This window comes from Phascolarctos cinereus, unplaced genomic scaffold, assembly GCF_003287225.1.
Source record: "Phascolarctos cinereus isolate Bilbo 61053 unplaced genomic scaffold, phaCin_HiC Scaffold_726;HRSCAF=1367, whole genome shotgun sequence".
Classification (NCBI taxonomy): Eukaryota; Metazoa; Chordata; class Mammalia; order Diprotodontia; family Phascolarctidae; genus Phascolarctos; species Phascolarctos cinereus.
Window position 1 is genome coordinate 427466720 of NW_027556098.1, and position 140818 is coordinate 427607537.

At 49.8% G+C, this 140818-nt stretch overlaps 6 protein-coding genes and 2 long non-coding RNA genes across 13 annotated transcripts; 2 read left to right on the forward strand and 6 right to left on the reverse strand.

Moving 5' to 3' along the window:
* Window positions 1-4356: 4356 nt before the first annotated feature.
* LOC110197876 (uncharacterized) lies at window positions 4357-47497 on the reverse strand. Of its 3 annotated transcripts, XM_078146459.1 has the most exons (7): window positions 46864-47497; window positions 42763-42851; window positions 42081-42207; window positions 41610-41696; window positions 36715-37780; window positions 20342-20345; window positions 4357-5617 (listed from the first exon to the last, which is right to left on the reverse strand). In XM_078146459.1, the coding sequence occupies exons 1-7, from the start codon at window positions 46877-46879 to the stop codon at window positions 4628-4630; spliced, it is 2379 nt and encodes a 792-aa protein (XP_078002585.1). In that variant the 5' UTR covers window positions 46880-47497; the 3' UTR covers window positions 4357-4627. The 3 variants fall into 3 exon arrangements, 2 of the variants coding, with proteins under 2 accessions (XP_078002585.1, XP_078002584.1); XR_013482822.1 differs by lacking the exons at window positions 4357-5617; window positions 20342-20345; window positions 36715-37780; ... (2 more) ...; window positions 42763-42851; window positions 46864-47497 and adding exons at window positions 5691-5778; window positions 10181-12607; window positions 21495-21585; XM_078146458.1 differs by lacking the exons at window positions 20342-20345; window positions 36715-37780; window positions 41610-41696; ... (1 more) ...; window positions 42763-42851; window positions 46864-47497 and adding an exon at window positions 21495-21615 and having other exon boundaries at window positions 4357-5778.
* Window positions 25841-28030, reverse strand: LOC144454446 (uncharacterized). Of its 3 annotated transcripts, none has more exons than XR_013482824.1 (2): window positions 27822-28030; window positions 25841-26260 (listed from the first exon to the last, which is right to left on the reverse strand). XR_013482824.1 is itself a non-coding variant. In XM_078146461.1 (2 exons), the coding sequence occupies exons 1-2, from the start codon at window positions 27930-27932 to the stop codon at window positions 26106-26108; spliced, it is 426 nt and encodes a 141-aa protein (XP_078002587.1). In that variant the 5' UTR covers window positions 27933-28017; the 3' UTR covers window positions 25841-26105. The 3 variants fall into 3 exon arrangements, 1 of the variants encoding a protein (XP_078002587.1); XR_013482825.1 differs by having other exon boundaries at window positions 26904-28030; XM_078146461.1 differs by having other exon boundaries at window positions 27662-28017.
* Window positions 47498-49518: 2021 nt separating the features above from the next.
* LOC110197882 (uncharacterized) lies at window positions 49519-61297 on the reverse strand. Of its 2 annotated transcripts, none has more exons than XR_013482827.1 (4): window positions 61137-61297; window positions 54433-54641; window positions 50665-50811; window positions 49519-49591 (listed from the first exon to the last, which is right to left on the reverse strand). It is a non-coding gene; the product is annotated as an uncharacterized LOC110197882 (long non-coding RNA). The 2 variants fall into 2 exon arrangements; XR_002321582.2 differs by having other exon boundaries at window positions 61024-61297.
* A 127-nt stretch (window positions 61298-61424) lies between these two features.
* Window positions 61425-72763, forward strand: LOC110197864 (uncharacterized). The gene is given in 8 exon segments (XM_078146456.1): window positions 61425-61802; window positions 62772-62844; window positions 63767-63950; window positions 64398-64496; window positions 65091-65704; window positions 65706-65830; window positions 65832-66568; window positions 66571-72763. Coding segments are annotated over 4 exon segments (1572 nt in total). The 5' UTR covers window positions 61425-61802; window positions 62772-62844; window positions 63767-63950; window positions 64398-64496; window positions 65091-65389; the 3' UTR covers window positions 66966-72763.
* A 4925-nt stretch (window positions 72764-77688) lies between these two features.
* On the forward strand, window positions 77689-81993 carry LOC144454450 (uncharacterized). The gene is made up of 2 exons (XR_013482830.1): window positions 77689-79020; window positions 80284-81993. It is a non-coding gene; the product is annotated as an uncharacterized LOC144454450 (long non-coding RNA).
* Window positions 81994-87189: 5196 nt separating this feature from the next.
* On the reverse strand, window positions 87190-113778 carry LOC144454174 (uncharacterized). The gene is given in 3 exon segments (XM_078146463.1): window positions 87190-89139; window positions 96707-97796; window positions 113720-113778. Coding segments are annotated over 2 exon segments (1872 nt in total). The 5' UTR covers window positions 97726-97796; window positions 113720-113778; the 3' UTR covers window positions 87190-88286.
* LOC144454128 (uncharacterized) lies at window positions 100030-114756 on the reverse strand. Its single transcript, XM_078146460.1, has 3 exons — window positions 114665-114756; window positions 113720-113782; window positions 100030-107709 (listed from the first exon to the last, which is right to left on the reverse strand). The coding sequence occupies exon 3, from the start codon at window positions 107440-107442 to the stop codon at window positions 106522-106524; it is 921 nt and encodes a 306-aa protein (XP_078002586.1). The 5' UTR covers window positions 107443-107709; window positions 113720-113782; window positions 114665-114756; the 3' UTR covers window positions 100030-106521.
* Window positions 114757-128953: 14197 nt separating this feature from the next.
* On the reverse strand, window positions 128954-139587 carry LOC110197838 (NACHT, LRR and PYD domains-containing protein 3-like; the record flags this gene model as incomplete). Its single annotated transcript, XM_078146290.1, is given in 12 exon segments — window positions 128954-129778; window positions 129814-130012; window positions 134125-134295; window positions 134597-134767; window positions 135244-135400; window positions 135403-135413; window positions 137075-137245; window positions 137733-138086; window positions 138088-138149; window positions 138151-138339; window positions 138341-139095; window positions 139098-139587. Coding segments are annotated over 12 exon segments (2934 nt in total), but the record flags the coding sequence as incomplete, so codon positions are not given.
* Window positions 139588-140818: the final 1231 nt, after the last annotated feature.

Below are 140818 nucleotides of genomic sequence, written 5' to 3' on the forward strand. Positions count from 1 at the left end.
TTATTAACGATTTAGACTATTTTTTCATATGGCTATTGATAGCTTGAATTTCTTCCTCTGAAAACTGCGTGCACGCGCGCGCACGGTCGCGTGTGTATGTGTGTGTGTGTGTGTATTTTTTTCATCAGAGAGATGGTGCAGTAGATAGGGCCTGGAGTCAGGAAGAACTCGGTTCCAATGCAGCCTCAGACACTCACAAGCTGTGTGACTTTGGGAAAGTCACTTAACTTCTGTTTGCTTCCATTTCCTCAAGGACAAATAAGGAAATATTGTCTAAAAAAAAAAAGCACTTGGCACAATGCCTTGTGTTCTAAAGACCTCCTTCCTTCCTCAAAGAGTTCAGAACTTGATTCACAATTTTTCTCCTCTCTCCAACTCCTGTCATCACACTAGGGGACTTCAGCATACATATTGACTTTCCTTCAAATATACTAATCACTCAATTATCCAACCTACTCACTTCCCAAGAGCTGCGCCTTCAATCCAACTCAGTCACAAACAAAGCTGGCATCCCCTCGTTCTTGCCATCATCCACATACACACTACCTGAATGTCCAAAAATTCTGAAATCTCTTCATCCAAACATATTGATTGTCTTCTCACCTCTCCCTCTGCCTTCCCTCACAAAATTCTGATCTTCTTTCTCACCATGACCTCCAAGCCCTTGACCACTGAATTCTCTCCCAGACTATCTCCCCTGGCCAATAGCCTCTTCTCTTCATCTTGACCCTTTGGTGAAACAATTCAACCCTACACTGTCCTCCTCTCTTGAATCCCTAACCCCTTCATCATGTCACTGATTACACTTAGACAAGACTCAGTCTTTGATCATTCCTACTACTGTCCACTCCTGCACACATTCAATAGAGACCTGCTGTTGTTGGCAGCTTTTGGAAAAGACCAATGACGTCAACTTTGATGTCTTGACTTGCACATGAATTGGATATAAGTGAGGCAGAGCCGCCCAAAGTCCTCAGCTTCACTGTCTCTTCCAGAGTCACCAGAGTCCAGTGGCAAGACAAAGGTCAAGACAATTGGTGATGGCCCAGGTAGCAGTGGGTGACCTTGACCTAAATGAAGATCCTTTCCAGATCTCAGTTTGTCTGAAGTCACATCCATTCAATGACTAATGAATAGATAAGACAAAAGATCCAACCAGAGGCATGAACTAGGTATTTAGTTCTATTGAACCAATCAATCAATCAATCAATCAATCAGAAGGATAAACTAAGTCCCAGTAACCTGTTGATGAAGTTGAGAAGAAATAAAATGCTTTGAACTATTCTGAGGAAGTATCTTGAGATGGGTTGGTAAGTGTGGCATGCCCTGTGGGCTTGGATAAATACACTGTGCTACTCTGGCATCTGGCATTCAAGTTTCTGACCAGCTCAATGAAGGAAACCATTCTAGTCAGGCCTCTGGGAAGGAATTGCTTGGGATGGATAGAAAAGCCTCTTTCTTCTCCCCACCCCTCCTCATTGACCAGAACATGACCTGAAAGGTCAGAAGAGTTGAGATTTTCCATGAGCATCATAAATGTCCCTAGAACAGCTGATGGCAACATCTGCACTGAGACCTGAGGACAAAGAAATTGATCAATAAGCATTTAAGTGCCTACTATGTGCCAGGCATTGTGATAAATCAGGCACACTGCGGAAAGTATCTCCCGGACTCTAGAAGGACTCTAGTAGAAATCTCTATCATTTCCAAGGGAAACTTCATGAAATCTTCACAAACACATTCTCTAGGCTTGAGCCCACTTTCCCCTGGACTCACTATGTACTTTGGGAGAGTGTACCGCTGGTTTGAGGAGAAGGGGGAGGGAGAGGCTTGGATCTACTATTCTTATTCTCTGCCATTAGTAAATATTCCATTCTAAAAGATAATTGTGTGGCTGACCAACTGATACCAACTTATCATCACCATACACCATACTCACGAGCTATCATGTTGGGAAAAAACTACCCCCAACACCTCAGTTACTCCTAGAACTCTAAGGGAGGAGTGGCCAACTGACCTCCAGGGACCTAAACCACCAGTGCAAGGAGGCTTTGGGAGAGGGAGCCCAGAGGCTACTCTATGAACATTTGAAAGATCATGGGAAATGCATCACAAAAAATGAAGAAAGACACATCCTGAACTTCAAAAAAGGGATGGGAACAGAGTCTGCAAACTGTAGGCCAGTGAAGTTCAATTTCTGGGAACATTTTAGAATGGACCACTGATGAGGTGGTTGGTGGCTATCCAGAAAGTGGAGCTGATCAAAAGGCAGCCTGTTCTTGCTGGATGAGTAGACTCAAGGAACAGTCCTAAATGATTCAATGTCAATGAGGCAGGGATTTTCCAACGGAGTACCCCAAATAATCTGAGCTTGACCCTGGTCTGTTTATCAGTTTTAACTAATGATTTGGATAAAGGCCTAGATGGCAGACTCATCATTCATAGATTTCTGGGAGGGAAATATCTCTTTTGTAAAAGCTAAATTGACAGCAACTGGTTGATTGATATGAGGGGGCACACTAGATGAGGCCTTGAGAATGAAGCCCTAAAACTCTGGGGAGAAAAGCAGTCATTCTCCTCTGAGGATCCAGATTGAAAGGGGAGTGGGAGCTGGAAGAGTAAGCCCTAGTTGGGGTCCTACATATGTGAATATTTTTTCTTCATTACAGAGAAAGGCAAGTATACAAGAGAAGTAGTTATGATGGGGGGAAACTCATACATTAATAAAGTATTTAGTAGAAGAATTAGGTGTTTATCTCATGTTCTATGTGCTACAGTAGCATCCAACACTGCTTCTGTACTCTGTCCTAAGGACTGTCAAGGCTCTGTCTTTTCTCCTGTGGTCCCTGAGACGTTCTCTGTTCCATGTGCAAATCTCCATTTCAATACTGTCTTCCTAGGTTTTCTGTTTTAAGTTCCCTTCAAGACCTGACATTCTCCATCCTAATGACTCTTCTGACTCTCTCTAAATCCTTAGATCAAAGGCCCCTTCCAAATCTGCCTAAGTCCATCACATTTGCCTTCTTGGCTGCCGCATCACACTGCTGACATATTGAATGTACCTAGTGATAATCACTTAGGATCAACTGAGCCCCAGTAAGGGCCAAAAACCTGAATTAATCTTTTCTCTGAGTGAACTCAAAATGCCCCTTCCTATGTCAGCAACTACAGGACCAGATGAAGCTGACTAGCATTCTTCCTCTTTGTGATCACTAAGGACAGGATACCTGGGACCAGACAGTGTCTGGAAGACTGGGACTTTTCTTATCTTGGTATCCTATGGACATACGTTATGTAGGGGAAACACAGATATCCTGGGACTATAATTACAATGGACACTTTGACATTCTCCTATCTTACCATATTTACAACCTACTCAATTATGAAAATTCCTTATGCTCTGGTTAAACATATGGAGACCACAAATCTGAATAACACAGACATCCTGAGTCCTTCTAAAATTGCTTGATTCAGTCAGAGTTCAAGCTCTGGCTCCATGTCGCTAAGTTAAGGGAATAAACAATATGAACTTACTTATCACCTAGCTTGTTGCCTCTTTAGCCAGCTTTCAGGTAGACAGTACTGGTGCTGTGACTTCAGATGGAACTGAAGTAGTAGGTGAAAACAATACCCCACCCAGGCAATGCTAAAGGCTCAGGCGCCTCAGGATCCATTTTTTCCTGGAGTCCTAACTTTGACGGGATCAGATAAATTGTCCTATTCCCAGCTTCCATGGACCTCCCATAGTTCGGTTGGAGTCCAAAAGAAAATTCCCTTTAAGCTAGGTCTGGGGTTGGGGATCAAGTCAAGGTTCAGAAACTCTGGCCACTGTATCATTTAGGTCCCCTCAGTTAAGGATCGATCTAGGAAAAATTGGCTATGGGTCAATCAGAAACTAAAACTAGAAATCTGGCTAACAAGACTGCTGCTTCATATATGTCAAGCCATTACAGTCTGGTGATCATAAATACTGCCAGTGCTGATGTCAGTTAACTAAAGATAGCCCCAAATAATGTTGACCACGATGGGGTTCTTTTCATAGGCTTCTCAGGCACACCCAGATTTCTGGCCTGGAGACAAGAAGACTCAAAAGGGTATAACTGATTTTTAAATATTTGAAAAGCTTTGGTGGGAAGGGAGAATCAGACTGGTTCTATTTAGGTCTAGAGGGTAGAAGTAGGATCAATGAGTAGAAACTACAAGTGGGCAAATTTAGGTTTGATGTCAAGGAAAACTGATGACTCCTTGATTCCTTCTCCTCTTCTGACAATCAAACTGGCAAAATGCAAATCAAAAATAAAAGGGCAGGGGATAGGGATGCTAAACATCAGGGAAATAAAAGAGTTACCAAAAAACCATAATATAACTTATTTTATTAACTAGGTTTAAAAGGTGAAATGGATTGCTACTCTCTCTGGGTAACATGAACAACAAGAAATTATCAGAAGACAAATTAAAGTTACTACTTATAAGTGTGAATAGTTTAAATTCCGCCATCAAATGAATAAGAGTGAGAGACTGGACCCAAGCACCTTGTAGACAATCTGGCGTATAGGAGGCTTTTTGTAAACGCTTGTTGATTTACTATTTACTGCAAAGAGATGAAGCTAGACTAAACTAGACATGGCTAGCTTTTCTCTCTAGAATGAATCCTTTGATGTCGAGTTAGGTTTGTGCTACGTGTAAATGTTTTCCCACATTCTTCACATTTATAAGGCTTCTCTCCTGTATGAATCTTCTGATGTTTACTAAAGTTGGAATGGTGCCTGAAAGCTTTCCCACACTCACTACATGTATAAGGTTTTTCTCCAGTATGAATCCTCTGATGTTCAACAAGTTCTGATCGATGACTAAAGGCTTTTCCACATTCTTGACATTTAAAAAGCTTCTCTCCACTATGAATTTTCTGATGTTTGATAAGGCTTGACCACTGTCTGAAGGCTTTCCCACATTCAGTACATTTGAAAGGCTTCTCTCCTGTGTGAATCCTCTGATGCTGAACGAGGACAGAGGATTTACAGAAGGCTTTTCCACACATATCACATGTATAAGGTTTCTCTCCAGTGTGAATCCTCTGATGTACAATAAGGTAGGAGCTGCTGCTGAAGGCTTTCCCACACTCAGCACATTTGTAAGGTTTCTCCGCAGTGTATGTCCTCTGATGTACAATAAGTTCTGAATGGTGATTGAAGGTTTTCCCACATTCGTTACATTTGTGAGGTTTCTCTCCAGTATGAATCCTATGATGTACAATGAGGTAGGAGCTGTTGCTGAAGGCCTTCCCACATTCCGTACATTTATAAGGCTTCTCTCTTGTATGAATCCTCTGATGTACCGTAAGGTAGGAGCTGTTACTGAAGGTTTTCCCACATATGTTACATTTATAAGGTTTCTCTCCTGTATGAATCCTCTGGTGTACGGTGAGTGCTGAGCGGTTATTAAAGGCCTTCTCACATTCAGGACATTTATAAGGCTTCTCTCCGGTATGGATTCTTTGATGCACAATAAGGGCTGAGCGGTTATTAAAGGCCTTCTCACATTCATTACATTTATGTTTCATTCCAGTGTGAATCTTATGATGTTTAGTCGTTTGCCTGAAGCGTCTCTCTTCCCTTCCCTGGGCCCTCACTGTCTGGCTCCCACAGTCCTCAGTGATCCTCAAAATGGAGCAATGAGGACCTGTTCTAAGTCTTCCAACTGGCCCCTCTTTGGATGATTCTTCTTCAGGGATGTTCACCTTTGAAGTTTTCTCCTGGGGCTTGCTCCTAGTCTCCCAGCCTGGAAGAGAATAAAATTAAGTGTGAGGGCCCCAGTGATCTGAACTGCGCAGCTTGGATGAGGTCATGCGATTGTCACAGGCGCCCCAAAGAGGAAACAATCCCAAAATATGTCCTTTACTCTCAGGGAGGAGAATGGGAAAGGGCAAGAAGGGAGAAGGGAGGCCACCCCAGAAGAGGCAAAAGGACTATTATAATCTGTGAGTAAGGTGAGCGCAGATTGAGGGGATTAGAAAAACCTTAGGATAGGGCTGAGACCTGAAGTCAGAACACTTAAGAGTAGCTAATTAAATTCCAATCCATTACTATTTACTAAATAGGGCCTAAATTGCAGCCAGTTTATCCCAATGGAGAGTCAGGATTGCCTTGGTTCCTGTCCCACCACTGCATGGCTGGCACATTTACTACGACTCTCCACATCTTACAGTTGAGGGGATGAGGTAAAGAGAGGTGAAGGTGCTTGACCAAGGACACCGAACCAGGGTAAGGGCTGAGATTTGGTCCCATCATCCTTACTTAGTCTACTTCTTCCATTGTGCCTAGTCAGCTGCAATGGTTAAGCTCCTACTGTGTGGCAAGCACTGTTTTAAGTACCAATGACAAAGACAAAAGACAATCCCTGCCCTCAAGGAGCTTGCAGCCTGGTGGGGGAGAAAACATGCAAACAAATAGGTAAACTCACGCTATGTACAGGATAAATTAGAGATAATCAATGGAGGAAAGGCATTCACATCAAGGTGGATCAGGAAAGATTCCTGTGGAAGGTGGGGTTTGAGTTGAGACTTAAAGCCAGGAAGATCAGTAGTCAGGCAAAGGAAGGAGAGCCTTCCAGGCCTGGGGGAGGCCAGAGAAAATGCCCAGAGACACCACACCGAGGGTCCTGTTTGTAGAACAGTGAGCAGGCCAGCATCATGGGGAGCGAGGAGTAAGAAGACTGGAAAGGCAGGAGGGGGCTGGTTATGAAGAACTTTGGTGCCGAGCAGAGCATGTTGTATTTGCTCCTGGAAGCAAGAGTAGCCACTGGAGTTTACTGAGTAGGTGAGTGCCATGACTGGACCTGAGATTTAGGAAACTCACTTTGGTGGCTGAATGGAAGATGGGCCAGAGTCAGGAGGGGCTGAGGCAGGCAGACCCTCCCCCTTCCCCCTGCAGCAGCCATTGCAATGATCCAGGTATTAAGTGATGAGGGTCTACACCAGGGTAGGGGCAGTGTCACAGGAGAAAAGGGGGCATATTGCAGAGATGCTGCAGAGGTGAAGTGGACAGGCCTCAGCACCATACTGGATATGCGGGGTGAGAGGCAGGGAGGAGTCCAGGATAACAATGCAAACCTGGGGAAACAGTGGTGTTCTCAACATTAATCAGGGAAGGTAAGAGGGAAGGTTTGGGAAGAAAGATAATGAATTCCATTTGGGGCATTGTGAGTTCACGATGTCTCCCACACATCCAGTTTGAGATGTTGGATAGGAAGCTGAAGATGTGAGACTAATTAATAGTCAGCAGAAAGGTTAGGGCTGGATAAGTGGATATGAGAATCATTAGTGTAGAGATGAAAATTGAATCCACAGAAGTTAATGAGATCACCAAGTGCAGTATCATAGAGAGAGAAGAGGGCCCAGGACAGGAGCCTACAGGACACCTATGTTTAGAGGGAGTGATCTGGAGGATCTCCCAGTGAAGGAGATGGAGAAGTGGGCTGAGGGGTGGGAGGAGAAGCAGGAGAGAAGTGTCATGAAGACCCAGAGAGAAGGGAGGGTCAGGAGGAGACGATCCCAATGTCAAAGGCTGCAGAGAGGTTAAGGAGAACGATGACTGAGAAAAGGCAGTAGATTCGATAACTAAGAAAGCATTGGTCACTTCGGAGAGAGCAGCTGCACTGAATCATAAGATCAGAAGCCAGAGGGAGTTAAGAAAGAATCAGATGAGAAGTGGAGGCACCCATCGAAGGTGGTCTTCTCAGGGGAGGAGAGATATGGGACAACCATGGAAATGGAAGGACCAAGGGAGGGTTTTCGGAGGACAAGGGAGAGAGCCTATTTGTAGGCAGTAGGGAGGAGCCAGCAGAGGGGGAGAGATTAAAGATGAGAGAGAAAGGAGGGGTGGCAGAGGGGGCGATCTGCCAGAGGGATCTGAAGGAATGGGAGCACTAGAGTGAGTAGATGTGTTCACTGTGGTAAAGAGTAAGCCCACTCCATCATGGGAAACAAGGGTGAAGGAGAGAGGGGCAGAAGGCATCTGAGCGCATGAGGAAGAAGGAAGGGGCAGGTCATAGTGAATGGCCTCCATTTTTTCTGTAAAATATGAGGCAAGGAGCTCAGCTGAGTTGGGGAGGGGAGCCATGGGATATCTGAGGAGGGACAAGGTTTGGATCACTCCCTAGCATGACAGAGATGTTAGGGAAGAGAGAGAGATTGTAAGCCAGATACTAAATTCATGGAGGAAGGAAGAAGGGGCATGTCCTGAAGGTGTGCAGACATCTACCAGGTGTTTGATCAGGTGGCAGATGCTGACTGTTTAAACCTCAAAGGAGGAAAGGTTACTAAGTGTCACCAGAAGGAGGAGAACTCTGAAGTGTGATGGCGATCAAGGAGCATTCCCATCCTCTCACTTCTAACAGAGAATCTGAGTGAATGAGGAGAAATGCAGCCAGTGCTGAAAAGGATGGCCTGTGTCATTGGGGAAGGCAGAAGACAGAAGGAAAAGGCTGAGGATGAAGGAAACTTGTTGTCTAAGCATTCCAGAGGGCACAGTGGGAACAGTGGGGAGCTTTTGTTTGGGACTTTAGGAGGGGGGTGAAGGGAAAGGGAATAAGGAATTGGGCAGTGGGGGATGGGAAGTGGGGTTCTGACAAAGACCAATGGAGGGTTCAGAATCATTGGGATGGGGATAGTGTGACCATGGGGGAATTTCATAAACCTGAGTGAAAATTTTGGAAAGATTTTCAATGTAACGGACTAGACAAGGGGGAAACAGAGACAATCAAACTAAATAAATAACCCAGCATCCAATAAACTGGAAAACATAAATTACTTAGGAAAGATCTCCATATTGCATAAAAACTTCTGGGAAAACTAGAAAGCAATGTCACAGAAACTGTATCTACACAAACATCTTATACAATATTCCAAAATACAATCTAAATGGACCATTGACCATAATATTAAAGACCATACAAGAAAAAAATCCTCAGAGAAACAAATCCCCTACTTCTCATTCACAGCAGCCAGATGCCTCTGGGACAGCCAATCCTCACCTGCTGATGCAGTGTGAGCTGGGAGAAAGAGCCCCACAGCCTCTAGTCACAGGTAACCATCACTCCGCTGGGACAAAATATACAAACATCCCAGATAACAGGCATCGCTCTACCATCTTCCCTATTCTCTGTTAACAGTTGAGACTTCCAGCCTTTAAAAAAAATCTAAACATGGGTATTGAATTCTCTAAGCACTAGGTGACACCGCAGAGACCCCTAGCCCTACCTAGATGCTCCTCTCTACTCACCTTCATCGCTCAGAATCGTTTGCTTCTTCAGAAGCATAATGCAAGGGGCAGAGCCAAGATCGTGGAGAAAATGCAGGGACCAGCCTGAACTCTCCAAAACACCATGAGAGATCTTTAAATAATGCCTCAAAACACAGTCATGGATGCACCCTCACAGCATCCATTGGCATTCAACATACTATATCAAAGTGAGAAGTGACAGACAGGATGTGTGAGTGACAAAGGTGACAGGTATGGCAGAGTGCTGGACTGATCACAGACTTATCCTCTCCAAGCTAAAAATTTGCATTCAACAAAAGTAGCATTCCCAAGGAGAGACAACTACCCGATGACTTAATATCAAAAGATCAGATCCCTTCTCTGAGTGGGACAGTTTGTTGCAAACTTAGAGGGAAAGCTGAGCCAACATGCAGTTGGCAACAGTGGACAGAAAAGGAGTGGGCAGCTTTCAGAGATTTGGCTTGTAGCCCTGCATTTGCTCACTTGAGTCAGAACACTTGGAAACATCAAGACTGGTCTGAGGAAAATTATGGGGAAATTCAGAAGTTGCTAAATGAAAAACAAGAACTCCACAGGATTCACCAGCAGGATAGTTCATCTGTCTCTAAGAAAGCAGTGTTTAATTCCATCAAAAGTAAAGTATGAGCAAAGCTTAGAGAGACACAGGATTCTTGGCCCAGCAAGAAGTTAGGTGAGATTCAGTTTTACACTGATAGTAACAATCCAAAGCATTTTTATGATGCCCTGGAGGCTAGGTATGGGCCAAAGACATACACTGCATCTCAGCTACTCAGTGCTGATGGAGCAACATTGACTAGTGATGAGGACCTGATCCTAGAGAGATGGGCTGAACACTTCCATAGTGTCCTCAACAGACCATAATCGATGCTGAAGCCACTGACCTTTTACCTCTGGTTGAAGTCAGTACCTCTCTAGCCAGATTTCCAACTGAAGAAAAGGTTCTGAATGCCACTAGGCTACTTCTGTGCAGCAAAGCTCCTGGTACTGATTCTATTCCAGCTGTGATTTACAAGACACTGCTCATTCAAAAGCTGACTGAAATTTTCCAGGTTATATGGCAAGAGGAGGTTATCCTCCAGAATTCAAGGATGCCTCCATTGTCCATCTCTATAAAGGTAAAGGAAATAGACTGTCCCGTGACAATCATAGGGGTTCTCTCTCTTGGTCACTGCTGTAAAGATTCTGGCCAGAGTCCTCCTTAATGGGCTGATCCTTCACCTGGAAGATGGTCATCGACCTGAGAGCCAGCGTGGCTTCAGGAAGGGCCAAGGAATGGGTGACATCATGCTTGCTGCCCACCAACTCCAGGAGAAATGACAGCGGTAGAACGAATGATCCTACCAAGGCCTTTGATACTACCAGCCGGGAGCGCTCACGGAAAATTACACCAGAATGCAGCTGCCCAGGGAAGTTCATCAGCATCAGACACCAAAGTCATGACGGCACGCCGGCTCGGGCTCTGGATAATGGACAACAGTCTTGGGATTTCCCAGTCACCAATGGAGTGAAGGAAGGCTGTGAGCTGGCTCCCATGCTTTTTAGCAATGTTGTCGAATGCTTTCAACAAGGATGAAAATGGCATCGAGAACGGCTATCTCACTGCCAGTAAATGATTTAACTCAAAAAGGCTGTAAGCCAAGACTAAAGCGGAGGGAGAGTGTGTGTACCACTTTTTGTTTGCAGATGACTGTGTACTCAATGCAGCCTCTGAGGCTAGGATATAAGACCACGGATCAATTCTCTGCCACTTGTGCTATTTTTCGCCTGACAATACAAATAAAACAGAAGTTCTCCACTGGCCAGCACCATCTTCCATACATCGAACCATCCATTACAGCCAGTGGAGAAGTTCAGGATGCTGTGGGTCAGTTCACTTACCTTGGCAGTATACTTTCCAGGGATGTCGACACAGAGTAACAACTTGACGCACACATTGCCAGAGCCAGCTCTGCGTCTGGGAGCCTCTGAAGGAAAGTGTGGGAGAGATGAAGTGTTGGACTGCCTACCAAACAGAAGGTCTACAGAGCTGCTGTGCTGACCTCCTTGTTGTATGCCTGTGAAACCTGGACAGCCTACCGCAGCCATGCCAGGACACAGAATCGCTTCCATCTGAATTGTCTCAGGAAGATTCTGAAGATGGCCTGGTAGGACAAGATACCAAACACTGAGACCCTTTCTCAAACTAAATTGCCAAGCATTCAGACTCTACTGAAAGGAGCACAACTTCTATGGTGCCAAAGAGAACCCACGCACGGCAAGCGTTCACAAAGAGGTTCAAAGAAACAATGCAAGGACCCTCTCCAGGTCTCTCCGAAGAACTCTGGGATTGATTGGGTGCCATGGGAGACGCTGGCACAGGACCGCTCAGCATGGCGTGCCCTCATCAGAGAAGGTGCTGTGCTCTACGTGCAAAGCAGAATTTTTGTTGTGGAGTCATTCCAGGCATGTCCAACTCTGTGACCCCATTTAGGGTTTTCTTGGCAAAGACACTGGAATGGTTTGCCTTTTCCTTCTCCAGCTCATTTTACAGATGAGGAAAATGAGGGAAGTGACTTGCCTAGGATCACACAGCTAGTAAGCATTTGAGGCCAGATTTGAATTTGGGTCTTCATTACTCCAGGCCTAGAGCTCTATGCACTGCCCGGCCTCGCTGCTCTGAAAGCTGAGCTGCAGTAGCTCCAGAGAAATGGGAGGTCTGCCCATTGAAAGGCATTTCCACTCTAAACATTCACACAGACTATCTGTTTTTGATTTTTTTGGCTAGGCAATGGGGTTAAGTGACTTGCCCAGGGTCACACAGCTAGTTAAGTGGCCGAATTTGAACTCAGGTCCTCCTGAATCCAGGGCCAGTGCTCCATTCACTGTGCCACCTAGCTGCCCCTACACGGACTATTTGTAGCTGAGCTGTGGTAGAGCTTTCCAAGCTCCTACTGGTCCAGTCAGCCCCAAGGAGACACCCGTGGCTTGACCCAGACACAGGGACGTCACTTTGGTCCTCTTCAAGCAGGAAGGCCAGCAACCCAACAACCAGCATCAGAAGGCTCCTGTCCAGCACAACGCCAGAAGCCCTTCCCATGCCCTTTATACTTGTGAGACTTCTTGCTCCCCGGAATCGGGCTTCTGGTCTCCTCCCACTCGCTTTAACCGTCTCTCCTGGCTTCTTCCTTGCTGCTCTGGGTCTGCATCCCACCTCCATCAGCTTCCCCCCAATCAGGTGGCACACATCGCCCATCCTATGTCTCTCTATCAGCCCCTGGGATGGTTCTTCTTTGGAGTTACCGCCTTGGTCTCGGTCTGAGCCTCACAGTCTAAAAGAGAATGAAATGACGTAAACATTACTAATTCCCTGAGCCAGCTGTGGAGCAAGTGAGCTAATGCCGTTACCCAAAATGGCACACCCACAAGAGAATGGGAACAGAGGAAGGAAGCTACCTGATTTGTGGGAGAGGGGGGCACAAAAATGTCAGAAAAACATACAGGAGGACTGGGCTGCAAGACGGAAAAAGACTGCATTAGGGAGAACCAGACAGAGTAAAAGGAGAAAGAACAGAGCAGCAGAGACCCCCATCATCTGGCGCCTGCACCAGGGACACGGTGGACACAGGCCCAGGCCTGTGGCCACTTCTTGAGCTGTCTCTGGGAGTGCAAGCCACTGCTCCTAGGGAAGGCTGATGCTACACAACTCTGCCTTGCCGATAGAATAGATCGTATTACCCCCTTTTTAGAAATGAGGAAATGGAGGAGCAGAGGGGAAGTGATTTGTGAAGGGCTGCTCAGTAACACCTTCAACTTCTGTGGCCCTTAAAGGTTCACAAAGACCTTGGACAGTAACTGATAATGTGAATGATTCCTAGAGCCCCATTTTACAGTCACGAAAGGAGAGGCTGTGACTTGTCCAAGGTCACACAGCTGGCCACTGATCCCACACCTTGCTGCCCTTTGGGTCCCCTCACTCCACCCAGCAGTGGAATGCATCTTCTGCCCTCAGAGAAAAGCCCTGGCCTAGCTCTCAGTACCCATGGAGCTGCCCAAGACCAGTCCTCTCTAGGACAAGGGCCACAAACACCAACCCTTGCCGGAAGCTTCATCACCGGTCACTTCTGTCCAGGGACTCCCAGGTACTGACCGACCCAGACGCTGTTTGGCTCAGCCCCCTCTCCTGGCCCGAGCATCCCCCTCCTCGGTTAGCAGCCCCTGCAGCAGGAGCCGCCCCTCTCCTCCTCCTTCCCAGGGCTCAACCATCAGATTACTGAGTCTATACTCTATATTTCACTTTGTATGCACTGCTCCTCTCCAGCAGAATAGAAACTCCTTGAGGGTAGGGATTCTGTATCTCCAGCTCTGGCACAGTGCCTAGAGTATCACAGGTACTTCATGAAGGTGGGTGGCCTCTGAAATCCCTCTCTGACCACAGCCTCGGTTTCCATCTTCCTCAGCCTCAGTCTCCTGTCCTCCACAACACGACCCCCAGGTTCCCCAGACTATTAGTCGAGACTTCCTCGTTCCCCCACAGTCGGAGCATCAAACCCCATTCTGCAGGCCTGTCACTCTTTGTGGGGCTACTGACGAAGACCCGGCCTTTCCATCCCTCAGCTAGCACCTCCCGTCCCCTCAGGGAGCCTGCTCTTCCTCCTCAGCAGCCCCCTGCCCTGCGGCCTACTATCATCTATCATCTATCATGTCCAGTGAGCCAATCCATCTCCTGCACTCTGGCTTCCCACGCCATCTCCATAGTTATAGATTCCTCCGGAGAGCACCCCTCCTTCCAATCTCTGGAGCCACAGACTCATCTCTGCCCTCAATTCTCCCCTTTCTTCCCTAAGTTCAGTCAGGTCCCAAAGCCCGTCAACATCACTTCTCGGGGCTGCACCGTTCTGCCCACTCCCTCTTGTCCCCTTCATCCTGCCTTCATCACCACATTGGCCTTGTGAGTGTTCTCCCCAGCGAGCCATTCTTTCCACCAACCCTTCCTCCACCCCCTGCCAAGAGCTCACAGTCCAAAGGGAGGCCTCGAGCAAACTAATCCGGGGAAGGGGCTGCCATGAAGAACAATCCAAGCAGGCCCCTGAGGGTGAAGGGATCTTAGCCAGGATTCTACAGAAGCTAGAGGAGGCAGGATGGTCCAGGCACCAGGCGGCCAGAGAAACGCCCAGACAGAGGGTCTTTTCATGGAAGAGCGGGAGGCCAATGCTGCTGGCTCCAGGAGGATGGCTGGTTGTAAGGGGCTCTGAACTCCGAGCAGAGCACCTGTGTTTGACCCTGGAGGTGGAGTCTGGGGGGAGGCACCGAGGTGACACTTGGACCCCACGTCCTCTCACACGACCAGGTGAGTCTTTCGTTCTCTCTGCAAAGACAGCTTTGCAACTGTGTTATAAGAGACTGGGACTGGGGCAGCCAGCACTGGGGCAGTGGACAGAGTTCCGGCCTTGGAGGCAGGAGGACCTGACACTTGACGCCAGCTGTGTGACCCTGGGCAAGTCACTTAACCTCGACTGCCCCAGCAAAACAAAAAACAAAAAAAAAGAAAAGAGTGGGACATACAGACAGACTAGACTTCAAGACGCCTGATGCACTTCAAGGTCACCCTGGAGGAGACCGCTCCACCGCATTTCCTCCACAACGAGAAAGTGAGGACTTGAGGCGACTGATCTGTATCCTGCTCCAGCTATGGTGGCCCTCGCCAGAGACAGTCCAGTGAGATATCCTCCGCCCCTCTCTACAGCCGACAAGTCAGGTGATTTGGCCAGGGCGCCTCCGCCACCACCAGCGTGTATGAGACCCAAGAGCCCCTAACCCCTGACCCCACCACGCACTACCACCTCATCCTTATGAATGGCTGTCATACCATCTGTAGACAGAGACCATTCCAGACCACCTGTGATAGGCCCCGCTCAAGCCTCGCTGCTGCTGCTGCCGCTGCTGCTGATAGAAGAAACTGGCTCGGACTTCTGGCCACAGCCACGATCAGAGGAGGACGCTGGCCCAGGCTGCAGCTCCAAGGCCAGGGTGGAAGGCCCCGCTCTGCCCCTTCTCTTCCCCGCCTGCTCAGACGGGTCTGCTCTCTGAACTTAACAAAACTGCGGAGGACTAAATCATCGATGGGGTGAATGACGGCAGTCCCTAATCTAGGGGCCCTGGATCACCCGGCTCCTTCCCTGCCAATATGCATGGAGGGAGTTCCTTGCTTTACTCCTGAATTCACTCACAGGATGGCTTCTGCTATCTCCTTGCAAATGACAGCAGTCTTGGTTTTGGGTTTGGGGTTCGTTCAGCAAGGACTTGGTGAATATGGGCCAAGCCCAGAGGACACAATAGCAAATACACACGAGCACTAAGTCCACATTCTATTGCTGGGAGGCAACAAGCTCACAGAAGGAGGAAGACTCAACCCCAAACACAAGGAGAGGCAACTGCAGGGGGCTACCGAGACAGGATTGTCATGCAAAGGGGAACACCAGCTGCTGGAGACATAAGTGACTCTGTTCTAGATTCTGGCTCTGCCATTCTTGCTACATGTGACCCTGCCTGAGTACTGGACCAGCTGCCACAAGAAGATACACCCAGTCCATGGGGCCCGCTGCCCCCCATCCCTAGCCAGGGGTAGACAGTCCCTCTGACCCGGCACTACGAGCCGGACCAGCCAGGCCACGCTTCTCCTCCGTCTCCTCTCTCTGGGGAAGCACAGCCTCCCTCCAAGTCCTTGCCTTTGCGTGAATGGTGCCCGGCACTGAGCAGCCATTTCCTTCTCTGTCTCCTGCAGTGGGGAGCACTGCAGCCAAACCAGGCGGGGCATGTGCCTCCCTTGCCCCGTTGGGTCCTGGCTCGTAGGCAGCGGCCGGTCAAGCAGACCCAAAGAAAATCCGTGCAACAAGACAGACGGTGTGTTGTCCCAGGCTTTTGTTGGAGGGCCACAGGAACACCGGCAAACTACCACACCAGGGGTGGGGCTGTGTTCTAGCTATTCTAGGGAAAAAATTGGGATTCTGAGAGAAAACAAGACAATTCCTCCCCTCTGACCCAACAATGCCCCTGCAGGGCCTGTGCCCTTGAGAGGTCAGAGGTTAAGAGAGTCCTCATACGAGAACAGAGTGCTCCAAGGCCCCGGACCCAGAGCGGCACCAGAACACAGCGCAGACCCTTGGCGAAGCGGGTGCCCACTGAAGGGAGAACGGCTACACACTCTCACCTGGGAAGGCCAGGAAACAACAGAGCGCAGTAAGAGGACAAAAATGGGAAATCCAGAGGAACAGACGGAGGATAATGACATCAAGGAGAGGAAGCCCATGGGCTTCCTAAGAAAGGAGGCAGAGAAACCCCAGCAGACAACGAATGTGGCCGGAGGCAGAGCAAAGGAGGCAGAGCCAGGACACGAGAAGAGAGGCCTGGGAAAGGGGCCTCAAGACATGGCGGTCCAGGGCCAGGCTTCACGGGAGCAAAGTGAAGGTGCAGGAGGGTGCAGAGGAGCAGGTAGAGGCCCAGCCAGATCCCGTCCTGGTAGGGAAATCCAAGAGAGAGCCACAGAGTCAGGCTCCAGCCCAGGTCTGCGCAAGGAGGGACAAAAAGGTGGGATGGCCTTCCAGAGGGAGGAGGCATAGCAGTCCCCAGGCCGTGGACGGAGCAGGCAGCATAGGCCAAAAGGCAGGCCACCATCCTGTCCCTGTGACCAGCAGAGCGAGCTCTCCAGCTGGCTGATGGTGGCTAAGGCCAGAAGCAGTCTACTGGAGCTCCATGTAGGGTCAAGCCCACAGGGACGCTGCTCAGACCAAACCCAAACCCAGGTCAGGAACCTGCAGCACTCAGACGAGGGGGCGGCAATCAGACTTTGTACGAACCAAACTCAAAGCCTGCAGGTCTCCAGCCTGAGCTGCCCCTGAAATCCTGGAATAATAGCACTCAACTCCCCAAAAGGCAACCACAGGATCAGCCCAGACTTCCTTCCAATGCAGAGCTCAGCTGTCAGATCAAGTCTGAAGTCAGGAAGGAGGCTGGAAAAATGAGCAAACAGAAAAATAATCTGCCCAGAGAGAGCCATGATGGCACCAGGGACGCTTGAGACAGAAACTCAGAAGAGAATGACCCTAAGACATCTACTAGCAAAGCCCCAGAGGAAAAGGCAGCCTGGGCACAAACTCAACTAGAATTCCTGCAAGTGATGAAGCAAAAATTTTTTAAAAAAAGTTTAATCATGCTTTTAGAAATGACAGAGCTAGTAGAAAAATTGGTGGAAGAAGTAAGATCTACAGAAGAAAGAATGGAAAAGGAATGAAAGCTTGGCTCAAGGGATACAAAACTCTGGTAAAGTCACAAACTCCCTCAAAATCAGAAGGAACCAAACTGAAGTCAATGACTCCATAAAACAGCAAGAAATATTAAAGTCAAATGACTGGAAAAAAAAGGAGGAAATATAAGTTATCTCATAGCAAAAACAACCAGCCTAGGAAAAAAAACAAAAAAAGATTAAGGTGAGATAATTTAAGAATCACTGGAATACCTAAGAGACTTTAAAAAAAAAAGAAAAGAAAAGGAAAGAAGAAGATGTCTGGACAGCGTTTTCCCAGAAAACTGCCTGACACTTCCTAACAGACACCCTCAAATGAAAACTACCAGAAGCGTCCTAGCCAAAACCTTGAGCTGCAAGCACCTAGAAGAAAGAATCTAAGAACTAAGGAGCCACGGTCAGGATCACACAGGCTTTAGCAGCCAGCATGAAAAAAGAGCAGAGAACTTAGAACACAGTACCCCAGAAGGCTACACCAAGCTACTTCACCACCAAGAATCCTCTGTCTGGCAACAAAAGCGAAGGCAATCTTACAAGTGATGAGGAAGGTGGAGGAGGGGGAGAGACTGGCGGGGGGCCGGGGGGGGGAGCGTGCAGGGAGATACAGGAAATGGACCTTTAACAAGATGGAGGTCTTCCCAGAATTCCTGATAAAAATACAGGATGGTGCCTGGCACACAGAAGGTGCTTAATAAACATTTACTAACTAACTGAAAAGAGAAGAGCTGTGTGGAGACACTTAAATGTAAACACAGGACTTGGGAACTGCACAAAGGCAAAAGGAACATTCACATAAAAGCACCCACGGGTGCGTGCACACATACACATACACACATGCTCACATACTAACACATGGACATACGCACAGATGCACATACACAGACACAAAAGCATCTGCACGCACATACAACAAGCACACATGCAAAGATATGTGTCATTGCACATGCAAAAACCCACAAGCACACACACACAGGCAGCTTCATGCATGCACACGCAGATGCACACATACCATCTTATGTACAGACACAACCATAAATCCACACGCACACACAAGCATACACAAATATACATTCATGCAGACGCACACACGTACACATGGTTGAACACACAAACATGCACATACACACACTCCACTGTACAAATATACATGCTTATACAAAACTTCATGCACATGAACAAACATGGAAATGTGCAAAACTGGATGTGTGCACATACACACCACCACACAAACACACAATGATGTGCACACACTAATAGGCAGAGACACATGAAGAACATGCATGCACACACGCAGACACAGATATACACGTGCAAATATGAGCACGCAAAAGCAGACCTACACAAACACACAAAAGCAGGTACACCCAGAAACATCCACACACATCCACGCACACAAAAGTATACGTGCCACACACACAAAGAGTTGCAAGACAAATATGCACGCATATATACATGTATGCAGACACTCGAGGCAGTGCATACACAAACATGCACACACAAAAGTGCACACAACAGACATGTATATACATACACAAACACATGTATGCCCAGAAGTCCACATATGTACACACATGTGTACTCATGTGGAAACATGCAAGCGCACACAGGCACGCATACACGCTTGCGCAGGAAAATTACCCAAGCATATATACATATACACAAACACTTGTTTGTATGTGCAGGTGCACACAAGATGACACATGCACCATGGTGTGTGTGCACATGTACATGTGTACACACATACAAACACATATGCATGCTTGTACACAAACATGCCCGCAAACGTGCCTGCACAAACGCACACATGAAAACTCGGCTTCATGGTACGCATGTGTGTGCGCGCATACATGAGAACATGCTACAGACATGCTTACACATGTGCACACTAGAAATGTCTGTGCATACACATGCAGAACCATGTGTGAGGCACATATATACACTAAACATCCATTTGCATACGCATGCACACACGCACACTAATCTGTACATCTTGATACATGCACATGCAGATATGCACTCTTGTGTGAATACTTGCAAACATGCACATACCAACACACCCACACCCACTGGCATGTGTGCACACACACAAGCACACATGCACACACATCTGCTTACAGGCGCACACACACAGGTACACACAAACATGCTGCCCGCACATGCACAATTCACAGAAATGTACACAGTCACATAGTTACACACAAGGCACCCATGCACATATATGCACACATACACATATTCATGCACTCACTTGTGCATACAAAACCTATGCATACACATACACTGAACACATGCACATATATGTAAATACAGGTTACAGGAACACATGTATGCACACAGCAGGCAAATACATATTCACAGTACACACTAACACTTGCACACATACATATATTACATGTATAGATTTGCTCATATGCACATGTGTACCATGCAGACATGTGTAAGCACACACACACACAAACACATGAGTACATGTGTACACATTGGTCCCACTCACCATGCACACGTGTGCACACTCTCACACATGGGCATACACCCCCACATGTGAAGACTTGTGTGCTCACAGGTGCATATATGCACACACACAAATATTCAAACACATACATGCACACACACAAATGTGTATGCACACCCACGCTCACAGATGGCATCTTCATGATTCTCAGAGGCCCAGACTTGAGAGTCAGAGGACCTGAGTTTGAATGCTGACCTTTATTACCTATGCTATCTTGGGCGGGTCACCAAACCCTTCTGGGCCTCGGTGTACACATCTGGGAAATTGGGGAGCAGGAGAGACGTATGCTCCCAATAAGGAGGATACCACTTCCAGTGTGAGCTTCCCACCAGCTCTGCTCTGGCCCCAGCAGCTCTTCCCACCCACTGGGGCCTCCACAAAGGTCCATATATTAAGTGCAGAAGGCACACCCCTCCTTATTGCCTGGGAGTCCTCACAAACCTTCCTTCCTCTGCTCCCTGGACCCCGGGGGCTCATCCTTAGTTCCGCCCGACTGGCTGGCTGCACTGACTGCCCCCACTCTTCCTGGGCCCTCTTCCCAAGGGCCTCTGTCCCCTCTGTCACAGATTTCCTCTCTGTCCAAATCTGTGCTGTACCTCAATCAAAGTACCCTCCTCCACCATCCCAGCCTCTCAGACCCATTATAGGCCTGGGCCTTCCTGGAGCTGCCCCTCCAAGTCAAGCCTTTTGGCAAACACTGAGCTGTAGGCTGCCCCAGCATTGTGTGAATGGCCTCTGAGATGGAGCCTCTCGATACCCCTGCCCCTGCGGGTGTGTGGGATCCTTGTTCCAGTCATGGAGTGGTCTCCTTGGGCCTTGCAGACACTCCTGTCCATCTCCAAAGACAAATCTGGAAGGAGCCCTGGAGGTCAGCTGGCACCATGCCCTCATTTCAAGGACGAATAGCCCAGGTGAAAAGCACCAGGACCAGGTCACTTCCAGCTTCAAGATTCCTCTGCAGCTCCACCCTCCCTGGCATGGGGGACCATGACCGTAGCCTGGGTTCAAAGGACTGCTCCCCCAAAAGTGAAGAACAGACTCATGTAGAACTGGGTCTGGAGTCTGAGGACCCTGAGATACATGAGCTGAGCAAGTCATTTAATCTCTGCAGTCCTCAGTTCCTTCCATCATAAAATGAGGACGTCGGATGAGTCAATGTCCAGAGTCTTTGAGTTCTGAGTTAATATATGTGTATGCGTGTGTATGTATGAACACCTCCAATGCACCTCTCAGACTCTACATATACACATAAAATGACGACCCCAAATCTACACGTATATACATCCACTCATTCCTGGACCTCAATTCCAAACTCAGCCCTGTAGGGAGCCCTGTTCCCCAGCTGGGAAGCAAAGATAAGCAGAAACCGAATTATGAGATGGGGACCAGAGGGAAGCTGCCTTACCCAGGGAGACCAGGTTCTGGTAGGTCTCCAGCATCACGTCCTGGTACAGCTGCCTCTGAGAGGGGCCCAGCCGCCCCCACTCCTCCTGGGTGAAGTCCACGGCCACGTCCCTGAAGGTCACGGGCTCCTGAAACACAGAGCACATGCCTGATGGGGGTGTACAAGAGAAAAAGAAGATATGCAGAGGTTTTTTCTAGGTCTTAGGGCCACCATTTCTTCTTTCGTAAGATGTGATGACATGCAAGGTCCCTGCCCAACTGGATATGCTTAGTGCTAAATTAAGGCTGGCACCTGCAGTGGAGGGCTCTGGAGAAGGAGAGATCTGAGTTGAGTCTTGAAAGCAGCAAAGAAACCCAATAGATGGAGGAGAGGAGACCAAGCATTCCAGACAAAAGGGATAGCCAGGGCAAAGGCATGGAGGTGAGAGATAGTGAGTCAAGTGAAGAAAAGCAAGAAGGCGAGTGTCACTGGATCTTGGCACACACAAAGGGAAGGAAAATACATGAAAACTTGAAAGGTGGGGAAGAGCCAGGTTGAGGAGACCTTTATAGTCTCAACAAGAGAGGAGGCCTCTGGGGCTCAATGAACAAGAAGCAGACACAGTATGATCACTCATGGCTAGATGGAGAATGGAGAGGGGAGAGACCTGAGGCAGGGAGACCCCCACCCCAGCAGCTCTTTGCAACAGGCTACGTGTGAGGTGATGAGGACTTGCACCAGGGTGGGGGCAATGTCAGAGGACAGAAGAGGGAGTACTGCAGAGATGCTGCAGGGTGACATCAACAAGAGACAGTGCAGAGGTGAAATCAACAATAGATGCTGCAGAGGTGAAATCGACAAGAGATGCTGAAGAGGTGAAATAGACAAGAGATGCTAGAGGTGACCTCAATCAGAGATGCTGCAGATGCAACACTGACAAGAGAAGCTGCAGAGGTGACATCGACAAGAGATGCTGCAGGGGTGAAATTGACAGGCCTTGGCACCACATTGGATATAGGGGGTAAGAAATAGTGAGGAGTCCAGAATAACTCCTAGGTTGGGAGCCTAAGGGACCAAGAGGATGGTGTTTCCCTCAACAGTGATAGGCAAGGGAAAAGGGTTTAGGGGGAAAGAAAATGAGTTCTGTTTTGGACATGTGGAGTTTAAGATGTAGACTGGGCCACTATTTGACAAAACCTGCAGGGAAAACTGGAAAACAGTACAGCAGAAACTAGGTAGGGACCAACATCTCACACTGTATACCAAGATAAGGTCAAAATGATTTACACATAAAGGATGATACCATAAGCAAATTAGGAGAGCATAGAATAGTTTACCTGTTAGATCTATGGATAAGGGAAGAATTTAGGACCAAGCAAGATACAGAGAACATTACAAAATGTAAAATGGATCATTTTGATTACATAAATTTTTTTTAAAGTTGCACAAACAAAACCAACAAAACCAAAATTAGAAGGAAAGCAGAAAACTGGTGGACACTTTTACAGCAAATATCTCTGATAAAGGCCTCATTTCTCAAATATATAGAGAATGGAGTCAAGTTTATAAGAATACAAGTCAGTCCCCAATTGATAAGTGGTCAAAGGATATGAACAGGCAGTTTTCAAACAAAGAAATCAAAACTATCTATAGTCATATGAAAAAATGGTCTAAATCACTATTGATTAGAGAAAGGCAAATTAAGACAACTCTGAGGTACCACTTCGCACCTATCAGATGGGCTAATATGACAAAAAAGAAAAATGACAGATGTTGGAAGGGACGTGGGAAAACTGGGACACTAATGCACTGCTGGTGGAGTTGTGAACTGATTCAACCATTCTGGAGAGCAATTTGGAACTATGCCTAAAGGACTGTAAAACTGTGCATACCCTTTGATCCAGCAATACCACTGCTAGGTCAGTACATGACATTTGTAGATCTGACAAAGGCCTCTGATACTATAAGTCTTGAGGGCTTGTGTACAATTATGCCAAAATTTGGCTGCCCAGAGAAGTTCATCAGTATCATACATCAGTTTCATGACAGCATGATTGCCCAGGATCTAGATAATGGATGGTGCTCTCATGCTTTCCCAGTCACCAATGGAGTGAAACAAGGCCATGTGCTTGCTCCCATGCTTTTTAGCATGATGTTTTCAGTCATGTTGTCAAATGCTTTCAATGAGGACGAACATGGCATAAAGATCAGCTGATGATAAATTCTTCAACTTGAAAAGACTACAACTACAAGCCAAGACTAAAGCGGAGGGAGTGCTAGTGAATAATTTTCTATCTGCAGATGATGGTGCACTCAGTGCAGCTTCTAAAGCGTAGATGCAACAAAGTTTGGATCAATTCTCTGCTGCTTGTGCTAATTTTGGCCTAACAATTACCACCCAGGTGCTCCACCACCCAGCACCACACCATCCATAGGTGGAACCATCGGTTACAGCAAATGGAGAAGCTTTAAATATTGAGGATAAGTTCACTTACCTTGGCAGGGATGTACACATTGATAACGAGATTGATGTGCGCGTTGCCAGAGCTAGCTCAGTATTTGGGAGGCCCCGAAGGAAAGTGTAAGGGAGAATAGGTATTAGGCTGCCTACCAAACTGAAGGCCTAAGGAGCCATTGTGCTGACCTCATTGTTGTATGCCTGTGAAACCTGGACAGCCTACTAGTGCCATACCAGGACACGGAATCACTTCCATTTGAATTGTCTTAGGAATATTCTACAGATCACCTGGCAGGATAAGATACCAGACACTGAGGTCCTTTCTCGAGCTGAACTGCCAAGCATTCAGACTGCACTGCAGAGAGCGCCTCTACAGTGGGCTGGCCACGTCATTCGAATGCCAAATGTACATTTGCCTAAAAGGCTATTTATGGAGAACTCACACTGGACAAGTGCTCACATGGTGGTCAGAAAAAGTAATACAAGGACCCTCTCAAGGTCTCTCTGAAGAGCTCTGGAATTGATTGTGTGACATGGGAGACGCTGGCACAGGACTGCTCAGCATGGAGTACCTACATCGAAGAAGGTGCTGTGCTCTATGAGCAAAGCAGAATTGAAGTCACTTAAAAGAAACATGAGATGCACAAATTTAGAGCCATCCCCAGCAGAGGATGCCATAGAAGGGGAGAAGAGATTGGAGGCATGAGAACAAGGGGCCAGCCTCGGTGGGGAGCTGGATGAGGCCCCTCCAGGGGACAGCCTCTGAAGCCCCCAGGGGGGAATGCCTGAGAAAGGGTGAAAGGCAGAAGGGGGAGGTGGGGCCCTCCTCAGCTGAGAGGCTCAGGACAGCCCCGGGGGCAGTGGGAGACCGAGGTGGGTTATGGGTGGCCAGGAGGGCCCAGGGGAGGTCAGATAACACATGCTGTCAGAAGGCAGCACATGGTGGGAGGCTAGAGACCAAGGCCTACCCAGGGATCTGACAGTCAAGAATATACTCTGGCTACCCTGTGGCTGTGACCCTAATCCTTGCCCAGGACTCCCCTCATCCGACAGCAAAGAGGGGCCAACACAGCCCCAGCACGGACCAGCCTGCGGCCAAGAGCCAGGGCCAGGCCTTCAAGGCTATCCACAGACTGTGTCCAACCTCATTTCCTTCTGCTCCCAAACACTGAGCCCACAACTCAGGCCCCTCCCAAAAGCACGTAAATGCCCACCTCCAAGCTCTTGTTCACCCTGTTCTCCCCACTAGCAGCGCCATGCCCAGGCCCCCGCAAAAGTACCTCCCCAAAGTCTTCCTTGAGAGCCTTGCTGCCTGACCTACCTTCTCCCATCGAGGCTTGCTCCAAGGGCTCCAGCCAAGGCCCTGTCTCTCAAAGGGCCAGCCGTATGGCCCTCCCCAGGCACCTGGACAGCACTCCCTCCAGCCTTAGGCCCCAGGGAAGCAATGAGGGAGTGGGGACTATGGGGAAAGGGCGGAGGGAAGAGCACAGCCAGGGGGATCTGGTCCTTGTGGGAAGGTCCTTGGCCTCAAGGAGTGGCCATTCTGACAAGTGGTAACCAGGGAGGGGGCCCAGGGACAGCAATGGGAACCAGACATAAGGCTTGTTAACAGAGCCAGAAACCTACCTGGCAAGGGGCTGCCAGGAGTGCAGAGGGGGCTGCTCCGTCCTCTTCCTCTCCCTCCTCCTCCTCCTCCGGGGCACGTGCTGTGCCCTCAGTGGGCAGAGCTAGGGGAGGACACAAGAGTCGTGGGGGGGGCAGGCCTATGCAGTGGGGACCACCCTGTTGTCTCCCTCCCCTCCTCTCCCTCTCCCCCTCCCTCTCCTCTTCCTCTCCTCCTCCTCCTCCACACGCACTGTGCTCTCAGTGAGCGGAGCTGGGGGAGGACACAAAAATCATGGGGGGGGGCAGGCCTGCGCAGTGGTGACCACCCTGTCCTCTCCCTCCCCATCTTCCTCTCCTCTTTTGTCTCCTTAGAGTCACAGGCCTCTGAGATTGGGGAGGCCAAGGCCCTCCTCTTACAGCAAGGAAAACTGAGGCTCAGGCAAGGGAAAGGATGTGTCCAAGGTGGCAAAGTTGGGATTCGAACCCAGGGCCCCAGACTCCAAATCCCCTCCTCACCTCCCCTCCTCGAGCATCTGGACCACCAGGGTTAAGTCGTCCTCAGTGGGGGTTCACTGGGGCCAGTCAATCTCCCCTGCAGTCCCAGGGTCCGAATCCTTGGCCAGGTACTCTGGCCTCGGGGCTTCCTCAGGTGGGGGTCTGCACAAGAAATCACCCTCTGGGGGCCCAGCCTGGAACCCTGGGACAGTCCCTTCCAGGGTGGCTGCTGTAGGCAGAACGAGGGGGGATGTCAGTAATCAATGAATCAACCCACTAACATGTTTTTATTAAGCACCTACTATGTGCACCGGCCCTATACGAAGTGCTTGGGTTACAGAGACAAAAACAACCTGGTCCCTGGTCTCTGAGGTGTCAGGAATCTGGAAAAGGGAGAAGATCTTTAAATACCCAGGAGGGAGGGCTTAGAAAGAGCCTCCAGAGCTTAGAGAATGGAGCGGGCAGGGACAGCCTGTCAGACCTCCCTTGTAGGAAGGTGGCTTTGGTGGCTGAATAGAGGATGGACTAGAGAGGGGGAGACTGAGGCAGGCACTCCCACCCCCAGCAGCTACTCAAACAGTCCTGGCTGAAGGGATGAGGGTCTGCCCCAAGGGGCGGGGGCAGGGAAGGGGTAGAGGAGATGGGGGGGGTCCTACCCCAGGGGTGGCAGCAACAGAGGAGAGGACAGGGGCCAGGGGATGGGGGGAATGGTGGCCGGCAGAAGGGGGTGAGGAGGATCAGGGTCAGAGGAGAAGGGGTGGTCACAGAGGAAGAGGTCATGGAAAAAAACTGCAAAGATCTGGTGACCACTTGGCTGTGTGGTATGAGAGGGAGGGAGGAGTCAGGGACCAGAGATCAAAAAGAGGTGGTACCTCGGACAGCGACAAGGCAGGGCGGAGCCATGCTTAGAGTGCCTACAGGGGCACAGCAGGCTGGTGATGTGACATTGTACCGCTCCAGAGAGAGGGAAGGGCTGAATTGGCAGCTGGGACAGTGTTCTGACCAGAGCAGACGGGGTTTGCATGGGGCAGTGAAAGAAGGCAAAAAGGACGTAAGAGAAGCCTCCAGACTGGAAGCAGGAGACCCAGCAGAGCGCTGAGGGGAGGGAGGGCACTGGGGGCCGCAGCCACACACAGACCGCCAGATCCTATGTCATGGGGCTCCCCATCCACTTCCGAGGGAAGCAACACAGCTGTCTCCTGGTCTAGAAGAAGAGACTAAGGTTCAGAGAGGTTTGGTGGCCAAAGGAGAGGTTCACATTTCCAGGATGACACGAGGAAGAGCCACCGCCCCTGGGGCCTCGGAGCCTCCCATGAGCACAGTGATGGGAGATTTTCCAGATGAGGAGACTGAGGCTCAGAGTGTCCCGGGCAGGAATGAAACCAAGGCCTCTCCTGACTTTCAGGCTAGCTCATCATTCCATCCCATCCTAGGATTCGGATTCCATAAGCGCGCATTAAGGATCTGCTGTGTGCCCGGCCACTGGGAGACCACAGGAGCCCCAATAGCGGGTGACGTCACATCCCCTCCTCTGCCTGAGCCTAGAGTTCCCAGCAACAGATGACACAAGCGGGCCCTACCCGTCTTCTGCCTGCGCCCAAGGGCTCCAGCAGCAGATGACCTTACGTACCCCAGCTTCTCCTCTGCCTGGGGCCCCAGCAAAAGGTGACGTCACGTCCAGGCCCTCGCCCGCTCCCGCAACAAATGACGTCACGTCCCCTCCCTAGGCGCCGAGCGCCAAGCATCCGCAAAAAGAATCGGGGTTCAGAGACGCCCGGGTCCGCACGTACCGGCTCCGAAGGCGCTCCCCCGGGGGCGCGGGGAGCCAGGCACGCAAAGGCCGAAAGGGAACGGGCGTGCGAGCGGCAGCGAGGACGAGGCCAGCGCCAATGCGCGCGCATCCCCAGGCTCCAGGAGCACAGTGCGCCTGCGTCCCGAGTCCCTCCGAAGGTCCACCCTCCCCGGCGGCGGGGGCAGGGCCTTCCCATAGGCTGTCCAATCATAAGCCACATCTGAGCCCTCGCTTGTCTCTTCCTGCGAGCAGGGCGTTCTGTCTCCATGACAGCGTCGGGCGTGGCTCTCCCCCCCTCCTCGCCGGCCAGACGCAAAGGCTGCCCCGGAGGGCAGCTCCCGCCCGCTTGTGCCTGCTAGCCTCTCCCTGGGGCTGAGCGCTTAGAGAGGGCGGCGCCTTGTTGCCGGGGCTGGCCAAGGGCGTGGTTGTTTACTCGGTGGGGAGGCGCGGCTCTCTGGCTTCTCCTTGGGTGTCCCTGAAACGGCCCCCGCGGGACAACCTTCCCCGCCCCCCGAAAGTGGCGGCCCGTTGGAGCGAGAAGACGACCGTGTTTGGGGCGTGAGACGACCTCGAGATCCTGGGAGACTTTGGACACCGCCCCGAGGGTCGATTAAAGGGCCCCGGGGGCTCAGGGTCTGGCACGGGAATGCTGCAGCGACGCGTCCGCTCGAGGAAAACGTGGGAGATGCCCGGGCCGTCTGAGCAAAGCGGATCAAAGGCCGCTGTGGAGCGTTCGGATAGAGAGGGCGGGCACCGCTGCAGGAGGCCGAGGCGATAGACACCCCTCCCCCACCTCTCGGGCCCCCGCTCGTCAGTGGGGAGAAAGGCTTGCAATGCGCCTAGTAAGAAAGCTGGTTAGCTAGGGGAAAGCGCTTAGAGCTCTCCCAGGCTTGCTCGCGCTCTCTCTGTCTCTCTCTCTCTCCCCATTTGAGTCTGAGTGCTTAGGGACCCTCCAGGTTGGGGCCCTCAGCAGGCAGCCACAGCTAAGAAATCCTGCCTCTCTGGGCCCTGAATCTTCACCCTGTCCTGGCCTCGGCTTGGGCACTCACATCCTCTTTTGTGAACTTCCTCAGGCCCTGCTCCATCCCTCCCTGACTCTGGCCCAACTGCCCGGTCCTCAGGGGGCCACAGATGCTTGTAGGCTCTGCCCCCTCTAGCCAAAGGACAAAGGACTCTATACAAAGCCATGGGGAGGGAAGGCCTGATGAGGAGCCCCTGGCAAAAAGAAAGGGTCCTGGGAGGGAGGCACTGCGGGAGGTGAGGTGGCCCTGGCTCCACTCCCCCACCTCCAAGTTCCCCTTAGGCCAGGCTTGGGTCTGGCTGGCTTGGATTTCTGTCTCCAGTGAAGCCTGGGAGAGGCCTGGGGTGAGGGGAGGGGAGATCACACTGAGGTGAGGAGTTTTAAGGGTTGCCAGGAAGAAGCATTTGTGGGGGATGGCCAGCCCCAGGCTAAGGCCATCCTGCTGTCTCGGATGCCCCTGACTGCAAGGATTCCTAGGGCCATCTTTGAGTCTTGCCCTGCTGTGCTCTTTGTGACCCCATCAGCTCCTGTGGGATCAGTGATTATCTCTTGGCATCTCTGCATTACTTCCTCTCCATCCCAACACCATGTCGGCCTTGTCTAGTCTGGACACAAACAGGGGACGCCCCACCACTGAGCCCACCGAAGATGAGATCCTCTCTATGCCCGCAGCACCAACCTCTGGTCTCTTCTTAAGGCCCCCCATGCCTCCTGTCGCCCTCTCCCCAGGACCTATTTCATTCAACAATGGAGGCCATGCAATGCAAACTCCCTCTCCCCCTCCTCCCTCTCTCTCCTCTCCAATGCCACACTTCCATCCTCCCAGCTGCCACTGTCATGTCCTTCGCTCCCATCTCGGAGGAAGACTGGTCCTCTCCTTGCCCACTCCATATGTGCCCCAAAGCCCATCTCCTCCCATCCGCTGTGGGGATTGGACTTTATTCATCCCTCCTTGGTTGTCCCAGTTCAAATCCCACTTTCTACAGAAAGCCTTTGCCAACCCTCTTAATCCTCAGGCCTTCCTTCTGTTAACTGTTTCCTATTCAGCCTGTATAGAGCTCGTTTGGAATACATTTGTTTTGCACATTCTCTCCCCCCATCAGGCGGTGGTCTTGCCTCTCTTTGTATTCCCAGATTAGCACATAGTAAGAGCTTGGCAAATGCCTATTGACGGAACAGGCCTTGTTTTGGCTGACACTGAGCCAGTCCAGAAGCCCACTCTAAAAAGTCCCTCCTTACTCATCTGGTCACCCCAGGATGCCATGACGCCCTCCCGACCTTCTGAACTCACAAGACTTGGAGGCTGCACTGCCTTCACCCGTCACTAGGAGGCGGAGGAGTCACTGGGCTTCCCCAGGAATCTGGGCGCAAAGAGAGAATGTACAGAGCTGAGCGGCCTCTGCAGCCAAAGCCCCAGGTTTTCTCCAAAACGCTTCCCTTATCCATCGTTATGACTCCAGAACAGGAAGCAGCCTCTGCAGCCTTTCTGCATGGCAAATCACTATTGGAAAGACCCCATTTCACCTTCATTCAGCACCCATGGCATGCCAGTGACTGTCCCAGGCACTGGGGGTACGGAGATAAAGAGGAGAGATGACATGTCTAGAACATAACACACAGAATCTAACAGCAACGCTTCTTGATTCTTTGTGCCACCACCCCAGGGTGCTAGGGAGAATCACTCCAGCTTGGGCTCAGGGTCTCCCCAAAAAGGGGGTAGAAGACCCTTGAGGACAACATGCGTCAAGGATGTGGCAGCTCCTTGCTGTCCCCACACCATGTGGCCTGGGTCTTCTACCAGTTTGTTACATGATCACAGCAAGACAATAAGCCTCATTTCACTAACTCACAAGCCACAGCTTTATCCCTCCTCAAACTGTGACATCTCAGCTGAGAACCTTGCCTCCTACTTTACCGGGAGACTGAAGCCATTCTGAGAGCTCTCCTTTATCTCTAAACACTCGGCAGCCTTCTGCCACAATCTCTCACATGAAGAGAGACAGTCTGTCCTTAACAAACATGCCCCAAAACCTTTATCCATCCGTCCTCAATAACTTTCTCCCATAATTCTCCTCCTTTCATGGATAAGCTCTTTGAGAACTTCATCTACAATGATGCCTCCACTTCCTCTCCTCTCACTTTCTTCTTAACCCATTACAGTCTGGCTTCTGACCTCACCATTCCCCCAAAAATGCTCTCTTCAAAGTCATTAGTGGTCTCCTAGTGGCCAAATCCAATGGCCTTTTCCCAATGCTCAGTCTCCTGGACCTCTCTGCAGCCTTGGACACTGTCTTCTCTCTAGGTTTTTGTGATGCCTCTCTCTGCTGGTTCTCCTCCTGCCTCTCTGACTGCTCCTTCTCTGTCTCTTTTGCTGATTGTTCATTCTGGTCATGCCCACTAACAGTGGGTGTCCCCCAAGGCTGTGGTTCCTTCCTCCTGTTCTCTCTGTCTTCTCTTGTGATCTCATCAGCTCCTGTGGTTTCATTTATCATCTCTAGGCAGATGATTCTATGTTCAGGCCTATGTACCCAACACCCGTCTCTCTTTAAACTCTAGGCCAACATCACCAGCTGACTATTAGAGATTTTGTTTGATGTTCTGTTGGCATCTCAAACTCGAACTTTCCAAAAGAGAGATGATTATGGACTCTCCCCATTTCACAACTTCTCTGTTGCTGTTCATGGTACCACCATCCTCCCAGTCCCTCAGGCCCCCACCCTAAGAGTCATCCTGGACTCCTCACAACCTGGAAATCTCTCACCCCCAGATCCAATATGATGCCAAGGCCTGTTGATTTCATCTCTGGTCCATTTCACCTCTGCAGCATGTCTGGTCCATTTCACCTCTGCTGCACCTCTGGTCCATTTCACCTTTGCACTATCTCCCTAAAACCTTTCTTCCCTCATCTAACATGCCACCCCAACCTTCACAGTACCTCATCCGCTCACACCTGGACTATCACTACAGCTGCTGAGGGGTTTGCCTGCCTCAGTTTCTTGCCACTCTAGTCCATCTTCCACTCAGCCTCCAAAGTGACTTTCTACCATGTCACTCTGCTACTCAGTAAATTCCAGCGGCTGCGTATGGCCTCCAGGATCAGATATGAAATGCTCCCTAAGCCCTTTATCCCTCAGCCCCTTCCTCCCTTTCCAGTCTTTTTACACCTTTTTCCGGGTGCATGACCTTCAACCCAGTGACTCTGGCCTCCTGGGTGATCCATGAAGAAGACCCTCCTTATCTTGGCTCCCAGAATCCTCTCTGGCTGTCCTCCAGGCTTTCCCTCCTCCTTCTCCCCTAAGGAAGTCCTGCCTTCTGCAGGAAGCCTTCTTCCTAGCTCACCCAGCCACAAGCACACTCTGCTCTGAGATCATTCCCAATTGATCCAGTCTGGCATACCTTGTTTGTATGTAATTGCTTGCATGTTGTTTTGCTTGTTAAACTGAGCTCCTTTTGCCTTTCTTTGTATCCTTAATTCTTCCTGGAGTGCCTGGTACACAGAAAGCATTTAAACAATAGTTGATTGACTGGAGCTCCTCCTTTTTAAATGTTTTCATTGACATCTATTTTTTTACATCACCTAGTGTCCTCCAGTATTCCTCTCATTCTCCCTCCCAGAGAGCCATCCCACTTAACAAATAGCATTTTTAATGACAAAAGAGGAAAAAATCAGCATAATTAACCAGTACATAAAGTCTGAAAGTGTATACAACATGCAATCCCTGTGAACCTCCAACCTTTGACCCCCTCAAAGGGGTGTGTTAGGGGTGTCCTCTTAAAGCTCTCCTTTCAAGCCACTCTTCTTTGTAGTTTTGAAGCATTTGCTTTCAATTTTTATGGTTATGGTTCTTCCATTGACATGGTTGTTGTCATTGTGTGAGTTGTTTTCTTGGCTCCACAGACTTAACTCTGTATCAATTTATATCCATCCATGAGGCAAACAGGGTTAAATGACTTGCTCAGGGTCACACAGCTAGGAAGTGTCTCAGACCACATTTGAACTCAGGAAGAGGAGTCCTCCTGCCTCCAGGCCCTGCACTCTATCCACTGTACCACCTAGCTGCTTAGAAAACATTTAATGAACTGAATTGAATTATCATGAGAGATATCTATTAACCATTCTAATTTAGGAGTAGGGCCACATGTACCATATTTATACTGGGAAAAGGGGTTCTTTACCCATCCACATTTTTAAAATCTAGGCTTTTAAAATAAAATGTGAGTTGCTTCTGTGGACTGGCCAATGGTCTCTACTTCTATTTCACTTTCACGGTTGGCTTTTTTCAAATTGGGAAACAAGAAGGATATTATTTTGTATGTTTATTATCTGTAATTCTTAACTTTTTCATAAATTTAGTTACTTTCCTCTTATCAGAGCATGAATTTGAGGTCCTGGCATTTTTTTTTAGAGTACTGAGTTTCTTACAAGTATCTACCACATCTGCAAATCTCAGGAGGAAATTTGCATTATGAGACATATATGTCATTACTATCACAAAGAAAAACGGAAATTTCTTATTTTAGCTCAAATACCCTTAGAAGTACTTTGGTGTCAGTAAATAACATGTTTCACCCCTGAAACTGAAGGTACCCTACCCTCTCACCAAAAGCATTACAAGATTTTACAAAGAGACTTCTTTCTCATGGCTTTTTAGGGGAAAAGTCAAGCTGATTTTTTGTTTTGTTTTTTTGCTTTTTGGTGAGGCAATTGGGGTTAAGTGACTTGCCCAGGGTCACACAGCTAGTAAGTGTCAAGTGTCTGAGGCTGAATTTGAACTCAGGCCCTCCTGACTCCAAGGCCAGAGCTCTATCCACTGTGCCACCTAGCTGCCCCAAAAGGCAAGCTGATTCTTGATTGCCCTTGTATAACTTGAAAATCTGTGTAAGTGATTCACTCACATTCTTTGATATGAGTAACTCTGATGCATGCAATTTGCACAAATAGTATAAGGGACCAACTACATCACCAATGCCCAGAGGCCTGCATTACACTAATTAAGCCCCACTGGCGCAGAGCCCATCAAACTCTCCTGTGTTAAATAGTCTTCTTTAAAATAATCTGTTATGTTGACATATCCTCTGGCCGGGATGTTGCCACCAAGAAGTCTGAAAAGTGACCAATCTTCTCTAACACCATTTCTTTCCAAGCCACACAACTGACTCTTCTCAGGACTTCCTCCACTGGGTCATAGAAACATCTTCATGCTGCAAGCTCCCTCCAGCCCCACACTGTTTCTCATCCTAGAAGCACCCTCTGTCCTGTGGCCTCTCCCTCTGATTGTCTGGCTCTTCGAAGTACCTCCACTTTAAGGAGAAGGCCTAGGCCTGCCGTGTCTTCATTCCTCTCTAGAATGCACTCCTGACTCATCTGCACAGCACTCTTCTCCTAAGTCCCCTTGCCTGGCATTTTTACCACCATCCCTCCTTTCCAGCTCTTTGTTATGTGTTTGCTTCCTCCACTCAAATGTAAGTTTCCTGAGGGCAGGGTCTGTCTTCTTTTCTGTATTTGGATTCCCAGTGTTTAGGATGGTAACTGGTACAAATAAGTACAAGCTGACTTACAGACTGGACTTGATCAGTCAGCAATATATTATATCCTTACAGTCAAATGAGCACCTTTATTTACATCTGCTGCTCTGGCCACTCGTAAGGTAGAATGGGAAGGTTTTGATTTCTGAATTAATAGATCACAAGGATCTTCTGACATAAGCACAATTCTCCTCTCCACAAAACTGTCTCCAAGTGGGGGTCCCTCTGCACAATCCACTGAGCACATGTAGACCTTATCGATCACTACAGGCAGCAACCAATCCTTTATTGAATGAAGTTCCTGACATTTAGCAATTCCTTAAGGAACCTAAGGCTTCAAGCACTACTTCAGTGTCACAGACAAGGCTTCTGAAAGGGTCTGGTTTTGTTTCTTAAGAGCATGTGATCTTATTGGGGAATATATCTTGTTTTGCCAACAAATTCTGTGTAGAAACTCTCAGAAAGTCTGTTTGAAATTTCATGCCATCTGCAGCTAAATCACTTGTATGAACAGTAAGCATTCCATCAAAAACTGGTTCAGGTGGACGGCATACAACACCACTAGAATGGGTCAACATGGCTTGTTAATATGGCCAGATGAAAAGCAAAGTTGGTTGGAGAAAGATACCTGAGGTTTTCCTTGCACCAGTGCTTCATGGAACAGCATGCAGGGTGTTGGCCCCAATGAGCAGTGGGACACGTCCTCTGGTCCAAGGCACAGAACCACTCACTGGAGGGCCTACCTGGGCAGCTGTCATGTCACTGGTAGCATAATGGGGTCAGGGAACACAGACATTGGCAAAAGGGGGTTTTCTAAAGATTAACCAGGAAGACCTACTAATGCCATGGAAGGCGGCATTAAAGGTAGGCTGCATCCAAAAGATTTCAAGGGAGTTTCAGTTGATTCTCACTAAAACTGGGTGCAGTGAAACCTTAAATGTCCCAGAGTTGCATAACAGGAAACAGGCCTGGGAGAGTGGGGCCATAGCCTTCTCTGGCTACTCAGAGTATTTACACTTATGAATCCCAGTGACAAATATGATCTTCACATTTACGTTTTTCCCTTTGTGTTTCTCCATTTATGGTACTTCAAATGGCTCTGCATTTTTCATTCAAACTAGTTTTAACTGTTCTAGTGGACTTTCTCTTAAAACTGGCTAAGCATTTATCTCTCAAGGAGGGAAATTATTTCATTTTTTAAAATTTGATAAAAAAATTTAAGATAGTTCAATTTGAATTTAATTACTGAAAACTTCACACAAGAGTCTATAATGACTTCTTAGTTATTTCCATTTTTTTTAAGTTGCAGGGTTGTTTTTTTTAAAACAAGACTACACTGTACTTGCCCAAATAAATGTTGAGAAATACAGCATGTATTATGCTATCTTGACCTTCCACACAAAGGCTGTATCATTTCAAGTTTACATGCTTCACTTTGAATGCAGGGAGCAGATGCACAGTGACCCAAGCAGACACCTCATCTGTCACACTGACCGATGGTTGGCAATGATGCCTCAAAGTCCAACATGAAGCACTGATGTGTGACCTTGAATAATTGTACTCCATTGAATCTCATCTTCTCTGACTATTCATATTTTGTCTTCATGGAAGAGAGGACAGGGACAGAACAGTGATGTCACTGTCATAGGAGCTCCCAAGGAGGAATCCCCTCTACCAAGGCCTGCCAGCATCTTCTGGGTAACTCAACATCTTGGGGAAGTGACTTGTCCAGGATACTGCAGCCAGTCTGTGTCAGAGGTGGGGCTTCAACCCGTGTCCTTCTGGTGCCAAGGCCAGCTCTCTATACTCTACATATGCCATGCTGTTTTCATGGAAGAAAGTGGGTTATTTATGTGGGACTTGTATAGCTAAACATTTTGGCCACTGATTTGTTCTTCCTCAGAAAGGGTCTTCTGCCCCAGAGTTTGGAAATTCTGCCTAAGTGAAGGTTTTCTCATACATGTTAATAAGAAATCTCTCCAGTGTTGATCCTCTGGTGTCTACTATGAATAATAATTGTCACAAAATGCTTTAAGATGTTCACTTTATACATATGGCCTCACTTGGCTCTCAAAACAACCCTTGTGAGGTATTATAATTATTCATATTTTATACATGAAAAAATTGAAGCTCAGTAACTTGTCCATGGTCACACTGCTAATAAATGTCTATGGTGAGATTCAACTCCAGGTATTCTTGACTAGAAGCCCAGCACTCTCTTCCCTACATGATGTCTTTGCAATGAGCTGTGAAAGTGTTTTCCATCTTCATTTCCATGGTTTCTCACAAATACAACTACTTGGATGGACAATAAGATCTCAGTGGTTACTGCAGGCTTTCCCACTCATTACATTGATAAGATTTCTCTCCATGAATCCTTTGATGTTTAATAAGGTTTGAGCGATGGCTGAAGGCATTCCCACATTCGTTACATTTGTAAGGTTTCTCGCCAGTGTGAATCCTCTGATGTGCAATAAGGTTTGAGCTATGACTGAAGGCTTTCTCACACTCATTACATTTGTAAGGTTTCTCTCCAGTGTGAATCCTCTGGTGTACAATAAGGTGCGAGCTATGACTGAAGACTTTCCCACATTCATTACATTTATAGGGCTTCTCTCCAGTGTGAATCCTTTGGTGATTAGTAAGATGTGAATGATGACTGAACTCTTTCTCACATATGTTACATTTATAAGGTTTCTCTCCAGTATGAATCCTCTGATGTTTAATAAAACTGGAGCACTGACTGAACCCTTTCCCACATTCACTACACTTATAAGGTTTCTCTCCAGTGTGAATTCTCTGGTGATTAATAAGGTGTGAGCGATGACTGAATTCTTTACCACATTCATCACATTTATAAGGCTTCTCTCCAGTATGAATCCTTTGATGTTGAATAAGGCTGGAGCACTGACTGAAGGCTTTCCCACATTCATTACATTGATAAGGTTTCTCTCCAGTGTGAATCCTCTGATGTTTCACCAGGTGTGAGTGGTGATGGAAGGCTTTCCCACATTCATTACATTGATAAGGCTTCTCTCTATTATGAGTTCTCTGATGTTTAATAAGATTTGAACGATCACTAAAGGCATTGCCCCATTCTTTACATTCATATTTGTGAATTCTATGATGAATAATAAGGTTTGCATGCTTCTTGTACATTTTCCCACATTCATTACACTTATGAGTTTTCTCTCCTGTATGAATCTGTTGATGTTTCCAGATTTGCTTCACATGTCTTTTCTTGTTCCCCAGTTGCTTCTTCATTGGATTCTCACATTCCGCTGTTTCTTTCAAAATGCAGCACCAAAGACTGCACCTTTGGAGTCTTTCTACTGTCACCTTCTGGGATGCTTCTTCAGCAGTGCCCTGCTTTGAAGTTGCTTCCTTGGTCTCAGACTGAGACTCTGAGTCTGAAAAAAATAAGATAAAATGTAAGTATTTTGTAAGTTCTCTATTGTAAGAGAATGGAAACTGCTGAATGAAGTAATGCAGCTGGATGTGAATAGGTAGCTCTCAAAAGAAGGGATGCAAGCTCTGCACCAACTACATGGAAGCCTGAGAGAAATGCCAATGATAACAATTAACACCCCTCAGATTGGCAAAGACACTAACATGACAATCAGCCATTAATAGAGGGGCCATGGGAGGACGGGCACAGTGATGCCATATAGGTAAAGGTGTGAACTGGTCCAGCCATTCTGAAAATCGTTTGGAACCTTAAGGTCCTCAAGTCCCTAAAATGGGCAAGGTTTCCCAGGGAAGGACCCACATCGACTCTGATAACTGAAAACAGATCTTTTTGTTAAAGCAACCCACTGGAAACCAAACAAGTACCCATCAATAAGAGGGTAGCCAAACAGAGAATGGGATATGGACAAAATGGGAGTATTATTGCACCATAAGAAATGAGTCAGGGCAGCTAGGTGGCCAAATGGATAGAGCTCTGGCCTTGGAGTCAGGAGCACCTGTGTGACTTTGGGCAAGTCACTTAATCCCAATTGCCTCACACACACACAAAAAAGAAATGAGTCACATAAGAGACTTGAAAAAATAGGGAAACACTTGCATGAATTGGGGCAGTGTTATGAGAAGAACCAGGGGGTCAACTGAGGCAGTGACCAGAGCAGCCATGAAAGTAGAAACAACTGGAAAGACAGAACTGGGACCAAAGCACAGCCCCTCATGGCTCTCCAAGCCTAAAGCTTGTCCACACCTTACAACCCTTCAAAGAGAGGGGAGGGATAGCAGGTACATCCTCAAGCATCACCAAAAGGTGGATTTGTTCTGCTTAATTGCTCTTTTGTTACAAAGAAGGGCTTCGCCGGGGGGAGGAAAAAAAGCAGCAATAAAACCTTTTTAATGAGCAGAAAGGGCAGGACACACATGTTCTTACTCCCTTGTTAGCCTAACAGAGATGTGTCACAAAAACTCATGGTTTCTTATGCAACCCTCCTCACTGTTCTCAAATCTTGACATGTTTGGAAATTTATAACAGGTGAGGAAAGGATCAATCCTGCCAAACTTGTCACATTTCATTTTGGGACAGGGTCACTAAACTAAGAGATGAGAGGAAAGATGGAGTTATGGTTTACTTCCATTAGAGCCAAGCATTTGATAAAATCTCTCACGCTGCTCTTGTGGAAAAGAGCACCTTGGGAAGTGGCGGCTAAGTGACTGATTCAGTGTCAGGAGGTCTCCAAGGGAGTACCTTGGGTATCTATGCTGGGCCGTAGGCTATTAAGCATGCTTAGCAATGATTTGAATAAAGGCATAATTGGCATACTCATCATACAGGCAAATAACACTGGAAGGGAGGAAGAGCTAACTTCCTGGATAGAAGAATCAGAAACCAAGAGAATATTAATGGGCGAGGATACTGGTATGTACACAGTACATATATACACAGTGGTCTCCAAGACCCTAAAGGGGGATCCTTAGAGTCAAAAAGAATTTCATACTAATACTAAGATGTCATTTGCCTATTAAAATACTCCTCCCTGTTCCTGTATGTCTAAGGGAGGGTTTTCTTCACATATATTAACCAAAACAATATATTGCAACAGATTGAATGCAGAAGCAGATAGGAAAATCCAACTGTCTTATTAAAAAGCTTTGCAAAAATACATAAAATAATGCTATTTTTCTCACTCATCTTCTTTTGTTTGGTGACATATAGTTATTTTTAAATGTTATTTACACTAATGTGTAGTGGGTTTATTTTTATTTTTTAATAGATTAATGTTCTTAAAATTTATCCATTTTAATTGCCATCAAGGTAAATGTCAAGAGATATAAGCCCCACAAACAAAACCTTTTGAGAGTCCTCAATAATTGTTGAGACCAAAAAGGTTGAGAAACACTGGGCTTGAGCACTGCACTAAACTGAGTAAGACAGATTTGAATAGGGGAAAATGAAAAGATTTACACTTGAGTTCAAAAAACCACTATCCCCAGTCCAAGGCAAGAGAGGTCTGGCCAGGCAGCATCTGCCTGAAAATGAGAGGCTTTCAGAGGACGGGCTGACCCAAGATGAGTGAATCATGGGATGTGGAGTTGAGCAACATTAAGAACAAGGAATAAGGAAGAGACAATGTCTATCCCTTGCCCTGGTCAGACGATGGAAGTCGACAAGCCAAAGGAGGTTCAAGGGGGGGGCAACCAGGATGTTACTAAGGCCTGACTATACCACTTCTGAAGCATCTCTGTTCAATATCATCTCTGCAGCACCTCTGGTCCATTTCACCTCTGCAGCACCTCTGGTCCGTTTCACCTCTGCAGCACCTCTGGTCCGTTTCATCTCAGCAGCATCTCTGGTCCATTTCACCTCTGCAGCACCTCTGGTCACCTTCACCTATACGTCCCATTCTCTTCTCTGACACCACTCCCACCCTGATGCAGATCTCGTCACTTCACGCCTGGCCCTGATGCAATAGCTGCTGGGGAGTCTGCCTGCCTCAAGTCTCTCCCCACTCCAATCCATCCTCCAGTCAACCACTAAAATGATTTTCCTAAAGCTCAGGGCCAACATTCCCTTTCCCAAACTCCAATGGCTCCTCAGCACATGCTCCTCGATCCACCTCCTGGCTCTGGGCATTTTCTCTGGTTGTCTCCCATACATGGAATGCTCTTCTTCCTGGCTTTCTTCAAGTCTCAACTAAAATCCTACTTCTTTCCCTAAACCTTCTTAATTCTAGTGCCTTCCCTTTGTCAATTATCTCCTATTTATCCTCGATAGAGCTTGTTTGTGGCCTCCGCCATTAGACTGTGAGCTCCCTGAGGGAAAGGACTGTCTTTGGCCTCTTTTTGTATCTCCAGCACTTAGCTCAATGTGTGATACTGATTGACTGACTGATGTTGAAGTGCTAAGTAGCAGGGCAGAGGAAACACCTCAGATTTGGAGTCAGGGGCCTGGGTTTGAATCCCCACTCTGCATTGAGTGCCCAATCTCCCTTCTTGGACTATTCCCAAATCTGCCCAAATGAGGGGTTGGACAAGATGACTTTTTAACTCTACCCTCTGGTGATAAAAATCCTTTGAGGACCAGCTCCTCAGGGACTGCACACATTCAGTCCCTGAGGGGACATGATATATTGGGATACCTCTGGAAGGCCAGGCTTGCTCTTCTGGCTCCATTGAGGGCAGAACCAGAAGCTGGGCCAGGGAGGGGAGTGGCAGAGGCCCTCAGAATTCATGTCCAGAGATGTGCCCTGAACAGGAGAGCTGTCCCCATCAGCATTCGGGGAAGCCATGGCCTCAGGGCCAGAGGAGACCTGAGAGAGATCTCTCTAGACTCAGGAGGCATCCTCACTAGATCTGTAGCACAGGAAAGGAGGGGTGCATGGCACAGGGGAGAAGGGGACAGCATGCAGGAGCGGGGTGGCACCAGGAGGAAGGAGGACACAGGGACAGCAGAAAGAGCAGGCAGGGAAAGGTCACAGGCACTGGTCATGCCTGGGCAGGGCAGGGGCTTGAAGACCAACATGAGGTTGGGAGGAGCCAGCAGATTGAGAGATGGACCCACAGATAGAGGAGAGAGTAGAGAATCCTGGGTCCTAGAGCTGAACTCTGCAGAGATCACAGGCTGAGCTCCACTAGTGACCACCTCTGACAGACAGTGCAACACCTGAGGCCTGAGGCCAGGGTGTTTGCCAGGGCATCAGGACAGACACCGAGGTCCCCAAGAATGTGAGCGGGTGGAGAATGAGGCCATGAGCTCAGGGACAAAGGACAGGGAATGACCTGGAGGATGGTGGGGATGTGCTTGGAGGAGGTCGCCATCCCCTTGCTCCAGCCAAGAGATCATGTCCGGTTTGGAAACAGGCAGCCCTGTGATATAGAGAGGGGAGAATCCTCAACGCATGCTGGAGAGCGAGCTGAGCTCAGGCCCGACCCCTCCACAGGACAGCCCCTTGCTGGACACTGCCTGGCCCCAGGACAGCTGTAAGAGGGGACAGACCCCTCTTACAAGTCACAGGTCCTGAGCCTCATCCAAGTTTCCCATTCTATGGATGAAGAAACTAAGACCCAGAGAAGGGAATGAATTCAATGAAGGCTATCAAGAGCCCAGGGGGCTTGACTGACCTCCCCTACGGCTTTGACCTTTCAGTTCCCAGAGACTCCAACCCTGTCTCCCTCCTTCTCTCTATCCCCTCCCTCCCGGCAGATACCGAATTATGGGTTGGGGGGGAGATGTAGGGGAAGCCACCTTACCCAGGGAGACCAGGTTCCGGTAGGTCTCCAGCATCACTTCCCGGTACAGCTGCCTCTGAGAGGGACCAAGTCGCCCCCACTCCTCAGGAGTGAAGTCCACCGCCACGTCCCTGAAAGTCACAGGCTCCTGAAACACGAAGCACACGTCTGCTGGCCCCAGAACAGAAGGATGGAGGACCCCAGGGGACCTGGACAGGGCCCGGTGGGCTGGGGACCCAGGGCTTTTACCAAGGGTCTCCAGGGGAGGGGAGTAGGGTCCAGATGCAGGACACACCACAGTCTCTGCCTTGAGGGGCTGACTGTCATCTTGGGGAAGGGGAGACTCGGCTGTGGCAAAGACCAGACCAGGCCGGATACAAAGAAGACTGGCCTAGGGGTCAGAAAAAAAGACACGGCCCACCAGCATCTCATTGGCAAGGGGTGAGGGGGAAGGGAGCGACCCTGGCTACTGTGAACCGCCCCAGATGAGCAGCAGCTGAGGGAGCCTGGAGGCAGCCCCCACTCAGGAAGCAGGGGATGGACAAGGAGGGGACAGCAGGGAGCCATAGGGCCTGTCTCCCAAGGTGTCCATCACCTTCCAGGGGAGCCCAGTATCCCCAGGGAGCAGGAGGGACAGCAAGGGCCACTGCAGGCACAAGGAGGGGGCCCTGAGACCTGGCAATGTTTCAGGAAGGAAGCTCACCTTGGAAGTGTCCACTGGGGATCCCATGGGGGCCATGCCTAAGTCCTCGCCTGGAGTCTGGGTGCAGGCTATCCCCTCAGAGGACAGAGCTGGGCAGGACAAAGAGACCATGAGGGAGAACAGCCACAGACCCACCTGGCCCCACCCATCACCCCCCAACCCTCTGGAGCCCCTCCAAGGACCTGAGCTCAATAACTCCAAGGAGGGAGCAGGGAGCAGAACAGATGTGGACAAGATGTCCCAGGATGGGCAGGGAGAGACCCTGGAGTCACTGAATACCGACAGAGGAATGATCAGGAGGCTAAAGACTCATTTCCACAGCCAGTAGGTAACACTGTGTGGGCCAACAAAGTAGTCATTTTGCAGCTGAGGAAACTAAGGCTCAGAATGAGTAAATGACAGCCCTAGATCACAGAGCCAGCAGGTGTTGTAGGAGCCATTACTCTGAGACCGAGGCCCCAGTTGGGAGTGGGAGGCAGGAAGGAGAGTCAGGGCACCAGACCCAGGGGAGTCCCCTGATCCCCAGAGCCCATGATCCTCTACCCCTTGGGCCATTAGGTGGCTTCTCCCCATCCCCCGCCCTTCCCATCCTGTCCTTTCACCTCCCCAGGCTCAGGCTGGCTAGTGCTACCCAGACCCCAACCCAAGGTCAAGGTGCAGCTCACAGATGCCATGGAAAAAACCGTTCCCTTCCTCTGCCTCCAGCCTTACTGTCCTGTTCTTATGGGGGTTGGATAGTGACCCCCCCCAACCCATCCCCCTTCCCAGGAGGTAAGTAGAGTCAAGGGCCCTTGGCCCCTCATTGGCTGGGGATGCACCCTCTCACCTTGCTTAGATGAGCAGAAGTCACTAGCTCTGATTCTTCCTATAAGGGGGTGGAGGCCCTCCTGGCTGTTTCACCAACAAAACGCTCCACCTCTCACTCCGGGAATTTCCTTTGGCCGTCCCTCATGCCTGAAATGCTCTCCACCACTTTCCTGTATCTACTGACTTCCTGCTTCCTCCAAGTCCCAACTGAGATCCTACCTTCTGTTGGAAGCCTCCCCCACCCCTCTTAAGCCCAGTGCCTTCCCTCTGCTATTATCTCCTTCTTATCCTGGATAGAGCTTGCCTGGTATACCTGTTTTACTTGTTGTCTTCCCTATTGGAATGTGAGCTCTTTGGGGGCAGGGACTGTCTTCTCCCTCTTTTTAAATCCCCACGGCTTTATACAGTGCCTGGCACATAATAGGGGCTTAACTATTTATTGACTTAATGACTGACTGAAAGTATTATCTTATCCTCACAGCATCCTTCAAGGTAGGTACCATTATTATCCCTATGTTACAGATGAGAAAACTAAGGCAGACAGAAAATCAGAGATTTGCCCAGGGTTGCCCAGCTAGCTAGGCAGAATTACAGCTCAGATCTTCCTGATTCCTGGCCTAGTGCTCCATCCACTGCACTACCAGCTGTCTCAAAGCCAGGAATCTTTGGCCGGGGGGACCTACCACATGGTGATGCCTGAGGCCATGGTGGCTGAGCAGATGGTCAGGAAAAATTGTTTTGCCTGTTTTTGTATCCCCAGTGCAGTGCCTGGCACATAGAAGGCACTTAATAAATGTATACGGATTGACTGACATGAAGCATTTTGTATTTGCTCCCAGAGGCAACAGGAAGCCACTGAAGGTTATTTGGGGGGGAGGTGTTAAAGAGAGGAGGCATGGTCACATTTTCACTTTAAGAAAATCCCTCCGGTCATTGAATGGAGGATGGACTGGAGTGGGGAGAGACTAGAGGCAGGTAGTGCCCCCAGCAACTATTGCAATAGCCCAGGTATGAGGTGATGAAGGGCCTGTGCCTGGGTGGGGGCAGTGTCAGAGGAGAGAAAGGGGAGTATTGGAGAGATGCTGCCCAGGCGAAATGGACCAGAGACAGTGTAGAGGTGAAATCAACCAGAGATGCTGCAGAGGTGAAATCGACAGGCCTTGACATCATATTGGATCTGGGGGGTGAGAGAGTGAAGAGTCCAGGATGACTCCTAGGTTGAGAACCTGAAGAACTGGATTGGGGTACCCTGTACAGTTAGAAGGGGGGAGTTAGGGGGAGAGATAATGGGTTCTAATTTGGACATGTTAAGTTTAAGTTCTCTACTGGACATCCAGTTTGAGATGTCTGAAAGGCAGTTGAAGATTCTAGATCAGCAAGGAGTTTGAGACAGAAGAAGTAAATCTGAGAATCAGCATAGAGATGGTAATTTTAATCCATGGGAGCCAATGAGGTAGGTCATCAAGTGAAGTAGTATGGAGAAAGAAGGGAAAAGGGACACCTATGGTTAGAGGACATGGTCTGGAGGAAGATCCAGCAAAGAAGACCCAGAAGTGCTCCAAGAGGAAGGGGGAGAACCAAGAGAGAGTGGGTGCTCTGAAAACCTAGAGAGAAGAGAGTATTCAGGAGGAGAGAGTGATCACTGGTGTCTAACACTACAGAGATGCCCAGGAGACTGAGGACTAAGAAAAGGCCATTGGATTTGGCCACTAAGACACCGCTGGTCACTTTGGAGAGAGCAGTTTGGATGGAATGGTGAAGTCAGACTGTAAGTGATTAGAAAGAGAGAGGAGAGACCATTGCAGTAATTTGAGGAGGGCGGAAGAGACACAGAAAGATAGTTAGTAGAGACAGGAGGGTCAAGAGTGGGTTTTTTCAGGATGGAAGAGACACGGGCATGTTTGCAGGCTGAGAGAGGGAGAGATTATCGATAAATGAGAGAGGGGGGTGACAGAGTGAACAATCTGTTGGAGGAGACGGGATGGAAGGGGCTCACTTGAGGAGGTGGAGGGGTCAGCCTCAGGCAGGGGTCAGCCCCACCTCATTATGGGAAGAGAGGGGCAGAAGGCACCTGGATGATGGGAGGGGAGGAAGAGGGGAGGAGAAGGAGCTCACAGTGAATGTCCTCGATTTTTTCTGTAAAATAGGAGGCAGGGTCTGAGCTGTGAGAGTTGGGGGGGTGGGGTGGAAAAGCTATGGGAGGTTTGAGGAGGCTTGAGAAGGTTTGGGAGAGGGCGATGATGAGGGAGGGAGCAGTAAGGGCCCAGTTGGGGGGGGAGGGGTCAGAGCTGGTTTTCTCCACCTTCATTCACCATCATGAGTATATGTGTGAAGGAGGTCAGTGGTGGGAGTGAGTCAAGGCTGAGGCTTGGGGGGCATGGGGGGATACGACAAGAGATTGAAGGATTCACGAGAGGAGGACAGTGTAAAACTGATCTGGTTTCCCAATGGGTCCAGATGGGGAGAAGAAAAGGGGGTGGCTGGTGCAGGGGAGAAGGCTGAGGGGTCAGGGAGGGTAGGGTTATGTAGGGGAGCCAGAGGGAGAGGAGACAAGACAATAGATCGGGGTTGGATAAGGGGATTCCAGAATTCTAGATCACAGAGGTGAGTAACCACAGAGGTGCTACGTTGGTGGGGGATGCCAAGATCCAGGGTGTGGCCATCTTTGTGTGTGGCTGAGGGGAGTGGAGGTGAGCAGGGTGAGGAATTGAGTGGTTTGGGTGTCTGAAGGAGAGTCAGTGTCTATTTGGAAGTCCCTGGTTAGTAGGGCAGGAGCTGGGGGTGAAGTCTGTGAGCTGGTACCGAGCTCCCGGAGGGAGGAAGGGGCACATCCCATGTGACCCTGGCCTCTGACTGAGTGTAGGTGTGACCAGCACGGACCTCGGAGGAGGCGAGGTCACTGAGTGGTGAGGAAGGGGAGAAGCCAAAAGTGACTCTGGGGAGCAGGGAGGGTTCCAGTTCCCTCGCCAAGGGAAGGGGCAGCCATGACTGAAGAGGGCAGCACAGAAGGCTGTTCCCTCCCCTTCTCTGGTCTCTAGTGGAAACCCCAACATCCCACCCCAACCTAGGTATGCTGGAGAGCAGGAGGGAAGATCTTGCTCTACACATCTCCAGCCCTTCACCCCACACTTGGCCCCCGATAAATGCTGAAAACCTGCTTCTCCATTCCACTCCACAATTTGTCATAGCTCAGAGCCCTTCATTTTATAGATGGAGAAACTGAGGCTCAGGCAAAGGAAAGAACATGCCTTAAAGATCAAACCCAGGGCCCCTGACTCCAAATCCCCTCCTTACCTCCTTCCTCAAGCATCCAGGCCAGCAGGGCTAAGCTGTCCTCAGTGGGGGTTCACTAGGGCCAGCCAATCTCCCCTGCAGTCTCAGGGTCCAAGTCCTCCACTGGGTCCTCTGGCCTCAGAGCTTCCTCAGGTAGACAGAGGTCAGGCCTGCTGCCTTCAGGGGTCCGCACAGGAAGTCACCCTCCAGGGCCCCAGCCTGAGGCCTTGCTGACCGTCCCTTCAAGGGTGGCTGCTGTGGGTAGGAGGGGGACGTCAGCAGGAGGGAGCCGAGGCCTCCCTTCCACAGCTCAGCCACAGGAATCCATGACATGGGACCCTCCGGGGATATATGGGAGCCAGAGACCCCAACTGACTGCAGAACCGACCCCTCCCAGATCAGTCTCCTGGGCCAGAAGAGGAGCCTGAGGTTCAAGAGGACCCCTGCCCAAGATCAGCCAGCAGCCAAAGGAGAGGCTCGAATTCCTGGGGCTGTGGAAGGGGTCCTCTGAGCTTCCAAGAGCCCACTGACTGAGGACTGTCTCCATTGTCCACATGAGAAGACTGAGGCTCACAAAAAACATGGGCCTCCCCTGACTTTGAGGCCAGCTCATCATTCTATACCATCGTAGGACTCAACAGGCACATATTAGGCACCTGCTGTGTGCCCAACTATTGGAGACCACAGGAGACCCAGCTCCTCTTCTTCCTGGGGCCCCAGCAACAGGTGACGTCACTATCCCCGCCCTTCCTCCGTCCCTCCTCCTCTCCGCCTCTGCCTAGAGACCCCAGTAACAGATGACATCACCAGGCCCGCAGCTCCTTTGTGGTCCGGAAGACCAGCCCTTGTGACGTCACTAGCTCCGCCCTTTCCCTGCCTCTGGCGCAGTGGAAGGAACATACCGCCTGCGAAGGCGTTTCCCTGGGGGCGCGGGAAAACAGACACCGGCAGAAGCATCGAGGCCAAGAGGGCGGAGAAGGGTTGCAATGGTGGACGGAACTACGCGCGCATTCCGAGCCTCGGGTGACACAGTGCGCCTGCGTCCCAGCAACCTTCGACTACACTTCCCAGCATCCCCCCTGAGATTGCCTTCCGCTCCTTCGGCCCGCCCCCTGCGTGCCTACTGCGCATGTTCATGACCAAGGGCGGTGAAACCGGACTCGTCTGCTCCAGCTTTCCACCGGGGAGGGCGAGCGTTCTGTCTCCATGACAACCGCGGGAGCGACTCCTCCCTCCTCCTCCCCAGCCCCGTCCCAGCGCCTGACGCCCGCCAGCGGGCAGAGCACCCGTGGGACCCATGTGCCAGATGCTGCGCTCAGCTCTACGGGCACCCAATCACAGGAAGGGAGCGGTCGGGGTCATGGCGCCCACCTACCCGGCTTCCAGGAAGGGACCAATGATCCCCGGGCTCCACCCAGGGCCGTCCCCTTCGGTTTGGGGGAGCTATGCGGCCCCTCCTCCCAGAGGCGCCTAGACCCTGCCTCAGGGTCCTCAGTCCTCCGGCTCCCCTTCCCCCAGAAGAGCGTCGGCCGCTCCCCCTCCTCCCTCCATCTCCTTCCCCGGCCCTGGCCCGCCTCACAGCCCCCCCTCTCGTCTCCCTCCCGCCTCCTTTCCTCTCATCCTGCTGTCTCTGTCACTCCCCGTCTCTGTGTCTCTGCCTCCTCTCTTCATTTCTCTGTCTCCCTCTCACTCTCTCCCTTCCCTCCTTCTCTCTCTATCACCCCTCCCTCTCTGCTTCTTTCCATGTCTCTCTCCGTTTCTGTCTTTGCCCTTTTCTTCCCTCCCTCTCTCTCTCCTCTCTCTGTCTCTCCCTATCTCTTCCTCTCCCCATCTCCTTCCTCTCTTCATGTCTCTCTCCCCCTCCCCTCTCTTTGTCTCTCCTCTCCCCCTCCCTCTTTTCTCCCTGTCTCTCCATCTCTATGTGCTTCCCTCTTTTTCCCCTTCTCCCTTTTATCCAGATACGTTCCTTATGGAACGACTTGACTTTTTCCCGTAATTTAATTGATGCAACCAGGTGTGCTTGGACTTGAAAAAAGAAAGCGAGTTCTCTCAGAGCCAGAAAGAGATTGGAAGGGTGTGGAAAGAGAGAGGAAGGGGTAGGAACCTTCAAACGCAAGCTAGAAAGACCATCCCAGGGGGAACTGCAGGGCAGGGGCAGGGGCTTGGCGCAGTCTAGGGGAGGAGTGATGGCGTGTGAGGGGACACCAGGGGAGAGAGATGAGATCAGTTGTGGAATTTAAAATGACAGAATTTGGCACCTGATGAATTGAGTGAGAACCCTGAGGCACAGTCCGACAGCTAGACACTGTGCTAAGGGAATACAAGGAATTGTTGTTTGTCCTTCATTCTCCAAGAGGACCATGACATCAGTAAGATGATGCCATGACATGCAAGTGAATTGGATTGCAGTGAGGAGGGCTGTGCAGAGTCACGAGCCTCACCTACTCTAGAGCTGATGGGGTTGGAGTTGCTGGGAACTTGGAAATGTCAGGGTGCAGGAGAGTCCACCTGGAAAGAATTCAAGCACCCAAACTGTCTTACAAAGTTGCAAGGTTTGTTGTAACACCAATAGAAGTGGGCTTACAGATAAGAGGCACAAAGGGGAAAAGTAAACAACAATAGAATTGTGCAGTTCATAGATGTGTCTCATTCTGTTCCTCTGGAAACATCTGATGTGATCCTGTGGTCTGGGTGTGGTCTCAGCAGTTCTTCTCCTGCTCAGGTCACTTGTACAAATTATCTTCCCCCACTAAAAATTTCGAATAAAATTGGTTTTAATATTATTTTAAATTGACTTTGCCAATAACCAGGTCAGATAATGAGAGTTAGCTCAAACCTTATGTTTATTATTAGAAAATCAAATTTGGAACCTTTTAAACCAGGGAATTTACATTTTTAGGTTGGCCAATTTCCATGGTGATATATATAGGAAACTCATATATAAACAAAATTAGAACCCAATATTTACACTTGGCATTATTCATTCCCCCATTAGGAGGATGAGATTCCACTAAGGAATTAATAACAGAACACTTTTTATAAGAAGATGGATTATACTACCAAAATAAATTCATTTAAAAGTTGCCAGATTAACTTCAGCTGTAACAAAAGGTTCTGGGATGGGATATGTAAATACAGAGTAATTAATTTTAAAACAGTGTATATCAAGTAAGTTATTTATAATAAAACATTGTCAACTTCTAGCTACGTTCCAATGAGTAGCTCATAACAAAAGTGGATGTCTTTTTAGGGCATTTACAAGATAGGCCCCAGGCCGTTCTTCTTCTAAGACTGCTAACTGTACTGGTGTTCCTTTCCTTAATACAGAACAGAGACAGTTATGGTAATCACTAAATAACAGAATTGTATCCTGGTTTCACAAGTCTGCATCATTTGCCTAATTATCCCCATCCCACTGTGAGAAATTAAAGAAATCTAACTTACACAGGAATATATAGCTAGTAACAGATGTCAAGGCTTCATACTTAGTTGTTTAGAATATAGAAAGGACTAACATTCTGGGCTAAAGAGCTCAAATCTTGTACCTGAGTCTTACTATAGTAACTCAGATGTGCTTCAGTATTAGCCTATGAGATAAACATTTACTATTGTATTCATACTGATGATCTGATATGATTATAGAAATTTGCCATAAAAGAATAGAAACATAATGGAAAATGGCCCCTTATCTTGTTGTTAATTCCAGGCAAAAGTTACATAGATAACCAGTTCCATTGAGCCAGTATTAAAGTCAGGCAGGTGGGATATTTTCCATTCAAGAGGAAATGTCATACTGGAAGAATACAGTCAGGGAAATCCTACCTAAGTCAATGCCAAAAGTCATTCCCCCCGACCTTTTTTCCATGAGAACTCCACCTGCAGTTCATGGATGTAAAACCCCATAAGATTGTTGGCATCATCAATTCATTGGCTCAGTAGTATTCCTTGATGATCATACCTAGAGTCAAACTGAGAATAATATCAGTTAGCAGTCCCATGAGGTCTTAAATAGCAAGTTCCAATAATCAGAGCTTCAGGTGGATTCAGCTCTCAAGGATCACATATCCTAGATAACAAGTATTGATTATATTCTCACATTGGTAATAGTAGGATATTCATCACAGAAAAATCACATCTTGATATAACTAGAACTCATGCTAAGTAGATTTTTTTTCCCCTAACTGATTTTGCCTTAAAATGGTTAATAGCAAACAACAAAAGATTTGGTTATGTAAATATAATAATCCCAAATTGCATACAGAGAATGGATATATGAAACATTGTCTATAGTAAAACATGTTCAGTTATTAACCACATTCAAATGGACATAACATAGACTACTGCTCTCAGAATCCTATTAAAACTTGGGAACATCCTTAACGTGTCTCTGAAGTAGTTTGCATGCATTTCTACACAGTAAAATCAGATTTCCCGTTAAGGTGACACAAGATAGCTCATGAGTTACTACTCTTCACTAACATAACTGTCTGTGATAAAATTCTATTCCTTAAAACAAAAACAAGAGGTTCCTGACTTTAACCTCACAACTTAATAGATTTACATCTTTGCTTCACAACCCTCTCTGCCCTTGTCTAATTATACTCATATTATTCTGAAAGAATTAGATACTTCAGGAAGTGAATCTTTATGTATGACAAGTTCAAGTACTAATTTAACTCTTGCTTAGGCCATGGCATAGCAATAAATTCAGGTCAAGACAACAATATCTTTCCCACTTACAGCTTATTGCAGTAATTCAGATGCTTTAGTATTAATCTAATAACTAATAGACTCAGTATTGCAATGGCAACCCTATACTTTGTCTATACCCTGAGAATAGAAATTTGCTATGAGAGATATGAGCAGGGACATGGTTATAACAGCATCCAAACTGGTCCTCAAGGCCTATATCACTATAAGTTCTGTCGCATATGGAACCAGGTGGACAGATTTCTTGTATGGGACAATGAATTAAGAAGAGTACCATCAGGGACAGGTATGGACAGATAGATATTCACTAGCCTTAGATCTCAGGTGTTGCTTCGACTGCTGACATTTCTCTTTAAGGCCAGTCCGAGGACACAACAAACCTAAGAATGGAACTCAGAAATAACACTCAGGATCCCAAAAAGCTATCTCCTCAAACTATAAAGTCTCCCTAATCACTATAGGTCTGCATACAATTATTATCAATACCATAAAATTATTACAATAAATTAGCTTACAGTTAAGAGATTTTCAGACCCTCTAAAAATCACACAAGAGTCTTTTACAAAAGTTTTTTTTACTTAAACATTCCTTCCTAAAAGTATTTCCCTTTCTTAGACAGCTTAACATTTATCCTGATGTTAAAAAGCTTAATTCTAAACTTATAGATATCTCTCTTATTCAACCTTAAAGCAAAAAACAAATGTTTAAAATTTGAATTCATCAAGACTAAGTTGGTATAAAATGTCTTTAAGTAACAAATAAATCCCTAAAGTATTGTAAAAAGATAAATTCCTGATTACCACAAAATTCCTAGTTAACCACCCCTGTCTCATCAAAAAGTGTTTACAATGGGGAGGAGATTCAGTTATTCTAAGCCCAAAAAAATGTACCCTATTAAATTAGTCTTCTATAAATGTATCCTTAGATGAAGCTTGCTCAATATCCTAAGCAGGCTTAAAGATTACACCCCCATTTTGTGTGAAGATTCCTATTTACTCAGCAGGAATCCCACAACACAAGCTCTTACACAGGGTTGATAAGAATTTGACTAGATGGTTCCAAGAATCCTCATAAGTTTACAAAGGAGATTTTACAAGGTCTTTTCTTTGTACAATAACCAATCTTCCTTTTTAAAATACCTATGTAAATACTTGAGAGGTGTTAACATTATAACAGTAACTCCAAATAGCTTAGCTACCAATCTCATAGTTTTCATAAGTGATAGCCAAAACAGCTTTAGATAAAACTTTCTCTTAAACATAGGCAAAACTTGGAAGTTAAGTTCTTCATTACAGAGCTTCAGAATATTATAGCACATGGCCAGCGGGGCAGGTAGAATGACTTAACAGCTTCCTAACCCATACATTCTTTTTTTTTTTTAACAGTACAATTTTTAATTTAACAACATCTGGATTTTAAGACAAATCACTGATTGTTTACCAGATTATGTAATATAAGAAAATTTAGAAATAAAATGATACTATAAACAATGTAACTTGAAACAAAACCCATTGGTAATCTTGATTGGTAAATCAGGTAGCCTCAGTTCAGTTGAATGAATTTCAAAATTACCTTACACAGAAAATCATTCATCTCCTTACCATTGACATTGTATATTGATCACATCTAAAAACCTATATCAAATTACCAAATATGAAGCAATTCCACCTAGTTAAAGAGATAATCAAAACAGCTGACGTTCATATAGCGTTTGCCCCGTGCCAAGCACTTCACAATCATGTAATCCTCATAATGCCCCTGGGAGGTAGGTGCTCTTACATCCCCTTACAGAACAGTAAACTGGGGTCCTTTGTGTTTAGACAGGTGGTGATGATTCCCTGCTCCGCATAAACTTTTCCTGCTTCCCAATCGCCTGCCTCTTTTACTTTTGTTTGAGACTTTTCAAACAAAGAGCTGCCCTAAGTTTTCCAGCTCACCAGAGCCCCTTCCTCCCAGGAATTTCAAGCTGCGTATACTAGGAAATACATATGAAGTTTTATAAACAGTTTGAAGTCACACCTGTTATCATCAGGTCAGCTTTAAATATACTGGGCTAAAATATCCCAGAATTCTAAATTGGCCTTTTGGCAGGGAGACCCAAGGAATTTGATTTAATGCTGGCAGGTGTGGCCAGTTTCCCCAGGCAGATACTTGCAAGAGCTTTCACAGAGGAAGTTAAATAGTTAAATAATAATTAAATAATTGAACAGTACACAGAACTATTTAAGATTTTATATAACAATCACAAATCATAATAACCAATATCTTTAGCATAGCCAATATTTATGTAGTGTTAGATTTAATAAGGCCTTCCTACGTATTTATCCTGAAAGGTGGGTGGACATGATTAACCAGATGATTATCTGACCTTACTCTTAAACTAAAGCTGGATTACAGACAGATTTCTAAACATCTTTTCCTTTGCAATTTCTAGTTCTTAACTGTACTTTTACCTAAGCATGGGGCTAGATCCTGAAATCTTAACATAATGACACCCTAACCCAGTTTCTAATCGACTACTGATTATTCTTACTCTTATTGTTATTAATTTACATCAATCTTTTAAGAGTTAAATCCATAACCCAAAAGAATGAAAGAATTCACATTTCTAATACAGTAAATTATCAAATTAATATTAGGCATTATCTTTATACACATTAGAAATCATATAACTGGGCTAATTTGGCTTAAAACCATGCAGCTAACAAGTTTCCTGATATAGTATAAATAATAATAATAATAATAGTTTCACTTAAAATGAGATCAGAATAAATTCTCTTGTGGGAATAGGAGTCATGCCCCTGCAACTCCTCCCTCATAGGACCCTTGTGACCAAAGCTCTGCCCAAGATTTTTAACCTGTCAGACATTTCAAAAGTACCTGCTTTGTGCTGAATATCTTGCTATGGGATTCAGTTTTCTTCCTTCCTTCGTTTCTTCCTTCCTTTATTCCTTTCCTTCTTTCTCCTTTCTTTCCTTCTTCCTTCTTTCTTTCCTTTCTTTCTCTTTCATTCCTTCCTTCCTTTTGTTCTTTCTTTCCTTCCTTCCTTCTTTTCCTTCTTGCTTTCTTCCTCTTCTGTCTTGCTCAGTCTGGAATTGTAGGGGCCATTTCATGAGCCCAGTCCCTCTTCTGATCCTGTAAGATCTCATCAGCTCACACATCTCATTTCTCCTCTGGCTATACCACTTTGGACTTCTCTGACTGACTTCACCCTACCCCAAAGTCTGGTATCTTCTCCCCACCCCATCCCCCTTTCAGCTTCCTTTTGTGTCTTGTCTTCCCCAATAAGATTGTAAGCTCCTGGAGGGCAATGACTGTCTTTGTTTTTATTTGTATATGGGGTCACAAAGAGTTGGACAGGAAAGAAACCAAAATTTCCAGCATCTGATCCCTAACTGGTGTTTAATAAATGTTTATTGACTGACCAACTGGGCCAGTTCACCCCTCCTTAGGCACCTTGGTTTCTCTCTCCCAACCTAGGGCCTTCTCACATTGGCCCTGGCCTTAGTAAGGACACCAGATCTGCTTAGCTTATTGTAGTTCGGAACTCCACAGCACAGACAATCCACCAGCCTCAGCCTCTCTAGGGGTAAGGTTTCTAAGCATGGACCACCATGGCTGGCCAGGGAGCCAAGCTCTTTATTCTTTGGGAAAACATTCTCAGCAAAATGCACCAACATATGGGAAAAGTCGGAGTTTCTATGTATGTCAGTGACCCCCCTTTCCCCAGTAAGTCCCCCCTTTTCTCCTAGCACCTGTGCTCTGTCCTTTAAAAGGTCAAACTCAAGCCCTATGTCATCCTTAGCTAAAAAGCAAAGCCATCCTTAGAAAACCAGCCAGCCAGAGCTGCCAATGACCCAGTTCTGGGACACCTACTGGCCCAGTAAATGAATGACCACACTGAGGTGCTGAAAAGCCTTCATCCACTTCTGATCTTTTTTTGTCCCTAAGTAACCTCTGGGTCCCAACTGTTCTGTTTTCCCTGGCCTTGCCCGCACCCACTCATGGGCAGGCAGGGGGAGGCTTCCTGTGTCTAGCATGTGGCACTTGAGCTGAGCTTTGAGGGAATCTAAGGACTCTAAGAGGGAGAGTGAGCAGGGAAGGCATTGCAGGCGCACAGGACAGCCGATACAAAGGCTCACAGATGGGAGATGGGATAGCACATCTGGGCCACAGCAAGTGGCTAAGATCAGAAGATATGTGTCATGTTGGTGATCTTTCAGACTGAGTTCAAGGAGTATACTCCAAAGCAGAAAAGTTATGAAGACAAACCATTCCAAAGATTGAGAAAGGATGATCTGTAACTCCATATTAGGAGAAGTTTGGGAATGCCATTTCCAATTAGAAAGGCAGGAGGAAAACCAGAAGAGATATCCGAAGCGAGCCAACATCCCTGGGAAGAGGTTACTCATTGTGAAACAAAGCCATGAGAATGGAGAATTTGGGAGAAACTCAGGTCTAAGGCCAGGTCTTATTTCTCAGCACCAAGTCCCTCCAGCAGAGCCTCATGATATATATGAGAGGCAAGGAGGGACACAAGAAGAGATTGCACACCTAACCATAACCAACACAAAAGAATCTACATGAGCAAAAAGCCTTGTATGTGCAATGTGTGCTAAAGAAGTGATTCCTTCTTCCCTTACCTGATGTCAGAGAATTCACGCTGATGAAAAATCCTTTAGATGCAAAACATGTGGGAAAGCCTTCTGTTGAAATGCACACCTTACTAAGCACCAGAGGGTTCACACTGGAGACAAACCCTTTGAAGGTAATGAATGTGGCATAGCCTTCAGCAGGAGTACATACTTTACTGAGCAACAGAGGATTCACACTGGAGAGAAAAAACCCATGAATGAAATGTGTAAAAAAGGCTTTGGTCACTCTTCATCCTTTCTTAAACACCAGTGGATTCACACTAGAAAGAAGCCCTATGAATGCAGGGAATGCATGAAAGTATTCATAGATCATTCATCTTTCATTAAGCAGCAGACGGTACATATGGGAGAGAAACCCTTTGAATTCAATGAAGGTGGAAAATCCTTCAGCCAGAGTGCCAATCTTACAAGACATCAGAGAACTCATGCTGGTGGGAGGCCTATGAATGTAGGCAATGTAGGTAAACCTTTAGTCAGAGTACACACCTCACTCAGCATCACAGAATTCATACTGGGGAGAAGTCCTATGAATGCAATCATTGTAAAAGGCCTTCTGTGATGATTCATCCCTTATCTAAGACCAGAGAATTCCCACTGGAGAAAAACCCTATGAATGCAAAGAATGTGGGAAAGACTTCAGCCAGAGTGGTCACTTTACAAAACATCAAAGGATTCACACTAGAGCAAACAATATAAGTGTGATGATTGTGAGAAAACTTTCAGTGATTCTCCAACTCTGGTCAAACACAAAAGGACTCACACAAAAGGATTCAGCTGGCATTCAACCCTTTGAATGCAATGAATGTGAAAAAAACCTTTGTTCAGATCATTCACCCTACTGGACACCAGACAGTTCACACTGGAGAGCAGCCTTATAGGTGTAGCACATGTGGGAAAGCCTTCAGTAACTTCTCCTCTCTTCTGAAACATTAGGAAATCAACAATAAAGAGAAAGTCCATGAATGTGATGCATGAAGAGAAGCCTTCCAACACAGTGCAGCCCTCATCAGACCTCTGAAGCTTTATACTGAAGCGTGCCCCTGGAAAGGCAACACAGATGGGGAGGAGGAGGAAAACAGGCCCTCCCGCTTCTAGAGTGATCTATGGTCTCCAAAAGGCTTCTCTCCCAGCATCCCCACAAGGCAGGTCCTCTGTCATTGTTCAGCAGACTGACATCAGTTTGCAGTTGAGGCCACTGAGGCTCAAGATGGTGCAATGGCCTGCTCAGGATCATGGGACTTATAAGCAGCACAGCCCAGTCTCAAGCCCAGGATCTCTGGCCCCAAGTCCAGTGCATTTGGTTCAGTTCAGAGGCAGGGCTCACTAAAGGCTGAACAGCAGAAATGGTTTCATTTTTGATACTTGTATCCCAAACATGTAACACAGTGCCTATAAGTGCTTGTTGGCTGAGAAAGAAAAGGAGAGCTGATGGCCCCAGACCTCCTTCCCAGGGAACTGGAGCTGGAAATCTAGAGAAAATCAGTCACAGAGAGGCAATGGTGGCAAGAGCCCAAGTCGGGGGCTTTCACTCAGCCTGGATTTGGGGTCACCATATGCTTGTGGGGTTAGGACCTTCGTATACGCTCATTCCCCTGCACAGAGTAAGATGCCAGCTTCTCCGGCCAGAAAATCTCTGCCCAAACAGCGGGTATGGAGGAGAAAGCAAGGGGCCTAGGGGAAGGTTTCACTATCAGTCCGAGGCCTAGGCTTCCCAGTAAGTGGATGAGGTGAAGGCCAGCTTCTTTGAGGTGAAGGGGAACCTAAGGCAGAGGGGGGTGGGTGTTGGGGGTTAGGTCCAGTAGAGGATGAGCCAGCAGGGGCTGGGGGTCTCCCTCCAGAGCAGTATCTGGGCTGGTTCAAGCAGATTCTCACTTACTTGGGGAGAAATGATGCTCTTCACTTATTTGATGATTGTGGTTAGAATATCACCTGATAGATATAAGGCCAAGATGTTCATTTTTTGTTTTCTGGATAGTTTTTCCCTCACAACTTTCTGATCCCTTCTAATTTTCCAAACAGAAACAGAGGGAAGTGTTACTAATGACCTGTTTTCACATTTCAAGCCAGTCATAGAGAAATGTTCAAAAATAACAACTTTTCAATAAAATTCTGTTCTGGGGAGCCAGCTTCCATGATGATTATTAGGACAAGTTAGGTGGTGGTGTTTTTTTCTTTTTTCTGTCCATGGTGACTACATTTTAAGGTGTAGCCTTCCTTGACCCACAGAATATAGAGCCATAGTGCAGCACCCTCTGTGGATACCAGAGTGGGAATGGTTCTGGTCCAGAATCACCCAAGGAGTCAGAATCTCACACGAGGTATGATAAGAGGTTACGGGTTTGAACGAAGTCAGTCAGTCAATGAGCATTTATCATGATGATTCAAACCAGGACAGACTAGGGAGGGGCAGGGACATGCTCAGAGTCACATATGTCAGTCATCAACAGACATTTGCCATAGGCCTACTGGGTGCCAAGCACTGCATCGTGTGAGGAATATAAATATGAAAAAAAGAAAAATAATCCCTGCCCTTAAGGAGTTTACAATCTCATGGGGGAGACAACAAACATGCAAACAAATCTACAGAAAGCAGGCTCTATACAAGACAAATAGGAAGTCACACTAAGAGATGGAAGGTGCTGGAATGAATTGGGGCTGAAGAAGCCTTCTTGTACAAGGCGGGCTTTGAGTTGGAACTCGAAGGGAGCCAGGGAGGTCAGCGGTCAGAGTGGGGGAGAGAGAGCATTCCAGGCCCAGGGGACGGCCAGAGAACATGACCAGAGATTCACTGTCCTGCTCATGGAAGAGCCAGGAGGCCATCCCTGGTCTGAAGAGAACTGGCCAGTGTAAGCGGGGAGAAGACGGGAAAGGTAGGAAGGGGCTGGGTTACAATGGGCTCTGATGCCAAACAGAGCATTTTGTATTTGATCCTGGAGGCAGTAGGGAGCCACTGGAGTTGACTGAGTAGGAGATGACTTGATCAGACCTGCACTTTAGGAAAATCACTCTCTTGGTGTTTGTCCTTCCTTCTAGAAAAGAATAGATGACATCAGCAGGGTGATGCCTTGACTTGGAAGTGAACTGGATTGAAGTGAGGCTGGGGAGTTCAAAGTCACCAGCCTCACTCTCTTCTCTAGGGTCAGCTGAGTTCAGCAGCAAAAGACAGATCAGGGTGACTGGAGATGGTCCCAGATGCAGTGGGAGACCTGGGCCTTTTAAAAGGAAGGTCTTTTCCGGCTCTCAGTTTGTCTGAGGCAACACCCATTCAGTGATTCAAGGCTAAATAAGAAATGAGGCCAGATAGCCTAGTTTGCTACTAAAAAAGAAAAACAAACAAACAAACAAAGAGGGGAAGACCCTCAGGGTTTCTGGCCACAACAGAAAGAATTGCTGTTTACACTCATTCTGAGCCATTAAAACCCAAACAGTGACCAACTGAGGCTTTGGCTGGGACCTGTTGTTGCCCAATCAGCCAGAGCCAGAGTGATTTGGAAAACCACTTTAATGGCTGAATGGAGGCTGGAGTGGAGTGAGGAGAGACTTAGGGTGGGTAGACTCCTCAGCAGCTATTGCCAAAGTCCAGGGGTGAGACGATGAGGGTCAGCATTAGGGGCAGTGTCAGAAGAGAGGAGAGGGCATATTGGGAGATGCTGCAAAGGGGAAATTGACAGGCCTTGGAGACAGATTGGAAATGGGGGAGGGGGAGGGAGTAAGAGAGGAGGAATCCAGGATGAGTCCTAGGCTGGGAGCCTGGGGGACCAGGAGGATGAGGGTGACCTCTACATTATAGGGAAGGGGGAAGGTGCGGAGAGTTTAGGGGAGAGATAATAAGTTTGGTTCAGAACATGTTGAGTTTAAGATGTCTACTGGACATGCAGGTGGAGATGTCTGAAAGGCCATTGGAGATGAAAGATTGGAGGTCAGCAGAGAGATTGGAGCAGGATGAGTAGATTTGAGAATCCTCAGCATAGAGATGGTCGTTCAATGTATGGGAGAGGATGAGATCCCCAAGTGAAATAGTATGGAGGAAGAAGAGAGGGCCTGCACGGAGCCCGAGGGACACCCAAGGTTAGAGGGCATAGCCTGGAGGATGATACAGCCAAGAAGATTGAAAAAGGGCAGTCAGAGAGGGAGGAGGAGAGCCAGGAGAGGGCGGGGAGGGGTGGTCCAATGATGGGGAGAGAACAGCGTGATCAGCCATGTTCCAGGCTGCACACACTGGAAGTAGACTGAGGACTGAGAAAAGACCACTGAGACGTCATTGGGCACTGTGGCGAGGGCAATTTGGGTAGAATGACAGGGACCAGAAGAAATCTAAAATGAGGGCAGTTCAATGGAAACCATGTCTGAAGGACTCACTTTTCTCCAGTGAGAAGTAGGAAGAACCAACTTTCTTCCACCAGAGATGGTGGAGGCAGAGGCAGAACGGACGGAGGAACCAGCACTGCCGGCAGATGCAGCCTCCTCCATTCCCTGGGAGGGGGGATGACCTGGCACCTAGGTCTTCCGAGACAGGATAGGAACCCAGGTGTGCCCTAATTTAGACTTGGGGAGGCCTGAGCGAGTGAGCAGCTTGGAAAGCCCCCGGGTCTGTGGCTGGTCCTCTGCGAGATCCTGGGCTGGAGGGGAAGGGAAAGGGAGGAGTGCTTGTTTTAAGCACCCCCAAATGGCGAGGGCACCTAAGAGAGAAATGGAGAAACAGAGGCAGGCCCTGAAGCGAGTAGACATGGTTCAGGAGCTTTGGTGACCAGGGCTCTAGTCCTCCCTGGGATTAGTGCAGCACCTGGCATACAGCAGGTGATAAATACGTGCTCACCGCCTGGCTAGAAGGCGTGAGAATCTCCAAGCGCAGTGCTGGGTGACCTCAGCAAACCTGGCCCTCTTCAGGGGGTGGGGTGAGGTGACTTTCAAGACCCAGGAAGGACTTACATCCCGGCCCCTCCTGCAGCCTCAGTTTCCCCTCTTTAAAAAGAAAGGAAAAGGCAGGCTGGAGCCAGATCTCTAAGCTTCGTGGTCCAGGCAGCCAGAAACTGTTGCCGCCCAAACGCTTCTAGGGAACGTAGTGGCGCGGCGAGGTGCGCAGGCGCCCTGAAAACAGAGAGGGCCGCGCAGCCCCGGTTGGGCGCCCCCCGGCTGGGTGCGCAGGCGCACTGCGGGGCCCAGAAGCCACGCTAGCCGCGCAGGCGTGCTGTGGGCGTGGAGGCCGTGCGTGCGCGCGCAGAGGTGGGCGCCAGGGCGGACCCACTGGGGGCAGGGGCTCCGCGGCCGGGCCTGCCCCTGGAGCAGCCCGTCCTTCGCTCAGGTGCGCGGTCCACGTCCAGGCAGGCCAAAGGGCCGCGGGCTAGGAAGGGACCGTGACGCCACGCACCTGCGTGTGGGCGTGTCCGCCGTAAGCTCGCGCGGGCGGAGGCCGGGACGAGTGACGTCATGACCGTAGACTCTCTGGGGGGGAGGGCCCAGAAGCAGTCCCGTGACGTCATGCGTTAGTGATGGGGAGCAGGTTCGCGCATGCGCAGAGCCTCCTTTCCCCCTGGCCGCCTGTGAGTGAGCGATCCTCTTGTCCGAGCTCAGAAAGTGCTTGGAGATCCTCGCACGGTGAGGGAAACTGAGGCCCAGAAGGGAAGGGAATCAGGGGCCTGGGAAGGGCTAGGGAAAGTGAGCCCGAGTGGGGGCAGGGAGCACGCCTTAGCAGGAGCTTAAGGATGAGTGACCTTTGGAGCCTCACAAGCTCCAGAGTGAGGTGGGGTGCCATTATCCCCATTTTTCTGATGAGGAAACTCAGGATGTGTGCTCCCCTCATGTATCCTGTCAACATTTATTAAGCACCTACTATGTGCCAGGCCCTGTATCAAGCCCTGGGGTTACAAAAAGAGGCAGAAGACAGGCCTGCCCTCAGGGAGCTTGCAGTCTAATAGTCCTGGCTCCTGGATCCCAGTGACACAGTGCAGGTTGCTGGTAGAGAGAAAGCACCCTTGGGAACCAGACTCCTGGAGCCCTGGGGCAGCACCCACTGGTACGGGGAAGGGAGGAGGCATCAGTGCCCAGCTCTGGACTCAGTCCTGGGGGAGCCTGGCCTCTACAGGGAGGGTTGAGGCTTTGCCCTGGCTCAGGTACCAAGTTCTTGGTGGAGAAGGCAGATCAGGTATAGGACAGCTATTTATTTCCTCCTCCTAGAAGCAGTGCTACATGTAAACCCAAAGGGCTCCTTGACCAGGACAGTAATACAAAGGCACTGTGGAATCTCCCCAGCCACCTACGCCTTTTCCTGCTGCCCAGCTCGCGGCACCCCTGCTCCTGCCCCATGGAGGCAGTCCCCTCCCCTGCTGCTGGGAGAGAGCACCAGCCTACCTCTGACTCAGGCTGACCCTTAGGCCCCAGCCCACCTGCCCACCCACTCCTGACTGGCAGAGGGCCTGGCCTTCCCTTGCTCTGAGCTCCCTTCCCTGAGGAGATCCCGGGGCCAGAGATGTGGCTCTGCAGGCCCCTTCTGCCCCTTGGGATCCCTGAGGCCAGTCAGGGCTGGGGGCTTCGAGCAGACCTGTTCCTTTTCTCCCCTCCCCTCAGCTCGACCCCTTCCCCCTAGAGGAAGCTGGCAGAGAAAGGAATGGCCACCAGACTCCAGGCTGCCTCAGCCCAGGTGAGTTGGCCCTGCTCTCCAGCCTTCCTGAGGTGTCCTCTCCATTTTCAGAGGGCAGATGCATTGTCTTCCCTGGTCCTGGGGCTCCTCTGACTAAAGAAGTCCCGCTGGGGTCTGGGCCTGCCTTGGGCAATGACGGGCATCAGAAGGAAGGCTCCCAATCTGCTGCAGACCCTCCCTCGGGACCCCTCCACTCAGCACATACTCATTGGCGCTGCCTCTTTGTGACTGGCGCACAAGTGGGGAAGTCAAGTTGAGTAATCAGGCAATAGTTGGGTACCTGCTGTGTGCCAGGCACTGTGCCCAGCACTGGGGATACAAAAAGAGGCAGAAGACAGTGCCTGCCCTCAGGAAGCTTGCAGTCTGATGGAGGAGACGACATGCAGACAAATATGTACGAACAGACTCTGTTATAAATATGACAGGATGAAAAGAGAAGGCGCCCGAATTAAGACGGGAGATTTTAGCTGGGACTTAAAGGAAGCCAGGGATGTCAGTAGTAGGCTCAGAGGAGAGAGAGCATCCAGGCCTGGGAGGGTCTTGTTCATGGAAAGCCAGGAGGCCGGGGTTAGAGAACATGTCGGGCAGTAAGGTGTGAGGAGACAGGAGAGGGAGGAGGGGGCAGGTCACAAGGAGGAGGGGGTGACGTGGTCAGACCTGCCTCTTAGGAACATCCCTTTAGTGGCCGAATGGAGGATGGCCTGCAATGGGGAGAGACCTGAGGCAGTTAGACCCCTAGCAGCCGTGGCCATGGTCAGACCCAAGGGGGGAGGGTGGCAGGGTCCAAGGAGAGAAGGGGCAAAAGGACAAGATTAGGAACAGCCTGGACATGAGGGAAGGGGGATGATGGGAAGCACAACAGACCCTGCGTCCCTCTTGCCTCTGAACACAGACCCCTTCCCACCCCTACCCTGACTTCCAGGGCTCCTGGGATTGTCCATCTGTTCCCCGGCCAGCAGGCGTGTGCTCGGTGTTTCAGGAGCCCGTGACCTTCAGGGATGTGGCCGTGGACTTCACTCCTGAGGAGTGGGGTCAGCTGGGCCCCCCTCAGAGGCAGCTGTACCAGGATGTGATGCTGGAGACCTATCGGAACCTGGTCTCCCTGGGTAAGGCGGCTTCCCCCTTTCCATTTGTTCATGCCATAGGAGTCAGGCGGGCACCTCCTGTGGCCTGGGCACTGTACTAGAATGCAGCCCCACCTGCCCTCTCACCACCTCCTTTCTCAGGGAGGTAACAGAGGGGATTCTCCCCGTTCCAGACACAGACCACATTTCAGTCAGGGCCAGGGAGTGTCTAAGGGCATGATCTGCATGCACCTTCTTCTGCCCTGACAGGATGGGTTTCTACTTGGAAGCAGGCGGTCCTTCTAGACCCAGAATTGCTGCCTGTGTCCCTGACCATATGAGCCATCATGCGCTGCCCCCTCCCATCCCAGAGGCCCAGGCCCAGAGCATCTCTCCAAAGTACCCTGGGCCTTGCTCTCTGGCCCCCTTTCCTCTAGGTCCGTGGGGTGGCAACAGGTCCCCAAGCAAGGCATTTCTTCCCCACCCAAGCAGGGCTTTGGATTCCCAACCCAAAGGAGATCTCCAGCCTGGATCGAGGGGAAGAGCTCTGGAGGACAGAGGCTGAAGTCCTCCGAGGCACTTGGCCAGGTGAGGGACCCAGAAAGCACTTCTCAGGTGTGCAGGTGCCAGACAGGTGGGGCCGGGCAGCCCCACTCTCAGGGACCTTCCCCCAATCTGGGCAGCAAGAGGCCCCCAGCAAGTCTTCCCACGGGTGCTTGGAAAATATGGCAGCCATTCATCAAGCGTCGCCATTCCCCCTGGTCCATCTCTTCCAAGGAGTTTTCTTGGTCACCTTCCCCAAGTCAGGGCAGCTGACCCTTCTGTCCCCTGAAGGTGAGCCCATTTTGGGGCCACCGAGCTCCTGTCACCCCACTCGTTCCTGATCCCCTTCCTGGTTGTTGTGGAGAGAGGCCCTGGTGCAGAGGCAGGTGCCCTGCCCCCACAGGAAGTCTGTGACCTCTAAAGGGAGGCAGGGCTTGGGCCAAATGGTCCTTCAGATCCCTCCGGCCTGAGGTCCTGGCTCCCCTGTCCTCTGGTCTTCCCCCCACCCTGCCCCCCACGTCTCCTTCCTCTCCTTCACCACCAGCCATCCCAGCCACGCTCTCCTCCAGGTGTTGGGGTTTGTTCCGTGACTTCATCACCACAGGGCAGGAATGTGTGACATTTTCAGTGTCTTTTCAGACTGGGCAGCTGGGCCTGAGACCAGGGAGCCATACCCAGAACAGGACATTTCTGAAGACCTCTTATCACAAGGACTATAAAGAACCTCAATTGATGGTTTCTGGGGCTGCAGGTTGGGAAGGAGACGCTTGAGGCAAGTGATTCTTGATGTGCTCTCCAAACATGACCCTCTTGAGAGGCAGGTGGGCACCAGCTCAGGCCTCCTCAGTCCACCGAGAATTCTGCCAGGAGAGAGACCCCATCGAGGCAATGCCAGACGAGAAAGAGACAAAGAACATCAGACACTTAAGGCAGAGACAATGGCTTATTGGTCCAGCAACTGTAGCAAAGCCTTCAGGGATTCCTCAGACTTGATTCAGTGCAGTAAAACACAGACCATGGAGAAAACTTCCAAGGGTGTAGAATGTGGTCAAGTCTTTAGTCGAACCTCATCCCCGAATCAGCACCAGAGAATTCACACTGGAGAGAGATCTTATGTGTGTAAAGAATGTGGAAGAGCCTTCATCCATTCCTCCTCTCTCGATGGGCATGAGAGGATTCATACTGGAGAAAAACCCTATAAGTGTAATGAACGTGGGAAGGCCTTTATCCAGGGCTCATCCCTTGCTCTACATGGAGAGAACACACACAGGGGAGAAACCCTATGAATGCAATGAGTGTGGGACAGCTTTCACACGGACTACATGCCTTACTCGACATCAGAGGCTTCATACTAGAAAGAAGCCCTATCTTTGTGATAAATGGAAAAACCTTCAATCAGTGTACATATCTTACCCAGCACCAGAGAATCCACACTGGAGAAAAACCCTATGAATGCAGTGAATGTGGGAAAGCTTTCATTTCCACCAAGTCTCTAATTGAACATCAGAGAATCCACACTGGAGAAAACCCCTTTAAATGCAGTGAATGTGGGAAAGCTTTTAACAGAAGTACAAAACTGACCCAACATCAGAGAGTTCATACTGGAGAGAAACCATATGAATGTAATGAGTGTGGGAAGGCCTTCAGTAAGAGTTCCAACCTTACTCAGCACCAGAGAATTCATACTGGAGAGAAGCCCTATGAGTGTACTGAATGTGGAAAAGCTTTCAGCCAGGGCACACACCTTACTCAACACCAAAGAATTCATACGGGGGAGAAGCCTTTTGAATGTGAAGAGTGTGGAAAAGCTTTTACAGAAAGATCATCCTTCACTCAGCACCAGAGAATTCACACAGGAAAAAGGCCATTTGAATGTGAAGAATGTGGGAAAACCTTCAGCCGCAGTTCATCCCTAACTCAACACCAGAGAATTCATACTGGAATAAAACCTTATATGTGTATTGACTGTGGGAAAACCTTCAGAGTGAGCTCGTTCCTTAATGAACACAGGAGAATTCACACTGGTGAGAAACGCTATGATTGTGATGAATGTGGAAAGGCCTTTAGGGTGAGCTCAGCCCTTATTGAACATAAGAGAGTTCACACTGGAGAAAAGCCTTTAGGGTGAGCTCAGCCCTTATTGAACATAAGAGAGTGCACACTGGAGAAAAACCCTTTCAGTGTGATGAATGTGGGAGGTCCTTTAACCGGCGTACACATCTCACTCAACACCAGAGGATTCATAATGGTGAGAAACCCTTTCAGTGTGATGAATGTGGGAAGGCCTTCAGAGTATTTGCTTCCTTTACTGAACATCAGAGAATACATACTGAAGAGATGCCCTTTGAATGTCATGTTTGTGGAAGATCCTTCAACTGGAACGCGCACCTTACTCGACATGAGAGAATTCACACTGGAAAGAAGCCCTACCAGTGTGATGAGTGTGGCAGAGCTTTTATACAGACCAGACATCTCACTCAACACCAGAGAATTCATGCACGAAAAACAAACTGATATGTCCCCCTTGAGTGACCACTTGGAAGAAGTTTTGCTCATCAGACTTTGTAACAGCTTATCTCTTTCAGAACTTGTCCTCAAGGTTCAGGTTTTGATGGAAAGGAAAGGATACTTTCTGGTGGTACCTTAGTTGCTGAAAGATTTGGTTCTTGACTTTGGACCTCAAGGGGATGACCCTGTCTTCTTGATGGTGGAGAAGAGAAGAACTCCAAATTTTCCCAAGACAGCCCTCTACCTCCAGTATCCTAGGAGAGGTGGGGAAGTTGGACAGACTTGAATAGGTCACAGATCCCTCAGGCCTGTTCAGGGCCAATGCCTGGGTCTCAGGCTGCTGAGGCATCCTCACCCAGATACTGTCAGATGTGAACACTCCTGGCAGTGGATGGAACAGAATCTGCCTGTGGATGATAAGCAGGAATGTTCCTTGTTGGTGCCACCTCTCTGTGCTATCGGTCTTCCCATTGGACCCTTCATGGTCCTCTCTCCCATGACTCCTGCCTCTTTTACTTGTACCATCCACCCCCTTTGTCTCACACTGACCACCTCAGGAGAGGAGTGGATATCAAGAGAGGGGGAAGATGGGAGTCAGAAAACTCAGACACCTGTAAATAATCTGGGGAGTCAGAAGAGGGACAAGCAGGAATGAATGGGGAGCAGATAAGCTGGGCAGGAAGAGAGCGGGAGGGAGCTCTTCTTTGCTGAAGTGATGAAAATAAGACCGGGGGGGGGGGGCCTAGTTGTCACTGGGATCAGTGTCTCATTTTACAGATTAGGAAAGTGAAGCCCGACAGGCAGAGCTGGAGAACAGGCTGCTTTCCACCTTAAGCTAGTAATGAGCAGTGCATCTAGCATTGGGCTAGAAGGGCCTCTGGGAGTGCAGAGCCTCCTGAATGTCCCAAAAGGAAGGGCGGGGAATGAGGTGGCCGGCTAAGCCCCCTCTGAATTACAAGCACTCTCAGTGGTGCCTCCCGGCCCCGGGGTAGAGGGGTCTACAGCCTAGGAAATGATGAATGTGTCTGAGGCAAGACTCAACTCTAGGTATGCCCTCAAAAGCATTCCACAGCGATGGTGTAGAGTGCCCCGTAAGGGTTCCAATTCCCAGGGTCTGGGCTAGGGGAGCCCCTCACCAACCCAGGGATTGTGGAAGGTACCTGTGGACCAGGTGGGCAGGTGCCTGTCTTGCAGTCTCTGGAGTGTGTTTCCTGCAGAACATAGGACTGAGCTGTCTTTCTGGAGCCTCAAAGGTTGGCAAAGTATCGCCTTCACAGAAGGAAACAGGCAGTCCCCACCAGCCTGTAGCTTCCAGGCCAGGGTCAGCGTCTGTTGCCTCTGAGCAACGTTGGTTTTTGCTAATCTGGGCAGCCCCAGGATTGCTGCCCAGAGCAGTCTAAGCCAGTCTGGCATCTTCCCTCTCAGTGCCAGGTAGGGGCTGTCACTTGGGCTGAGGGGCTCCATTGTTGGGAGTTGGCTGCTCAGGGGCTGTTTTCTGGATGACAGAGAGCTTTCTTAACAAATGCTAGCCCTGGGACTTTTTTTTTGGGGGGGGGGTTGAGGTGGGGAAAGCAGGCCCAGAGAGAAGAGACTTCCCACAGCTACCAGATGGCAGAGTTGGGCTTGAGATCAGGGTCCCAGCTGCTACACTTCTCACCCCATTAGAGCGTGAGCAGGGTCCCTGCCTTCCTGTGTATCCCCAGTGAATAGCACAGTAATTGGCACAAAGTAAGTGATTGATGAAGAGTTCTTGATTTGACTTCACCTCACTGAACTAACCTATGAGAGGATTCTGGTTCCAAACCTCACACATTGAGTGAACTCTGGCAGACCTTTCCTTCCCTGGGACTCAGTCTCCTCACATAAGACAAGAGGGTTCGACGCAGGCTCCTTTAGGATCCCCTCCCTAACAAAATCAGTCAAGTGACTGACCACAAACACTTGTCAGGCACCTACTATGTGCCAGCCAGTGTCTGACACACAAGGGATATGGTGACCAAAAGGAAACAGTCCCTGCCCCCTGGAGCATCCACACAACAGGATCCCTAGCCACAGGCTAACCAGCCAGCCATTAACACCCAGTCCTTGGTGTCCAGGCTCTTAGGAACATTTCCCTTCTCTTCAGTCAGCACTCATGTAAATAGACAGGTCACTTTCTGGCCCTTGGCACTTGTCTCTTCTCTGTCTTTCTCTCTCTTCTCTTTCTCTGTCTTTCTCTCCTCTCTCTCTCTCTCTCTCTCTCTCTCTCTCTCTCTCTTTCTCTCTTTCTCTTTCTCTCTCTCTCCCTCTCCCCCCTCTCCCTCTCTCTTCCTCTCCCTCCCCCTTCCATCTCTCCTCCATCCCCTCTTTCTCTGTCCCTCTCCCTCTTTCTGTATCTTTTCCCCATTCCCTCCCTCTCTCTGTGTCTCTCTTTTCTCATCTTTCTCCGTTCCTCTCTCTCAGAGCACCCTGGTACCCATGCTTCCTGAAGTTCATCTTCCCTTGGAGGAGCAGGTCATTTTGATCCCAGCCTCCATTTCCATCTTGTTTTAGGAATTGCAAATCCCTTTCCTCCCAGGAGCCCTGTGTGAAGAAGGGCCTCCAAGGTTCTTGTCCCCATCTTACTGAAAAGGAAACCGGCCCAGAGAGTGTAAGTGACTTGCCTAGAGCCACCCACACAACTAGATGTGGAGCCAAGATTTGAACCCGTGCGTCACGACTTCCTCTTGGTGACCAGAACTGTGGTTTGAAGAGAGGTTCCCTAGTCCCATGCTTGTCCTGGTCACACAGGGCAGGATGGGGATCTGAAATGTCCTTCCCAGCACCTGAAGGGCCGGAGGATGGATTAAGAGAAAGGTTCCAGGAGAGATTGAAGCCAGTTCCAAAGGATTCCTTTGAGCTAGGTTAGCAACTTATTGAAGCTAGAAGTGTCCTGAGAGAGCATCCTTATTTCACAAATAAGGATGCTGAGGCCCAGGTAGGGGAAGTAACATAGAGACGTGAGATTTAGAGCTGGAAGCATCCTAAGAGACCACCATCTAGTCATTTTACAGATGAGTAAACTGAGGAAGCTGGGAGGGGGGAATCATCTGAAGTACCACAGCTGGTCTGGGGCAGAACTCCCAGGATCCCTCCACTGCATCCCAATTTGCATAAGGGCCCTGGGGGTAGAGCCTAAGGTGATGTCTCCTGTGGCAGGGCAGGACCCCAAAGAGGTCCTGGGATTTCCCTTGGTGTGGGGCACCACAAAGATTTCTGCCTTTTCTGGGCATCTCTGAGTGGGGCTAAGTCTGTGTTCTGGGTACCCTTTTTTGGTGTGGCACCCCTCAGAGCTCTTCCCTGCTGGACTCAAACACCATTGCTGTTTTACCCAGGGCCCTATTGGGTGAGATTGGTTTTCTACCCTGAGGGCTCTTCTGTAGCCATACAAAGAGCAAAGCACCAGAAGCCTTTTTTTATTTTAAAGGGCTTGTTCACACCTAGTTGGCATTTGATGTTGATTCACACACACACAAATCCAATCTCTTGTCAAGGCCTGGGGATTTCACTTCTACAGCATCTCTTGTCCCTTTCACCTCTGCAACATCTCTGTTCTATTTCACCTCTGTAGTATCTCTGGTTGATTTCGCCTCTGTAGCATCTCTAGTCAATTTCGCCTTTGCAGCATCTCTAGTCAGTTTCACTTCTGCAGCATCTGTGTTGATTTTACCTCTGCAACATCTGTCCAATAAGCCCCCTTTTTTCTCTGACACTGTGTAATGCAGAACATTATTTTACCATTTAGGTAGTAGAACCCTTTAGGCCATGGAAAACTCCAAATTCCTTAGCAAGACCCTTATCTGGCTGCTCAGGCTCCAGCCCTCAGATCATATCTCTGGAAACCTCCATTGTGAGAAAGTTTGCACAGCATTATCATATCTACACAGAGGGAGAAGGGTGTCCTTGACCAGCCCCCAAAAAAACCTCTTCCTCTTGCCAGACTTCAAAGATCCATCCCCCTCCCTGTCCTGTATACTCCCTATATAAACCCTAGCTCAACCCCTGATGGGGGCTGCTTGATTTGGATGTGAATATCCCTGGCAGCCGTGCGCTAATAGCTAATAAAGTCCACAATTTAAAATTAGCTTGGGTCGTCAACTCGCTCATTTCTCGGTATAACATTTTGGAGGCCCCAGCGAGATAGCAGCGTACCGTGTCGCTGCAGAGACCCACCTGGAGAGGACATCGGCCTCGGGAGGGGGAATTGTTCTGTTCTGACTTCTAGGGGAGCCGGCCCCTGATGATGTTCCAGGGCCCCAGGACTCAGGACTAGGAGAAGCCTCCCTCCCCGACTCCGACTGTACCTCATTTCGGCCATCGTGGACCTGGTAACCCTCTGGAGGTAAATGTTTGCAAACCTGTTTTCTGGTGGGGAACGAGTGCCAGACGTGGCAGAGCACCTAATTAGTGCCTCAATCCCCCAGGCACCCCGAGACGTCGGGACTATGCCTGTATCTGGTTCCTGGTACCCGGTTTCTGGTTCCTGGTTTCTGTCTTAGTTCTGTTGGGCCCATGTCTCGTTCCTGGTTTCTGTCTCAGTGTTGGTCTATTAGTTTATATGTGTAGAGATTGTGTTTTTAAGAGATTCTGTTTTGCAATCATCTGCCTGAAGCCACCTCTGTTTCATACTGAAAGACAGGTGTCAGACTGGATTGCAGACAGTTTTCTCCAGGGCAGTTCCTTTGACTTCTATTGGGAGGATGTGTTAGTGTTCAGGCTCTTATTGTTTGTCTGTGTCTGTGTTCTGCAATAATGGGGGGATACGGCCAGTACATCATTTCCCTCCCTTTTGGGTTGTTTGCAGCCAGACAGCCAAAGGCTGCAGCAGGACTCTGAAAAGTTGCCTTCATTCTCCCCTCTCCTCCCCAGGTAACAGCAGCTTCAAAGCAGTGCGTGGATGGGAGAGGGAAAGAGAGAAGAATACTTTATTATTTAGGTTATATGGTTGGTAGAGGGCAAGTTGGGAAGGATTTTTGAAGTGTCAGGTCAGAATTAGAAAGGAATGAGATATGTACAGGTTTTAAGGGGATTTTAAATCATTAGAAAGAAAGGCAAGGAAGTTTAAGCATGTAGGAGAGAGGAGTGTGTGTAGAAAATTTGAAGGGAATATGATTTAGTTGCATGGTGTGACTGGAGGTTTTGAAAGTGAGAAGGTTTTGGGACTTTTGCATGAGTAATAGTTTCTCTCTCTCTGCATTCTAACTCTGGCCAAGTTTGAGTGTGGAGACAAAGAGAAAAGTTCTTGTGTACCAGAACACAGACAAATGGTTTATATGCTGAGGACTATGGCTTGCTGGGTTTAGTTGATATTTTCCCACGAGCCCCAGCTCATCCAAATTGGTAAATATGTGAGGTTTTCAATTTCAGCATTTGTTACACTGTTTTGCACTTAGGTACATTGAAGGAAACTCAGACGAGTGGATTGTTTTGAGTGCACAGTGAGGGCAGTTTGAGGAGAGATGAGGGAATTATGTCCACCCACCTTTCAGGCTAGATCCCCGGGTGGGTTCTTTTAAAGACTGGTCATTATGGGAAAGAAAAAGCAATCAGAATACTGGTCCAGTACATTTCTAAGCTTAACAAGGGTATTGCATTTGGGAATATATTTTTGTCTACCCCTCCAAAAACTAAATAAATAAATAGGGGAGAATGAATGGGTTAGAATAAACTTCCAAATTTTATGTGCTTTTAAGAGGAAGTTTCACCTATAATTCTTATCAAATCTGTGTAAACGTTTTCTGTGTTGTGAAATTCCTGAGTAAATGAGAATTCTTGAGAGATAAAAATTGAGTAAATTTTTAAAAGTTTGATAATATTTGTTATTGTGGTAATGTTCTTCACGCATTATAAAAACTGAATTTTTTTCTGTTTTTGACTAAGGAAATTTGATGTCTAGGAATTCTGTAACAACTAGGAATTTAGTTTGTTATGGTACTTTGGGAAGTTATGTTACTTGAGGACATTTTACATCAACTTAGTTTTAATAAATTCCATTTTTAAAGGTTTATTTTTACTTTAAGGTAGAAAGGAAAGATATCTATCACCTTAAAAATTTCTAACAAATGTTCTTCATGAAAGTTTAGTGATTATTCCTTCTAACATCAGGATAAACTGTAAGCTTTTTTAGAAAGGGAAATACTTTTTACAAAGTAATGTTTTGCAAAATCTTTTTGTATGATTTTTAGAAGGCCTACTAAATTTCCATTTGCAAGCTAATTTGTTGCAATAATTTAATACTGATAACAATTATGTCTTAATCCACTGTGAATTTTCTAAGTTTCATTCCTATGTAAAGTGTGTCCTTGAATTGGCCTTAAATGGGTGCTTTCAGAGAAACAGAGTCAATGGTTCCTGCTTCAGGTAGCATAAGAAAGGGCACTGGTCTCAAGAATGTAGGTTTGAAAGTTCAATGCCCCACTCTAAGTTTTTAAGGGGTGGACATAGAAGTGAAAAAGATAGGACAGCTAAAACATCTTAGCAGATTCTGGAAGTTTTTGAGATTGATCATTAAGGAGTTTTTAAACACCTCCTTACAATCTTGTCACTCTTTCCCCCACTTCCTCCCCTTGAGTCAAGAGGGTATCTCTGTGTGGGGATCCCAAACAGCTGGGTTTCTCTATTAACCCCTTTCAGCCCAGATCAGATTAGGAAGAGAGTGTTTTACCCCCCTCTCCCCTGCCCGCAAAATTCACCTTCCCCCACCTGGCTATAGGAAGGAAGGGGAGGGGTAGCAGCTACAGCCTGGAAGTATCTTCCAGCACACAGCCATGGGAGTAAAAGGGGATGGGTCAAGGTAAAGAAGCCAGTCTATAGGGATGGAGTGGCCCCAGGAGACTGTTGGACCTGGTGAAAGGGTCTAGAAAGAAGAAAGATTTTTTTATTGGGTCAATTGTATTAGTTATGTTGCTGGAAGGGCAATTTCTTTTATAATCTGAATGTTAAATTAATTGTGTCTTCAAAAAAAAAAGGAGTCAATTTGGCTGTTGGGGCATTTTATATGATCCTGTTTTGTAACATTTCCTTTTAAATATTGTAATTCAAGGAAGTATAAATTTTCAAATTTTGTCTCTATTGAAAGGGAATTTTCAGTTGAAATTGTTTTGTTATAATTTATAAAATTTGTGAGATTGTTAACTAAGTTTTGGGGTTATTGTTTTAATATCAAAACCTAAGATTGTTAATTGATTACTTGTGTGTGAAAAGGAGGGGCACATGGCAATTCCCCTTATTTTGTAAACTTGCCAGGATCCCTGGAAACTATGGGGGGGGGGAAGGTCATCTGCCCTGAAAAAAAAAAAGTGCAGCTTCCATATGTTTGTTTGACATGTGGCATGGGAAGGAATTTTCTTAATTGAATGGGTTGTAAATTCAATAGAGCGGGAGGGTGTCAAAGTGTCAGTTGAAATTATAGACCAAGATATCTGTTTCTTTTACCATTAACATGACATAGCATAGTCTATGTCCATAAGATACCAAGATAAGAAAAGTCCCATTGTTCTGGAGAGTGTTTGGTCCCAGACATCTTGGGCTCAGTGATAACAAACAGAAAGAATGTTGGTCAGTTCTAACTGGTCCTGGAAAGGGGTGTTTTTGGTTCACTTGAAAAAAAAAAGAATTAGTTCAGGTTTTTGGCCCTTATTGGGGTTCAATTGATTATACTCACCTCAAGATGTTCCCATTGTTTAAAGGAATTATGAGAGCAGTAGTATTTTTCTGTGATCAGTCTCTTACTATTACCAATGTGAGATTAAATTCTTATTATCCAGGATTTGTGATTTTATGGGACAGACATTTACTATTGTTTTGAGCTTTGATTACCAGGGTACTTGTCTGAGTTGTCATAAAGCCAATAGCAGAATGGCATGTGCTGCAGGCTGATAACTGATAAAGGTGGAAGTCTGTTCCTGGGAAGACTTTTGAGGACAACCTTGGACACAGCCTAGATAGGATCTTCCTGACTCTATTTCCCAATTGTGCTATTTCCTTTTTGACAAGGGAAATCCCCACCTGATTAATCCCAGGCCCTGCTTTTAACATCCAGTGACTACGTGATTACCTATCAGATATGACTCATGCCTGGAATCAAATGGAGCTAAGGAAGTTCTTTCCTTCTGATATGATATATGACCCTGTCCCTCTGGAACATCCCTGTGTTACCGTAATAGGATGCAAGTACATTCATGGCCACATAATAATAATATAGGGATAACATCCCCCTAAGGAGGAAATGTTTACACACAATAATAGGACAAAGGTGTAATGTGATAGATGTCTAATTAAATAGGATAGCAAATTTTGAGAAAAGCAATAGGATTAGACTGATATGATTGGCTTCCAAGATGTATCTATCATAGCAATCCAAGCTTTAAGCATGTTTAGGTAGGAAGATCACAGTTTTGGATTTTTACACTAAGCCAGAGAAGCAGAGCTCCCTTTTTGAACTGCCTATGAATTAAACCGATTGTACATGAGCAAGGAACTTAATGTCAGTTAATATAGGTAATACTGATTGTATTGATTTGTATGATTCCTGTCTAAGGTTTTCTTTGTTACCCTGATTACATGTAAATCTCTCTTTTCCAAACTAGTCTATTGTGAGCTCTCTGATTGGTTTAATCTGTACCTGACTTAATGTAATTATGCAATTTTGAATTATGAGTAAACTTTGTTGTATTGTTTGAACCTAGTCCTGTGTGACTGGGAAAACTGAACTATCTCTATGTGCCTTTAACTAAAGACTTATGAGGGATTCTGGAATACTTAGGAATTTAGTTTCCTTAATACTACTCTGGAATTTGTGTTATTTAAGAACTTTTGTACCAATTTAGTGAGGTTTTATGAACAAGAGTAGAAATGCATGCAAGCATTTTAGGGCTCATTTTGGAAATGTTCCTTAGGCAATGTGACATCTTAGGGTACTATAGAACTGGGACTTGTGTTCTGTGTGTGTTCCTATATGAGTTAAGTTTCTTTACAATTCAGGGGTTTGTGAGAATGTTATTTTGTTATTTGGGTAATATCATACTTGTTTAAAGTTGTGTTACAATTAATAATGTTAAAAGGGAAATGGCTTGTGGTTTATCTTGTCCATGTCATCAGAGAAACATGGCATGACTGAAACATTTAAGATCCTATATGCACTGTGTTAAAATGGATTCTTTCATATATCTATGTATGTATTGGGGCCTGTGGATTAATGTAAGGTATGCATATTGTTGTTTGCTCTTGTTTACTATTTAGTGGGGGTTGGCAGTATGGGTCCGGCTCTTATGGCAGTCCTCTTCCTTGGATGATTCCTTTGCCAAAAACTAAAAGGGGGAGTAGGAACTCAGGGCAGATGGCACTAATTCTTCCTTAACCAAGTTCCTGCAGGGACTCCAGAAAGAAAACACAGAGGCCACTACTGATCATACTTCTCTTGTGTTTGTTTGGTCCATGTTTACTAAATATTCTTGCCAGATTCCTTTCTTCTAGGGTCGGAGCCATCAACTTCCAGATGACTGTATACCAACCCAAGGTCTCTAGTCCACTGAACCTGGCATCAGCCAGGTTTTGAAGTTTGACCCCTCGAACGGGACCCAGAGAGGCAGGGACAGCTCTACGCCCCTTGCCAGCAGGAAGCAGTTTCAGAAGCAGAGACCTCCGCCCCTTTTCACCAAAAGAATTTGGTTCCTATTTGTTTGAGGGGGGATGATGGGGGGGGCCCAAACCAAGATCTTCGCTCTTTGCCTCAAAGGGAATCTGACTCACAGGCCCCAGACCCTCATCTCCCTTTGAAAGCCTTAGCCTTACCTTTTAATCTTATTCAGATCTGGCTCCCTTTGTCTATAGGCCCCAGAAAGGCCTTCCTTTATCTCCTTTTGAAAGTCCTAGCCCCACCTTGATTTTGTGCAGATGCCTTTCAAACTTCTGCCTTCCTGTTCCCTCCATTATCTATTCCCATTGTCTATTCAATCTCCCTTGACCCCCTGCATTTCCCTATTCTCCACTACCCCTCCCTGTTTCACATGCCCCCACCTACTTGCCCATCCCCCTTTTCCTTGGTTCTCCTTCCCTTTTCCTCTGGCTCCTAGTAGGACCCCTCAGGCAGATCCTCCTCACCCCTTGATTATGAGACTGCTCCGAGCCATCCATAGCGTTGTCAACTCCACCCGGCCTGACCTAGGACCTAGCTGCTGGCTGTGTATGGATGCACAACCCCCATACTATGTGGGAGTGGCAGTTAATGGTTCTGTTTCCCATAGCCCAGACTCGGAATTGTCGGTGGGAACAACCTAAGTTGACCCTGGGGATGTCCAAGGAAAAGGTACCTGTCTTACCTCATCCACCACATCCCTGAAAACTTCTCCTTACTCTCCTGTCTGTAATAGTACTGTGGTTGTTCCCCAATCCTCCTCCTCTTTTTATTCAGCACCATCCGGCACTTGGTGGGCCTGTCTGGATGGGATCACACAGTGTGTCTCTGCTGCGTGTTCCTAAAAGAATCTGAGCCTCTATGTATATTAGTCTCCATTATCCCCAGGGTCTCCCTTCTTCAGGGCCTGGAGGGTTGGGAGTACTTCAGTCATGAGGGCAGTGTGTCCTACTGAAGCAAGCGAGCTGTTCCCCTCCTCATCCCTATCCTCAGTGGGGTTGGGGTTAGTGGGATCAACTGCTGTGGGTACCGCTGCCCTAGTCCGAGGAGAGGCCAGTTACCAGAACTTAGCTCAGGTCGATGCAGACCTCAGTCAGTCATCTGGAGCACTCTATATCCCAACTGAGAGACAGGTCAACTCCTTGGCAGAGATGGTTCTGCAGAACCAGAGGGATTTAGGCTTATTGTTTCTCAGGCAAGGTGGCCTTTGTGCCGCCCTAGGGGAGGCCTGCTGTTTCTATGCCAATAACTCAGGTGTAGTTCAGGAGAGCCTTTCCCTGGCACGGAAAAATATTGCAGACAGGCAGAGGGAACGAGAAGGGAACGAAAATTGGTACCACAGCCTGTTTCGGACTTCCCCATGGTTAACCATTCTTATTTCTGCCTTAGCCGGGTCTTTGCTCCTCCTTACTATAGCCCTAATTCTTGGTCCTTGTCTAGTTAATCGGCTCCTTGACTTTGTTAGATCCTGTATTAATTTAGTTAAGTTACTGTTGGTTAAAGGTCCCCGTTATCAGACCCTGGTGTCTGCCTTCTTTGCACCCTATAATGAGGCAGCCCCCACCACGTCAAGGGTTTGACGTGGTACACAAAAGAAGTGGGGAATGTAATGCAGAACATTATTTTACCATTTAGGTAGTAGAACCCTTTAGGCCATGGAAAACTCCAAATTCCTTAGCAAGACCCTTATCTGGCTGCTCAGGCTCCAGCCCTCAGATCATATCTCTGGAAACCTCTAGATTCCTTAGCAAGACCCTTATCTGGCTGCTCAGGCCACAGCCCTCAGATCATATCTCTGGAAGCCTCCATTGTGAGAAAGTTTGCACAGCATTATCATATCTACACAGAGGGAGAAGGGTGTCCTTGACCAGCCCCCAAAAAAACCTCTTCCTCTTGCCAGACTTCAAAGATCCATCCCCCTCCCTGTCCTGTATACTCCCTATATAAACCCTAGCTCAACCCCTGATGGGGGCTGCTTGATTTGGATGTGAATATCCCTGGCAGCCGTGCGCTAATAGCTAATAAAGTCCACAATTTAAAATTAGCTTGGGTCGTCAACTCGCTCATTTCTCGGTATAACAACTGTCCCATCCTGGAATAGGGTATAGGACTAATGCAGTAGCTGCTGGGACAGGAGGGGTCTGGCTGCCCCAAGTCTCTCCTCCCTCCAATCTATCCATTGAGCCACTAAAGTGATTTTCCTAAAGCATGAAGTCCAACTATGTCACTTCCTACTCAATAAATTTCTGTGGCTCCCTGTTTCCTCCAGGAGAAAATACAAAATGCTCTGTGTGGCATTCAAAGCCCTTCATAACCAGCCCTTTCTTATCTTTCTAGTCTTTTCACACCTTTCTCCTTGATCCACTGACACTGATGCCTTTCCTGGATTGATTGTTTCCAAATTATCCTGTAAGTGTGTTTGTATATAGTTATTTGCTTGCTGTCTCTTCATTAGACTGTAAATGAGCGCTTTGTGGGCAGGGACTGGTTTTTTGCCTTTTTTTGTACCCCCAATTATGGGGTGTGGCCCAAGCGGGGATCTTCACCCCTTGCCCCAAAGGGAATCTGGCTCCAATTTGTATACAGGCCCCAGCCCCTCATCTCCTTTTGAAAGCCCTAGCCCCATCTTTTTGATCTCATTCAGATGCCTTTCAGTTCCTTCATTATCTATTCCCATTGTCTATTCAATGTCTCAGACATTCCAATTGGAATTCTCACCCAGACCCTTTTCCCAGACCCCTCCTCTGGCTACCCAAAGTCACTTTAGTATATAAGATCCACCCTGGCCCCCATTCATAGGCTGAGAATCTCATGCCCAAAAGGCTGAGTCTTTCTCATGCCAGCTTGTCCTTACGGGCATCACCCGGCCTAAGTGTTTTATCACTAATAAAACTTTTCCTCTGGCTGGAAGAAGATTTGAGTTGAATTCTTTCAGGCAGGGTCCGGTGTCACATTCTTGGGGTTCCCAGCAGAATCCCAAAGTCCTAGACCTCTCCATTTATGCTTGCCACTTCTATATGGGCCACTCTTTCTGTATCCACACCTTGCTTTTCCACAGGGGAATATTCCCATACTTGGGAGACAAGCTGCAAGGCCACTAGACAAGTTAACACCCCTGTGGAGGAAGGGCTTGTTAGAGTTTCTGCTGATATTTTGACCTGCACTACCTGTGCAGACACCACTAATGACAAGAATTTGGGGGGAAAGATGAAACAGTGCCAACACATGGCAAGACCCCAGAACTACTGTCTTGGCCACCCAATGTTTGGCACCCTACCAGGACTTTGGGGTGTGCATCCTCAGATTTTTAACACCCCCTTCTCCATTTTCAATGCCAAACAGCCCACAATCTCTAACTTAAAGGGCAAAATGTGGATTTTGGGGAAATGTCCTCTGGTCTCTTAAAAAGGGAGCAGACTATCTTATGTCCTGGTATAACTTACACCATGAACATATTCTCTCTAACCTTACAGAGACTATTTACCAGTTGGCAAATGTGACAGCTTATGGTCTCCGGGAAATCCAGCGATCTTTGAATTCCTTAGCAAAAGTAGTTCTAGATAATAGAATAGCCCTAAACTGCTTGCTTGCCTCCAGTGGGGGTGTATGTGCTTTAGTGATCATATTTCTCTTGTGTTTGTTTGGTCCATGTTTACTAAATATCCTTGCCAGATTCCTTTCCTCTGGGGGCGGAGCCATCAAATTCCAGATGTCTTCTCAGGCTGTATACCAACCATAGGACTCCAGCCTGCTGAACCTGGCATCAGCCGGGTTTTGAAGTTTGACCCTTCGAACAGGACCCAGAAAGACAGGGACAGCTCTATGCCCCTTGCCAGCAGGAAGCAGTTTCAGAAGCCGAGACCTTCGCCCCCTTCACCAAAAGAATTTGTGTCAATTTGTTTGAGGGGGGAATGATGGGCATGGCCCAAGCCGAGGTCTTAGACCTCTTCACCAGCACTAAGCACAGTGCCTGGCATACAGTAGGCAATAAATGCTTGCTGACTTGACTCATGGTTCTTCCCTTTAAGACCACACAAGTCTAACCCTTTTCCACATGACAGCCCTTCCTATTCTTACTTAACAGCTGTTTGACACTGGGCAAATTTCTTAATTTCTGTTTACCTCAACTGCAAAATAGAAATAACAGCACCTATCTCCGGAGGTTGTTGTGAGATTATTTGTAAAATACTTAGCATAGTGCCTTTCACACCTAGATGCCTAATAAATGCTTGTTTCCTTTCTCCCTCACTCCCAATTCTGTGATACCCTCTTCCTACCTCCTCCTCCTCCATCTTCTAGCATGAGGTAGATGAGACTGTAGGGTGAATTCAGACCATATTTACCAATCCCAAAACCAATGCCTTTATTCCTCACCTCACAAGCAGGAGCTTGTTTTCCTCATGAAGAGGCAAGACTGCATGATGGAATCTGAGCTTCATTTGGAGTCAGCATCAGGTTCAAATCCTGGCTCTTCTGATGGGGTGGTGGGATCTTGACCCCAAAAAAGAAAAGAAGCCCTAACCCATGTCTTTGAAAGCAGCCCAGTCCCTGAACTTTCCCACACAGCCCAGATCACTGGTGTTTCACCCCCAGGCATCTGGCCCAGCCCAGCCCACCTAGATACTCAGTAATCCTTTTTACAACCCTTTCACTGTGGCTCTAGGACCACTTGGCTCTTTTCATTGTGTGCACCTGGCCCACACCAGGGTATTTACCACTCCTTAATCCCATCTAGACCCTTTCACTGTTGCACCTGGGCCATCCCAGGATATTTACCATTTCTTATCCCATCCAAATCTTTTTACAATCTTTTTTTGTATATAAGTATCAGTCCCATCCTCATCAAATTTGCAGTCTCACTAGGAATCTCTGCCTGCTTCTATTGTCATGATAAATCTTGCTACTTTGACTGAAAGAAGGTTTTAGAGGTCAAATTCTTTCCAAGCAGACTTGCTCTGTACCCTTGGTGAGGTGATGGGACCTGGACCCTGAATTATCTTATACATTTTCAGCTACCTAGATCACTGGCATCTTGCCTAGGGCATCTGGCCCACTCCAGCCCACCTTGATTACTTAATTAGCTTACTTGATACTCCGTAATCCCATCTAGATCCTTTCACTGTTTGCACCTGGGCACCGCAGGCCATTTTTACCCCTCCTTAATCCTACCTAGGATTTTCTGTGTAGCTCCTGGGCCACCCCACTGTCCCACCCAGATCTTCTGACTTTCTTCTCTTGGATATAAGTACCAATTTTACCTCCATTAAATTACAATTCACTGGGGACTCTGCCAGCTCCTATTGGCATTACAATACTGCAGATTTACTAGGAATCTGCCCACCATACTGGTGTTAAAATAAACCGCCACTTTGACTGAAAGAAGGCTTGAGTGCTTGAATTCTTTCCAGGCAGACCCTCCTGTACCCTTACATTTCGGGATTCCCAGCACCCCAGATTGCAACACTTCTACTTATTGATTACTATATCACTTCTCTGGGCCCAACTTCTCATCTGGAATGGGAAGGAATGGGACCTTCTCTAAGGTCACTTCTAGCTTCAGCACCCAGTTACACCCCAGAATGATGCTGAGGGTGAAAACACCAGTAGGGGCAAGACAGACTTGGATCAATTCCCATTGATTGATATGACCAAGATCCTCTAGAGAAACCAAGTACAGAAAGATTATGGAGTGTTTAAGTCTGGCCTCTTGGAGATCTTTGTGCAACTAGCTGTCCTCTCATGGACTATGTGCAGAACCTTCTTTGGGCCGTGACTGTTCTCTATTGGGCCCCACTGGCCACTCCCTGGCAGGGGATGGGCCACCAATTGAACATGGCTGCCAGAGAGCCTGTCCTATCCCACTTTCCATAGCTGCCCCATTGCAGAGGCCAGAGGGGCCAGCTCAGGGGTCATCTTGTTCCTGGTCTAGGACATCAGCTAGCTACCCTGAGGAAGGGTAGCTACAGCTGTAAAGAGGAGAGCCATCTGGGAACAATCCCTTTCTCTTCCTTTGGTGGCCTCTGGACCTGCTGTTTCTGCCCTAGGGGGACCCCTAAAGCCACCTGCCTTCTCTCTGATAATAAGGACTTTTTTCTTGTTCTTGGATTACCAGGCTGGTCTGACTCTTTTTGAAAGCATCAGTATACCCAAACTGCTAGAGTAAACCAAGATCAATATGTACTCCCAATACTGAGAGCAATCACTAATCAATAAACATTTATTAAGCACCTATGATGTGCCAATCACTGTGCTAGATGCTAGGAATACAAAAAGAGGCAAAAGATGGTCCCTGCCCTCAAACAGCTTACAATCTAATGGGAGAGACAACCAGCAAATAAATAGATACAAATAATCTACAGGATAATAAGAAGTCATTAACACAGGAAAAGCTTTGGAAGGCTTAGACACTGAGAGTTTAATTGGGACTTAAAGGAAGCCAGGGAGGTCATGGACCAGAGATGCTGCAGAGGCAAAATGGACCAGAGGTGCTCCAGAGGTGAAATTGACAGGTCTTGGCACCATATTGGATCTGGAGGGTGAGAGATAGTGAGAAGTCCAGGATGACTCCCAGGTTAGGAGCCCAAGGGACTGGGAGGATGGAGGTAACCTCTATGGTCATAGGGAAGGTAGGAGGTTTAGGAGGGAAAATAATGAGTTCTGTTTAGGACATGTTTGAGATACCTCCAGGAAATCCATCTCTCCTGGGCCTGCCTGCTGTACCTCCCACCTTAGACATACTTCTGGAGTGCCCTGAACTCCTGGGCCCCTTCCAAGTAAGGCTTCCAAAGACTGGACTAGTTAAGCAGAAGAGGGAGATCTGGGCTGAGAGGGGAGATCAGGAGGGAGCTGCCATAATAGGAAGGAGGAGGCTTCTGTGTTCTCAGGGCCAGCCAGCCAATCCAACATGAGGTTTGGAAAGTACTTCTGTCCTGGAAGAGCAGAGCTGCTGTTGGGGAGACAGAAGCCTGGCTCACCTGTGTACCACCCAGTAGCCCCTCTGCCCATCCCTGACCCCATCTCAGCCACCTCCTTTCCCAAGCACCATGGGCTAACAATCACCACAGGGAAGTGACTAGCCTTGCTTCCCTGAAGCTCTGCTGAGAAGGGTCAGGCTCAGCCCAGGGCATGGGCATAGGCATGGGCATCTCCCCCTGGGGTAGACTCTGCTTTTCCCTCTTCCTTCTCTCTATATGGTCTAGAAGCACCAAATGCCATACTCAGAGCTTGAGATAGGGCCCTTCTAGTACCTAGAACATACAATGTCAGAGCTAGAATTTTGTACCTTAAATGTCAGGGCTCCAGGCAGGGACCTCAAACATTCAAGATCTCAGCCAGAACCCAGAACCCAAAACTTCACATGCCAGAGCTGGGAAGGACCTTAACACTGACTGAATAAGGTCAGTTAATGTCACTATTATCCAGCCAGGGCCTAAATCCCTGTGTGACCTTGGTGATAGTGAGGTGGGGCAGGGGGTGCAGAGCCTCCTTCCTCAGTTTCCCCATCCTTAAAATGATAGTTGGTTGGTGAGCTCAGAGACAGAGCTGGAATGACCTTAGACATAAAGTCCAATGCCCTCATTTTACTAACAAGGAAACTGAGGCCCAGCAATGGGAAAGAACTGGCCTAAGTTACCAAGGGAGTGAGAGACCTTTTTCCTGGGCCTTTTCAGAACTGGCTCCCAGAGTCTTTCAGAATCTCTCCGTGTGGGAGGGCACAGCTAGGGAACCAGCACAGACCGGGGGGACTCCATTCATTGGTGACCTAAGCTGGGGAACCCCACGAGCAGAGACTACGAGGGAGGGGCAGGGAAGCCCAGGCAGCATGGAGCTTTGTCTGTCCTTTTCTCCCCTCTGCTCCCTGCCCACACAAGCACTCAGCCCTGGGCTCTCACCTCTGGACTTAAGGAGGGTCAGCTCTGGGCCAGACCTCTCCCTGGAGTTCCAGACCAGAAGGGCCCCTTGGCTTGGGTGCCCCTGTTGCTGGGCAAGTTCCCCCATGTACCAAAGCCTGGGGATAGGGGGAGGGAGGACACTCCCCTGCCCCTGCTGGCTCAGCAGCTCCCTGAAATCTTCAGGTCCTGGATTTGGTCAGGCAGACAGTCTACAAGCATTTATTGGGCACTTGTGTCAGTCACTGAGCTAAGGGCTGGGGATACAAAGAAAGGCCAAAACAGGGTCCCTGCCCTCAGGGAGCTCATAGTCTAATGGAGGCTACCACATGCAGACACTTATATAGAGGGTAAATGAGAGGTGACCTCACAGGGAAGGCACTAGCTTAAGGGGGACCCAAAGGTCTCCTGCAGAGAGAATGGGGTTTGAGCAGTCTCGAAAGAGGCCTAGGAGCCTAAAGGCAGAGGTGAGGAGGGAGATATCGCAGGAACAGGGCACACCCAGTACAAGGTGAGGAGTCTGGAGATGGGGGCCTCATGGTGGGAAGGAAGGTGTAGGAAGACTGAAGGGGCTGGGAACCCAAGCAGGCTTTTATGTTTGACCTGGAAGTGTGAGGGAATCCCTAAACTTGGGATGAGGTCAGAGCGGCACTTGGGGATGGTCCCTTTGAATGGCCCAGAGGAAGGGAGGGGAGGCCAGCTAGGAGAAGCTCCTGCCTCCTGCCCATCTCCAGCGCTTCCCCTCCGAGGACCTCTCTCTCCTTTCCCCTGCAGGATGCCCAGCCACAATTTCTCTGGTGAGCCCAGTCCAGACCAGGAGAGCTGTCCAGGGTCTGAACGGCCAACGACTGGCTGCAGGGTGCTAGGAAGCGCACTTGGTCACTGGAGGCCTTCAAGCAGGGTTGGGATAACCACCCCTGGCCACGGCAGGGGACCACTATGCGATCGGCCTCAGTTTCCCATAGGTGGGTCCCCTTTTCTCCCAGTCCCCTCCTCTCCCACAGGCAGCCCACGCTCAGAGGCTCACAGCCACGCCTGGCCACGTGCAGCAGACGGGGGCTCTCCCCCCTCTTCCCATGTGGACACTAATCTAGGTATGGGCAACTATGAGGGAGAGGGGCAGGACTCCTCTCCTACAGGACCCACCCTGCTCTCCTTCCCCACCTCTATTTCCCAAAGTCTTCTGCCACCTCACTGGCCTAGGTTTGGGGTACACCCCTATTGGCCTTCAGCTGGGAGGCCAGGGCTAGATAGCTTGTGGGAGGTGGCATTTTACAGAAGGGGAAACTGAGGAAGGCCAGAGGAAGGAAAGGGACTGACTCTGGGTCATATAACCACCCTACTCCAAAGCTGAGTCTGCTCCCTGGCCTGGCTTTGGCATTCAAGGCCCACTGCAATTTGTCCTTGTTTAGCCCCACCCACATCCACTCAGGGCTGGCACTCCATCCTCTCCAGCTTGGAGCCATGGAGTGGTCCTACCAATGGTGACCAGGGGCAGGAGGCTCAAGGTTATGACGGGCTCTGGAGCCATCTGGGACAGGGGGTGAGGGTGGGGGGTGGGGAAGAAAAGGCTGTGATTTCTACTTAAAGCTGACCTCATGCTCCTGGTTTTGGTTCAGCCCTCTAGAGCAGGACCCAATATAGAGGCAGCTGTCATGTGGCCCCCACCCTTAGACTTCTCTTCTCCAAGACCAACATCCCCACTTCCTTTTACTCTTTGATCCTTATTCTGCCTTGGACCCTCCTGTGAGCCCAGCTTATCCAGGAGCCCTAACAGGTAAGTCTCCCTGGGTCTCCCCACTCTCTCCACCTCCTTGATGCCTCATACAGAGGGTCCCTTCAAAAATCTCAACTCAGTGCATGAGAGGGGTTGGAGCTCCCAGTGACAGCTTCCCGGGCACGGGCAGGCAGGGCTAGTCCCCACTGAAGCCCTCCCTGTCCATTTTCCATAGCCCAGCTAGCTCCCCTCCACTCCAGGTCTGTAGAAGACTCAGGTTCAATTTCTGTCTGGGCCTTGCTCCCTGGGTGCCTTCTGTTCCCTCTCTGAGCTGGCTTCTTGTTTCTTCCTCGTAAAATGGTAATCTGTATGGCCTCCTTCAGCTCTCAGCCTCCAGGCTTGGAATCACACTTAGAGAACAGATCAGGCTAGAAGGGGAGGAGGCAGCTGTAGAATGTTGGAGACCCAGAGCCAGCCCATCCCCCGCCCCACCCCACCCCAGGATGTGACTGGCAAAATTGGGTCTGTTTAGCCCAGAGGAGGTTCAGGGGGGGCAGGAGAGCCATATTCAAGCATTTAAGGGGTGGCGGTTAGTCTTGTTCTGCTTGCCTTCCCCACCCAGTGCAAAACCAGGAACAATGGGGGGGGTCTGGTCACTGTCCTCAGAGAAGTCTCCAGGCAAGCCCCCATGGGTGAAGGGCCAGTCTCTTCTCCAGAAGGCAGCCATAGGGCCATGGCTGCCTCTCCTCTCCCCAGGACAGCAAGTCATGAACTCCATCATGAGCCAAGGAACCAGAGCCTTCCTCAGGACACACCAGGAAATGGCCAGGCTGGGCCTGAACAGAGTCCCTGCTAGGATGAAGCAGTCATCAGAAATCGGGAATCAGGGCAGGGAGGCCATCTGAGGGCATCAGAGGCCTCTTTGTGCTGAGCATGCACCATGAATATCCAAGTGGAAAGAAATCCCCCCAAAAGACCCAGGAGTCCTGGCCAATGTGAGATGAGTCAGGGACCACATTGGGGCAGCCTCAGAGTGAGTGTGTTCTCAGGTTACACGAGGGGGAAGTGCCCCACTCCAGTCTGCCTTTGCTGGGCCACATCTGGAGGGATGCATTTGGTTCTAGGCTGCCAGGGAGGGAGGGTGTGGACAAACTGCCCAGAATCCAGAGGAGGGAGAGCAGGGGAGTTATGGGCCATGGACACAGAAGCAGGCAGGCTCAGGGAGGCAGAGCTGCCTTCAGGTGTCACAGGAGGGAGGACAGACTAGCTCAGCTTGCCCCTGCAGGGCCAGACCCTCAGGCTTCCCAATGAGAGCTGTCCCAGAGAGGGGACCGGCAGAGGCCAAACCACATCCTGCTGGGTGTTTGCAAGCCCATGCTTGGTCCAGTACAGAGGATCCTGCTGTGGCTGGACTGCTTGGGCTGGATAGATTCTGATGCCTTTCTGAGAGAGAGGACGGACCTTGAGATGGAGCCATGGGCAATGGCCAAGCTCTCCGAGGGAGAGAAGAGCAGGGACAAGGGGCCACAGAAGACAAAGGGTGAGGAGAGTGATGAATCCGAGGGGTGATCCACAGGAAGGAATCCTTGTGAAGCAGCATGGCCATGAGTCTTTCGGTCCTGAGAGGTCAAGGGTGAAGCCTGAGAGTAGGTGACCAGGCTCCACAGAGGGGTCACTGGTGACCTCAGGCCCAAAAGAGAGAGGGAGAGAAGACAACAGCATCTGTATGGCTAGTGGCAAGGGCAGGGCATGCTTCCAGGAGTGAGGACAGGACCTAAATGTGGGGCTGGGGCTGTACCATGACCTGGACAGCTCAAGAGGTCAGTGCTCAGGAAAGGGAAGGCTCAGGCAGGTCTGTAGGCAGAAAGAAAGGAGCCAGAAGAGAGGGGAAGGATTGCAAAGGTCAGAAAGAGGAGGGGTGGGCAAGAGTGAGAGGAGACCAGTGGCTGAGCCTTGGCAAGGGATAGGGAGAAGGAATCAAAGGGGTGCTGTGAGGTAGAGAGGAGAGAAGCCTAGGGGAGCCTCAATTTTCATCATTGACCATAAAGAACAGTCCTCCAAATGAGTTCTCAGGTGTGAAGCTTTTGATGATGGAGAAGGTAGGAGCTATATCTAAATGACTTTCCACACTGACTGCATTCATAGGGCTTCTCACCAGTGTGAATTCTCTGGTGCTGAGTCAGGCGTGAGCTTTGGACAAAGGTCTTCCCACACTGACTGCACTCATAGGGCTTCTCTCAGGTATGAATTCTCTGATGTTCAATAAGGTAGGAGTTCTGGCTAAATGCCTTTCCACACTCCTTACACTGATAGGGCTTCACTCTGGTATGAATTCTCTGGTGCTGAGTAAGGGAGGAGCGCTGGCTGAAGGCCTTCCCACACTCCTGACATTCATAGGGCTTCTCCCCACTGTGAGTTCTCCAGTGAGTAATGAGGGCCGTCCACCACATGAAAGACCTCCCACATTCCTTGCATCCATAAGGCTTCTCACCAGTGTGAACCCTCTGGTGCTGACTCAGGTCTGAGCTCCCCTTGAAGGCTTTCCCACATTCATTACACTCATAGGGCTTCTCTCCAGTATGAATTTTTTGGTGCTCAATCAGGGATGAGATCCGAGCAAAAGCTTTCCCACAGTGGAGGCACTTATAGGGCTTCTCCCCACTGTGAGTTCTCTCATGTGTGACTAGGGCTGAGCTCCACGTGAAGGTCCTTCCACATTCATGGCACTCGTAGGGCTTCTCTCCAGTGTGAATTCTCTGGTGCTTCCGAAGATCTGAACTCCCCCTGAAGGCTTTCCCACACTCCCTGCATGTGTAGGGTCTCTCCCCAGTGTGAATTCTCTGGTGTTTAGTAAGAGTGGAGCTCTGGATGAATGCTTTCCCACATTCCTGGCATGTGTAGGGCTTATCTCCAGTGTGAATCCTCTGGTGCTCAAGGAGGTTTGACCGGCACCGGAACCCTTTCTCACATTCATTGCACATATAGGTCTTCCCTCTGCTAGGAGCTCCTGGCTGCTTGAAGGCCTCCTTCTCAAGGGCGTCGCTATCTTGGTCAGTGTTCTTCCCAGCATAGACCTTCTCCCGGGCACTTGGCTTGGGATATAGGCTCTCACCAGCCACACCAAAGCCTTGTGGTGATCTCTCCTCTTCCCAAAGGCTCTCCTGAGTTGCAAAGCTAGAGCCCAGCCAGAAGCTTCTCCCAACCTCCCTGCCACCCTGATCTCTCTCCTGAGTGTCCTCTTCCTTGTGGGAGATGCTGGACATGCTCTGGACACTTGCTTTCTGGGGAATGGCTTGCCTGTGGGGCTCCCCAGGGGGACTTTCCTTTTGCCTCACTGATATGTGTTGGAGACCTCTACAGGCTCCAGAGCCCTGGAGACCATCTGCCTGGGGTCTTTCTGTTCCTGTCCCAGTGGTTTCAGGAAGTTCTTGCTGGGGATGTGACATTTCGTTCTCAGCCTCCCAGTCTGAAAAAAAAAATGAAGAAATGCACATATCACTGGGAGGAGGCTGATCGAGGATGAGGCATGCTTATTGTCCTAAATGACCTGGGTTCCACTCTCTCAGGGACCTTCCATTTCATCACTGTCCATCCTTAGGAGATCACATCTTCAGGTTACAAGGTACCTCAGAGATTCCCTCCTTTTTTTTTTTTGGAGGCAATTGGGGTTAAGTGACTTGCCCAGGGTGACATGGCTAGTGTCCGAGGCTGGATTTGAATTCAAGTCCTCTTGACTTCAGGGCCGGTGCTCTATCCATTGTGTCATCTAGCTGACCCTCCCTCTCCTCATTTTACAGAGAAGGAAACTGAGGCAGTCCAGAGAGAGAGACAGAAACTTGTCCAAGGTCACCTAGGTAATGTCAGACCTGGGTGTGGTCTTATTCCTCTACCACTGCAGACTGAAACCCTCCTCCATACCTTCACCTCCATTACATTCATCTCCCAGTGGCCAATCCTCTAGCCTTGGGCCCTTCCCAACCCTGAGAGGCAGACAGTCCAGTGGGATGGTTAGCTGGGAAGCCAAGCTGAGGGTCTGGGAAGAGCAGACAAGGAGCAAATACTGGAGGGAATCTAGAAGACCTTTTCTGAAGGGTTGTCACGTGAGGGCAGGGTCAGGCTCATCCTGCTTGGTCAGAGGCAGACCAGGAGCCCTGAGCGGGAAGCTGCCAGGAGGAAACCTGCCTGCCCCAGAGTGGACAGAGGCCAACCAGCCACAGTCCACCAGGCCTATGTCCAGAGGGCAGAGGCCTATTTGGGGAGGGGTAGGAGCACTTGCCTCCACATCCCTTGCAAGCCTCAGCTTTTGAGACTGGGGGTGGGGGATGAATTTGAGAGGGAAGGAAAAGGAGATGAGGAGGTCCAAACCCAGAAGAAGGGCAGCTTGGAGCAGGGCCCTTGTTGGTGAGATGGTCACTCCCCCAGGCCTCTCCCCCACCCATCTCCCTGGCCACATAGGCCATCAAGCTGCAACTGGATGAGAGCATCAAGACCTGGGAGGGCCCCCAACAGAGGCAGCCCCAAGGGAAGGGCCACATCCAGTGTTCATTCCTGCTACACCCAGCTCTTCTGCTCACCATGGTGAAACAGACTTCCGTGGTGCCACCAAAAAGACAGAGGGGGCCCCAGATGAAAGGGGAGAGGGGGGAAAGCCCTCATGACCAGGGAACAGGAAGGGGCCGGGGGACCAGCCCAGCTTCCCCAGGGAAGACAGAGGCGCACATAGGTGCACAGCCACAAAGATGAGGAACAGAGGGGCCTGGGGAAGAGGCTGGGTAGCTGCTGGAGGTGTGTCGGCCCCTCAGCCTCCTCCCCTCTTGGCTTCCCAAAAAGCAGGAAGGGGCCCCAGGAACCACAGAGAGAATTCGAGGAACTGGAGTCTCAGGGTCCTCTCCCCACAAAAAGGATAGGTTGGGGGAGGGAAGAAATTCAGAATGGGAGCTTGGAGGCACTTAAGAGGCCATCCAGGCCAAGCCCTTCATTTGACAGAGGTAGAAACTGAGGCACAGAGTCCCACAGATAATAGTCAAGAGTCAAACTCAAGATTCCTTGTTCAGCCTCTTTCCACCCAGTCAAATCCAATGCTCCCATTTTATAGTGGAGGCAACTGAAGAAGCCCAGAGAGGACAGGAATTTTCCCCTAAGTCACACAGTAATCCCAGGATGCTTAGAGATCATTCAGTCTGCCCCACTCCATCTCACAAAGGGAGAAAATGAGGCCCAAACTGGGGAAGAGACAGAATCCCCTCATATCACAAGTGGATCTGACCTGCCCTCATTCTACAGATGGGAAGAGGAGCCCAAGCCAGGAGATGTTCCTGGCTTCAGCATCAGTCCAGGGTGAGAACACCATGGCTGCCCCCAGAGGACAGGCACACACACATGCCTCACCCTCTGACAGCTAGTTGGGTGATGCAGGAGACAGAGATCTGGGCTGAGTCAGGAAGACCCAGGTTCAAATCCAGCCTTAGTCAGGCACTGTGTGATATTCTGCCTGCCTCAGTTTCCTTATCTGTAAAATGGGGATCATAATAGCAACCCCCTCCCAGGGTCATTGTGAGGATTATGATAGTAAAGTGCTTAGCCCAGTGCCTGAAGCCTGAGGAGGATGTAGGTGAGGCAGGGCAGGGGGAGGCCAGGTCCTGGTGAAACAGTCTCAGCCTAAGTCAGGCTACACTCAAGCTACCTCCTTCTATCAGCTCCTCCAGGAAAGGATGGGTAGGGTCACTGAATCTTTGGTGTCCCTCAGGAGACCAGGCACCTCCCAAGTGGCACCACAGTACCCCAGGGTGGGAATTCTGAGGTCCCAGGGTATTAAGTTGCTGATGTGGCTGGCTCCCAATTTTCCCTACTCTTGCAATGATGCTTGCTCCAACAACAGCTGTGAGCTCCCCCTTCCTTCCCCCCTCACCCCAGGGCCACTTGCTAAAACCCTTGCAGACTAGTTATAAACCTGGTTAGCCTGAGAACCTGGAAAAGATGGTGGAGAAGGAAGAGAGAGGAAGAGGGGAGGGAGAGGAGAGAAAAAGAGGAAGGGGAAAGATAGAGGGGAGAGGAGGGAGAGAGAAAAAGAGGAAGGGGAAAGATAGAGGGGAGAGGAGGAAGGGAAGGAGAGGAGAGAGAGGGAAGAGATAAAGGGGAGAGAAGTAAGAGAAAAGAAAAGAAAGAAAGGAGAGGAGGAAAGGAGAGAGAGATGGGAAAGAAGGAAAAGAAATGGAAAGGGGGAGGGAGATGAGGGAAAAAGAGGGGAGGGGAGAAGAGAGAAGGAAGAGAGAAGAGAGTTAAAGGGAAGAGGAGGGAGGGAGACAGAAGAGAAAAGGGAGGGAGGGAAAGAAAGGACAGGAAAGAGAGGAGAGAGAAGGAAGAAAAATGGAGGAGGGCAAGCAGAGGAGGGGAGAAGAGTGTGAAGGGAATTACAATTTTCATATTAATCGATATGATAAGTGTAATGAATATATAATAATTGAGATTTCTCAGAGCTGCCTTTTCTGGCTTGGGAGTCACAAATCACAATGTAGCTTGAAATGATCAAACCCTTGACAATGCTCTCACAATCACTATATTCCTATGGCTGTGTACCTTAAGTAAAGTGAATTAAAGCTTGTAGAAGCTGTTCCCATCACAGAACTCTGGACCTGCACCCCATCAAATAATGACGTCCAAGACTTGAAACACTGTTCCCACAGGACTCCCAAATGCCTGCATTGTCCTGCACTCATGGGCTTGTCTTGGGAAACCACTCAGGCCCTGGAAATGACCTCCCTCTACCCCTTTTCCCACTCTGAAACATGTCTATAAACTGCACCTTTCCTCCAGCATGTGGAGCTCTCCTCAGGAGAACTTCTAAAGGTCTGTAGACTGATTCCTCACTCTGAAAGTAATTCATTAAACTGTGACTTGTTTCCTGGCACTCCAGTCTCTGGCATGCTTTATAAGACTCCAGATATTCCCAGGTTAGATACTGGTCCTGTCCAGTCTACAGTGAAAATTCTGTTAATAAGAGGAAGGGGAGAGACAGAAGAGAGAGAAGAAAGAGAGACACAGAAGAGAGGAGCGAGTGAAGGAGAGGAGAGAGAAGGAAGAGGGGAGAGAGGTGAAAGGTAAAGAAGGGAGGGAAGAAGAGGAGAGGGGAGAGAAGGAAGACATGGAAGAAAAGACAGGAGGCAAAAGATTAAAAAAAAAAAGGAAAAGGACCTATATGTGCAAAAATATTTCTAGCAGCCCATCAATTGGGGAATGGCTGACCAAGCTGTGGTATGTGATTTTTTTCTTTTTTTTTTTATTAATTTATTTTGATTTATCAACAATCACTTCCATATGCTTTTGAGTTGAAAATTTTTCTCCCCCTTCCTCCCCATCACCCTCCCCATGATGGCGCACAATCTGATGCTTTACATTTACATACCCATTAAACATATTTTCACATTAGTGAAGTTGTAAGTAAAAATTAAAACCAATAGGAGAAACCATCAGAAAGATGAAACGAAACTCAACAGAAGGTAAAAATAAGTGATAGCGATTCGACTTCCATAGTTCTTTCTTTGGAGGTGGACAGCATTTCCCATCCCGAGGCCTCTGGAGATGTCTTAGATCCTCGTAATGCTGAGAAGGGTTCAATTTAACAATCTTAGTCATCGCATAACATGGCTGTTATTGTATACTGTGTGATTATGATGGGATACTATTGCACTATAAGAAATGATGAGCAGGATGCTCTCAGAAAAACCTGGAAAGACTTGCATGAACTGATACAAAGTGAAATGCACTGTGTCATAGTAACAGCAGTATTGTGCGATGATCAGCTATGAATAAATTGGCTATTCTCAACAATACAATGATCAAGACAACTCGGAAGGACTTAGGATGAAGAATGCTGTCCATCCCCAGACAAAGAACTGATGGTGTCTGAACTCAGACTGAAGCAGACTTTTTTTACTTTATTTTTCTTGAGGTTTTTTTTTTATCTATGTTTTCTTTCACAATATGACTAATATGGAAATGTTTTGCACGACCACACATGTATAACCTATATTGAATTGCTTGCCTTCTCAATGGGGGTGGGGGGGTGGGAGAGGGAGGAAGGAAGAGAATTTGGAACGCAAAGTTTTAAAAAACAAATGTTAAATATTGCTTTTACATGTAACTGGGGAAAAATAAAATACTAAATAATTTTTTTTAAATGGGAGAGGGAAGAGAGAAGGGAAGGAACCTGACCTCTCAGCCTAATTCCTAGAGGAGGGATGAGAAATGCTTCACTCTAGAATGACATCCAGCAGCCCAGAGAGGCTAAGCATTTATTAAGCACAAACTGTATGCCAGGCACTTTGCTCAGTGCCGGGGAAGCCCAACTGAGCAGCTCTGCTGCCTCTGCAATCCCCTCATCTCCATGGACTCAGTTTCCTTACGTGGAACATGAGAAGCTCCAGAGCTGGGATGGCACAGTTCTGGGCTCCAGGAGGGGAGACACTGCCCACATCCAGAGGGTGGAGGCCATTTCTCATGTGCTCTTTCAGGAAGGACTATGGAGAGCCTCTGGAGGAGGGAGCCGGGATGGTCAGGGCTTGCTGCCTGTGTCACGTGAAGACACAGAAGAAGCTGCCCATGTTCAGCCTGGAGAAGACAAGACTCGGTGGACACAGGACAATCCTCTTTGAGTATCTGGAGGCCAGGGGCTAGGGCCAGGGCAATGGAGGGAGGTGGCAGAGGCTGCTTTGGGCTCAATGTCAATGCCTCAGGAGGAAGGGACACCCCTTCCCCAGCCCCCAGCCCTCAGCCCCTTCATTGGGAATGTAAGGATTGATGAACTCTATTTGCCTTGGCTGAAACCACATAGCTCCCTGAAGTGGTCTGCACACCCACAGCTGATCACCCACCTGTGGGCTGCCCTCCAGTGACCACACATATGGGCCAGTCCAACAGGATCCTTGAAGAATCTCAGGGCTGGTGGGGACTGCAGTGGCCAGCTAGCCCAGCCCAGCCCTGAGCAGGAGCCCCTTGCAGGCATCCCTGAAAAGGGACAGTCCAATCCCTGCCTCCTCATGGCAGGCTCCAGAGGCACATGTACACTCGCCCTCCATGGAAGGGCACAGGAAATGACTTGACTTCCTCAGAGCTCAAAGGAAGTGAAACACACTCCAGAGCTTGGGGGACTGAGAGGATGGGCACAAGAGGGGAGGGGGAGAGAGACACAAGAAGAGCTCTGTGAAGTCAGCAGTCACAAGCGGGGGTCCGGAGCTCCAGCCTGGGTCATACCTTCGGGAAGCAACAACCCGAATGGACCAAGAAAGCTGGGACTGTGGACAGAATTCAAGACAGAAGAAGACTGGACCAGAGATGGGGCCCTGGGACTTGGTCAAGTAGGCAACAAGACCAGGAGACAGCCGAGCAGTCAAGAGAAATGCCAAGGTGGCCCAGCCTCAAAGCAGTGAAGCAAGAGAAGAGAAAATCGAAGAAGTAAGTGGGGGGCAGTGGCCCAAAGCCACTTGGCTGGAGAGGGGTGGGCCATGGGGAAACGCAGGGCAAGCACCAAGAACGTCAGCAAAGGAAAGGAAGAAGAGAGGGATGGCAGGGAAGATGGAGAGAGGGAGGAAGGGAGAGGGGGGAAATGAGAAGGAAGAAAGAAGAGAATGAGGGAGGGAGGGAGGGTTGGAGGGAGGAGGGAGAAGGAAGAGAAAGAGGGAGGGAAAGATGGAGGAGTAAAGGGAGAGAGGAAGGAGTGAGGGGATAGGAAGAGAGAGGGAGGAAAGAGGGAGAAAGGAAGAAGGAAGAGAAAAAGGGGAGGAAGGAAAGAGGGAGAGATGGAGGGAGGGAGAGAAGGAAGGGAGAGAGGGAGGAAGGGAGAGCAGGTTGGAGGGAGGAGGAGGAAGAAGGAAGAGAATGAGGTAGGAGGGAGAGAGGAAGGAGTAAAGGGAGAGAGGAAGGAGTGAGGGGATAGGAAGAAAGAGGGAGGAAAGAGGGAAAAAGGGAGAAGGGAGAGAAAGAGGGGGAGGAAGGGAGGAGAGAGAGATGGAGGGAAGGAGAGGAAGAAGGGAGAGAGGGAGGAAAGGAGAGCAGGTTGGAGGGAGGAGGAAGAAGGAAGAGAATGAGGGAGGAGGGAGAGATGGAGGAGTAGAGGGATAGAGGAAGGAGTGAGGGGAAAGGAAGAGAGAGGGAGGAAAGAGGGAGAGAGGGAGGGAAGAGGGAGAAAGGGAGAAGGAAGAGGAAGAAGGGGAGGGAGGAAGGGAGAGGGAGAGAAAGGGAAAGGGGAGGAAGAGGGAAGGAAAGAGGAAGGAGGGAAAGAGGGAAGAACTAGAGGAGAGCTTGAGGTAGTAACAAGGCTGAGCCTTTGCTCTCTCATGTTAGGGAGATCTGGGCACATTTGGAAAAGAGGACAAAGAGGCAGTGGGGAGGAGAGTGCAGACATGAGGAAGAGATGGAGGCCACATGGTATGACTAGCTAGCTTGGCTTTCAAAGAGACAATAATACTGCACCAACTATTCTCTAGTATGAAGCTTGTGATGCTGGATCAGGTCTGAGCTATAGCGGAAGGCTTTCCCACAATGATTGCATTCATAGGGCTTCTCTCCAGTGTGAATCCTCTGGTGCTGAGTCAAGTGTGATCTTTGGATGAAGGCTTTCCCACACACACTGCACTCATAGGGCTTCTCTCCAGTGTGAGTCCTCTGGTGCTCAATAAGGTAGGAGCTCACACTGAAGGCTTTCCCACACACACTGCATTCATAGAGCTTCTCCCCAGTGTGAATTCTCTGGTGCTGAGTGAGGTGTGAGCTCTGGACAAAAGCCTTCCCACATTCAGGACACTCATAAGGCTTCTCCCCACTGTGGCTTCTCTGGTGAGTGATGAGGGCTGTCTTCCACATGAAGGCTCTCCCACATTCTTCACATTCATAGGGCTTTTCACCAGTGTGAACCCTCCGGTGTTGGCTCAGGTCTGAGCTCCCCTTGAAGGCCTTCCCACACTCAGCACACTCATAGGGCTTCTCCCCAGTGTGGACCTTGTGGTGCTCAATAAGGGACGAACTCCTGCCAAAGGCTTTGCCACACTCACTGCACTGATAGGGCTTTTCGCCAGTGTGAATCCTCTGGTGTTTTCTGAGGTCTGAGCTCCACCTGAAGGCTTTGCCACACTCGTGGCATCTGTAAGGCTTCTCTCCAGTGTGAACTCTCTGGTGCAGGGTAAGGGCTGAATTCTGCATGAAGGCTTTCCCGCATTCACCACACTCATAGGGCTTCTCGCCAGCGGGGCTTTGGTGGATCCCCGAGGGAAGACTCTGTCTCTCTCCTCTGGTATCCTCTGGACTAAGGGTTCTCTCTCCCGGAGGGGATGAACTCGGACCCAAGTGGCCTTCCTCCCCACTGGGGCTTTTCCCGGGGGAGAAGGATGCTGTGGGTGCCCATGCTGCGCACTTGGGACCGGGTGACCTTGGAGTCTGCCTCCCTAATGTGTCATTAGGTCCACAAGCCTCAGCAAACACGGGACCCAGGGGCTCACTCCCCTCTAGTCTTTCCATTCCTGTCCCTGGGTCTTCAGAAATGTCCTTTTGTAGAGTGGATGCCTTGGTCTCAGTCCTAGCCTCCCAGTCTGAAAAAGATTGAAAATGTATACGTCACCGTTTCCGGGCACCGGAAGGAGGGAGGGAGGTAACTCTAGCAGCTCAGAGGGTTTAGGAGCTGGTGACAGGGGGGAGAGATGAGTGGGGCATGGCCCTGAGGGACGGACCTTGGACAAAGAACCGGCTCCCCCTGTCCAGGGGTGGGAGGGCTCCCAGGGCAGAAGACTCATCTGAGGGCCCGGACATGAGCAGGCAATGGGTCAGTGGTCGAGCCAGAGGGGGTGATGGGAACAAAGATGCTGCTTCTCTCACACAGTGTCTCAGGGAGGGTGGGGGGAGCTCCAGTCCAGGGAGGTCTCCAAATAGCATCTCCTTGTTGGACATTCTGAGACAGCTAGCTACCTACAGGACTCAGGGGTTCTATTGTGCCCATTTCACAGACAAGGAAATTGACTCTCCGAGGGAGCTCAAGTGATTGGCCTCGGCACCAGGCGGTGGCCAAGCTGGGTATGGAAGCCTGTCTTCTTGGTCTCAGGCCAGGCTGTAGTCTTCTTGTTATGACTGGTGGGCTGCCTTTTCAGACATCTTGGAGTGGGAGCTTACAGTGAAAGGTGGGGAGGCTGGAGGAGAGAGGGACCAGGTGCAGGCTGAAGTGCTCCCTCCCAGTGGGAGGGAGAAGGGCTCTGCAGGTCACTGGCGGCCCTTTCCAGATCTCTGCCTGCCTGGCTACCCACACGTGGTGTCCTGCTCCCTGAACTTGGGCTCCCGCCAGACTCCCTGAAGAGCGGATAAGGAACGTGGACAGGACTGTCAGAGCTAGGAAGGGCTCCTGAGACCTCCGAAGCCAAGACCCTCATTTTAGAGGGGAAACTGAGGTGCCCAGAAGCACACAGGGAACAAGTGGCTGAGCCAGGGTTCAAGGCCAGATTCTTGGTGTTCAGATCCAGTCTCCCTCACAGAGCTGGGGGTTGGGGAGGAGAGAGAGAGAATCATTTTACAGGGAAGGAAACTAAGGCTGCCCAGGCAGGCAGTTGGGGACCAGAAGTCCTAGGTGTGAATCCTGCCCAGTAACCTCCAGGTTTCCAGTTTCCCCTTTAACAAAATGAGGGGTTGGCTTCAGTGATCTCTAACTACCCACGGAAGCAGGAAGGATTGCAGAGACCTCCCCAGGACATGTCATGGAGGATGCCAACATGGCAGCCAGCCTGGGCTAGAAACAAAGCTCCCTTTCTGAGAAGCTGGATCCCAGCCCTCAGCACCCTTCTCCAAGAAATGGGGCCAATAAGCCCCTAGCCCCAGCCTCCCATGGTTTCTGTAAGGTAGTGCAGCTGAGAAACAGAAGCCCAGGGCAGGGAAGGAGGTGAGTCTCTTGGGCACTGGCCACTCTCTGGGCCTCAGTTTTTCCCCATGTATGTGAGCTGTTAAGAGTCAGACTGGCCCTGCACACCCTCCAGCGCAGTTGATTCCAAGGCAGTCTGGGGCTAAGACCTGGCCCAATGCCCCAACTAGAACCCAGGAGACCAGGAGACAGGGTCCTCTCCCTCTGCTTCCCCTAGGGCATTGGCCAGGTCTGCTGCTGACCCAGACTCTCCTGGGTTTCTTGGGCTGAGTGCAGACCAAGGATTTGGGGTAGGACCACAGGTGATGAGTCACCACCAATTCCCCCACCCCCCAGCAGGGCCCAACCATCAGGGAAGCTTGTCCACCTGTCTTCCTCCACGGAGCCCTCAGATAGCCCCTCCCACCTGCCTTGTGTGTGCCCATGCAGGGTCCCCCTCCTGGACAGCCTGCTCCCTCATACTTCTGGAGGGCAGGCTGGGGGTGGGTCTTGTCTGCTTCCCACTAGAGATCCCTCCAGAAGCCTCCCCTTTTATGGCACTGCATCCAGGACCTCGGCCAACCATTGGCTATGTGGCAAGGTCAGCGGCTGACTCAAGTCCACACTTGGCAGTGCCCATTCAGAAGGGGAAGCCAAGGTCTTAGCTCCTTCAGCAGAGGGATTCAAACCCAAGCCCTGCCACTCAGCCTGGATCTCTCCACTCTCCACCCAACTCAGTCTTCTCTCAGAATCTTAGATACTGGGGGAGGTAGAGTCAACCCTCACCCTTCCTGACTGTTCCGAAGAGATGGAGGAAAGATACCAGGCCAAATCCTGATCTGGAATTTAAAAAAAATGCAATCATCCTTTCAGGCCAGGTTGGCATTGGGAGACAGGGTCTGTCCAGGAGTGGGCTGTGCCAGGTCTAGCAGAGGGCCAGTCAGTCAGGCAGTAAGCATTTATTCAGTGCCTGCCCTATGCTAGGCACTGTGCAGAGTGCAGGGGATACAGAGGCAAAAGCTGTCCTGCCCTCAAGGAGCTCACAGTCTAATGGGGGGGAGGGGGAGGGATAATGCAAACAGACCTGCGACATACAGAATAAATAGGAAATATTGGACAGAAAGAGAGCATGAAGCCCAGGAAGAACAGGAAAAAGCTTCCTGCCAAAGGTGAGAATTTTGCTGGGACTTAAGGGAAGCTGGGGAGGTCAATAGTCAGAGTGTCCCAGCCCTGGAGGGCTGCAGCCAGAGAGAAGGGGATAGAGGGCCTTGTTAGCAGAATGGCCAGGAGGCTGAAGGCATGGGGTCCCAGAGGAGGTATGGGGGAGTGAGGTGGAAAAAGCCTGGGCTGGGTCAGGAAGGGCTTTGAATGCCAAGCAGAGAATTATATGTTTGTTCTTGGAGGTGATGAAGCCCACTGGAGATAACCAGGGGCGGAGGGAAGTGACATGATCAGACCTGCATTTCAGGAAAATCACTTTGGTGGCAGAGCCAGGAGAATGAGGACAGAAAAAAGGCCATTGGATTTGGCCACTGAGACCACTGGTCACTTTGGAGAGAGCAGTTTGGATGGGATGATGAGGTCAGAAGATAGGCTGTAAGGGGTTAGGAAGAGAGAGGAGAGACCATTGTAATCATTTGAGGAGGTTCGCCACAAAGGCAGAACAGACCTAGCAAGATAGTAGGGATGGAAGGGTCGACAGGTTTTTTTCAGGATGGGGGAGACATGGGCAAGTTTATAGGCAGCAGGGAAAGAGACAGGAGAGAGGGAGACTGAAGACAAGTGAGGGGGGTAACAGGGGGGGCGATCTGTTGGAGGAGATGGGATGGAAGGGGTCACTTGAGCACGTGGAGGGGACAGCCCCACCTCATCATGGGAGGAGAGGGGCAGAAGGCACCTGGGTGATGGGAGGGGAGGAAGAGAGGAGGAGAGGGAGCTCATGGTGAATGCCTTGATTTAGGAGGCAGGGTCTCAGCTGAGAGCATGGGGAGGGAGAGAGGGAGCTGATAAGGGAGGATGAGTGGGATTGCCTGGCAGCAGTGAGGGCCCAGCATGGGGTGTCAGAGCCTGATTTTCTCCACCTTCATTCACCATCATGTGTATGTGTGAAGGTGGTGAATGGTGGAAGTGAGTCAAGGCTGAGGCTTGGGGGGCATGGGGGGATACGACAGGAGATTGAAGGATTCACGAGAGGAGGACAGTGTAAAACTGATCTGGTTTCCCAACGGGTCCAGATGGGGAGAAGAGAAGGGGGTCACTGGTGCAGGGGAGAAGGCTGAGGGGTCAGGGAGGGTAGGGTTATGTAAGGGGAGTCAGAGGGAGAGGGGAAAAGACAATAGATCGGGGTCGGATTAGGGAATTCCGGCATTCTAGACCACAGAGGTGAGTAATCACAGAGGTACTACATTTACGGGTAATGCCAAGGTCCAGGGTATGGCCATCTTTGTGTGTGGTTGAGGGGTATGGAGGAATCGAGAGGTTCGGGTGTCTAAGGGAGAGTCAGTGTCTATGTGGAAGTCCCCTGGTAAGAGGGCAGGACCTAGGGTGGGGGAGAGAAAAATTGGGAGCCATGTCCTGATCTCATTGAAGAAGGGAGGGAAATGTGGGGGGTGGGGGGCAGGGGGCAGGTCAGTAGACAAAATCCACCAGAATTCTGATTGGGTGGGAGATGTGAATAGCATGAACTTCAAAGGAGAAGAGGTCATTGAGTGATGGAGGGAGAGAACTTTGGGGAGCAAGGATTCCACCTTGACCTCACCCTCACCTTGACCAGTGAGCTGATGAGAGTGAGTGAAGGGAAAGCCTGGGCTAGAGGGGGAGGTTGGGTCATGTGGAGGGAGCCAGGTTTCATTTAGACCTAGTAGATGGAAGGAGGGGGAGATGAAAAGATTTAAGATTAAAACCAGTGTGTTACCTATGGAGCAGGAATTCCAGAGAGCACTGTGGAAAGGGTTGGGGGACATTCTGCAGGAGGTTGAGTGTATCAAGAGATGATTGGATTGGGGGAAAGAGGCAGAGGGAGATGGAGAACAAGGTTTGAATGAAAGCTGGGGGTTAAGAATCACAGAGATGGAGAGGATAGGAGCAGGGGGAGTTTTTTAGTCATTGGTGAATGAATTCACTTGACTTATCAAAGTCTAGGGGCTTGGCCTCTGGGTAGAGCTCTCTTTGGGTGTTAGGTAGTTCAGGAGTAGGAACCAGTGGGAAGAGCCGATAGAATGACTTTTCTCTCCTTTCCCAGAAGGCAGGAAGGGGCCACCCTAGGAGACTATCCCAGGTGGAAGAGAGAGGTCTAAGCTCATGTATGGTGCAGGAACAGGTGTCAGTGGCAGCTCTGTGCTCACCACCCAGTTCTGGGTCATAGATCTAGGGCAGACTGAGGAGAAGACCTGTGCCTACTCGAATTCCAGCAGGGACAGGCCCATAGGTGTGTGGCTCAAACCCAAATTTGGGTCAGGAAATTGCTGAGCTCAGACCAGGACAGAAAGCAGACTTTGCCCGGGATCAGACCACCTTGTGAGCACTGAACACCTGCAGGTCCCCAGCATGAGCTGAACCTGAGATCTTGGAATAACATGATATCCCAAGAAATCAGCAGTAAGGTCAGCTCAGTCCTCACATCACAGACAAAAAGAGAATCTCACCATGAAAAGGTATTATGGAGGTAGGGACACTCAAAGCACAAACCCAGAAGAAGAGGATGACTCCAAAACATCTACAAGCAAAACTTCAAAGAAATAACACAGAGACAGCTAGGTAGCACAGTGGATAGAGCACTGGCCCTGGAGTCAGGAAGACCTGAGTTCAAATCCAGCCTCAGATACATAAACACTTACTAGCTGCATGACCCTGGGCAAGTCATTTAACCCCTTTACCTAACCAAAAAACAACAATGACAACAACAACTCAGCTTGTGCACAAATTCAACTAGAATTCCTGGAAGAGATGAAGCAAGAATTTTTTTAAAAGAAAGAAATTTTTTTAATAAATGAAAAGAGTGCTACAGGGGGAAAAAAAAGGAAAGAAAAGAGAGCTATGGAAGAAAGAACTGGAAAGGGAATTAATAGTTGGCTTAAGAGGTACAAAACCTTGACCACGCAACAAATTCCCTGAAAATTAGAATGGACCAAATAGAAGCCAATGACTCCAGAAGACACCAAGAAGTATTAAAGCAAAATCAAAGGACTGGAAAAAAAAATAGAAAGCATCTCAAAGAAAAATCTGGAGATAAGAGATTGAGGAGACATTATTTAAGAGTAATTGGACTATGTGAAAATCATGAACAAAGAAGTCCAGACAGCATATTTCAAGAAATCATAAAACTGCCCAGATCTCTTGGAATCAGAGGACAAATTATTTAAAGAATCTCCCAGTCCCTTCTTGAAAGAAACCCCACAATGAAATTTCCCAGGAGTATCCTAGCCAAAATTCAGAGCTCCCAGGTCAAAGGAAAAAATCTGGCTGCTAGCAGCCAGAAAGAAAGAATTCCAGTATGAAGATGCCCCAGCCAAGATCACACATGATTTATCAGTCACCACTACAAAGAAATGGAGAGTTTGGAATATGATACTCCAGAAGGCAAAAGGTCTAGGTTTATAACCAAAAGTAACTTGCCCAGCAAAATTAAGTATAATCCTACAAGGGGAAAAACGGATCTTCGATGCAACAGAAGACTTCCAAGCATTCTTGACAAAAAGACCAGGGATGCATAGAAATTTTGAAATGCAAACACAGGAGTCAAGAGAAACATAAAAGGATAAAGATAAGCGAGTAATTGTAATGGAACAAACAAGGACTAGATTGTTTGCATTCTGACAGGGAGAAATGATCCATGTGTCCCCTCAGAATTCCTAACATTATAAAGCATCACACATGGACTCCAATTAGACAAATTATTAGACCTGACTAAATTGGGAATGGTTCTTTTATTTTTTATTTATTTTATTTATTTTGGGGGGGGCAGGGGAAGGCAATGGGGTTAAGTGACTTGCCCAGGGCCACACAGCTAGTAAGTGTCATGTGTCTGAGGCTGGATTTGAACTCAGGTCCTCCTGACTCCAAGGCCTGCCCCAAGGAATGGTTCTTTTATATCTTGATGGTCTTAAAAGCAATGGAAAGGGAGGAAAGAGAAATACATTGGGAAAAGAAAAGGAAAGGAAGGATGGGGAAAATCATCTCACATAATTAGGGTACACAAACAAGGGGAGATGAGGAGAGGGACTGAACTGGCCAAAGAAGGGAAGAACTCACACACAATTGGACAGAAACAAATTTCATTCAAGAGGGAAACAGAAGGGGGCAGGGCATGTAGATTAAAGAAGGGGACAGCTTCAGAGAAATCTGGACAGACTTTGCAGAGGGAAGTGAGCAGAACCATTTGTATGGGGATGATAGACAGACAAAACTTTGGAAAGACCTAAGAACTCTGAGCAGCCTGGGGAGCAGCCAGCACTCCAAGGGGCACCTCCCAGTGCACAGGGAAGACTCAGGCTCAGTTTTCTTCTTTGACATGGCCAATGACTTGACTCTATATGGTTAGAACAGGGTTTTGTTTTCTTACTTTCTCAATGGGAAGAATAATTTTCTTACAAATGCTGAATCTTGGAGCTCATATGGCTCTTAGTGCATTTTCACCATCTGAATCACTCTTTGCCTAGCTCTGGAATTAGAAGCCACACCTTGGAGTGTGCCACATGTACTGAGCTCGACCTGGTTTCTCCGCCTAGCCCTGGCAGCCTTCTGAGACACAAACACATCTCTCTAGGGCTGCCTTTTCTGTATCTCTTTCATGGAAGGAAAGGAAGTAAATATCTTCAGATGGAAACTTTTTTTTTTTAAAGACTCCTAGGAATTGGGAGAGACCTCACAGCCTTAGGCCTTAGTCACACACACACACACACAAATCCCCATTATAACTTCCTCAATAAGGGTTCCTGCTTGAGGAAGCCCACCACCCTTCCCCTCAGGACACCTCTTCCACACCATGATGGCTCTGGCATTAGGTGCTGCTGCCTGACCTGGAGACTCGGTTGACTTCTTCCTGCCTTGGCTCCTGGTTCTATCCCCTGAATCTGATCCCTCCCCAAGTCACTGCCCTTCAGATACTCAAAGACAACTCTTCTGTGTCCCCTGAATCTTCTCTTTTCCAGTCTAAACAAGCCCTGTTCCTTCAACTGAAAATCCCTCCATGCCCTGGCATGGGCTCCTGGCCCTTCCTAGCCACCCTCTGGTGAGCAAGACCACTTTACAACAGAGCCCAGTGCTCCAGATGAGGTGTGACCTCTCAGCTTCTCAGTGCTAAGGAGCTCGGCCTCCTCACCAAGCCCAGAGGCCTCGGTCATTTCAGACTGGTCAGGCACAGAACAGCTGCACTGCCACACAAGCATCAAGGGTTGTGTGTGGGATGGCCTGGGTTGGGATGGAGTGACTGTGTCTCCACCGAAGCCTTGATTCCAGAGCCCACCACAGGGATCTATTTCTCATGTTTCTCACTGGGCCACCCCAACTCCCCTGACAAAGAATTCCTGCACCCCAGTGCTGTCCAGCTCCCTCAGATCCCCCCTTCCTGTCCCACACCAGGCTCTCTCTCTCACCCACTGTGGTGACTGCCAAGCACTGGCCTTGGTGGGAGAAGGGTCGGCACCATGAACAGAACACAGAAGATGGACAGGAACCAGGGAGATGACTTCAGTCCCATCTGAGTTACCCAGAACTGAGTAACCAAGGGACACCCAGATAGAATCCTGTCTGGAGACAGGCCCCGATGGCAGACCCCAGAACCAGGACCAGCCTAGCTCTGAAAGGGGCCACCATGGAGGCAGGAGGTCAGAACAGTGCGGTGAGAAGGAAAGTGGGCAAGAGCTGCAGAGGTCATGGAGGATGGGGAGGCCATTCTAGGATAGAGGCCTGCAGCCAGGCCATGAGACACCTGGCAGAGCCCAGGAGCAGAGAACCTAGATCGTGCTGAAAGAAATGAAACATCTTCCAGTTTGCAGGAGATCTGTCCAAACTGGGGGGTGAGGGGGTGGGAAGAAAACAAAGAAGAACAAGCATTTATTAAGTGCCTACTGTGTGCCAGCCACCATGCTAAGCCCTTTACAAATATCTCACTTGATCTTCATAATACCCTCCCCATTTTATAGTTGAGGAAAACTGAGGTAGGGGTATAGTGACTTGTCCATGGTCACAAAGCTAGTAAATGTCTGAGGCTGGATTTGAACTCAGGCCTTCCTGACTCCAGGCCCAGTACTCTAACCACTGGCCCCCCTAATTCCTAAGCAGAGGATATGTGAAGGGGTCAGTTTTGGAAAGGAAGACAGGCAACTCCTGGCTGAGTTAGGAGGGAAAGAAGAATGCCTCTGTATAGAGACAAGGGGAGGGAGGAGGGGGCTGCCAGGCTGGTTACTGAGGGTGACGAGGGCTCTCTCACACCACAGCTATTCCCTGGTGTGAAGTCTCTGGTGCTGAATAAGGTAGGAGCTATAGCGAAAGACTTTCCCACACACACTGCACTCATAGGGCTTCTCTCCAGTGTGAATTCTCTGGTGCTCAATAAGGTAGGAGCTCACACTGAAGGCTTTCCCACACACACTGCATTCATAGAGCTTCTCCCCAGTGTGAATTCTCTGGTGCTGAGTGAGGTGTGAGCTCTGGACAAAAGCCTTCCCACATTCAGGACACTCATAAGGCTTCTCCCCACTGTGGCTTCTCTGGTGAGTGATGAGGGCTGTCTTCCACATGAAGGCTCTCCCACATTCTTCACACTCATAGGGCTTTTCACCAGTGTGAACCCTCCGGTGTTGGCTCAGGTCTGAGCTCCCCTTGAAGGCCTTCCCACACTCAGCACACTCATAGGGCTTCTCCCCAGTGTGGACCTTGTGGTGCTCAATAAGGGACGAGCTCTGGCTGAAGGCTTTGCCACACTCACTGCACTGGTAGGGCTTCTCTCCACTGTGTGTTTGCTGATGTCTGATAAGGGGGGAGCTCCACCTGAAGGTCTTCCCACACTCACCACATTCATAGGGCTTCTCTCCAGTGTGAATCCTCTGGTGCAACATAAGTGTTGAATTTTGAATGAAAACTTTCCCACATTCATTACATTCATAGGGCTTTTCGCCAGTGTGAATTCTCTGGTGTCCAGTGAGGTTCAACCTGCACCTGAACACTTTCTGACACAGGCCACATGCATAGGGCTTCTCTCTGGTGTGAGCCCTTTGGTGGGCAATGAGGGCTGAGGGCAGCTTCAGGTCTTCTCCACACTCCTCACACTTACAGGCATTTTTCTTCCTTGCACAAGTCACCTCACACTTGGCTGGATGCACACTCGGTGGCGTGCAATTCTCCTCGCCTGGTACCATGGGCTGGGGCCCCTCTCCTCCAGGCACCTTCTCCTGGGTAGCAAGGTTTGAGCTTCTCCCAAATGCCTCTCTCTCCCCAGCCGGGGTGTCCTGGCAGGGGCTGGACACGAGTACTGGGCAATGTGTTTCCTGTGAGTGGTCCTTACTCAGACTTTCAATCCTATCCCAGCAGTGTTCTCACTACAGGCTTTTCCAAGTGTGAGGTCTCGGGGAACATCCCCTCTGAGTCTTTGGGTCTTTAGAAACAGGTTGTCTCCTTGGGACAGTCTGAAAGACATAAAAACCGCACATGTTCCCTGGGCTGGTAGGAATGAAAGAAAAGCATGTGACAATGTGGGCGGCCATCCCACACAGTGACAGCAGGGCAAAGGTGGCCCCCAGACAGGACAGGAAGCCCAGGGGATGGAGCTGGGGCAGCCACTGGCCAGGTGCCCACTGGAGGAGAGGAAGTGGGAGGCAGTAGCCAGGGATGTGGCTGCTGCTCTTGGGGGAGCCCCCCTGCCACAAACCATACTAGGGTCCCACCCTTGCCTTCTCCCTGGCCAGGAAGGGCCCCCCCATCTGTCCCTCATCCTTCCAACTTCATTCTCCTGCCCCACAGTGTCACCTCCTCCCCACTTCCTCACCTGCCTTCTCCCCTCAGAGACCAAGAGTCAAAACTCTTCTGCCTGTATTGGTATTGCTGGAGGCAGACCTGATCCTGGGTACTAGCAACTCCAGGGAGACACCCCAAGGGGACAGACCAGAACTTGGGAAGCACCAAAGTTACTCCTAAAGTTAAGACATTCCCCACCCCCACCCCCCTCACCTGAAGTCCTGTTCCCATGACTCGACCTCCCCAACAAGGAAGGTGGCTGAGCAACCTCACCTGCCACCTGCCCTAACTCGGGTAGGACACCTCTGTGTGTGGCTCTCTCTTTGGCCCAAATGCCCATCAGCTGATGCTAATTAAACATCCTCTCTTCCATCCTTGCCTCTCCATTGATTCACTGACTCTTCCCAAGGGTCTCAGGACCACTGCCTCCTCCCTGGGAATCTGGAGGTCCTGATGATGGGGGAGGGGGGGACCAGGCCCCTGGATCTGGTGTGAAGAGGAACAAGGAGAAGGGCCAGCTTGGGCCGTTGTGGGGGGTAGGGGGGCCAAGCTTGAGCAGGTGGTGACCCCTGGGGAGAGAGCAGCCTGCATTTCCTCCCCAGTGTGGCTGGACCACAAGGTCGCCACCAGGAATATCCTTCCGGGAACTTGGAGTTAGGCTGGTGCTTGGGTAGCCAGCTCAAATCAGGAGCCCTGGGGTTAGTGGAGTCAGGGGCCAGGCCCTAGAGTCAGGAAGACCTGAGTTCAAATTTGGCCTCAGACACTCACTAGCTGTGGGGCCCTGGTCTGGTCACTGAACTGCTGCCTGCCTCAGTTTCCACAACTGTAAAATGGAGGTCACAAGAGTACCTTGCAAGGATCAAAGGAGATATTAGCACAGTACATGGCACATAGTAGGTGCTATATAAATGGGGATTCTTTTCCCCAAAGGACTTTGAGTAGGTCAGACATCCACAAAGAATCTTCCTTGTGGTAGAAAATATGGATCCTCCTCAGTCAATGAGGATCCTCACGCACCTACAGTGTGGAGACAGGCTCCTCTAATTGCCTAACCTAATTAATAACTCTAACCCTAATTGCTGCTGTCATCTTCCCTTCTCAGCATCTCCCCCACCCCTCTCCTCCCTCTGATCTCTTCTTCCACCTGCTGCCCCTCCCCCAAACAACCAGGACAACTCTGCGGCCCCCAAACCCAGCTCACAAGGGCAGCTGCTGCCATCTCCTGTTCCCTCTCCTGGATCTCCTCTATCTGTTCTCCCGCTCAGCACTGGTTTCCTGGCCCCCTCCCTGGCCTCTGGCCTTCATGGCCTGGCTCCCCACTCCCTTCCAGCCTGGCCTCACACTACTTGCTGTCGGGGTGAGCTGGATCTGCCAGGTGGGTCCTTGTCTCCCAAGCCCAGTCTGGTGGTCCGGACACATGGAGCCCTGACACCTCCCAGCCAAGCTTTCCCCACCCCTTCCCCCACCCCCCTGGCAAAGAAACCCTCCGGGCTCTTGGAAACCCTCAGTCCATGAAGCCCTATCCTGGTGCACCATCCTCCAGGGTACCCCAATGCCCAGCTACTCGTGCAGAGGGCAGACCCCAAGGTCAGTTACCAACAAGGTGGGGAGGCAGGGAGAGGTACAGACTTTCTCCCATCCTTCTCACAGCACTGTTGGGCAGCAAATGCTCGTGCCTGAGCGCCCCCTCCCCACCCCCAGGCACAGGGCACCACTCAGTTCTGCCCCCCACCCAGCTACAGAGGCAGCTGGGGCAGAACACCATGGTGTGTCTGAAGGAGAGGGGACTGGTATCCTGCTCAGGCTGGGTCTGTCTCCCCGAAAGCCATTTGAGGCAGAGTCTAAGGCCTGTGAAAAGTGAATTCTTGGGGCAGCCAGGTAGTGCACCAGGCCCTGGAGTCAGGAGGGCTGAGTTCAAATCCAGCCTCAGATACTTGACACCTACCAGCTGTGTGACCCTGGGCAAGTCACTTAACCCTGATTGCCTCAATAACAAAAAGAAAAGTGAACTCTCAGCACAGGGGTAAGAGGTGAGAGGAGGGCTGAAACAACTTTGAGGTCCAACCCTTAGGGTAAGAAACCAGAAAGGAGGGGCAACCAGAGCAGTGGCCCTGGATTCAGGAGGGCCTGAGTTCAAATTCGACCTCAGACACATAACACTAAATATCTGTGTGACCCTGGGCAAGTCACTTAACCCCATTGCCTAACCAAAAAAATAAAAAAAGAAAAGAAAAAAAAAACCAGAAAGTAAGCAAGAGGGGAGTATAAGGGGGAAAGACCAAAGTTCTCAGGAAGAAAAAAATACTAAAAATCTTGAGCCCAAGCAGAGAAACCAACAGGGAAGATATTGCTAACAGAAAGGAAGATGTATGCCAGGACATCTCAATGGTTCCATACATCTCTGCAAGACAAAGAGGCTGAGGACCCTGTGCCTTCCCAGCAGGAGATCGTTGGCCCCAAACACAGCTCCAAAAGGATTGGCAGAGGAGAAAACCATAGACAGAGACACCCTAAGTGATGCCCCTCGTCTGCCCCCTCAGGGCCGGGGACCACGCAGTCCTGTGAGCCAGGCGTCTCTCCCAGGCATCGCTCTCCCGAACCCTAATTCCCTCTGGCTCATTTTCACCAATCCGGTGCCACGGTCTGCTGGGGAGATGCCTGAAACATCTCTCCCCCTCCCCCTCCTCTTCTCCCACAGCTCCCACCTGGGCACCGACCATCCTCAGCTCCTACCTGGACTATCTCGATGCCTGCTGGGGGGCCCTCAGTCCATCCTCCACTCATTCAGCAAAGTGATTTTCCTAAGTACCATGTACCACATTCAATAATCCCTGGTAGCTCCCTATCATCTCTAGGACCAAATACAAAATGTTCTAATTGGCATTCAGAAGTCCTCCACAACCTGTCCCCAAACTCCCTTTCTGGACTGAGTTCATATTGCTTCCCCCATCCAGTCCACGAACCAGCCAAATTGGCCTTCTCGATGTTTCTCAAATGGATCTCCCATTTCCGTGTTTGCCCAGGCAGCGCCTCCTGCCTGGCATGCTCTCTCTCTTCACCTCTGTTTCTCCAAACCTTTGCCTCTGTAAAGGGACTTACGATCGTCTTATGAATCGACATGATTTGTGCAATGAATATACTAACAACTGAGATCTCTTAGTGCCCCCCTTTCCCAGGACAATGCCTCTGAGCGTTCCTACCTTCTTGTGCTCGCACCTGAAGGGAAGCGAGCAAAGACCGTAAAGCTGTTCTAGTCACAGAGCTCTAATTCTGTGACACCTGAGGCTTGAGACAATGCTGGGAAACAATCGCCTTGCACTCCAGGGTTTGCTGTGGGAACCTTCTCAGGACCCAGAAATGGTTGTGTTGTAATTCCCCTCCCCCGAGCCCTCCACACACTTGTGATTTATGTGTATAAGCTTTGCCTTCACTGCTCCGGGATGCGTCTCCTTCTCAGGAGAACTTCAGGCTTGCAAACTGAGTTCCTCATTCTGAAATTAATTAATTAAACGGCTATTTGATTTCTGGCAGCTTGCTTCTGATCAGCTCTATGGTCACCTCCCGCCATTCCCAGGTTAGAGACCTGTGTTGTCTGCACTACGTTTAAAATTCTGTTAACACACCCCTTCAAAGGTCAGCTCAGGGGATCCGTGCATGACACCTTCCTTTCCTGATGCCCTAGCAGTGCCCCTCCCCCCACTCCTCCAGTTATACTGTAGCAACTAAAACGGATACATTGTGTCTATGAAGCCTCCACAATGGGCAGAGGTGCTCCTCCTTTCTCTTTGTACTCAGTGCCTGGTCAGAACAGAATCTACCTTTGGCTTTCCAGAGCCCTCATCCTCCAAGAAGGCCAAGGGATGTTCCCGGCCTGCTTCAGTAATCCCTCCCCCTGGCCCAGGCCTTGGAACACAGCAGGTGATTACTGAATGAAGGGATGCCAAGGTCTTTCTGGGCAGGCAGCCCCTGACAGGCTCTCCCACTGCATAGACTCCAGGCTGTTCCCCCAATCCTCTGCACCCTCTCCAGGGTCCTGACCCCAGGCTCCCTCCCCTTGTCTGCATAAGCTTCTCAACTAATACAAACAATAAGGGTCACACCCATTTCTGGAAAATGCTGTCCTCCCAAGAGCTGCCCATTTGACAAGGAAGTAAACTGAGGTCCAGAGAGGGGAAGGTCACAGCTCCTAAAGATCAGTGCCAGGACCTGGCTGTCCCCCTTGTCTCCAGCAGCCTCCAGGCTCTCCTCTCTCCCACCCATCCCCTGCACAGCTGCAGTCACACCCAGGTCCTAAGGCACCAGCCTGACCAGGAGGCACCCTCCTCAAGAAGTGTCAGTGATTCCCTATTGGCTCCAGGATCCTGGTCCAGCCTGACTGACCACAGCTCCCCCTCACACTGTCTGAGCAAAGTAGGCACTGCGAGCCCCTGAACTGGCATTTATTTACCACCTCCATGCCCTTGGCCAGCCTGGAATGCTAACCCTTTCTTCTTCCCCTCTGGCTCAGTTCAGGTGCTCTCCACCCTCCCCCAATCGCTGAGCATCTGTGCTATACACAACAGACAAGCACGCGCCCCTGCAGAACGGAGGGTGGGGACTGCTTCCTCTGTCTCATTACCCCAGCACACCATAGGTGCTGAATAAATGCTTTTGGGTTGTGATCCATCACGGGAAGGTCAGAAGCAAGCAGCACCAGCAGCCCTGGAGCCCCTCACAGATCAATGACAGTCACAGGAGGTTGATTTGGGGAGACAGAGAGATCAGAAGGCAGCAAGAAGGGGAGGTGGATTCTGAACTGGGTGTGATTATGGCAGCGGTGATCAGAATCACAAGCAGCATTCACGAGGAGCCTCCTGGGTGCCAGACCCCATCCAAAACACTTTACAAACATGCTTTCAACCTGGGAGGTCAGTGCAGACATGATCCCCAATTTACAGATGAAGGAAACAGAGGGAAGCAGTGTTGAAGTGGGAGCAAGGAGAGGAGAGGGGCTTGAATAAGGGTCTTTCCAACTGGCCAGGGAAGCCAAGAACAGGGAGGGCCTTGCGCTGGCCCAGCATGATTTCCCATGTTTATCAGTGACCAGTATGGAGGCACAGATGGCTTCTCAGATCCATAGTGACACAAGGCACAGTCAGGCCCCCAAAGGGCCAAAGCTAATGAGATGAAAAAGGTACCAAAAGATCAGCTTCCCAAAGGGGGGGGCAGCAGGTCAGAAGAGGATCTTGGGGTTTGAATGGTCACCACCAAGAAAGCTCACAGGACCATGGGCTGCACCAGGAGGGGACTGTCCCCTGTACTCTGCCCTGGACCCAACCCCTCAGAGGACGAGGCCTGAGGAGGGGCAGGGCCTGGGGTCCTGGGAGGAGGCCTGGCAGCCAGGACTACAGAAACAAACAAAGGAGAGGAGGAATCCCCCAGGGAACGCAGGACCAGGGCCCTCTGTCCATCCCAGGCCTGAAAACAAAAGGGGAGCCTGGGAAGACCAGATCTGATCTCCTAAAGGGAGAGGAGCACCCCAAAGGCAACAGAAGCAGGGCCACAGAAAAGGAGGCCTTGTCACAAATGGACCCCACAAAGAATGAAAGGAGAGAAGGGCCAAAAAGGGAGGCACAAACAGCTGTCCCCTCCATCAGTGGGCCCCTCCCTCCCACAATCCCCCACAGAGAGAAGAGGACTCACCTGGGATGGCCCTTCTGGCTCCTTCCTCCTCTTCCTCCTCAACCTGCAGCTCAGGGGTGAGTCCTAAGAGGGAAGAGGAAGGTTCAGGGAGGGGAGATCTCTCTACCCCCATCCCCCCCCAGGATCTCAAAGCATGCCCCCAGTTCTAAAGCCAGTGACTGTGGGACTCCGGCACCTCTCAGCACCTCCCAGGGCTTCTCAGTCAGTCCACAAGCACTTGGGTTGGCCGCAGGGGATGCTCTGGACCTGGAAGACCCAATTTCAAATCCAGACTCAGACACATGCTAGCTGTGTGACTGTGGGCAAGTCCCTTCAACTCGGCCTGCCTCAATTTCCTCATCTGTAAAATGGGGGTCCCTGGATTGTGGTGAAATAATAATCTAACTGCTTAGCACATAGTAGGTACTTAATAGGTACTTCCTTTCCTCTGCTTCTCTGAAGAGAAGCACAAGACAGTCCTTGCCATCAGGGAGCTCCCAGTCTAACGAGGGGAGAGACTGAACCAAAGAAGGGAGGGAGGGAGGGCACCGGCAACCAGGGCAATCAGGGAAGGCTCCCTGGAAAAGGGAGCATCCCCGGCATGGGGTGGGGGGAGGGGTGTCAGGGGCGGCGGACAGTCTGTTGGAGGAAGGGCGTGGGGGCGAAGCTTACCACTCCTCCCCGAGAGCTGCCCAAGGGTATCCCAGTGCCTGGCAAACAGCAGGCACTTAATAAATGCTTGTTGTGCGTTGACCACTGAGACAGGTTAGGCGATAGTTGGGGGGACATGAGGGGAGGGGCTGGAGAAAGATGGGAGGTGTCGGGGGAGGGGCCGCCCGCCACCCCGGAATCTCTAGGCACCTTCTTGCTCTGCAGGTTAGGGGAACGCCGGGCAAGATGACCTCCCCCAACCCTCATTCCCCGCCCTCCCCCATCCGTCCCTCGGTGCTGGGGGGTCGGACTCACCCCCCGCCAGCCCCGAGCCGGACAAAGCGGACAGCGCCAGGCCTCCCAACACACTGCGCCTGCGCCCAGGGAGGCACGGACTACGACCCCCAAGAGCCCCTGGGCTCGCGCTTGTGCGCAACAGGCCACTGGACTCCGCCCCCAAAAAGCCTGCTGGGTGACATCACATTTCAATCAGCTCTGAAGACTGCAGGGAAATGGAGTCCTGCGGGCGTAGGATCAAAGCAGGCGCAGATGATGCGCAGCAGGCCCTTGGTCTCCATAGTAACCAGGGAAGCACAGGGCGGGGCCCCTTGCAAGCTCTTCTTCTGCTCCCCCAACGTGGCCACCCTCATCCCCGAAGAGGACTGAATACTACATTGGGACTTGATAAGAAGGCCCAGGCCATGAGCCAACCTTTCCTTCTTATCCAGCCTTTCCCCCCCCAGTCTGGGCACCAAGCCCACAAGCACTAGTTAAGCGCCTACTGCATGCATGCGTGCCCCACCTCCCCGGCAGCCCTCTTCCCTGAACCTTGGGTCAGCTGTTGGGCTCCATTTACACATCTCTCTCTTATCCTCAAGTTTTTATGATTGTTTGAGGTGAGCCCCAGCCTAAACATGAGGGGAAGGCCTAGGGAGTGCCTGCCACCTCCTCCAGGCAGCCCCCCATAACTTCAGCAGCTACTCTGTCAGTCCCTAGAATGTATGCTCCTTGAGGGCAGGGTCTATTCCTAGGGCATCTAGGGGCATTCCAGGGCATAAATTGTGGGCCTGAGGTCAGGAAGGCCTGGGTTCAAATCCAGCCTCAAATGAGATCATTATAAAGCACTGTTAGCCCAGTGTCCTAAACACCGTGGGCACTAAATAAATGCACATGCCCTCTCTGGCCAGGTGCACTCCTCATACTCATTTCTGAATACCTGTGAGCCAAGAGCACATATCTCCAGGAGTGGCCAGGAGGGCATGTTCCATACACGTGGAGAGTGAGTGAGGCCATCGGCCCACCTCAGGTTCTGGCATGGGGGGGACCAGAGGCACAGGGCCTGTCTCAGAGTCCCCCTCTGGGACCCTGGCCACCTCTCAATTCTTCAGTTCTCTGGGAACCCTTCTCAATGCCCAAGCCAACGTGGCCATCTCTGAACAGATCCCACGTGGCATGAGTAGGTCCAGCTGACCAATTTAGCTTGCTGAGTTTCCCACACTTTGATCTTGTCTCCCTCTGGGGGGCCCAACCTTCCAATGGGGGTGTGAGCCTGACCAACAGGCCAGAAGCCCTTGGATGCCAAAACAATGTCTCCTTTGGCCAGCACATGTCCTCACGTGAAGGTTGCCAAGGCACATACAAGTTTAGCTGGTTTGCCAGGCTGTGGTCAGGCACTCACTCCTTCCTTTCTCCGAGCCCCAGGGGCCTTCTTCTCTCTCTCCCTCACAGGCCCTTGTTGGGTTTCTCCCCACTGTGGACTCTCTGGTGCTTAATAAGGATTGAACAACAGGGGCCAAAGGCCTTTCTGCACCCATGACACCCACGAGGCTTCTGTCTGGCGTGGGTTCTGTGGTGCTGGGCTGGGGGGACCAGTGGCTGAAGGCCTTCCCACCTCACATGGAAAGGGTTTCTCTCCAGTGTGACTCCTCCGATGTTGGATGAGAACCATGCTGGCTGAAGGCCTTCCCATTCATAGGGCTTCTCCCCAGTGTGAATTCTCTGGTGCTGTGTAAAGTGTGTGACCTGGCTGGAGACCTTCCCAACAGTCAGAACATTTGTATTACTTCTCCCCAGTGTGAATTCTCTGGTGCTGTGCAAGGTGTGTGGCCTGGCTGGAGACCTTCTCACAGTCAGAACACTCAGGGCTTCTCCCCAGTGTGAATTCTCTGGTGCTGTGTAAAGTGTGTGACCTGGCTGGAGACCTTCCCACAGTCAGAATATTCATAGGGCTTCTCCCCAGTGTGAATTCTCTGGTGCTGTGTAAAGTGTGTGACCTGGCTGGAGACCTTCCCACAGTCAGAATATTCGTAGGGCTTCTCCCCAGTGTGAATTCTGTGGTGCTGTGCAAGGTGTGCGGCCTGGTTGGAGACCTTCCCACAGTCAGAATATTTGTAGGGCTTCTACCCAGTGTGAATTCTCTGGTGCTGTGCAAGGTGTGTGGCCTGGCTGGAGACCTTCCCACAGTCAGAACACTCAGGGCTTCTGCCCAGTGTGAAGCAGTTAGTGCTGTGGCCTGGCCCAGGAAGAAGGTAATAGGGTGGTCAGCAAGTGGTCCCCCACCCGTTCCCTTCCTTGCTTCAAGGGATCCCCAGGGAACAGTGCCAGGGGCAGGCTTAAGCAGGGTCTCCCTCTATCCCAAAGAGCTGGCTGTGACTGTGGCTGTGGGAGGGCCTCTCTGCTCAGCCTCCTGCAGAACTGGCCACTGGGAACCCTGGCTCTTTCTCAGGACTCTGCCAGGAAAAAGGGCCTTTTTACATTTAGAAAGCAAAATTAGAGGGCCAATTTGTTTTCAACTCAGATATACCATGCTTCCATCTACATTTTAAAGACTAATCAAAGACCACTTTCTTCCTCCAAAAAGAACCTTTGGCAGTGTGCGGGTAATTCTGATGGGCTCATAATGCAGTTTGAACTGATCAGTGAAACCTTGACAAGGCTCACAATCACCAGCTTCCTTCTGCCTGCGTACCTGAAGCAAAGTGAATCAAAGCCTGCAGAACATTACCATCACAGAACTCGGGTCCCGTAATCCACCAAATAAGGACCCCCAAGCACTTGAGCATCATTGCTCTCTCAGGACTCCAGAATTGGACCATCTTCCATCTGTGGGTTTGTCTGGGAAACCACCCCGGCCTTGGGAAGATGATATTCACCTTCCCCCCTCCCTTCCCATTGTGATTTTAGGTATACAATCTCTGTCTTCACTTCAGCAAGGTGGAATTCTGATCAGGAGAATTCCTGATTTCCAAATCTGTTCCTCATAATGAAACAAATTAATTAAAGGCTACCTGATTATTGGTACTTTGTTTCTGGCCTACTGTTTCATCATTCTCAGGTTAGAGCCGGGCTCAGTAAAATGCTGTTAACAGCAGGCAGACCTGAAGCCTCTGCATCACCACTCCATTAGTGCCCAGGATGGAGGAGACACCTGCCTGCTCGGGGTGCCGCATCCCACTGGGGACAAGGAGCTAGCACGGGGCCCAGTCACAGCCCGAAGAGAAACGGCCAGAGCATGACAAGTCTGGGGATGTGGCCCCATGTCTCCTGACCCCCAAGGGGCCCATCTAGGGCCTGCCCTCACCCTGACAGCTCTCCTCTCTCAATGAGGCTCACAGCCTCCTCGCTGGTCTCGGGACACTGCTCTTGCACCTGGGCCTGGATCTCAGGGCAGGACACTTGTATTGCTAAGCAGCCTTATGTACTGCAGCTTAAATTAGTTTTGGTTTAGAAATGACACAGAGTCAGTCTCAAGTTTGATTTACATATAAGTATATAGTAAAAGTATTTATTAAGATAGTAAAATAGGATTAAGATTAGAAAACAGAATAGAGTTAGAGTCCCAATAGGTAACAATAACATACTTAAGTCTCAGCAGTATCAAATCTCTTCACAATCAATCATCCCCATTAAGGGAATCATCTACATCTCATTCACACGGGCTGGGAGTCCCTGGTTCAGCCTCCAGAGTCCCAGTGGGAAAATCCCAGGCTACAGGTCTGCACTTCCGGGGAGACTCCGAAGGTGAAGTTGGGGCTACCTGGTTTTAGTTATTCCTTCTAACTAAGAAGGCAGTTTGCTAGAATAAATGTGTGCTCAGTGGGGAAGGCTCGGTTCTCAAAACATCCTTGACTTCAGAAAAACCTGGAAAGACTTACATGGTCTGATGCTGAGTGAAGTGAGCAGAACCAAGAGGACTTTGTACACAATAACAGCCATGTTATGCGATGACTAAGATTGTTAAACTGAACCCTTCTCAGCATTACAAGGATCTAAGACATCTCCAGCGGCCTCGGGATGGGAAATGCTGTCCACCTCCAAAGAAAGAACTATGGAAGTCAAATCGCTATCACTTATTTTTTACCTTCTGTTGAGTTTTGTTTCCTCTTTCTGATGGTTCCTCCTATTGGTTTTAATTTTTACTTACAACTTCACTAATGTGAAAATATGTTTAATAGGAATGTAAATGTAAAGCCTGTATCAGATTGTGCGCTGTCTTGGGGAGGGTGGTGGGGAGGAAGGGGGAGAAAAATTTTCAACTCAAAAGCTTCTGGAAGTGATTGCTGATAAATCAAAATAAATTAATAAAATTAAAAAAAAAAAAGAAAGCAATTCTGTTCAAGGATGTTTCTGGTGCCTGGAGGGATGCCCTACCAGGGAGCAAATACCATAAAAACAGTACTTGGACATCTAGCCAGGAATAAGATTAACATGACAAAAGAGCCAGGGTCAAATTGCAGGCATACTGAGGGAGGTGAGGATGTCTTTTCTAAATTCATTCATCACAATACTCAGGAACGGCTCCAGCACCAGCAGCTCCAGCATCTGCTCCTTGGTGAGGCCCTGGGGGCACAGCCCCGGCCAGCTCACGGCCTCCTGGTAGCAGAACATCTGCAGCCTTGGCAGGATGTCTCAGGGCCCTGAGGGTCCCCTTTGAGGTGAGCAGCCTGAGGACGACCAGGCTGGCCGGCCCACACATCAAAGACCATTTGGTTGCCTCTCCCAGTGGGGCCTCAGCTCAGTCGTCCTCTGGGATGGGGCAGAGATGGGCAAGATGAAGAGAAATGACTTGAGGCAGACTGAAGCCCACAGCAACAGAGAGGGAGTGGTGCCCATCTGGGGACAGAGTATGGAGGTACAGGCAAAAATCAGGTAGGAGAGACCAGTGCAGATGCTCACTCTTACTCACACAGGGTGCCCCCACACTAAGTAATGTGACACCCCCCACCCCCACTGCTGCCAGGCAATCCCCCTCTACTGCCCTCATCAGCTCCCTCTCCCCCTACCCACTCTCTCAGCTGAGACCCTGCCTCCTAAGTCAAGGCATTCACCATGAGCTCCCTCCCCTCCCATCACTCAGGTGTCTTCTACCCCTGACCAAGGCCGACCCCTCCACCTGCTCAAGTGGCCCCCCCCAACAGATAGCCCCCTCTATCACCCCCCTCCCCCTGCATTTATCTCTAATCTCTTCCTCTCTCCTGGCTCATGTCCTCCTCCATCCTGTAAAAACCCTCTCTTGACCCTCCCATCCCCACTATGGTCTTATGTCCCTTCTGCCTTTTGCAGCTAAACTTTTCTTCTTCTTCTTCTTCTTCTTCTTCTTCTTCTTCTTCTTCTTCTTCTTCTTCTTCTTCTTCTTCTTCTTCTTCTTCTTCTTCTTCTTCTTCTTCTTCTTCTTCTTCTTCTTCTTCTTCTTCTTCTTCTTCTCCTTCTCCACCTCCTCCTTCTTCTCCTTCTTCTCCTTCTTCTTCTCCTTCTCCTTCTTCTTCTCCTTCTCCTTCTCCACCTCCTCCTCCTCCTCCTCCTCTCCTCCTCCTCCTCCTCCTCCTTCTCCACCTCCTCCTCCTCCTCCTCCTCCTCCTCCTCCTCCTCCTCCTCCTCCTCCTCCTTCTCCTCCCTCCTCTTCCTCCTCTTTTCAGGACCGATGCTCCACCCACTGCGCCACCTAGCGGCTCCCTCAGCCCTTCCTTCTTCCGACTTCACCATTCCAACCAAAGTGACCAGTGGTCAGCTAGTGACCTCCTGTCTGGCTGCAGTCTTGGTCACTGCGGGTCACTCTCTTCTCCCCAGGTTTTCAGATCCCTCCCTCCTGGTTCTCCTCCTCTGTGACCTCATGTCAATCTCCCCTGACCCTCTGCTCCCCAGGCCTTGCCCCGCCTCCCCCCTTCCCCACTGCGGCGGGACTGAGAGAACCAACCCCTGGGGACAAGGAGCCCAATGGGTACGCAGCCACGCATCCCGCTCCGAACTACACCTCCCAGCATGGTAAGGGATAATGGCGCGCAAGCGCATGGCGCCAAAGAGTCTACCTAACCTTCTCCTCCCTCTCCGCCACGCCCCCTTCCCGCTGCTGCGCAGGACTCGCTCAGTCCAGGTGTTGAGCAGGTACACGTCTTCCCTGTTCCACCGTGCTCTCACGTGGGGTGGCTCCGCTCCCCTCCCTCGCCCCTCCTGCCCCAGGTGCAGGGCTTTGTTGGCCGCTAGGGGGCGCGACGGAGTATAGGAACCTGGGGAGTCATGAAGACCCGAGTTCAAATCCAGCCTTAGGCATTTACTAGCACTGTGACCCTGGGCAAGTCATTTCCCCGCTGCCGGCCTCAGTGTCCTCATCTTTAAAATGGGGACCCTAACAGCACCCGCCTCGTAAGGAGATAATAATTGTAAAGAGCTTAGCCCAGTGCCGGGCATATAGTAGGCACGATATAAATGTTAACTATTATTTATTATCATCGTGTCAAATACAGGGCGCTGTCCATCCATCCATCCATGCTTCCTTCAGGCCTGGGCCTGGCGCTGGGAGCCGCTTCGGGAGCGACACTCTGTTGGGAGAGACGGGGAGCTCAGCAGGGCAGCAAATGCAGGACCAACAGCCTGCCGTCAGGGCGGTGCATCTCCCATCCCCCACCGCCGCAGTCGCCCCGCCCCCCGCTCCCCGCCTCAGGCTCACTCACTTCCGGGGGCCCAGGCGGCCAAGGGGACCATGTGGTGCTCCACGTGTTCCAAGGAGTGTTTGCACACTTCGCACGCGGGCTCTCGGTGCTGGCAGCAGAAGAGGGTGAAGGGCTCGGAGTGCTGGGCGCAGTGGTCCTGGGGGAGTGCGCTGGGCTGGAGGTGCTGCAGCCGCTTCAGCAGTGCCCCGACTCTGTCCAGGCACAGGCTGGTCCGGAGCTCTTCGGGGGCTCCCCCAGGGAAGCAGGCCCGGCACCAGGTGTTGCCGCAGGGGCCGGTGACAGGGTCCTGGAAGAAGTTAGAGCAGACGGGGCAGAAGAGCTCCTTCTCCAAGGAGCGTATCACGAGAGCAATGTCCATGGCTTCTGCGGGAAGAGAGGGGTGTCCGAAGAAGGACTGAGCTTGGCAGCAGAGTGGGTATGGAGGAGAGGGAGGGGTCGAGAATGATGACATGAGACCGGATGGAGCTGAGCCCAGGGATGGAAGGAGGGGTGGATGGATGGAAGTAAGGAAGGATAGAAGGAAGGATGGATGGATAGAAGAATGGTTGAATAGATGGAAAGATGGATGGATGGATTGATGGATGGGTGGATGGAAAGAAGGAAGGATGAAGGGAAGGATGGAAGGAAGATGGAGGGAAGGAAGGAAGGATGGAAGGAGGGAAGGATGGAAGGGAGGGTGGAGAGAAGGATGGATGGATGAATAGAAAGAAGAAGGAAGGATGGAGGGAAGGATGGTTGAATATATGGAAAGATGGATGGATGGATGGATGGAAAGAAGGAAGGAGGGATGGAAGGAATGAAGGATGAAGGAAAGGATGGAAGGAAGGATGGAAAGGAAGATGGAGGGAAAGATAGAAGGAAGGAAAGGAGGCTGGAAGGAGGGAAGGATGGAAGGAAGAATGGATGGATGGAAGTAAGGAAGGATAGAAGGATGGAGGGAAGGATGGAAGGGAGGATGGAGAGAAGGATGGAGAGAAGGAAGAAGGAAGGATGGAGGGAAGGATGGTTGAATAGATGGAAAGATGGATGGATGGATGGATGGATGGAAAAAAGGAGGGGGGATGGAAGAAAGGATGAAGGGAAGGATGGAAAGGAAGATGAAGGGGAGGATGGAAGGAAGGGAGGATGGATGGATGGAGGAGAGGATGGAGAGAAAGATGGAAGAGAGGAGAAAAGAATGGATGGAGAGAAGGATGGAAGGGAAGATGGATGGAGGGGAGAATGGAAGGAAGGAAGGACAGAAGGAAGGCTGGATGGATGGAAGGAAGGATACAAGGGTGGAAGGGAGGATGGATGGAGGGAAGGATGGAAGGGAGGATGGAGGGAGAGAAGGATGGAGAGAAGATGAATGGATGGAAAGAAGGAAGGAGGGATGGAAGGAAGGAAGGGTGGGAGGATGGAAGGAAGGACAGAAGGGAGGATAGAGAGAAGGATGGATGGATGGATGGATGGATGGATGGATGGATGGAAAGAAGGAAGGGATGGAAGGAAGGAAGGGAGGATGGTTGGAAAGATGGTTGGAAGGATGGATGGATAGATGGAAAGATGGGTGGATAGATAGAAAGAAGGAAGGAAGGATGGAGGGAAGGAAGAGAGGATGGGTGGATAGATAGCAGGGCTGTCTGTGGTGGCCTCTCTGCTGACCTCATGTCCTATCTCCAACTGGATGTCCAGTAGACATCTTACAATCAAAGTGTCTAAAACACAACTTCTCTTTCCCTTTAAACCCTCTGCACTCCCCATTACTAGAGGGTGCTACCATCCTCCATCCTCCTAGTTCTTCAGGCTCCCAATCTAGGAGTCACTCCCCCTCTCAAAAACCTTCGATGGCTCCCTATTGTCTCAAGAATAAGTATGAATCCCTCTGCTTGGCATTCAAAGCCCTTCCTCACCAGCGCCCAGCCACTCTCCTCACCACCTGCTCTTCTCCAGGTACACTGGCCTGCAGGCTGTGTCCATCTCACAGCCCCTGGCATTCTTTCTGGCAGTCCCTCCCCCAGGCCCTGAATGCTGCCCCTTGTCTGCCCCAGCCAGAACCCCGCTTTCTTTAAGAGGCCTTTCCTAGGGGGCCTCAGCTCCAGTTAATCCTGTCCAGTGGCACCTTGTACTGCTACAGACTACTGCTTGTACATAGCAGTTGGCATTTTCTCTCCCCCATTAGACTAAACTCCTAGAGAACATGACCCTGTATTTGCAGTTCTTTGTAACCCAGTGCTCAGCTCCATTCCGTGGCACACAGTAGGTGCCTAATAAATGCTTTTGATCGGTGACTGTAGAAGTCACCTAATCTCAGAGCTTTGGAACAAGGGTTAATGCAGATCTCAGGACTCTTGCTCTGCTAACCAGAGTGGAAAGATCCATGGAGACCCCCGGTCCCAGCTTAGCCCCTCACTGACCCGGAGACTGTGGCTGGCTAACCCCTGGGCAACTCCTTTTTCCGATCTGGGCCTTCTCCATGAAAGGGAGGTGGGTTGGGCCGTGCAAGAGTCTGGGTCCCTTCTAGCCAGTCCTGATTGGGGGCCTGGCAGGGTCAGAGGGCAGGACTCAGGTAGGTAGGCAGGTCATAGGGGAGGAAGAAATATGATAGGCCAGGCCCCAGCCAGCCCAGATGGAAGGAAGGGAAAGGAAGGGTTCCAGCCCCATGTGGGTCCCAGTCCTCCTATCCTACCCCCCAGGCAGGGGCCCAGGCCCAGAGCTAAGGTGCCCAAGTGGCCCTGGGGGGCGGGGCAGGAACCTGGCTCAGACATCCATGCAGAGAAGAGCCAAGTTCTCTGGCAGATTGGACTCACCTAGGCAGGAACACGGAAGCCAGCTGGGACTGGGGGAGGGTCTGGTCTGCTTAATTTATAGTAGATGCTGCCCCCACCTCCAGCCCGTCTCATCCACCCACCCATCTCCCCTGCAGGGCCACACCTCAACAGTGCAGGAGCAGAGTCCTTAGAATGCAAGTTGCCTGAGGACAGCCACAGGGTTTCATTTCCTCTGGGTGGTTCTGTTACCGACTCTTGGTGACCCCATGGACTACAGCATGCCAGGCCCATCTATCCACTGTCTCTCACTGTCTGTCTGAGCTCGTGTACATCGCTTGCATGACCCCATCCATCCATCTCAGCCTCTGTCGTCCCGGCTGGTCTGCCCATCTGCCTTCCATCTTTCCCAGCGTCAAGCTCTTTTCTCCAATGAGTGCCGTCTTCTCATTATGTGGCCAAAGTATTTAAGCTCCAGCTTCCAGTGAATAGCTGAATTAAGGTCTTTATTAACTGATTTGATCTTGCAGTCCAAGGGACTCTCAAAAGTCTTTCTCTGTGTAGTCAGTTGAATGGAATGGAAAGGTGGGGATCCAGCCTTGGAAGTTTTCAGAGCTTCAGAGGAGCTTCCTCCCAGAGTCCTAGGTCCACTTAGCCCAGCTGGGTGGGGCATAGGTGGAGTGGAGAGCCTCTCTGGCTGCTGGGAGCTCAGAATATGAATGGGGAGAAAAGGGGAAGGGAACCCACCTTCAGGAAGTATTTACCGTGGGTCAGGCTGTGTGCATTAATGGAACAATTCATAACATGATTCAGTCCCTTAGAAGCTGTCTTTGAGGACGATCAGATATCAAGGGAGTGTGAAGCAGTCCTCAGGACCATTTCACCTAGGCTCTGCACCGTCCAAACAACCCTGCCAGCAGGACAAGGCCGGTCATCTGCCCCCTTGCCGCTGTCACGGGCTGGAGGAGGATGAAAGGACCCCAAGTGCTGCTGGGCAGGTGGCAGGAAGGGCCGCCCAGAGCCTGGTATACTTCCCAATGTCCTTCTTGCCTGGAGTTCAAGCAGCTTCCTTGTTATTTATATTTCCAGAGCCTGAGGCCTGGGTCAGGAAGATCTGAGTTCCAGTCCCATCTCAGGTACTCCCTGGAGGTGTGACCTTGGACTAGCCACTTCACCTCTATAAAATGGGGATAGCAATCACCCCTACCTACCAGGGTTGTTGTGAGGATCAAATGAGGTAAGAATTGCAAAGTGCTTTTCAAACCTTAAAATGCTGTATAATAAACTCCAGCCATTTTAAGCATATTTTACATGCCCACCACGGAAAGGTGACTATATTGCCTGGTGGAGGCCAATGCTATTATTGTTACTACTAGTAGTAGTACTGTTACTAATACTACTACTATTCCTGCTAGTACTATTACTGCTACTGCGACTGCTATTACTACTGCTATCACTATTGATGCTACTACTGCTGCTGCTGCTGCTACTACTACTATTACTGCTATTGCTATTACTATTAATATTACTGTTACTGCTGCTATTACTATTACTACTGCTGCTACTGTTATTATTACTATTACTACTACTGTTCCTGCTACTATTACTGCTAATACTATTACTGCTATGACTACTATTGCTATTAATACTACTGCTGCTATTGCTATTACTATTACTGCTACTACTACTGCTATTACTACTGTTACTATTAATACTATTGCTCCTGCTGCTACTGATACTACTATTACTATTACTACTACCTGCTACTACTCCTGCTATTACTATTACTGCTACTACTGCTGCTACTGCTTCTACTACTTGCTCTCAGAACCTGGAGGGGGAAGACAGCTCTGACAGTTGAGCCAACCTGAGCCACCCAACAAGTAAAAGTCCTCCCTGACTCCAGTCCTTCCAGTGGCCGCATTTATAAAGGCTGGGGGACATCCTTCCCTGCTTCCCTCTTCACTGCTCCCGAAGCTTGCCCCACACAGCTGTACATCGCCATTGCTAAGGGCTTCTGAAGCCTCTGGGAAGGGCTTTCTTTCATTTCTCACCAACTCAAGACAGATCCTTTCTAGGTGGATTTTCTCACCAGCCTTGGTCTTACTTCAGGGTGGGGAGGGGCTGCTGACTGCCTTCAAACAGCTCCATTCCACACCCCAAAGAAAAACCGGCTAGACCCGCTGCCAAGGAGCCTTCTTAATATTACTGTTCTCCATGAGTTTTCAGAGAATACATTTGAAACTTACCACGAGAAGCTGAAAACATTAATGTTGTCTTTTCTTTTTTTAAAACTAAAGGTCAGTAGTAAATATTTATTAAATGCCTACTGTGTGCTAGAGAGAGCAGCTAGGTGGCAACATAGTACATTGAGCACTGGGCTTGGAACCAGGAAGACTCACCTTCCTGAGTTCAAATCTGGCATCAGACACTTATTAGCTGTGTGACTCTGGGCAGGTCATTTAACCCTGTTTACCTCAGTTTCCTCCTCTGTAAACTGAGCTGGAGAAGGAAATGGCAAACCACTCCAGTACCTTTACCAAGAAAACCCCAAAGAAGGTCCTAAGGAGTCAGACATGACTGAAACAACTGAACAAGCTAGTGTGGAATACAACTATGAAAAAAAGTTGGGGTGGGGGTTGGGGAAGGAGGATAGCCAGCACGGGCATGGTGGATAAGTCAAAGGATCCAAGATGTGTGCAGCCTGCATCTGTCCTATCTCTCCTCCTTATATGGTGGTTGGGAAGTTCATAGCTTCTCCCTCCAATCAGAGGGCCAGAAGGTCCCAAAGACGAGGGAATACCAAGGCTGAGTGCTCTTGCCAGAGGATGGAATTTCTCAATGATGAGCTTCCTGGGGACATGGTGGAGATGCTACAACAGCCTGTGGGGAAGGAGGAGATGTCTCTCCCATCTGCCCACCTTAAATGGAGAGTCACAGACAAATGAAGAAAGTCCATGGAGCCCAGAATGCCTCCAAATGGCCAAATCTGGGACTCAGCCACTGTGGCCACTGAGAAATACTGGTGGACTATTGGCTGACTTCATGGATTAGGCAGCACCCTCCAAGGATGCCCACGATGACCCGTCCACACTAGCCCCATCCCGGACAATTGGAGTCCATACCGTCGCATGTGCTGTCCCTCGTGCTTGAGGCTACATCTCCAGGGAGCATGTCAGGGGCACTGTGACTGTCTTTCTCATCATACATCTCTTGATGTATTCTTGGGATGCCACCATGCAAATGAACAAAATTTGTGTGTATCCATCAATCCACATTTATGTAGCGCTTTCTGTGGAATGGAGCTGGGAGGATCAAAGCCTTGAAGGGTGAGCGCAGTTCTTTGGGAGCCACTTATGGGTTACGCTCTATTCCCTCATTGCCAAGTTCTCATGAGGAGGTGAGGTGGCACGTCGCTGAGATTGCAGTCTTTGGATTCGCCACCAGGTGGCGCGCCAGGCTTGAGCTGATCCAAAGTCCCTTTCAGGCTTTCTAGCACAGGCATGACTTAGGACCAGCCACCCCCCTACCTCTGACCCTGACCTGCAGTCCCTCCATCTCCTTCAAGGCTCAACTCAAGCCCTGCCTTTCTCAATTCCACCAATGGCTAGTCTTCTCCCACATGACAATTCTTTAATCCATGGCCCAGGACACTCCCAAACATTCTGGGCTCACTTAATCTGAGTCTGACTCTGGAAGCTGACACCAGAAGGATTCCTTATCTCTTTATTTAGCTTATTGTCCACACCTGGAGCTCCTCCAGGAAACTTGACAAAGCCTCCAGTTCGTGTACAAACACTAAAGTTAGCAAATGCAAACCAGGTATAGGACAGCCTTTCCTCAGAGGACCACAGAATATGTGGGAGTATGGAACTCCCAAAAGCCTATAACCAGATACAGAAACGTAAAAAGCTCCCAAACATCCATTAGCCTCTCTCCTGCTCTCCAAGGGAGCTGTAGCCCCTTGACATTCTGGTGAATCCCTTTTTGGGAAAGGAATGAGCATTTGTGGCAGGCTAGGAGAGCTTTTACAATGATGTCATTAGATCCTCACAACAGCCCTGGGCAGTAGGTGCTATTATTATTGCCATTTTACAGATGAGGAAACTGAGGCAGACAGTGGTGAAGTGACTTACCCAGGGTGCTATACTAGCAAGTATCTGAGGCTGGATTTGAACTCAGGTCTTCCTGACTACAGATCCAGAGCTCTATCTGCTGACCCACCAGCTGCCTTTTTCCAAAGAGTACTTCTCAGATCCCCAAGGTTTAACTGCCATCCTGGGGCTTTGTACACTGTAGCCCAAAAGGTGGCTATGTCTTCTGGGGTCGCCAAATGAGCATTCTCCTTCCCCATTCTTACCTCTGCACTGAGAGGTGAGGCCCAGATCTCTCTGACAAGAGCATGGCCCAGGGTCCTAAGTAGCCCATCAGTCATTAGGGGGCAGTCCCCAGCCCTGGGGCCCCAAGGAAGCTCTATGGGGTGTGGGTCACAGGGAGATGTCCCTCAGATGCTTCCCAGGAAAAGCCCCTGCCCTGGAATCTCCCTCACTGGACACCTCCCTCCACACAAAAGCTCTTGTACACTCCTACCTCCTGTCACTCCTCAGTAGGGCCTATAATCTCATCAATGCTGCCATGATGGACCACCTACCTTCCAGGGACAGGTAGGCCCACAGAGCTGGCACACCTCACCCTGCCTTGTCTGTGCCTCAGTTTCCTCTTTTAGGACCCAATTCACAGGCTTCTTGTGAGACCCAAGTAAGTCAATACATAAAAAGTGGCTTATTTTCCAGATAGGAGGTTGGAGCAAAGCAGCTTTCAGGCTCCAGTGGGCCAGGAATGGGGCTGTGCAGAGGCTGAGGCCATGGCCATGCCTGGGGGCTAATCCTGCCTTTTCTTCACCCACCTCACCTACTTGGGAGAGGTCTCTGAGGTGAAAAACTAGGGCAGCCCAAGCTCTAGACCCATTTAAAAAAAAACAAATTTTATAGTTGTGTTGTCTTTATATCACCTGTATTTTCCACTCTGCCCCTCCCAGAAAACCACTCCTTATTAGAAAAAGTTTTTAAAAGCAGGAAAAAAAATTTCAGCAAACGGACCAATGATTCAAAAAAAAAAATCTGGTGTTGAATGCACTGCCCCACCCCCATGGGCTCCCACCTCTGCTAAGAAGCAGGGCTATGTGGCTCCTCCCATCTCTTCTGTGGGGCCAGGCTCCTCCACCTTGGAGCTGGGCTGTGCATAGAGGTGTTCTAGGTCTGTGCCTCCCAGGTTCTAATGCTCACCACCATCTCCACTGGCTTCATCCTGTGCTTCATCCTGGAGGCAATAGGGAGCCACAGCTCCTGTAGAGGGATGGGAAACATACAACAAAAAAGGCAGCCAGGGACTTGAGATCCAGTCCCAGGGGAGCCAAACAAGATGAGTCCAGAATGAAAATGGGAGCCACTTGGGAAACCCCAAAGCCAGGGAGGGGAGGTGGAAGGCCCAAGGACAGGCCACTCCCTCCTGCTCCTTCTGCTCAGCCCCCATCAGAAGAGCTCAGCAAACCCAGTCCAATTGTTATTGTAGGAGATCTCCAGGCCAGGCTTGACTCTGGCCACAGCTGCCAGCTCAGCCTTGGCTGCCTCGCTCAGGACAAACCTGAATAACCTGTAGAGATTCAGAAGCAGCCTCAGAGGGGGAGCCTCAAGGCCACAGACCCCGGACTCTGGACTCCTCACTGGGCGCCCCCCCTACCCCACTGCCTTCCCAAAGGCCCTGTTCCTGCCCCAGCAGGCTGCCCTGGCCACACCCACCTGAATCTCTGCAGCTGACAACTGGGCTGCCTCAGGCCCCTACAAAGCCACTTTGAGCCTTCCTCCCCCAGGGAGCTGTCACTGAGGTCCAGCTGCCTCAGGCTGGGGCAGCAGCGCAGTGCTGAGGCCAGGGCCTCACAGCCTAGCCAGGTGAGCCCGCACATCTGGATCCTGCAGGGGGAAGAGGAGAGGCTACTGAGGGCAGAGCTGGGAGGCCAGGTGGGGATGAAGGGGGAGACATGGGGGAGGGAAGGAGGTAGCTGGGAGAAGATGGGTGGATGGATGGCTACCCAGGAGAAGGGAGGGCTTAAGGGGTGAGTCGGGGGGAGAGAGAGAATGTCCAAACTCTGGACAGAGCAAAAGTGGAAGGGGCCTCCTGTCCTGGAGGAGGTTACTGGGGACACCCAGAGAGGACCTACCTAAGGTTATGAAATGAATGTGAAGCGTCCTTAGACTCCTTACCAACCCCAAGGTCTCTGCTAAATGCCCCAACCCTAATGCCTTCCCATCCCAGTGCCAGGAGAATAGAATTTTGTCTGCCTGTCCCCTCTTGGGCCATTAGGTTCCTTTTCTTGGTGAAGCTATCTGACTCTAAGAAGAGGGTAGGGGCTGGAGCAGTGACTGGAGTGCCAGGCTGGAAGACAAGAGCACCTGACTTCAAATCCCCTCCTAACCAGTCATACCTCTGGGCCCCAGAGCAACCCCATCTCTGTAAGATAGGGATGATAACAGCACTTCTCTTCTTTCTACTCATGTGGGGTGAAGGGGAAGGGAGACTTCAAAGTCTTCAAAATCTAACAGGGGCTAAAAGGCCTAGACATTGAAATATGAAGGGGAAAGTTTTTGAAAGTAACAGACTTTCCTCAGGGCCCATCACATGGGAGGTCTCCATACATACTTAGCAAATCACACTCCCCCCCCACCAAAAAAAAGCAAATAAAATTATAAAATTATTCACTTGCACCAGCAAATGTGTGCATGAGACATGCCTAGAGGCAGCAGGGATGCAAATTAAGCTTTGAACGAGAAGAACTGGGCTCAAATCTAGAACTGAATGATGTTCAATAGATATCTTAAACTCACTATGGCTAAAATATAACTCATCTCTCCCCCAAACCCTGCCTCCTATTTTCCCTATTACTGTGGAGGGCACCCCATCCTCCCAGTTCTTCAGGCTCTCAACCTAGGAGTCATCCTGGACTCTTCACTTTCCCTCACCCCCGCCCCAATATCCAATATGGTACCAAGACCTGTCGATTTCACCTCTGCAGCACCCTGGCCCATTTCACCTCTGTACCATCTCTGGCCCATTTCACCTCTGCAGCATCTCTGGTCCATTTCACCTCTGCCACATCTCTGGTCCATTTCACCTCTGCAGCATCTCTGGTCCATTTCACCTCTGCAGCATCTCTGGTCCATTTCACCTCTGCCACATCTCTGGTCCATTTCACCTCTGCAGCATCTCTGGTCCATTTCACCTCTGCAGCATCTCTGGTCCATTTCACTTCCACACCATCCATTTCACCTTTTCTCTTGTCCATTTCACCTCTGTACCATCTCTGGCCCATTTCACCTCTGCAGCATCTCTGGTCCATTTCACTTCCACACCATCCATTTCACCTCTTCTCTTGTCCATTTCACCTCTGTAGAACTGAACCTCTAGTCCATTTCACCTCTGTACCATCTCTGGTCCATTTCACCTCAGCAGCATCTCTCTAATAGCCCCTCTTCTCCCCTCTGACACTGCCCCACCCTGGTGCAGGCCTTATCATCTCATACCTGGATTATTACAATAGCTGCTGGGGGAGGGGGAGGAGTCTGTCTGCTTCAGGTCTGTCCGCATTCCAATCCTCCTCCAGTCACCAAAGCGATTTTCCTAAAATGCAGGCCTGATCATGTCACATACACACACCACACTTCACTCAATAAACTCCAGTGGCTCCCCATGGCCTCCAGGATCCAATACAAAATACTCTGCTTGGCATTCAATGCTCTTCATACCTAATCCCTTCTCCCTTTCCAGGCTTCTTACACCTTATTCCCCTGGGCATGCTCTTCTTCCTCTTCATGTAGTGCACTCCATCGCCCCACTGGCTGCCTCCATGCCTTCCCATCACCACCTCTTGGTTTCCCAGATTTCCTTGTAGACTCAGCTAAAATCACATCTTAACATATATCCTATGTACCTTACAATTTACATATTGTCTCCCCCATAGACTGTGAGCTCCTTGGGAGCAGGGACTATGGTTGGGGGTTTTTTTGCCTTTGTACCCAGCATTTGGGACAGTGCCTGGCACATAGTAAACCCTTGATAAAGAGGGGACTGACTGAAATAGGGTGGTGTGGGCCTGCAAGCTGGCCCTATTCATCAACAGAGGATGGGGTGCCCCATGGTACTGGAATACCACATGAAGGCATGACACACCAGATCAAATCCCCTGAAATACCAATCCTTGGCCTTCTGGAGGAGAAACCAAAAGGTTAGAGTGATAGGAGTCAACAGAGCAGAAAATACAAAATAAACGATTCATCTTTGCTCACAAACTGTCCTGAAGGGGCCTGAGAAATGAAGAAATTAGGAGACACAGAGAAAGACATAAAGAGGAAGACAGAGAAAGGAGGAGAGGAGACAAACAGATAGAGAAAGGAGAGGGAGGGAGGGAGGGGGAGGGAGAGGGGGAAAGAGGGAGAGAGAGAGAGAGAGAGAGAGAGAGAGAGAGAGAGAGAGAGAGAGAGAGAGAGAGAGAGAGAGAACGAACAGGGAGAGATAGACCAAGAGAGAAAGACAGGCAGACAGGCAGACAGAGAGGAGAGGGGAGAGAGGGATAGAGACTAGGGTGGTTTTGCTAAATCAATGGTCACCACAGGTGAGTAGAACTGAGTATGGCACATCTGCCTGTCCTATAAAGTCCTGAAGGTTCAGGGATTGTCATGGAGATCTACAGCCCAGCCAGAAGCAGATCCTCTACCTTGTGGTATCAGAAAGTCTTTGGCACAACCAAGGAAGAGCAAAATTCTGAACACCCACCATGGAAAGCCACATCGATTCAGGGATGAAGGAGATTCCTACAAACCCCTGGTCTCCCCCAAACAAGCCACATCAAGGATCAGACTGGGGCTGCATATATCCAGTGACTCACTGGCATCCTGAAATCTAAACTAACCAGGAAAAGAGCATTGAAAGTGATTAGTTCCTCCGCCATCCTAGTCTAGGCCACCACTCTCAGAACTGTAACACGGATTGTGGTAGATTTGCAAAATGTCCTAACAAAAGCCTGCAACGTCAATGAAGCCCAGAGTACAGGAGCCTCCGGCATCTCTGGAAAGAGGAACCTTCCTCACCAAAAACAAGGAAGAGCACTGAAGACCCAACATAGGCAGACGATCCACAGAATCCCTTTTAGACAGGAGACATCCCTTCATGGAGCCACAGAAAAAAAGGGTAATAGGGCCACAGCACTGGATCTGGTCATTGTAACTGAAGGTGGGCCACCTCCAGATGGAGCCTAGGACACCAGTACAATCCAAGACTGAAGGCCCTCCCTGGGTGGCCTGTCTGTAGAGTCCTTACAATGTCCAACACCAAGAACAGGGCAGAACCTCATGGAGGCCGGGAAAGAAAGGTCCTCACGGTCAGGACATGGCACTGCCAGCTTTGCAAAGTCCTGCACAGACACAGCCTAATGAGCAGGGGGCCGATCCCCATTTTACAGATGGGGACACTGAGGTCCAGAGCCATGCAGTGATCTGCCTAGGGTCAGTGTCTGACACCCAGGTCTTCTGAGTACAGCACTCTGTCCACCAAGCCCCACTGACAGGTGGCTCAGGGTTCAGAGGAAGGCAGCTAGGACGAGAGGGACCTCAACCCCTTATCAGATGAGTTTTGGAGGAAGAAACTGGGCACACTCAGCCTGGGGAAGAGAGGGCTGGGGGTGAGGGGGGAGATGAAAGCTGCCTGCAAGTCCTTCAGAGGCTGTCACGGGCAACAGGGCACATTTCCTCAGCATTACAGCTGCCTGCAAAGGAGGTGAGTTCTCTCTCCTCTTAGGGGTTCAAGGTCACCAAAGAGTGTGACGTGACACAGAGTAAGCCTCTGTCCCTCCTAAGGCAACCTATGGAAGTTCTTCACCGCCAAATCCCACTACTGCCTCTTACTGATCTTGGGGTCCACTCAGGTCCTCAGATCTGTTTCAGGTGCTCTGCTACCCAGCCACACCTCTTTTATCTTGTACAACTCTCTACTTCCTCCCCAGAGTCTGTCCCTGGGGATGGAGGTCACTTACTTCAGCTCCTGCACTTTACAGTTGGGGTGAATCAGGCCCTGACACAACTTCTGAATCCCCATGTCTTCCAAGTCATTGCCACTGAGGAAGAGGAACTCGATGCTGCTGGAAGCACTTAAGACAGACGAGATGCTGGGGCCACCAGCAGGGGTGAGGCGGCAGTTGGCCAGGCTGTGGGAGAGGGGCACACAAGCGCTGAGGGGACCACTGTGCTCCAGGAGCGCTTGTTCAGAGCCAGGAGGGGAAGGGCAGAGAGATGCCCCTCTCCCCCACCCCATCTCTTCAGGGCCCATGCACTAGTCTTAGGACTATTTGGCCCTCCTGCAGGACTGGTGGCCCTCAGAGTGGGGGGCAGTCACACAGGCTCCAGCCCCCTCCCCCCTCCCCCCCATGGGCAGTCACATGGGCTCCAGCCCCCTCCCCAGGTGCAAAAGGTTGCCCCTGCTGGGGGGGGCGCCGTGCCTTATCTTACTTGAGTTTCCTCATCCTGCAGTGAGGGGCCCTATGGCCTTGGCACAGCTGCTGCAAGCCTGAGTCTCCTAGGGCATTGTTCCTCAGGTGAAGCCAGAGTAGCTTAGGCCCCAGGCTAAGCACCAAGGACAGATCAAGGCAGCATTGGCCAGTGAGGCTGCAGTTTCCTAACCTAAACAAATTGCTGCCAGGGGTGTGGAGAGAGTGTGGAGCAGTGGTCAGAGCCCTGGCCTCTGGGTCAGGAAGCCCAAGTCCTATTGGCTGGAGGACCCCAGCCCAGTGACTCCCCATCTCCAAGGGCCTCAGGTGCAGAGCAGGTGGAGAAAGCATGTTCCCTGGGGTACCCCTTGCCCAAAGAAATCGTCAATCAACTTGACAAAGAAACCAGCCCACCCAAGACCTCCTGGGAAAGGAAATCCTCCACCTGCTGCAGCTTCTAGGTCTCCGTGTCCATCAGCTCAGACCTGGAAGGAACCACAGCGGTTCCTGCTGTCTGCAGAAGTTCCCCACCCCAGGAGTCTGGAGACCTTCCAGCCTGGGCTGGAATACTTCTGGGGATGGGGAACTCACTCTTACCCACAAGCCACCATGCTAAGTAGGACCCCATGGTGGGGGCCTTGGGCAAGGGAAAGACTTTTGGAGACTAACCTGAGTGTCTTCCATTGGCAATTGGCCTGCCGCAGGCCTCCACACGGCAGCCCCATGCCATGGTCTCCCAAGGCATTAAAGCTCAGATCCAGCCACTGCAGGGTCTGGCTGATGCCCAGGACAGAGCCAAGGCCCTCACATGACTCCTCGGTGATTGGCATTTCTTCAGACTAGGGGACAGACACACAAGAAACAAGGAACAAGCAATCATTCACCATTCAGCAGCAGCAGCCACTGCCACGATTAAAAGGGACTCTCAAGTCTGCCAACCTCATTGCTCATATTGTCTCATTTGGGCCTCACAACAACCCTAGAAGTGAGTGCTAGCATTATCACCCCCATTTTACAGATGAGAAAACCGAGACCAAAAAGATAAGAATATAGCTGGGAATTGTCTGAGATAAGATTTGAACTCAGCTTTTTCCCCACTCAGGTGAGTGAGCTGCCCATTGAGCCACCTGGCTGCTTCTTGACAGTTCCTCTTCAGACTCAGGAAGCCAAGGGAAAGTCCACTCTTGGATGTCTCTGGTCCCACTGGGCTGAAAGCCAGAGGCCTTTGGGGCCATGGGTGTCTCAGGTTCTGGGTATGACTCCAATGTCATTTCAGGCTGCTATCAATTTCTGCACAGCAGGAGATGTGGTCTTAAGAACTCCTGAATAGAAGAAAGCTTTCTTGCCATTGAAGGCCTGAATGTGTCCAATACCAAGGCCCTGCTGGGAGGTAGAGTCAAAGGACACAGCGCCAAAGGAGCCCAGACCAGGGGTTTGAGTCCCAAAGCTGAGAGACTCACTCACACTGGTCCTTTCTTCCTCATCTATAAAATTAGGTTAATAGTACCTGCATGGAAAGTGCCCTAAAAGGAAGGCACTGGTCTTCTCCACTGAGGGCAGGTGCCACTGGGGAACAGGCAGCTCCCTCCTTGGGGTGTCCTCAGAAGCAGTCTTGGGGTCATTTGTATAACACAGTTCAGTAAATGTAAAAAGAAGAGGGATGTCTCTCACATCTCTCCACATCCAGACATCTCCAACTGAGTGTTCCAGTAAACATCTTAAACTCAACATGCCCAAAGCCAGATGCTTTGTCTTTCCTCCTAAAGTCTCCCCCTTTTCCTACCTTCACTACTACTGTGGAGGGTAACATCATCCTCCCAGTCCTTCAAGCTCCCAACTTAGGAGTCATCCTGGACTCCTCACTTTCTCTCACCCCCAGATCCAACATGATGCCAAGGCCTGTTGATTTCATCTCTGGTCCATTTCACCTCCCCAGCACCTCTGGTCCATTTCACCTCTGAAACATCTCTCCAATATGCCCTCTTCTCTCCTCTGATGCTGCCCCCACCCTGGTACAGACCCTCATCACCTCACACATGGACTATTACAATAGCTGGTGGGGGAATGGTGTCTGCCTGCCTTAAGTCTCTCTCTACTCTAGTGATTTTCTTAAAGCCTAGGTCTGACCATGTCACTCTCCTACTCAATAAACACCAGTGGTTCCCTATCACTTCCAGATCGAATACAAAATCTTCTGTTTCAATCAATCAATCAGCAAATATTTATTTAACACCTACTATGTTCTTAGTTTGTATAGGTGGGAGCAGTGAACCCTAGGTTCCCCAGCTGTCAACTGATCAACCAATTAATCAACATTTATTAAGCATCTACTATGGATCTTCTGACCTCATTTTTTATTCCCAGAGGAGAAGACTCACGGTACATGAAAACAGATGAGTCCTGGTAAGCAGCAGGGACAGCTCCTTCTGTGATGAAGGAGAGAAGAGGCGGAAGAGGCAAAAGACAAAAAAGAAAGAGGCAGGGTGCTGTGTAGTCTTACCACAGACTCTCAAGCTTGCAGCTAGGATGTTCCAGCACCCTGAAGAGCAATGCTGCTCCCTGGTCTTCCAGGGGGTTGTAACTCAGATCCAGTCTTGTCAGTGTCCAACTCATACTAAAGGCACAGGAGAGGCTCCCAGCAAAATCTGAAGTGAGCCAGCAGTTCAGCAACCTGCAAGAATGCAGTGTTGTGGGCCTTTTTTCACACACCATTCCCCTGCCCCAGGCAAAAGTCCATCAAAGACCAGAGGAGGCTGAGTGATTTGCTCCCTCACTTTCACTCTGGATACTGCCTCACTGGGCATCCCTGGGAAGCCCTGGGAGAAAGGGCCCCTTTCCTGGTTCTACGATGCCCTCCTAGGGGCTGCCCCTTAACCTCAAAAGATAGAACCACAGAATGTCAGAACTTCAGAATGTAGCCCAGGGAGGGGGGCCCTTTACCCAAGACCACAAGGTGGCCACCTTGGCAACCCTTGGCAAATGAAGCATGCCAGGGCTAGAAACCACTTAAATAATCACCAAGTCCAAAGCTACTTTTTCAGATGAGAAAACCGAGAGCCAGGGAGGGGAACTGACCTGCCCAAGGCCAAGCCTCGACTCCTACCCTCCACCCCTTTCTCCCCATTGCTGGGAAGGGAAAGAAGCCAGCCAGGCCTTACCGGAGTGACTGGAATGGGCAGGTGGGCTGCTTGAGGTCTTCACACAGCCATCTCATTCCGGAATCCCCCAGGGCCTCCGCCCCTAGTCCCAGCTCAGAAAGACTCCTTCGTACCCAGAGCCGGGAGGAGAAGTCTTTGCACACGTCCTTTAGAGAATAGGTCCCAGCTGCTTGATTGGTGAGGCCTCACTCTGGGAGGCCTAGGTCTGCGGCTCCGGAGCTCAGACCATCCAGCTCGACTGTGAGGGTGCTCCGAGAGCCCCGGAGGCGGAAAGCAACCACCAGGCCATCCATCCTGGTGCGAACTCTCACCTTCACTTCCCTGAAACATGCCATAGCGCTCAGGATGAACTCACAACAAACAGTACAACAGCTCCAGGGTCTTCGCCCACCCGAGGCACTGGGCCGCCTGCCCGCCCAATCCATTTGAACAGTACACACTGGCTCCCCCAGAGGACAGGAGCTCCCACTATCTTCTCCAGGATGCCTACTCTCCCCTGGCTTGAGAGCCCAAAGAGGAAGCAGAAGGTCAGGGGAAGGTCGGCCTCCAAACTGGAGGGGCCCTTCAGCAGCTGCCCCAAGCGAGGACTATGGAAGAGCCATTGAGTCCATCCGCTTCAGCACCAGGAACAGGGCAGTGAAGAACTCCTGGAAAGTAGAGTGGAAGAAGCTATAGGTGGCCTTGCACTCCACCTCATGCTGAACCTGGTCTGTGTGCAGGAAGGTAGAGACAGTGGCCACGTCCAGCCCGTGGCAGGCCAGGTCCTGCTGTCGAAACCAAAGCCTCTGCTCTCGCTGGCCAGTGGCAGCCAAGGAGCACAGGGCCCAGAGGCCAGCAGGCCGGCTCCTGGGTGGGCCGAGCCAGTCTGGACGCAGGAGGCTGGAGAGAAAAGCCGTGTAGATGGTGATGGTAGTCCGTGCAGTCTGAACCAGAGCCTTGCCCCTCTCTACCTGCTGCCGCAGCCCGGTGCACACAGCCCAGCACACCAGCAGCACAAAGCACATGGTGAAGAGGACCTCGTTAGCCTGCACGGTGGCCCAGGCTCGCCCGGCCTGCCCCAGGTTGGGGAAGTACTTGTAGAAATAGGCCTGTCTCTCCAAAGTGTGGAAACCCAGGACCTCGGCCACCTGAGGCTGCTGCAGCTTCTCCAGTGCCATGGGCCATGTGGTGACGAGCAGGGAATACTCAGGGAGCAGTCTCTTTGCCAGCAGGCTCCTCAGATGGACATCCACCCGCTGCTTCTCCCGCCTCGGGACCCAGGCCCCATACTCCTGCCCCCCAGTGCCCCAGAGAAGCTCATCGAAGCCGTCAAGAACGAACAGCAGGCACTCCGGCCGAGCCAGCATGGTGGGCACGGGTGCAACCCCGAACCTGGGCCAGTGCCCTTGAGCCAGCCCGAGAGCAGCTCGGCCACGCTCCTCTGGGCCGCCAACTCCACAGTCCGGCAGTTGACGTAGAAAGCATAGTCGAACTGGCCAGGGTAGAGAGTCCCTGACGCCCAGTCCAGCGGCACCTTCCGGGCCAGGGTGGTCTTGCCAATCCCAGCTACCTCCTGCAGCACTACGGTGGCCGGGGCACTGCCTCCTTCCCCTCCATCGGCATCAAAGAGAGCCTTGAGCTCAATGGGCCTTCCATGCCCCTCCTGAAGGCACCCATGCAACCCCCTAGAGGCCAGCAGCTGCTGCTGTCTGCTCTGAGGGCTGGCGGGCTCCCTCACCAGAAGCAGCCACGTGTAGTGGTGGCTCAGGTAGACCCATTCACCCAGGCACCCATTTCTCTCCTCCAGGACCTGGAATTTCTTCCGCATGCATTCCCGGTACTTTTCCTTGTAACCTGATTCAGAGCCAGGAACAATGAGTCACTCACAAGCTAACTGAGAAGGAAGGAGTCTTGGATTAATTCAGATCCTGAATTAATTCACCTCCTGAATTAATTCACCTCCACTGACATAAGGGAACTCCGATAGGATAGATGACCTAGATCTCAATGGGTACATCAGAAACAAATGAGACAAGTAAGAAAGTATCTTTCCGAATGGTATGTAGGTGTAGAAGTGCATTTAAAACTCGTCCTTTCAAAATACCAGAAATATTAAGAAATAATATTTCCCTGGTCTAAAATGCCCATGCCAAAACCCTTGGAGTATCTCCTTGGAAAAGAAAGGTGGCTGATGGTAGAGGACAAAAAGGCCTTTCTCAGGGATATGTGGTAACATGGTACCCAACCTTTTCCAACCTAGAATGGGCCTTGCCTAGTCTCTGTCTCTGCCTCCACACATTGGGAATGACCCAATGGCAGGACCTGCCCTTCTCCATGGAAAAGGCCCCTTGGCTTACTTCTGAAAGGGATTTAGGGGAGGGTTCCAGGGCAGGGTGGGAAGGCAACCTGGCTACTGAACTATTCTTCAAAGTTCACCTAAACCGTATTTGTATACATTGTGTTCTGTTTCTTGTTCAGAATTCCAATAAATGTTTCCTCAGCTTGTCTTAGGGCAGCCACATATGACGGGTTGGGGAGACATTTCTCTTCCAGCTAGATATAGCTTGGATACAATTAATGTTAAATTAAATTAAATTCTTTCTGGCAGACTTGAGCCTAAATCGCAGTATGTTATCAACATTAATTTTTTTTTCTTTGACACGAGGGAAGAGTTCATAACCCTGGCTTTCTTTAAGTCCCTACTAAAATTCCATCTTTTACAGGAGACTTCCCCAGCTTCTCTTAATTCTAGTGCCTTCCCTCTGTTAATTATTTCCTATTTATCCCGTAAATAGCTTGCTTTGTATACATTTGTTTGCAAGTTGTCTCTCCCACTAGATTGTAAACTCCCTGAGGGCAGGGACTATCTTTTGCCTTTTTTTATCCCCTGGTGCTTAGCACACTGCCTGGCACATAGTAGGTGCTTAATAAATCTTGATTGATTGACCAAACAAGTGGTGGAGATCACAAAAGATAAAATGGACAATTTTGGTTACATAAAATAAATGTTGCACAAACAAAATCAATGCAACTAAGAGTAGAAGAGAAAAAACTGAGGAAAAATTTTTGTAGCAAGTTTCTCTGATAAAGGTCTCATTTCCAAGATA

What these genes read in the sequence shown, in the direction of transcription:
- LOC144454446 (XM_078146461.1), bottom strand. Translation starts at nt 27,932, where the DNA reads ATGCGCGCGCATTGGCGCTGGCCTCGTCCTCGCTGCCGCTCGCACGCC. An exon ending in CAGGCAGAGGAGAAGCTGGG is followed by an intron (nt 26,261 to 27,661) that starts GTACGTAAGGTC and finishes TTCTGCCTACAG; the next exon opens with CAGCCACCCTGGAAGGGACT.
- LOC110197876 (XM_078146459.1), bottom strand. An exon ending in CCGGAACCTGGTCTCCCTGG is followed by an intron (nt 41,697 to 42,080) that starts GTAAGGTGGCTT and finishes TCTATATCACAG; the next exon opens with GGCTGCCTGTTTCCAAACCG. An exon ending in ACATCCCCACCATCCTCCAG is followed by an intron (nt 37,781 to 41,609) that starts GTCATTCCCTGT and finishes TATTTTTTTCAG; the next exon opens with ACTCAGAGTCTCAGTCTGAG.
- LOC144454128 (XM_078146460.1), bottom strand. Translation starts at nt 107,442, where the DNA reads ATGGTACCAGGCGAGGAGAATTGCACGCCACCGAGTGTGCATCCAGCC.